This window comes from Rhipicephalus sanguineus, chromosome 2 (genome assembly GCF_013339695.2).
Source record: "Rhipicephalus sanguineus isolate Rsan-2018 chromosome 2, BIME_Rsan_1.4, whole genome shotgun sequence".
Lineage (NCBI taxonomy): Eukaryota > Metazoa > Arthropoda > Arachnida > Ixodida > Ixodidae > Rhipicephalus > Rhipicephalus sanguineus.
In genome coordinates, this window is record NC_051177.1 from 31,765,825 (window position 1) to 31,910,003 (window position 144,179).

General features: G+C 46.0%; 4 protein-coding genes and 1 long non-coding RNA gene across 5 annotated transcripts; 1 reads left to right on the forward strand and 4 right to left on the reverse strand.

Moving 5' to 3' along the window:
• Positions 1–7,995: 7,995 nt before the first annotated feature.
• On the reverse strand, positions 7,996–10,250 carry LOC119381136 (uncharacterized). Its single transcript, XR_007415254.1, has 3 exons — positions 9,837–10,250; positions 8,866–8,973; positions 7,996–8,086 (listed from the first exon to the last, which is right to left on the reverse strand). It is a non-coding gene; the product is annotated as an uncharacterized LOC119381136 (long non-coding RNA).
• A 6,041-nt stretch (positions 10,251–16,291) lies between these two features.
• Positions 16,292–21,840, reverse strand: LOC119381521 (uncharacterized). The gene is made up of 3 exons (XM_037649296.2): positions 21,709–21,840; positions 17,461–17,572; positions 16,292–16,532 (listed from the first exon to the last, which is right to left on the reverse strand). The coding sequence occupies exons 1-3, from the start codon at positions 21,806–21,808 to the stop codon at positions 16,292–16,294; spliced, it is 453 nt and encodes a 150-aa protein (XP_037505224.1). The 5' UTR covers positions 21,809–21,840.
• A 2,989-nt stretch (positions 21,841–24,829) lies between these two features.
• LOC119381522 (uncharacterized) lies at positions 24,830–29,089 on the reverse strand. The gene is made up of 3 exons (XM_037649297.2): positions 28,983–29,089; positions 27,970–28,064; positions 24,830–25,158 (listed from the first exon to the last, which is right to left on the reverse strand). Exons 1-3 carry the CDS (start codon positions 29,015–29,017, stop codon positions 24,830–24,832), a joined length of 459 nt encoding a protein of 152 aa, XP_037505225.2. The 5' UTR covers positions 29,018–29,089.
• A 5,077-nt stretch (positions 29,090–34,166) lies between these two features.
• LOC125757331 (uncharacterized) lies at positions 34,167–47,162 on the forward strand. The gene is made up of 2 exons (XM_049412806.1): positions 34,167–35,259; positions 47,050–47,162. Exons 1-2 carry the CDS (start codon positions 34,167–34,169, stop codon positions 47,160–47,162), a joined length of 1,206 nt encoding a protein of 401 aa, XP_049268763.1.
• Positions 47,163–74,856: 27,694 nt separating this feature from the next.
• LOC119382667 (uncharacterized) lies at positions 74,857–82,774 on the reverse strand. Its single transcript, XM_037650466.2, has 3 exons — positions 82,529–82,774; positions 76,483–76,594; positions 74,857–74,994 (listed from the first exon to the last, which is right to left on the reverse strand). Exons 1-3 carry the CDS (start codon positions 82,635–82,637, stop codon positions 74,892–74,894), a joined length of 324 nt encoding a protein of 107 aa, XP_037506394.1. The 5' UTR covers positions 82,638–82,774; the 3' UTR covers positions 74,857–74,891.
• Between the last annotated feature and the right edge of the window lie 61,405 nt (positions 82,775–144,179).

Below are 144,179 nucleotides of genomic sequence, written 5' to 3' on the forward strand. Positions count from 1 at the left end.
TGTCGCTGTTTATTATCCTGCGTCGACTTTCGTGGCGTCGCTCTGTCAGCTGTTCGTCAAATGGCGAGCCGCTGCTATTGGCATGTGCTGTACCTTTATTGACTTCGTCAGAATGCTACGAGGTGCACGAAAGACGACCGTGTCGTAGAAAAGGGTGCAATCCAGCGCATTGCAGCGCGCTGTGTGCACCAGAGAGTAGAAAGTTACCCGTTTTGCTGGCCGTGGCAAAGAAATGTTTAATCGTTGTATAGGCGCCGCTCTAGCTATAATGTGCATTTCCAGCGTGAGCAGCCAGGCCAGATCGATGTCGAGCGAAAGCATCTGTTTTTCACAGCGTAGCGGCGCAGCTAGCATAAATTTCAATGGACCAACGCTTCGACAAGAGCACTTATCTAGACAAGACCCCGTGTAGAAATGTGGGCTCGGCCCGCGTTCCTTGATCGAGGACAAGTGATCGCTTCAAGCCTCCATTTTCCGCTGAACTTCTGTCTTGCTTGAACTTATCCTGACGCCTTTTCCACGTTATCATTGCACATTTTCGTTAAACCCTCTTGATTAGATATTTACAACAGTGAGCTCTGACACTGAGACTTAATACGATGCTCATATACTTGTATAAACCAGGGGCAGGGGCGTAGGCAGAACTTTTTTTTTCGAGGGGGGGGGGGGCACCTTCTTGATCTGAAATGGGCGCCGGGCAGGCCGATGTGGTCGAGTGTCATTGTGGGCTCTGTATGCCATGGTAAAAAAAAAAAAAAAAATGTTCGAAAGAGGGTCTGGGCGGGGGAGGGGGGGGGTGTACGCACGGGCCCGGTGCACCACCCCTGGCAACGCCACTGACCAGGGGTCGGCAACCTTTTGAGGCGGAGGGCCGAGTTGCATGAAGCCGACACGGCGGGGATTTTTCTCTTCGCATCCAGAGAGAAAAATCTCGGCGAATTGACAAAAATGTTCAAAACTGGCTAAATTTGCGGCTGTGTTTTGACTGAATTCTGGCTAAGTGTGAAGATGGGGGCCTATGCCAACTGGAAGCGATCTCTCTTTGTTCCCGTCTCACCCCATTTGACGGGTGCCATGTCGGCCTTCAGATTGGAAGTAACATGGGGCAGGGGGGAGGGGTAGGTTCTGACGCTGTGTCGGGGGCCGCATAATACTGTCCTGCGGGCCGCAGGTTGCCGACCCCAGCTCTAAACTATATAGGTATAAGCGACAAACCTTTTTCGGAACTGTATAGTTGCTCAAAGGAAGAATATATTTTTCTTCCTGTTTATAGGATAAGTGGTTGGCAAAATAGCTTTTTTTCTAAACTAATAAAATATTTATAATATTCTAGGAGGCATTTCGTTATCAGCTCCTTGAAGGTACCTTGAAAGCGCTCCTACCAGAACCACAAATGGCGCAGCTTCCCAGGGTTTTGTGTTACGCTCATGTAATTTTATTATAATGTTTCAGGGCATCTCTGTCATATGGACCAGTGAGTCAATTTTGATAACTGGTTGCAGTCGTCAGCAGTTTTTTTTTCTCCTCATTTATTTCCCATTTAGTTACGGCAAGGCGCTGCGGCCGCCGAAGCGAGAAGGATCCTCGTGCACATGTTCCCAAATCCTGGGAACTTGGAGGAGGAGGAGGAGGAGGAGAAAAGGAAGGAGAGGCAGACAGGTCAACCAGACGCGTGTCACGCTTGCTACCCAAATATGGAAAGGGATTAAGGGAGTAAAATAAAGAAAGCAGAGGGTAAAAGGTGCTATCAGGGTTGGACGTGCGCATTTTTCCTGCTGCGCCGTGCTCCCTCAAGAACTGCAGAAAGAAGCGCCTTTCTCTTCACCTGAATCACTACGACCACCACCATTGTACGCCTAGAAGCAGCGCCCTCTAGACTTCTAGAAGACCTTCTAGAGTCTAGAAGGTGTTGCTAGAAGCGGTCGCTTAGCCCGGTCGATATTGAAAACAGTCTCAATGTCCGCGTACGAGTAGCTTTGCTGGCCTGTGACGGTAACGGTCCGAGGATCGTTTCTTCTGAAAAGCTGTAGCTGAAGCCAGTGGCGGAATCAGAAGAGGGGCGGAGAGAGAGAGAATAAGAATAAAAGAAAGGCGGGGAGGTTAACCAGGGCTGAGCCCGGTTGGCTACCCTGCACTGGGGAAGGGGGAAGGGGGAAGGAAAGTTAGAGAGGGGGAGAGAAAAGTCACTCTTTCAGTCGACGTAACAGTTCCGCGTTTGACATCACAAACTGCGAATCAGTCCGGTATCCTTGAGAAAACGCAACAGCGCTTTGTTGCCTTTCGGAACTGTGATGGGCAGCCTCATGGTCCCAATATTTTCGCGAGAGTGAAAGCGCTTCCGTCCATTTGATTTAGTGCAGTGCTGAGGTGAAGCCTCTCTTTTGCGTATGTCGGGCGGTAACACAGAAGGTGCTCAATCGTTTCCTCAGCGGCACATTCGTTGCATTCGGCATTGTCGGCCATCTCTATCTTAAATGAGTAGGCGTTGGTGAATGCTACACCCAGACGCGGAAAAGCCCATAAGGCTTCTCCGCGTCACCGCCCTCGACCTCTCTCCTCATGCCTACCCTAACCCCCCCCCCTCAAAAAAAAAAAAAAAGTTGGCACCTGGATTCGCCCCTGGCTGAAGCCCGCAGGGGCCTCAGCACGTGCAGCCGGATACTAAGCACCATTTCCAGTTGTACGCGGATTACAAAACTGCAGGCAGATTATTGCGTGGCGGTGTGTTTTACACCGGAAGGATTATAAGAAAAGAAAAAGAGATGCAGAAGAGGAACTTTCAACGACGGCGTCCTTCCTCCCTTTCTCTTAATTTTTTCCAGCGTAAGACTAAGCTCAACGCAGTCATGATCCTGCGCCGACTATCCCATTTAATTGCCTTAATAAGCTGTGCGGGATACTTTGGCTGTCACATGTATGCGTCTTTTACCTTTTAGGTAGGTAGGCAATAAACTTTATTATGGGTCCAGCGAGAAATTACTGGCTCGGGCTAGGCGACCACCTGTAGTTAACCTTTTCTTTGAGGTGTTGTGAAGCTTGTAGAAATGCAGCCGCATCTGTCCACTTGAAGTGCGCCTCTTCGCGGGAGAACATCTAAAACGGAAGGGGACAACACCTGTTCTGGGTGATATTTATTGGCAAAGTATCGGTTGTTTGCAGCATTCCTCGGCGAAGACATCTTCCTTGACCCAACAGTATTTGTCGTAATACGCTGGGCATCGTGCAACACTGGAAAAAAAAAAAAGCAGAATATAAGACAGCTAATTATTACGTGGAACGACTCATATAATTAGCAGGTTTTACACGTGTGACGAGGTTAGAAATATTGAATGAAACGAACGTGCGAGCGTCGTGGTGAGTTTGGTGCGTGGGACACACACGGTGGGATGATAAATCTCGAGGCAGAACTGAGGCTGAGGTCGTGAGACAAGGACAGCTGAAAACTTTTCATCGAAATCTTTAAACTACTATGACCCATTTGTTTCGGTGGTACAAGCGTGAATTTCATTGCGCAACGGAACGAAGATTTGGGTCTCTTGGGCTAGCACGCGATGCTGAAGGACATGTACGGTACGTCGCTAATGGATCGGTTCTAGTATCGTCGGCTAATGTTAATCTGTGGACGTCTTGCATGTGAATTACAATCACTTGCATGATGTTGGATTAACGTTATTATAAACAGCAAAAACCTAATATTGCCGAGATATTTTCAATATATATCAGAACGTTTATTGAGGAAAAAAAAAAAAGAAAGAAAACGCTTTCGCCTAATTCCTAAGGTTTTCGCAAAGATCGCACCCTCAATTCTGTGGGGCAAGGATTGGCCCCAATAGCAGAGCCATGGTCCTTGGTTTACATTCAAGCTTGCACGTCGACTCTCATCGTGATTGACCTCTCTTTTCTTTCCACTCCCGTTTTCTCATTGCTGAGCGCGTTAGAACAGCTCTTATGTTTATAGCGTGTTTGGTCGGTTTTTCAGGTACTGCCCCTTACAAACGGCTCAAGCAAGCACGATGCCATGATGCTATCATGTATACAATCTGAGAAATATGCTCGTCTGTACACTCGTGATGGCTCTGGTGGCAACTTACAGTGTGAAAGTGGCCTTGGTTGATCCTGGAGGGCAGGCAGCTTCAAAGCATCGCCCGTCTTTCAGCGTCACGTAGCCTCGGTCCATCCTGCTGTCGCCGAATTGACATTCACCTGCATTCATTTAAGATAATTCGGTTTCATGGAAACCCCACTAGCGGGTTGCGCTGCTAAGCGAGAGCACACGTGGTGTGATTACCGGCCACGGCGGTGGCATTTCGATAGGAGCGAAATGCAAAAAGCGCCCGTACATTTAGGTTTAGTCGAAAGTTAAATAATTCAAACTGATTAAAATTAATCCGGATTCCCCTGCTACAGCGTTCCAGTTAATCGTATCACGATTTCGCACGTAAAACCTTAGAATTTAATTTAATCAACTTTGACGAAAGGCTGATAAGCACTGGTCTTCTGAATGGTCGTGGTTTCCTTTGCCAGACTTTTACAGCAAGGCATTTCAATGTCGTTATTTTTTAAATAAAGAAGGTGTGAACACCCCAGTTGGACTCAGAGTTGGCATGTGTGACTCGGACTGACTATGGGGTTTCCGTATATCGTCTATTCGCCTACAAATAAAGTGGATATTACAAGAACTCGCGCACTCCGGTAGCTTCCTTTTTGTGTGCGCGTGGATGGACGGAGGGTGATTTACCACCGTCTAAAGATAGATATATGTGTATTTCGCAGTGTATCTCTTCTTGCTCTTGTAATACAATAGAAGGTAAATCAGCAGAAGGCTAACTTATAACGTGTCACGGATTCTCACTTTTTTCTAGACTCTCTGTGTCGACAAGATGTCTGTCTTACAGCTACAGAAAAACGAAATGCGTGGCATCTCGGCTCGTTGGCAGGGTAGTGGAGGTAAATATGTACGTTGCACACATTTCGTAAGCCGCGTGGTGGTCTGTTAAAGATGTACTGACACAAAACTTTACCTCTTGTTTTTTATGTCTCAATAATTAGCTAACGACCCACTTATCACGGCTGGAAACCTCGTTTTTCTCGAACGCGCGATGGTGAATTATTTGGAGATGGTTCTATAGCGCTAAGTTCCAGTTCGGTTTCAGAGAGCGCCGAGAGAGGTGGGACCCAGAGTGGTTTTCATGTAAACATACCTGGCTACGTGAGTATAAAAAACAGCATCGACATGAGCACCGCATTGACAACTCCTTTCAACGAAGGCTTCCTGGGTGCTGCTGTAATCCCCTCTGATATTATGTAAATATGCGCCCGCAAAAATGCACTGCCGAGGCAAGGACGTCAGCCTTTGTACTCCTGTGCAAGTCGATGCAGGCGCCCCCTCTTTCCGTTTAAAAGGTCTGCTAGGAGAGAGCACTCACAAGGATTACGGCAGCCAACACAAACTCGTGATGCAGGTGGCTCTTGAGTTGGTGTAGATGTCGTGAGGTTCGGCGTTTCGCGTTCAGTGCACGACACGCACTTTAATTGATTTTAAATATGTTCTAGGCTATACTGGCCGTTGATATTTGACAGATGATTCGTATGTGTCCACAAACTACCCCACAAGTGATCGCGCCTTCAAAATGTTGTGTCCTTACTTCTCTGAAGGTCTGTGATGCTTGCTTGAACTTACACATAATACTTCAAGCTTGCTTGAACTTACTACATAAAAAAAAGGAACTGACGGGGTACATATGGCACTTAAAAGCTTGGAAGGAAAGACGAGAAAAATCCGACCTGTCATTAGGCCTTTAAACAATAATATACCGAGTAGCTGGCGTTCACCACAATCTTATGTTGACGGTTACCCACTCTGGGAGGGTCGATAACCAGCGTAGCTGACGGACGCACTCGCTTCTCTGCTCATGTCGCCGTGCTTCATAAGCGCGCCGCTCCTCGAGCGTTCTCACAATGCGCGGCCGCCCCATACTTGCTGCGGATGACCGCACCAACGCAGGTACTAGATTCGACTGACGTGTCAAAACACTTACTGAGTGGTTGTGATCACCTTAACGCATAAGTTCTTCCACAGTTACCTAGAGGGCGCCAGGGGTTTTATTACTTGAATGCTTTAAATGTGTCTTTGAAGCATTAAAGGGATAAAACTCTTGGTATCCTCTAGGGGGCGCGGAAGAACTAATGCTTTAAAGTTGGTTCTTCCACTGATACTTAGAGGGCACTACGGAATTTCGCATGCGGACCGACACAAAGAAATTAAGAAAGTGTGCCGTATGCAGCTGCACTGCAGTAAAATGGATGGTCACTTCTGCTGCTGAAACGGTAGGATTTTTTTTTTTCGTTTCTGCAGCTCCATAGGCAGATTCACGAAGAGGCTATAGTCTTTGCTATAGTTGAGATACTTCATTGTAACTTAGCTTGTTTATAAGTGCCATTTCATCATGGCTTCCTCGGGAAAACACGGGTTTCCAGACATTTAAGCAACGTTTCAGCTATGTTTTACAAAAGTCGGGTGACTTTTTACTGTGTATGTATTTAAACGTGACATCGTAAAGGAAGTTGCTTTCTTCACAATCCTATGATTTATAGTAACTAATTGGTAATGCGGGTTTTAGCGAACACTGAATAGCAATACAACAAGCAAATTGAAGCGTGTGTGAAGTTAGGAAGCTTCACTCACCATTTACAAAGCGCACTTGCGATTGGAGCGACCGAAAAGGTGATGTAGTAGAGCGAAAAGCTAGACTATCGTCGGTTAGCACGGTGAATACTAGCAAGACCGCGACGACGCTGTGTCCGTTGAACATTTTAGAACGCAAAGGTTTTCCCCTTATAACTCACTTGGAAAACAGAGAAACCCCTTTTTCTTATTATATAAGCAAAACTTTAGGTGTTGGAAAGTGTGCCAATCGGTGAATTAAGAGCGACGTCAGACTGTATAGCTGTGATTGCAGCCTGTGCACGAGTTGAAGCAATCGAGCGCTTGTTGTGTGTGCGACATTCATCATTGCCCCGTGATCGGCGACGGTGGGTCGCACTGTTTCCATATGAGCTTCGGTGACACGTCCATATTTCGTCGCAAAAATATAGCCAAACGTATATTTATGCCCGTTGGAGTGTGCAAATGAGCTCAGCGAGGCGACGGGCAGTTCAACGCGACGGTGATGTGAGAACTGGTCAACCGTGCATGTAGTTCTAGCGCACGAGGGAATTCGCATTCATAAAAGCCCATAGTTTTGCGTAGTAAGAAAGCTGTAACTTGCCCTTGCTTTTGGGAGAGCTGTCGTACCTCATTTCCTGAGCTCACATTTAGCGATCTAGTTGACAAATGATTGCTGATATTCACTCCTATAAGCTGGGAGTTCGACAGTCGCTCCCGTAACTCCGGAGCCTCATTCGAAGTGAAATCATAAAAGTTAAAGGCGATGACTGGAAGTCTATTTCAAGGTGAAAGATTGAAGGTCGCAACGAAGTTTTGTTACGGAATGAGAGGATACTGCGCGTAGGAGTACAGCTTACTGTATGACGTTCATTCGGAATCTTTTAAGGAAGGCTTCTTGGGCGTCGCCATAATACCCTCTGACCTGTGGTAAGTATGCGGGACATTCCAGAATGGAGGTGCTCTCCCTGTTCAATCGAAAAAGCTGTGGCTTAATGGAATGCAACCGATAAAAAAAGTGCATGCTAGTAAGTGAGACGCAACTGACATGCAACGGACACAGATATAAATCAGCCTGCTGTCATGCTTACTAGATAATACATGAATGCAAGTAGTTGTATTTTATAAGCGTACATGTTACAAAATGAATTTAGAGTATTTTGCCCGGGCACAAGTTTGGTACACGGGCAGAATGAAACTTCCGGCTGTAGTAAATAACTCGACGACATTGCATGCTTAGCCAATCATTTATTTGTTGTTTTGGTAAGTACGAAGCACGGACTACGAAGACACACGACAGCCAATATTTGGGGCTTGTATAGTTAATAGCAAATTATGTTCGGCTTGCAGCATTGCGACTCCAAGAAGCCGTCCTCATAAAAGCATCCTCTTCCAGCAGGTGGAAGCATACATTCCTTCATCCTGAAAAAAAGAAGTAAGGCACAAGTAAATGACAATTTAGTGGTTGTCCTCCTCGACATCCTGAACATACCCCCGATAGGCTTGGTAGAACCTGTAACGCGATGCCTTTTATCTGTTACAATCCATATTCAAAACACTGCATACTCGCAGAGCTTTCGCTTAGGCGTACGGTCTCCACTGTGCAGACATTTAATGAGGCCTGCTCTCTTTAAGTGTGAAAGATGGACATACTCCCATGACACGTTAGATAAAGATCGTTTTTTCAAACCCACACTAAAGACTCTCTAGGATCTGCTTATAAGTTTGCAGCAAATGCTAAAGCTTATCTGCTTACAAGCCTCTGCTTGAGCATCTGTTTACAAAGCGGATACCTAAAGGAAAATTAAACATTAACTTCAGGCTGTCGGCGTGGTATTTCTTTGTTCAGTTTCTTACTTCTCCATTCATGATTGTAATTGTATAGCGCTTAGTCTAGCATGTATTACTAAGTATTACTAATATGCACTTAGTATTGCTAATATCATGAACAGTCATGAACGTCCCCTAACTATAGTCTCGTTCATTGCTTTACTAATACTTCTCGATTGTTTTGTGGTCACGTTGTTTTAGTACAACCATTATCTTGTGTAGAGTTTTTTTAGAAACATATATCGTGCACCATAAGCTTTGTGATTGGTTCTCGCAATATGGATCAACTGTTAGGTGAACCAGCTGTGTGACTTGCGATTTGCGTCTTACGACAAGCCTACGGAGCGAAGCTCATGTCACGTTGTTCTTACGGAATGAAATGCAGCAGGTGTTCCTTGGGCTTGCATCGAGCTTGAACGCATTTCCCGTCTGCCAGGGTGATGTAAGCTTCCCACACAGATTTGCCACGGTAGATGCACCTGCCTGAGTAGATAGATCGCAACATAAGGAAAACCAGAATAATCATATCAGCTGCTGAATAATTACTGTTTATCATGGCACGTTACCCCTTTCTCTTCTTGCAACATTGTGGCGGCTGATTATTTCGAGGGTCGAGAGCTTCGCAACGTGAGACGTGTGCACCTTTTATTGTTTTTAAAATTGCGGTTGAATTGGTTACGCAGAAACGCCAGCGCCGAATAAAAATAAAATCAGATTTAGTTCCCTGATACCCTAATTAAGCAATAAGCCTTTGGTTTTGCCGTGTGCCCGTATAATGTTCGTTCACTTTTCGTATGTGCAACGTATAGCAGACCAATTAATTGAAAGTGACATGTGTTCACAATCAGTAGATTTTGCGACTGTTTTAACGGAAAAGGGGGGGGGGGGGCTAAGTTACAAGTGAGTTCCTTCTGCCGGCGGGGTGGGAGGGGGGCCACAGGCGGTAATCTTGGAGCCCCCCCCCCCCCCCCCCCCCCGAAATGTGTCTAATCGAAATAATACTGTCTAATTAGGTGGATGATTACGTAATTTTACGTAGCTTTATTACGTAGCTTTTTCTCCCTGCCTCCCTCATCTTATGCTTGATGAAAAATAAAGGACCTATTATTATAATTGAAGGATGTTTCAAATCTCTTGTGCGAAATTGGGTACTCGAGCTTCCTGCCTATAGTTGGAACAGGAATACTAAGAGCACGAACCGTCTTCGCGCTAATTCACCGTGCCTTACCATTTTCCCCTGTGACGATTCTGCGCTGTTCGCCTCCATTTACCCATATCTCATATTCTAGCTAAATCAACGACGTGAAGCTATGGACTCTGTACAATATGTCACAAACAGAACTTACCGTTCCGGACGGGCACCTTTACGGGGCCACGGGGCGGTGTAATAGCTCCTACCAGCATGACTACAGCATCCAGTATCAGAAGCAGCACGGCCGCGACTCCGTGTCGACGAATTAGCATGGCCCGTGCTGCGCTTGTGGCGGCCCTAGATTCCCTATGCTGGCTTAGCCGGCTTTGAATACGAGAGGCCAGAGGCTATATTATATGCGCGTCAGGGCCGCGAAAGCTCCGGCGCTGTCTGGGGAGGAGGAAGCAGCAGCAGCGACGGCTGCCGCTTCTGCCTAGCGCTGTCCGAACTCTTGAAGTTTCACGAACAGCCTCGTGTTCTTTCGGTCGTGAATGAACTATATTTTTTTTTGTTCGCCGCATGTCTCTAAGGACGACTTCGCGTCAACTTCAAAAGAAGCGCCGTTAACAGAGATGTCTTTCGCAAGTGTTTCTTTTTCTTGACTACTCGTGTTTCGACCATGCCGTCTGGACGGTCTGCACGGGCGCTTGAGGCCCTGTTTTCGGCTTTCTTCTTTCTTATATTGGGGTGTTAGGAATGGAGGAGCCGGACAGCGTCAAGCGTGGTGTTGGGCAAGAAGTCTGGTGGCCACTCTGCATGGCATATGCGGCGTTTAAGTTTTGGCAGGCCTATTTACTTTTCTGCTTATAGAAACCGATTAATGATAACGGGATCGTCTTCAAGGTTTCCAAACTAGGGTAAGAAAATACGCCTAAATTGTGTTTATTCTAGTTCCATTGTTGAAGCGCCTAACGCCGTCGACGAAAGATGATATTCTCATCGAGGAACCTCGTAACACTGGCCTATATAGTACGTATCCTGTACCAGCAGCAACAAGCATGACGAAGAAATAATGAAAGAATGTGAAGCCGTGGAAGCAAAATGAAACAATATGTCGGTAGTGGACGTAGAATGTAGAAAAGCACAAGATTGCTAATTGGCAGGATGAGGAGGGGGTTGTATTGTTGAGGCTGTCGGGCGCTTTGGTAATCTTCGAGCAGCTTGCGGCTAAAACTACAAAAACATGAATTACTGTTGCTAGCCGCAGTGATTTTTCATTAACACTAATGTGCTCAAACTCGTTTCTATCAAACTGCTTTGAAATGGTATGCTGTATGTAGGTAGCATTGTCGTGAAGATTCGTGAAGGCGACTGAGAATATATCTCCTCCTTTCTTGTGCGAGAAAACAACTGACATTGTCATCTCGCAGAAAAGAATTGATGTATGCATTATTTGTTAGATTCTTGAACCGAAGACCTCCCATATCGTGTAATAAATGAAATTATGTGTGTTCGGGTGCTTCTCGCAAGCGCTTCTAAATTCTTGTATCCCAACATTCGCATAGAGATGGCCGACAATGCTCTTTGCGACGTCTGCGGTATCTATAGAAGTCTTTGCTGTATATCTTCAGCGACCGTCCGCGCTACGCTGAACAGAGACGATCAATCGCTATCGCTCGTCTTCACAACAGACCGATGTCGTAGCAACTGTCCTCCAACGTAATCCCGAAAAGTCATCGAGAACTAAAGCAACCAAGGCATTGTTAAAATTTCTAAGGACAACATACTTGCACGAGCTGCTGCAGACTCGAAATGATGCTGTATACCGCACAGGACTGGCGCTCTGCTCTGTGACGTGTGTTTGCTCCCCCTCACTTTCTGTCTTTCTTTACTCTTCTCTCAATCTCCCCCATTCCTTTCCCCTGTGCAGGGTAGCACACCGGTTATGCTAAACTGGTTAACATCCCTGCCTTTCCTCTCTCTCCTGTTTTCCTTCCTTGCGTCTCAACATATTTAAATTAATGCCCACATGTAGGCAGCGCTTCGTTATGAGGGTGGAGGATTACCCGAAGAGGAAGTTTTTCACTTCAGGTAATCCTGTGAGGTGAACCTTGAGGTGAACCTGTGTTCGTTTTACACTGTCCTTTTTTTGAGCGTCTGGAAGGCAATGGTATGTCTCGCATCCCCTTTTCTTTCTGACCATTTGCGCATCAGCAAACCCCAATATTTGATAGTCGTCGCCATTTCTCATAAATTTGCCGCACCCTCTCTATGCACTGGAGCTCACGCGAAGCATTTTCATACAAATTTTCCCGCCTATGATTCGAGCGGCGGCAGCACGGAGCGGCTTTAATTTACGAGGCCCTCACCAAATCACTTACGAAAACTATTTCTACCATTTACAACGCGAAGCATCGGCGGACGTTGCCAAGTATTCTTACGGGAATACGTGTGTCATTATACGGGGCACTAGAAAACCATTTTTAAGGCGGAATACTAGAGGCGCGTGTACATAGATTTAGGTGCACGTTAAAGAACACCAGTTGATCAAAATTTCCGGAGCCCTCCACTACGGCGTCCCTCACAATCATATCGTGGCTTTGGGACGTAAAACCCCTACAGTTGTTATATTTAGTAGAAAACACTATCAAAATTGCCCGACCGTTTTAAATTTACCTGACCGTTTTAGTCAGTACCCCTTAATAATGGCAAGTAGCCCGATGCGCTTTCTAATAACTAACTTTCTAACACATATAATGCTAGACCTATCCCGAGGACTTAGCAGGTTTCTCTTTATCTTCCCTCACTTCACATCGTTCTCGTTAATCCCTATTGCATAAGGGAACTTTAACCTCTGGCAAAGAAGAAAGTGTCCAGATGAATACCGGCATGCAAGGGTTTTGCAAGGCTGCTTGCAAGGGACACCTCATTAGGGACTAGCTGATCAGTAAGAACGCAGCACAAAGCGAACTACTGAAGTCCTCTTACCGTTGAGAACGCGCACATGCTTCGCTCTTAGGGACCGCAGTGACGGGGCGACATCGGTGAGCAGAGCGCACAGTAGCAAGGTGGCGAATACTCGACCGGTATGGAACATCTCGCGACGGAAGTACCTTGCTCACCAGCGAAGAAACAAGACCTTGTATCCGGCGGGTGTACACACGAGTGCGAGGCACCGATTATGACCGGATATATATCACACGAGTGGCAGGTGCAACAGTATATATATCTTCTGCATTGGCTGTGGCGTTTATATCGGGAGCGAAGGCCGGAATGCGTCCAGATCCACCACACTGCCGCAGTCACGGCGCTGAGCGTGCGGTTGCTTTGCTTTTGCTGTAGCACAAACGGTGACAAAGGCTTGACAGTAAGCCATACGGTAGAGAACATGGGTGAACTCGTTGCATTGTCACAATGAACACAATCGGAGAACCTGGTCAGTGCACGAAGCTTCTCGGCTGTGACAACCGCGTGCGGGCGCACGAACCTTGCGAGCTCCGAACGTGTGTGGAGGTTGGTATACAAATGAACTCGCCACTAATAAGGGCTAGCATATTTATACCCTGTTTGCATAGGAACAGTGCGTCTCATTCGCTCATTTTCATCTATTCAGACACCTGAAGGAGAATGGCAGCTTCGCTGCTCTCTTTTTCTTTCGCCTCATATTTCCCGCGTCGCCCTATTCGTGATGAGGGAGCCGTAATTAGGAGAAAAAAAAAACAAAGATTACGAAGCCACATAGGGTTCGGTAGCACAATCCACGGGTTAGGTTAAGTCGCGTCTGGCAGTCCTGCTTTGGACTAATAAGGGTGATTCACGGAGCCAAGTGCATACATATCGCACCAAGGGGCAAGCACAGAAAGCCAAGTTGTAGGGTTCGCTTTAAACTTTTGAGAGAGCGAGTTGTTTTGCTTTATCGACGAATCTTCCTACAGCTGTCAATGTCTGAAATTTGTATAGTTCACTTGTTCTCTAATACGAATAGTGCAAGCGCTAATTGTGGAACACAAAACGAGTGTATCCAGCTGCGAATGGATTGTCAGCTTGGATATGTGCTGATTGGATACTTTGGCTCCCTTCGTGACGCGCGCTGCTGTTGCGAACCAGTTGTGTTGCTTGAAAGTAGCAGGTGTAGTCGATCGGAGGAAAATTGAAGCGACTGACGGTTGTGGCGATACAGAGAAGTTCGATCTAGTCGGGCCTGGTTTAAAATTTGATATTTCAGGGATGCGACGCGTATGTGATGACAATGACGGAATTACGTCGACGGAACAATGATGAAAATACGATAGGATTGATGATGCTGATGGGAGGGAGAAATGACAAAGGTAACGTAAATCTGATGATAGATTAATGGAGCTGTAGCCTTTTGATCGGGCGGCGGCTCACCCCACCTAGACGTAAGTCATAATGAATTACTAACTCTATGTAGTGCAAAAAAAAAAAAAAAAAAAAAAAAAAACGGCAGGAAGTGGAAGATGGAAGCTTGCGATGAAAAAATCCGTAAACATGGGGTGGATGCTCGAGCCGACGTTTCGACAAGTGGACTTGTCTTCTTCAAGGCTGGAACTAATTTCCTTGGCTCTCGTGCCACGGCCGGTCTGGAGGCGCGCGCTCGCTCCAAGGAGCGAGCGCGCGCCTCTAGACCGGCCGTGCTCGTGCGTATATGCTTCGTGCCCTCTCCACCACAAGGGAGAGGGGGAGGGCAACTGCCAGAGTGGGGGAGGGGGGGAGGCCGCCGTGACGAACTGGGTGAGTAACAAGGAAGGCGAAAAAAAAAGGAACAAAAAGCGGGGGGGGGGGGGAGGGGAGGGTATACGTTTCGCTGAATGATTGTCAGTGGAAGCACGTGGCATTTTAACAATAGTAGGTTCGAAATTCCTAGGAGAAGGGCTTAACTCTCATTGGTTTTTGTTGTGTATGTACCATACCGAATAGATTCAAGAGCCCCTTAGAAGCGTTAATACCTGCTGGCTGTAGTGTATTGAACTTGTGAATAAGGTATGAGTCTGCATATTTTCTCTCTCTTGGGGACAGGAAGTTTGACTGAAGTATGTAAAGTTTGAGATCTTCGAAGTTGTGACCTGCTACATTAAAATGGTGTGCCACTGCTTTGGGCAATTTCTTCGCCGTGTTCGCGCGATGCCCGTTTAATCTAACATTAACAGGTTGTCCCGTTTCGCAAATGTACCTTTTTTTGACAATATGAACATTCGATAATGTAGATAGCGTTTGAACCAGTGCAAGTAAAACTAGATTTTATATGATGGACGTAATCACTTCCGGTGCTTTTAACTATAACGTCATCTTGAGGGTGTTTACCAGTCTTAGATCGTGGACGATGACAAGGTGTTATGTGGGCAGTAGAATGAGGGTTTACTTTTGCATGCACTAACATGTCCTTAAAATTCCTATTGCGGCGATACACGACCTTTGGTACCCCGGGAAACGCTTTGCTAAGGCGCTCGTTGCTTGCCAGTATTGGGTAATACTTACGGAGGATATTGTTTATGTTTGGTAGCGCATTTGAGTATTTGGTTATAAATGCTGGCGGTTGGTTGGGCTGTGCTACGGGGGCCCTTTGAGCTAGTGATGATTTCCTATCTAGTTGACGTGCTTCGTTGTAGACCTTGTTTAGAGCATCTTGCGGGTAATTTCTTTTAATTAACGTTCGAACCCCTCCAACCACTCCCCTCCTGGCTACGCCAATGGTGTTAAGGGTAATATAATTTCATCAAAGGAAAACAGAGCGAAACTATTCTCCGAAATTACGTTTTAGGAAAGGCATGATGCGTAGTCATTACACACTGTAGGTATTGCTACGATCTGTGAAACAGTCGTTTTTTGGTAATGTCTTACTTGTGGGGGCGCTGGCTATGGCCCACGGTATCATCATAGAAACGACCAGAATCTGCGCCCCATGGCTCGCAGTTAGTGTCTTGAGGCGTTCGGCGTCAAAGGAAAACGACATTCTTGCGTCGAAGCTGAAACAGTAAATGTGCAGTTATTTTCAGCTACCTGCGGCTGTATGGACTCTGAGAGCCACAGTTGGCGGCTGGCTCCGAAGCCCTTTACCTGAGCCCACAATTCCCGCCCAACGTGGGTCATTCTGCGGATGGCATTCAAAATGGGGCGTTGAAAGCAAATGAAAAATAATGGCGTCTGAACGGCTCAATCGGTGTGTTTGACGAGCAAGAGGGGAAAAAAAGTCACGTGGTCTCTTATGCGTCTGCCTAAGACGACTCAAAGGCGAAAGCCGTATTCTTTTTCTTCTCAGTCGACTGTATTGATTACCAACCTCGGAAACTTTCTGCACCCAACGTGGTTTTGCACTGCCTCTGGTATCAGAGACATTGGAGGTTTTGTGCACCTCACGTGGTTTCGCAGTGCCTCCGTAATCGACCCACCTTTGATCGAGCGATGCGGCATGCGAGGACGTCATCATGTGATGTCACGTTACTTGACGTCATAGTGACGTCACGAATGATGGCGACTGATGACGTCATGTACTGACGTCGTCACATGATGACGATTTTTTGCATCGCTCGTGTTGACGCCGACGCTGCATGCCGACGCCGACGGTCATTTTTCGCGTTTGATCAGGCATCTAAAGCTTTCGCCTTAAAGAAAGAACAAAGCAGAGAAAGAAAACAAACAACGGAACGTCATTTTCCAGGATTTTGTTTTTTGACTATTCTATGCGGGCGCTTGAGACGCTTCTGTGTCCCAGACTTCACGTCACCCGTGTGAGATTCTTTCACTCTCGGAGGCGTTGGGTGAACGCGTTCGGACAAATGCGCGTGGAAACCACATTCCGGATGGTCGCAGCATTCGGGATAGCGTCCGAGCTTTCCTGAAGCGATGCGGCAGGCACCGTCGCTCAAGTCGACGACAAATTTGGGACACCTGCGTCAAAGCTCTATGAGTTCACAAATGCAGTAAATGGTGCTAAATGAGCCGTAAATAATTTGCCTGTTTGCTATCACACCCGAATGTGCATGAAAGATGACTGAGGTCGTATTAGGACACGGATACGATTTCCTGTATGAAATGTACGCACGGTAACCTTTCCAAAATCTTAGCACAAGTAATATTTATTTCAGCTAGCCTCAAACTTTCACATTAAGGATTGTGTCGCCCTATTACAGCTTATTGTAGTTGCTATAATCACGAAGAAGTAAGTACGTGTGGTTTCTTTCCTCCACTCAATGCAACCGAAAAGTTAGAAACTTGTTCACTTATACAATTTCATGCATGAGTAATTTACCAAAAAGAGTGTTAGAAAATAACGGAGAAAGATTTTTCTTTTCAGTATGTAGAGTTAAGTAAGCGATGACTGAAAACACTCAGATGGTTCTTCTGGATAGTCGTTACTTGCAGGTCTTCTGGGCGATCACTGTTATTTTAATACTCACGCATACGTGACAGGGGTTTATCTCTCCACAGCGATAACGTTACATCTGGCGCATTTTTCGAGGATAATATCTTTACAGCCACGTGCACCTGATAATGAAGTCGAGAAATGTATATAAAAATGAACTGTTACTTCAATTTATACGTAGTAATGGTAAGGAAGATAGAAAAAAAAGGAAGTTGACCAAAAGGCGATTTGCCAGTGGCATTACAGAAGTGGCTGTTCCAGCGTACAATTTCTTGGCCGTTTGTGCTATGAGTGCTATAGATACAGCCCTGAGAATGTGAAACACTGCCACTGAAGGCCATGGAATCGGATATGGATTACCGTTTAAGCCGCAGGCAGCACGTACTGCGTGAGTTTGCAAGTGGTCCAATGTTCGCTTTAAAGTATTTTTTGAAGGATTCAACTTGGACTTACTCGATGAACGTAATTGACCTTACGCTGGCAGCACAGATGTAGCGTACACACGCAATATCGTCATAGAATGAATGTCCGTCTTGGATCACCCCGAGGTTTGTATCGCAGGTGCCTGAAACGAAGTATTGAAAAAAACAGCAGCACTCATTGCGGGCGATTCAGTGCGATGTTTTCTGCACAGGCTGCCAAACAATGCGCAGTGGCGTTCGAGCAAAGACCAAATCTTCAGTACGGCTTAGATAGATAGATAGATAGATAGATAGATAGATAGATAGATAGATAGATAGATAGATAGATAGATAGATAGATAGATAGATAGATAGATAGATAGATAGATAGATAGATAGATAGATAGATAGATTTTTTAATGATATCATCGGAGATGTTTGTCTGGTTTATCGTCTGGCTTGCTACTCCAGGTGTCAGGTGATGACTATAATGTATACAATGATCACATATACCCAGAAACAATAAAATTCGGCAGATCCCACGCGTTGTGGGAATCGTTTTAATGCGAAGCAGTCAGCGAGTACTTCTATGCTGTACTTTATGGTTTTGAGCCAAGCGTTACGAGGTGGATTGATTTGTTTTTGTAAGTGTAGCAGCTATGGGTGCACATCGTGGGCTTACCAGGCACGTCGACAACACTGGCGTTTAAAGGGTAACTTATGGAGCGACGTAACATCAGCCCTCACGTTACAGTACCTACGTCAGTATTATCGAAAGTGAGTGCACTTTATGGTGCAATCATGTGAATATCACACGTAACTTTCGTTATTGTATTTCACAGGGATTTAGCAATGCTTCAATATAACTTGCTCAATCATAGGCATACAAATGTAATGTTTATTAGCTGCTATAAAAGCGGAGCCAGCACAGGAACAACAAATGTTAACCTGACATGACGCCTGTATCGTAAGAGTACATATGCAATGTTTATTACTTTCTTGTGAAATTAGATAGCCAGCACCACAAACACAATTGACGTTGCACCGACATTGCGCCTGCATAGGCTGTTTTTCCAAACTAGTTTATAGACCTGGCGTGGCTCTGTGGTAGAATACCTGATTGCTGCGTAAAATGCTTGTCTTCGATTCCTGCTGGGATCCTATTTTTTATTCTTTCCATTCATCGGGTCAATGCTGCCGATGTCGGTTTTTCTTAACGCTCTAATTTAAATTACCAATGTTTGTTCTCGCCGTTCCTGGGTAGATATAAACTGTCAGTCACCTGTGGCGCACACCCGTACGCCGGGATCCGTGGTTAACGGGTATGTGCCACACGTGTCTGGAGGAAAGGGTTTGACGACGTACGCGACAGGATTTTCACGTTATTCATTTCATGACCCGACAGTCATATTTGTCAAATCCTCTTACCCTCCCATGCCAATTTTGGTCGACACCAAGTTAAAGAGGTGATCATGAGAGCACCCAGACGTAGGCGGCTAGATAGATAGATAGATAGATAGATAGATAGATAGATAGATAGATAGATAGATAGATAGATAGATAGATAGATAGATAGATAGATAGATAGATAGATAGATAGATAGATAGATAGATAGATAGATAGATAGATAGATAGATAGATAGATAGAAGCGCTCAAAGTGGCAAATGTTCGCTAAGAGATGCTTCGCATTTAATAATATTACAGCTTATTTATTTATTTATTTATTTTCAAATACTGCAGCCCTATGCAGGGCTATTGCAGGAGTGGCATACATTTTCATACACAAATACATTGTTAACAAGGTTGAAAAAACAAAAACCAAACGATTTATCATAACAGCGCGTCTACAATATCCGACAACGACAATTCACGAGTACGACCAGGTAATTCATTCCACCTTTCAATAACTCTAGGAAAATAACTATTCTTAAAAATGTTCGTGTGCGTAAAGAAAGGCTTTAGGTCGAGGCTGTGGTAACGTCTAGTTGAAAGAGTATTAGCATAGCAGATGTAATCGTCGGAAGATAGTCCACAAGATGAGTGAAGAAATGAGTGCAATAGCTTCAAGGAATCGGTATCCCGTCTCGTGCATAGGAGAGGGAGTTTCAAGGAATTCATTGCTGATGAAGGTGAAAAATTACGATCATAGCGATTGCAAATGAAAAGAACTGCCTTTCTTTGTACAGATTCAATTATGGTGAGGTCGCTTGTTTTATACGGGTTCCAGACACATGACGCATACTCTAGTATAGGGCGTATAAGGGTTTTATATAACAGTAACTTAATGCATTTCGGAGATTTAGATGACGTACGACGCAGGTAACCTAATTTTTTCAGTGCTTTGGATGTAATGTAGTCAATATGCTGCGACCAATGCAAGTTGTATGATAAGATAACCCCAAGGTATTTGTACTCTTGTGCCCGGGGATTATTGTGTTGTCGGAAGTGTACACATGTTGCAACGGAAAAAGTGACTGTTTGTGAATGATACTACTACCGTTTTTTGAAAGTTAATGCGCATCTGCCAATGCCTGCACTATGTGCAAAAGCTGGTGAAGGAATCCTGAAATAAGGTATGATCACTAGGACAAGAAATTACTTGATATAGAACGCAGTCGTCGGCATAAAGACGGACCTTCGACTTCATATTGCTAGGAAGGTCATTTATAAATGTTAAAAATAATAAAGGTCCTAGAACGGAGCCCTGTGGAACACCAGAAGTCACATTGACAGTTAAGGACGAAATGGAGTTAAATGACACATACAAACATGTAAAAGTTAGTTCAGTAGGCATATACGACTAGTGTTGGGAGTTTATGTGGAAGAGTATCTTTCAGTGCAGTGGCTTCGCACAGTCATTAACACAAGCCTGCTGGTTATTTGTGGTTTCTGTTCCGGCAATCGTAATTTACGTCAGGCATATTACAGAAGTGCACCCATATTTGAAATACTTTCATGAGTTATGGAAATGTGCTCGCTGGTTATAAGACCTGTCTGCCATTAGCCAGTCTCTTTGATTAACTATATGCCCGCCACGGTGGTCTAGTGGTTATGGCACTCGACTGCTGACCCGAAGGTCGCGGGATCGAATCCCGGCCGCGGCGGCTGCATTTTCGATGGAGGCGAAAATGTTTGAGGCCAGTGTACTTAGATTTAGGTGCACGTTAAAGAACCCCAGGTCGTCGACAATTCCGGAGCCCTTCACTACGGCGTCTCTCATAATCATATCGTGGTTTTGGGACGTTAAACCCCAGATATTATTATTATTATTATTATTATTATTATTGATTAACTGTATGTCCATCATCATTACTTGACATCTGTTTAGAAAGTTCTAGCATTGCTGAAGGAGCGTAAGGAATTCTTCTCAAATACGAGCACCGATTTGTGGGTGGAATAAATCTTGTGGTAAACGTCAAAATATTTGTTTTGTTCCCTTGGCTATCGGTCGGTAATAAAACTGGAGATACAGCGAATGTTTAGCAAATCTTACAGATATATTTTATTAACTCAGGAAGGAATACTAGCAATTTAGAACAGCAAACAGCAATTATCCCAGACTCTCAACCATCTCTGCTCAACTTTATAGAAAACCATGTCTTTACAGTGATAGTAACCATTATTAAATATAACTGTTATTTTTTTCATCTTATTCGAAAAGTAGATTAAATTGTAAATTATTCCTGGCGCAAGTAGTTATTTGTTTTTTTACCAAATCAAAATTACCATACGGTATCTGTGAAACAAGAGCATAGGTGAAGGTTAAACAGCGAATGCTTAGGACGCATTATCTTCCAAGCAAAAGCCAAAGTAAAAAAAAAAAAAGAAGCCTAGTGCAGAAATGCCGAACAAAATTGAAAATCAGCTTTCAAAATTTACGGCGAAACATGAGTAAATTCTGGAGTTACCAAACCCATGACATGATTATGTGGCACGTCGTAATGGTCGGATGACTCCGTAATAACTTTGACCGCCTGGAGCTCTTAATGCACAATAATGAAAGTACACACGGGAGTATTTGCATTGCGCGTCCATAAAAATGCGAACGCCGTGGCTGGGATCGAAGCCACGTCGTCGAGCTCACCTTAGCTGTAAGCTGCCACGGACGATGTACAAAAAAAAAAAAAGAAGACACCGTAGCGCAGAATAAATATGTAAATGTACAAAACAGAACTGTGCTGTACAGCGCGAGCAACTGATTAATATGCACTATTTGTCTGATAAGCAATATTTCGCAGCCGAGAGTTTTGTTTATCCGCCATACAACTTGTACTTAATAATCATGATGCGCACCGTACCGTTGACGAAGTCCATCCTGTAGAGTATATCGGCCGCTTGAGCTTCACCCACCACCATGAGCGCCGCTGCCGACACGACCCAGAAGCTTGAGGGCTTCATGGCCCACTATAATGCGCCGTACTCGCCCGTGTGTTGGCCTCGCGCTATCTGCACTGTAAGACTCTCGCAAGAGAAAAGACGGAATGAATTTGCCTTCTCCCTCTCACACTCTACGCATGCGTCTGATTACGTGCAAAGAAAGAAACCAAAATGTAAAGGGTAGTAGCGCAACGCTTGGTTTCACTGTTCAGCTGAACACAACTGCAGCGATGTGATTGCTGTCTTGCGGCCACCTTGCGCAATTGACTTATACGACACATGGCCGCCCTCTCTATACATGTTTCAAACCCACCCCGACAAGCTTATTTCGAACACCGGAACGTGCTTGTCTGAACGCGTTGTATTGAGCTGGCTTGGGTCCGACGCGGCAGAACAGGCCCGCTTGCCCGTAACTTGCCCCGCGTCTGTGTGATCCAGAAGAACTGCTGCCGAACAAATGCTGATTAGGAAACGATTGTGCGAGCGCCTCCGGAAAGCTGCAGTTGGTTCAAGACTTGGCGCTGACACTGCTTTGTCGGGAGCCCTGAACGTGCGATGTTTTGTTTGCATGTGTATACCTTTATTAGCGTTATATTGTTCTTTACTTTTAATTTCACTGTCCGTTTCTCAGCAGCGAAATAGATCTGTCTTTTCTGCTCGGTGAAGGGATTAGTTCGTGTGATTACTCAGAAGAGGCGACGAATTTGGTTGATCGCATATTTAGGTCTTGGAGTGCGAGCACCGATATACGCCTCTCCAGGTATCTTTTAAGTGTGCTTCAACTGAGTTTGTGCTGTGTATCGCTAGCGTGGCTCAAGTGCTCAAGCTGTTCTCAAGTGCATTTATCTGCAGCGCATACTGAACGCGATTCACTTTCTTGACATTATACGGGAACATGACACTGGATCCGAAAATTGACCATGTGCCGTGTTTATCGTTCCAAGTTGCCCTACTCGTATAGTGTTCGCGCCACCCTCGCTTCGAAGAACCCACTTGCGCGACTGCGCGATGTTAACACCGATACTACCCCTATATCGAACGCATCCGCGAACGTAAGGCCACCGAAGAGAACAACTATACTTACAACCACAATCATCGACTGGCGCCACGAAAGAATACTGGCTCTATCAGCGCGTGTAGCGGCTCGGATACTTGTTAGGGCACGTCACCGGCAACCAAAGTGAAGCGCTTACCGGGCCTGCTGTTTAAGATGAGTAACTGAATGGACTGTTATTTTCGTAGAAATTGTGATCGATGTTTGATTGATGTTTCACGCCCGATAGTGTCGACGCAAGCGTTCCCGGGATGTAAAAGTCGGCTCGTGTTTCGTACACATGGGGCTATGCTGTTGCTGTCGAGTGACGTTGACTTAAAATAAAAACATCCTTAACTGAATGCCATGACGCAATAGCATATGTGTCCGGGCGTTTATTTCAAACAACTTCTATCAGGAATTCGTACAGGGTAGTGTGCAATGACAAATGCGGTGGTTGCGGGCTCGAGCCGTGGCCTCGCGGACCGCATTTCAGATGAGGGAAGGTTAAAAAACGGCTTACAGCACCACAAAGAGTCACAGATGGTAATAAGTAATACAACGCCTTCCGGTAGCGTCACGCTCGCATCGCTGCTTCGGGACGTGCTCTTTGTTGGCCGATTCCTAACATGCATAGTACTAGCACATACGTGTGTAATACGTATGTATTACAGCAGTTATTGCATTCAGGAAGCAGTTATTGATTTTGAAAGCGTGAATTACGAATATGTGGCTTCTTTTTGGTGTCCCATAATGCTTCGTGCGAAGGCACATAGACAAAGAGTACGTAGACAAAGAGTCTAACTAGTAAACACAGAGATAAAGCACATCCTTTGTTTTTAATATACGTGATTGTTCGACATGTTTATTAATAAAAATTTACGAAATATCCAATGCACGATGATAACTGATAGAATTCTGCAAAAAAGTATGAGGAAGTTATAATTGCTTATGTGTACATATATAGAACTTGAATAACCGTGCAAGTGATTTCATTTCATTTATATCTATCCACTACGTTGGAGCTTCCAGTATTTAAATGTCTGCTACCTAATGTATATGAGTATCACAACCGTTTCCACCTTATAAAAAATTAAGAGAAGCTGATATCAACCATTGGTTTCATTGAAGTTTCGCGCCCGTGCGTGGGAGACGTTGCGTTCTATTGAAGCTCGAAAGAGGGAGCTACATGTTCCATGGCGTCCGGTCGCCTATACGGCGGGAAGAGCGAATGTTTCTTTTTCCGCAGTGTCATCGCAAGTAGTATTTCTTTATTTCGAAAGCTTGCCCTTAGGCATCACTGTAAAAAAGTGGACCGAATATGCACAAACAAATTTGGTTTTCCTTGGCTAGGTGATGAGAAGAGCTAGGCAAGTTTATGCATATGCTGCATCTGAACAATTCCAGAGGACCGCTGTAATGTTGAATAAATTGCATACTTTAGACACGTGTCCCGACATGAGCCGGTACTAACCAAAAAGTCACTCGGTGCCTTATGCAGTCACCTATGACGACTCGAACGGGAAAACCACGTTTTGTACCTCTTCCTTTTATTTTTTGCATCTCATTCGATTGTATTGACCCCCCCCTCCCCCCACATACTTCCCCACTCCGCCTCCGGAAGCTTTCTGCGCCTAACGTAGTTTCGCACTGCATCCGAGATGGACCCACCTTTGACCAAGCGATGGTGTCACAGAATGACCTTATCATAGGACGTCAAGGGACATGACGTCATGATGACGTCATACAGAATGCGACGATCTGTGACGTTATGATGTCGTCATCAGATGATGGTGATTTCTTTGCACCATTTCGGTGACGCCGCCGCCGTCACCTACGAAGATCACTTTTCGCGTTTGATGAGACATTTGAGGCTCTCGTCTTAATAAAGTTTGTAATTACTAATTACCACGGAAATCACAATGCCTCCTGTCGTACACTATGCGTGTAAACGCAGAAGAATACAGAATGGCCACCAAGGCGCTATACGGATACCACATTTATTTTAATTATTTTTCCGTGTCCTCAGACGCTTCCCGTCGTTCTTCGGTGTCACTGGGCTCGAGACCAACTGTGCGCACCGATTCCATGAGGTCCTCGTCCGCACGCGATAGTTCCCCACCGCTGCGGCCTCTCGACACCGCATTACCTCTCAACACCTCATTGATAAGCCTAGGGTCTGAGCTTCGCGCACTGCTCGAAGCACTTCTCGGAGCACTCCTGGCCAGTTGCTTCACGGGCTCGGGCGCAGCACGCTTCATGGCAGGCGCTCCATCAGATTCCAGCAATATTTTCTTCGCCTGCTGCGTCAATGATCCCATGTTGCTTGGCGAGAATCCTGAGAAATAAATAAAGAAACAAGCATGAGTAAAGAAAACCGTGTATACTTCTGACGTCGTGTTTCCCACGTGAGTTTATAGTTGACATGTGCAGTTCAACATACGGCTGTATTCACAGAAGCGTTGCGCGAATATCCGCAGTTTTAGCATAGGGCTAATTAAGGCGTTTGACTGCTGTCCGATGCGTGACGCAGATCGGACAGTAGCCCAAAGCCTTTGCGCTATCCGATTCTATTTAGCTATCCGATCCGGGGCGTGATCGCGAACACGAACTACTAGAAGCCAAAAATAGGCAGCGAGGCTTCATGTATTCTTCATGTAACTTCTTGCTTAATGTATTCTACTGAGGACGCCTTTGAAGTGCAGATGCAAGTTCACCTTGGCTATTCACTGCTTTTCATCCATGTTCCCGAGTCTTTCCTCAAAACTGATTTGGCAATACATTTTTTCGACTTCAAAGGAGAGGCCTAGCCTTACGACCCCCTGGACTTCCACGTTATCGATTTACCCTGAACCTCAGTGGCAGTCGGCCCACCGACCTTTGGTTAACTTTCTGTCTGACTGTGTCTTTACTTTTACGTACAAATATTCATTGGCAAAGTTAGCGCTGGCACCGACATTACTTCCTACCCATCAGCTGCAGCACCTAATGATATTTATTTGTGGCTGCCAAGTATTTGGCGTATTATTATTCCTACATCCCTCTTCCCTTTCATCTCGAGTTTGTCTTGGTAGATGTTTCCGTAGTCCTTTTCTATGTTTATGCATACAGCCGAGTGTGCATATGTTCGATGACTACAAGCCATCACTTGATGTTGTTTTGATACCGTGTTGTTACTCGTATCTTCATTAAAATATTGTAATTTCCAATTTCGCTGTGCTTTACCATCATCTGTTGCCGACATTTCCTCACTTGTGTACAGCTCAACGCTCACTGCTTATTGCACGCTAGGATGGCGATGATGATGATGATGATGATGATGATGGTGATGATGATGATAAGAACACTTGAACCTACCTATGTCATTATGATCAGCCACTAATCTCACGCTCTGGTCCCAATCTACTCAGTTCACTTCTTTCGCTTCACTCAGGTGCATTTGATGATTCCAACGGTTTAACTTCTTTGTCGCCGACTTCATTTTTTGCCTCTTGTCTTGATGGCGCAAGTTGTCTAATCGGCCAGTGGTACACTTGGGACATGTTTGGTACAATGGTACACCCACCACAGTGGTCTAGTGGTTATGGTGCTCGACTACAGACCCGAAGGTCGCGGGATCGAATCCCTGCCGCCACGGCCGCATTTTAGATGGAGGCGAAAATGCTTGAGGCCCGCGTACTTGGATTTAGGTGCACGTTAAAGTACCACAGGTGGTCGAAATTTCCGGAGCCTTACACTGCGGCGTCCCTCATAATCATATCGTGTGTTTGTGACACAGAACCCCAACAATTATTATTATAATTATGGTACAATGGTACAACCAGTGGTATATCTTTTGTGGAAGAAGTTGCCATGAAATTATATGAATACGAGAATACTGACAAGCATAGGTCGGCAACAATTTTGCAACTCACTCAGACTCACTGAAGAAATATATTTTGCTATGAGAGCTCACTCGGACTCATATTCACCGAAATTTTCCTCAACCGAACTCACTGGGACTCAGACTCCCTAAACTTTTTCTCAACCGGACTCACTCGGACTCAAACTCACCAACGCTTTGCTCAACCGGACTCACTCGGACTCAGACTCACAGCTTGACCTGAGCCTGAGTGAGCCTGAGTGAGTCAACTCATGAGTCCGATGGCATTAAGTGAGCTATTCCGATCATCGTGTAAATGCTCTTGAATGCCAGTATCTCAAATATTGGGTGCTGTACGATACGCCTTTGGGTCCTGTACCTTCAAATACTAGATTTCAGGGGTTTCAATCCAGTGAGGACGTTCTTTATGAAATATGCGTCTCACACGACATATTTCTATTAAGAAAGTCCCGTGAAAGAGTTGGGAGGTCATAGCACTCCCCCCCCCCCCCCCCCCTTTCTCACGCCTTTGATCAATCAACATTGAGGTGGTGTCTGGGAATATATCTGAGTATAAACCTAAGCCGATATAAGGCTGATGATAATGAAGATAGCTGAGTTGATAGGATCATAGGTCGGCAATTAAAGGGGGAGCTCACTCAGACTCACTCATGAAATATATTTCGCGTTTAGGGCTCACTCGAACTCACACTCACCAATATTTTCCTCAAACGGTCTGACTCGGACTCAGACTCACGCAAGTTTTCTTCAAGCGGACTCACTCGGGCTCACACTCACCGAAATATTACTCACCCGGACTCACTCAGACTCGCAGCTCGATCTGAGTGTGAGTGAGTGTGAGTGAGTTGACTCATGAGTGAGTTTGGCGACCTACGCTGACAGGTGCGTCAAGTTCCCAAATAATGCTAATTGCATTAACAAATGGAAATGAAACTGAAGGCTCGTCAAGTGAAATGTGCTTCAGCCTAGTGCCCACAACTCTACTGGCATTACCGCGGCGCGGCAAGAGCCGTGGTTTAAATTAAGCGTTACGATGACATCTTTACGCGTTGCTTGTCGGTTACTGCTGTAATAATTTGAGACCAAACTAGCTGGCACGTTGCGAGTCTGTTTTGCCTGTATATCGATTAAGCTCGTGCATTCCGCATAAGCCGGCTGCGCCCCAGCATAGCAGCAACAACGACGCTGCTAGAATAGCGCGCAAAGACACAACTATGTGCTGACTCCTTATCTATCTTGATAAACAAAAAAAATATAGCTTCATACCTGTCTGGCACAGCAGCTTTGTGCAGCACTCAGGGAAGCGCCCTTTGCCCGGAATAGGCCTGCAGTTCTTGCCCCTCGGCTGCGGCTTGCCACAGCTGCAGTTTCAAATGGATGCGAACGTTAGGCGGATTGTTTTGTAATGTGCTATGTGCGAATATATTCACCGTCTGTAAAATTTATCCCGAAAATCTCGAAGCGCAATGTCGGCCGTAGATTGCTTTCTCTTAGATTTTCTATCGCGGGAATCTACCCAAAGTTCGCATTCAAAAAACATCTCTCACGTTATAAGGGTGTTTCTCTATTACCTGAATTCGGCCACCGGCCATTCGAGGTCGCCATTGGCGTGGTAAAGCTCTCATCACAGTCCGGACAATCACTGACGGCACTTAAAAGGCGCTCCCAGGTGATGAGTTTGGAAACTCTTTTTATCCTCCGTTACAGCTTGTTGGCTGTAGCGTTGCCCTGATAAGCTAGAGGTCACCGCTTTAATTGGGGCCTCCGCGGTTGCATTTCAATGTGGACCTAATTCGATAACTACCGTGAACCATAGGTAACACCTAGTGGTATTACTTAATCCAAAGGCTGTCTGTATATGGCGTGTCTCATAATCAAATCATTCTTCTAGTACTTAAAACGAGGTCTCTATAAGCATCTGCTACTAAATTCTTACGACCCGTTAGAATAAATGCGTATTATACACAGTTACAGGATGGAATCTGTCAACAACTCGTGCTATGATTCAGTCGACAAAAGATATCGCCTCATATCGTTCTTATACTAGATGCACTGTTCTACACCTTACGGCTCGAGTCGAACGACGCGTTTTTAGAAGTAAAACCTAATAAAGGTGCTTAAACCACGGCAGTGAAGCTGCAGACCCGCGTGGGAATTCCCGAAGTAATTTGATGTACCATAAACAAAATTCTTCAGCAAAAGTTCCCAAAATTTTTTCGCTGATAAAGAGGGTGACACAAAAGCGCTAACGAAGCTGTCGGAGACCCATGGTTTCTTACCTGGACGTAACGGGAAATCCCTGCATACACGTCATCTTAATACAACGTGAGTCGTCATACCAGACCTCGCCCTCTGATTTAGTGCCATCTGGAGTTGTGCAGCTTTCTGAAAATAGGAGAGAGGGAGAAAAGAAAGACAGGAAAGGAAAAAGAGAGAACTAAATGTGACCGCTGTCTTTCCCTCCTCTGGAAGTGTATCAAGATTTTAGAAGCTATGGAACGCTTAACATTCGGTCATAGCAACGTACCCGCATTACACGTGAATGTTTTGCTTAATCTTGTGGTAGTGCACATGTACCCCCCCCCCCCCCGCGCTTATTAAGATTGACCTTATACAAGAACACGATAAGGAATATTCAACCGACCAGTGAGATGTCTAAGAGAAAGACCAGGGAGTCTTTCTCTTGGACATGGGCAGAAGCCACCTTTAATTCCCCGTCGTAGACAAGAACAAGAAAAATAACAAAAATGGCTGATCCCTCCGTCATAGGAATCGGTATAACACGAAAGTGAAACGTGTCGTCACAGAAGTGGTTGATTGTTTATAGTGCATTGGTATATCAGAGCTTGCACAATGTCTGTTGGTGTTTGGCAGCTATAGCACCGTGTCCTATCTTCCGTCCCGTGTCCTATCTTATGTATGTCCGCCTTTGCGCCTTAAAAATCAGTTATGAGCTATAGAACCGTTCGACGTGGATTCATCCATGCTGGCATCTCCATCCCGACGACTAACGCCCTGTCACTAATCCCGCTAATGGGGATGGCAGTCGCCGGGTGGATTCCGAGGGCTGGCGTCTCGGCCCTCCGAAAACGCACCACGAAAGCGTGGACAATATACAGTTGGTCCTTTCAGTGCGCCAGCGAACGCCGGTTGTGGTCCAAAGACCGAGTCAGAGCCGAGAGTCGATAACACAAACGGAATATATTCTCAGTTAAGGCATTACAAGCATCTCAAACACATGCGCACTCGGCTGGTACCAGTTACAACTTCACAATCTAACTCAGATGTTGTTAACACAACGGCAACTAAACGAACAGATCACGCACTACAAATGCAATTTCGTGCATTACAACTATTCAAGAACAGTTAAAGTCCTGAATATTCAACGGCGTATCCAGTCCACAATTCTTGGACGGTACTTGAATGCTTTTCTTCTAGGAAACACTCACGCCAACTCCAGCGGTGATCGCGTAGTTCCCTCCGTCGACGTAACTTGTCACGGCTCACACGGCGTCGTCATTTGATTCTTCCAGACCGATGATCGACTGACCGCACAACATCATAAACACGTCTTCTTTGGCTGACGGAGCCACACTCAGCATAAATTCACCATCTCCGGGCCGACTGACTCACTGACTCACTGACTGCTCTGGTCGTCGTTGTACGCTTATATCTCCTCTCCACAGTTTTCTAGAAGCGTCGGGAGGGTTCTTCGACGTGCAGTACAGCCAAGGCTACGGAATGTTCTAGGTTTCTCTCGCCGGTTCTGCTTCCGGCGGCGTCGCTCGGCGATGCGTCATCCTTTTCCTCTAGAAAGATCCAGGCTTTGCTGGGCGTTTTATCTGAGATTGCTACTGGGCGAGGAGGATGTGGCGCGTCGGCGTCTTTTGATACTTGTTTTTTCGTTGTTCGCGCTTCTTGGGCGAGCGGTTGGCGCCGTTCTATCCCGCTGCCGTTTGAAAGCGGCCGCGCGCGCGCTTTATTGACGCGCTCGTTTGTGACACGCCCATGACCTGGATACAGCATGTCGTGAACCCCGTGCAAAGATGTCATCGGCAAGCGCATAAAAAAGTCACAGTTTCGCCGCAAGGGTGAAGCAATGAATGCGATATCTACAAATTTGAATATCACGCGAAGAACGGCAAGCAGCTCAAAACTTGCAACGCGCTGCTCAAGCACAGAGAACGCACCAAAAGAGCACACACAGGACGAGCGCGAGCTAACAAATGTCACAGTTGTTACTTCTTTATGTTTGAGAAGCGCGCTCCTTTCGCAAACGTGGCCGCTGCAGTGAGCAAAGTGACCTTCATGCACACTGTAACTTCCAAGCAAACTTTGCGGTGAAAGCACAAGACATACAAACCATCTCCTTCATGTGATAAGCGCGCGCGCACGGGAGACGATGTCCCGTAGGGCAAAGTACAGATGGCATAGGTAGGAGGCGCGCGCGCGCATCGCAACGAACGGGGCGACGACCTTTAAAGAGCGCCCCTCGCACCCTTCGCGCCATCTCGCCCGAAAACACGCCGAAGTGCTACCGAGCTCTTCCGTAGGGCAAAGTAGTACCGCCAACGGTGAATGGCGCATATAAATAGCTCGCCGTTAGTACGCTGAAAATCGTACACTTTGTGGCCGAGTCGTTTAGCTCCCCCGCGCTGCGGAGCGAGAGGTTGCGGGTTGAATTTCTTCTAGTTTTAACACGAAAGTGTTTTATGCCGGGGTCCACCACGGCTCCACTGACGCATTTCCGTCACGGATATGACGTTGTAAAATATAAAGACTCACATATGGCAAAGAAAAAAACTTGCAAGAAAAGTTCCGTCACCTGGAATCGAACTCGCGACCTCTCGATCCCCAGCGCGCAGCGCGAAATGACTCCGCCACAAACGACACGTTCCTCGTCATACTAACGGCGTGCTATTTATATACACCATTTGCCAGTGGCGGTACTCAAAGATCAGGGTAGATCAGCGTGTTTTCGTTATCACTAGCGAGATGGCGCGAAGGGCTCGAAGAGCGTAGAGCTACTGTATATGCTACCTTTAGGTAGCAGAGTTGCGCATCTGTCTTCCAACGCCGCTAGCAGCCATGCATTGCGGAGAAGCTGCCGCTTGGGCCAATTTTTTTATTTCTCGACGCCGCCGCTGCAGCGAACTGAATTAACACTTGTCATCGACAGCCAATGCTTATCGCCGGTCTTCGACACGCCAGATAGGTTAATCGGCGACACGGTAGGCATGTCGCCTGCAAAAACGAAGTGCGACTTCACCGCATAGCTGTGGTTGCTAGCCGGACCTATGCGCTACTCTGCTACCTAAAGGTAGCATATACAGTGACTCTAGAAGAGCGCGCTTTAAATGTCGTCGCCCCCCTCCCGCGTTCAGATGAGCGTGCGTCTCTACAGGGCGTGGTCGCTCCTGCGCGCGCGCTTATCTTGTACGTCTTGCGCTCTCACCGCAAGTTTGCGTTCAAGTTACAGAGAGCACGAAGGTCATTTCGCTCACTGCAGCGGCCGCTTTTGCGAAAGGAGCGCGCTGCTCACAAACAAATAAGTTACAACTGTGACAGTTTGCGCTCATCCTGTGTATACTTGTGCGTTCGTTTCGTGCGTCTTCATTTGTATTTGGCCATCGCGCTTTAACTTTCGAGCTGTGACAGTTGTTAGTTCGCGCTCATCCTGTGTTTGTTCGTTCCGTGCGTCCTTTCTGCTTGAACAACGCGTTGGAAGTTTCGAGCTGCTTGCCGTTCTTCGCGTGACATTACAACTTGTTGCTATAGCATTTGTAGAAAACAGATTGAAGATGGAGCTGTTGACGAGGAAGAAGAGGTGGCCAGGGGCACGCTCTACATTCTTATTATTTTTTTTAATGCTCGTTCTGACAACAATAAACCGAAGACTTGTCGGTTCTGCGGTCTCTCTGGTCCTTCTGAGACATGGTGCCGTGACCAGGATACCTGAAGACAGACGCGAAGACTTCAACCCCCTTCGCAACAACGGGTTGAAGAACGGAGCAGCGGCGTCTGGCTCAACATCGAACCGTCGCGGGAAGGACCACGACATATGACCGTTGGCAACTCAGCTACACAGGCAAGGGCCTTTTCACACGATTTCAAGCATGAATAGAGAAGTCTTATCGAAGAAGCGGAAGACGCTTCGAGCAAATGTAACAACGCTTACGAGCGAAATTGATAAGAAGATAGAAGAAGAAGCCGATCGAGCGCAATTAATGACGCTTCTAAACCAGATGAAGAGCGTGTCACAGGCGCTAAACCAAGTTAACGAACAGATTGAATCGCTCATCGAAGAGGAAGACGCGGAGGCAGAATTTGAAAGAGTTTTGCATTATGAGATGAAGATCATCGCAGCAACGACAAAAATAGAGGAGCGATTACGAGAGTTGGAGCTAGCGACGCAACTAACAACAAGAATAGTGGCAGACCAGGCGACAACAATGCAAGGTACTAACCACACCTCGGACATGCAAGAGCTTGTTAAGTTGCCACGTCTTGAAATGATCAAGTTTGATGGCAAAAGAACAGCGTGGCCTAGGTTTTGGCATCAGTTCGAGACATCGGTGCACAACAGATCGAACATGCCGAAGGGTCAGAAATTTAATTACCTTCTGGCGTCACTCAGCGGAGAGGCTGCTTCTCTAATAGAAGGTTTACAGTTCTCTGATGAGAATTACGATCATGCAGTCGACCTTCTGAAAGAAACGTTCGGGCGACAAGACAGTTTAAGGGAAACATACATAAAAGAGCTAGCAAACGTAGAAGCAGTGAAGAGTTCCAGAGATGTGGACGGATTGAAGAAACTATTCCAAAAGTTGCAAGTAAACACACGAGCGTTGCAGTCTTTAGGCGTGGAGATGGACAGTTACGCCACAGTGATAACGCCTGTCGTGAAATCTGCGCTACCAGTGGACATGAGGATTGAGATGAAGATGAAAGAAATACAGAAAGGTGCAGACAACAGTCCAGCAACAACAGCGTCGGACTCAACATCAAGAGAGAGCACGCGTTGTTTGAAAGGAATGATGGAGTTCTTAAACATCTATATACGCAGCAGAGAAGAAACTCATGAGGAGAAACAGGCCGAGGACAAACCACCACGTAATACGAGAGGGACAAGAACATATACGCTTCAAAGCACCTCTATGAAAAAATGCATTTTCTGTGAGCTGACTGGACATTACACGGAAGATTGCAGAAGAAGCTTAACGATGGAACAGAAGAAAGAAGCATTGCAGCGGGAGCGAAGGTGTTTCAGATGTACGAGACATTACCATACGGCGAAGATATGCCGCGCCAACGTACGCTGCAAGACATGCAAGGGAAGGCACGCAACATCCATGTGTCGACCACGAACATCTGGAACGTCAGATCAACAGTCAAGCAGCGGTGGCGGACAAATACGTACAAGCGACCAACTTGATCGGGCAGACGTCAGCAAGTCCTGCAACATGCACGCACAGCAGTCTGGTGAGCACAAGTGCATACTACTGCAGACAGCCTTTCCATGGACGGAGGGAGAAGAAAGTGGGTGCTACGCAAGGATTATGCTGGACAATGGGAGCCAGAGGACATTCATCCTCAAAAGATTGTCGGGAAAACTAGGGTGCAAAGTAAAAAGATCCGAAAGAATCACCGTTGGATCGTTTGGAGGAGGAGAGGTGGAACTCGACTTGAAAGTCGTCGAAGTCAACGTGAAGAAGGACCCTACATCCGAACACATCACCATTGAAGCGCTCGAGATAGAAGTGATATCCTGCGACGTGCTACCATCTCCACCTTTGGCAGTACGAGAAAGAGCAAGATCTCTAGGAATTTCTTTGGCTGATGACAGTAAGAAGGCGGGCAATGACGGCGAAAATCTAGAAACTTCAATATTAATTGGAGCAGATTACTACTGGACGGTAGTCACTGGTCGCATTCGCGAGATACAGCCGAAAGTAATGGCAATAGAAACGATGTTGGGATGGACGGTTCAAGGTCCTGTAGATCTTCGTTCTGTTCCACTGAAATCATCGACGGTTATGGTCCTCAAGGTCAGTGCCAACTCTGACACGATCACCGATGAACTGCGGAAGTTCTGGGATTTGGAAAGCATGGGAATCACGGAGAAACCCGAGGCAAAGCCAAGCGATGACCGTGTGATACAGTACATCAGAGAAACAATGGAGTTCAAGGCAGGAAGGTATCAAGTGCGGCTACCATGGAAGGAAAACGTAACGTTATGTGACAACAAGGCAGTTGCAGAGAAGAGGCTTATGCAGGTGACAAAGAAATTATGGAAAAATCGCGATGACATTCAAGCCTACGACAAAGCTATTCGAGAATACTTCGAGAAAGAAATAGCAGAAAACGTCGAAGAACCTGCCGGAACAGACGTACGGAACAAGTTTGTCTATTATATGCCCCATCAGGCTGTGATCAAGAAAGAAAGAACAACGACAAAGATACGGATCGTATTTGACGCATCGTCAAGTCAAAACCCAGGGGAATCACTGAATGACAACCTGGAAAATGGGCCAAACCTTAACCCCGATATCACAAGTTTGCTGATGAACTTTCGACAACACAGGATTGTCATGTCAGCAGACGTGGAAAAAGCGTTCCTGCAAATAGCAATACAAGAAAATGACCGAGACGCACTGAGATTTCTGTGGTGGGAAGAAATACCCAGCGAAGCTATGCCAAGCCCGGAGATAAGAACATGGAGGATGACGAGAGTAACTTTCGGCACTACACCAAGTAGCTTTCTTCTAGCGGCCACAATTCATCGACACTTGGATGACTTCGAAGAAAAGTATCACGCAGTTGTGGCGCAACTCCGAAAAGGAATATACGTCGACGACGTCTTACTAGGAGCCGATGATTACTCGACAGCTGCTAAACTGTACAAAGAAGCAAGATACATTTTTCGTGGTGCAGGAATGAATTTAAGGAAATGGACTTCAAATGACGCCAAACTACGAAATCTATTTGACGAAGAAGGAGAAGATTTAGATAGAAGAATCAGAAAAGAAGGACAAATCAAGGTTTTGGGATTGAAATGGAATTTTGTCGACGACCTGCTGAGCTTCCCAGACACTACGTGGCGACAGGACATGGATACAAGACAACTTTCAAAACGTCAGGTTTTGCAAGCTACGGCAAAGCTATACGACCCTTTAGGTTTTTTGACACCATTTTCTGTTAGAGCAAAGATGTTGATGCAGAAGATTTGGATAGAAAACCTAAAATGGGACGACCCGTTACCGAGCCAGCACCGATCAGCGTGGAAGGATTGGGCAGAGGAACTTCAGCATCTGGATAACTTCACTATTAACAGATGCTATGACTACAACAAGCAAGCTGAGGTGAAAGCATCAACTGTACACGTTTTCTCAGATGCAAGCCCAATGGCATACGGAGCAGCAGCATATCTCGTAACAGAATACTCAGATGGCAGCAATGAGGCCAGTTTACTCATGGCAAAAGGTAGAGTCGCTCCAATCAAAAAGATTACACTGGCAAGAATGGAGTTGTTGGCCGCCACAGTATCAGTTCGATTGGCCAGTCATATAACTGAGAATTTCATCAGGAAAGTAAGAAGCGTGAGATTCTGGACTGACTCTCAAATTGTGCTTTGCTGGATCAAGTCAAGCAAGACGAAAGGTCTGTTTGTTCGCAACCGCGCAGCAGAAATCAAGAACAAATCCAAAGAGAGTCAATGGGGTTATGTTAAAAGTGATGAAAATCCTGCGGATTTGATGACGAGGGGCGTGAAGATGCAACATTTACTGAACAGTGAATTATGGTGGAAAGGCCCCACGTGGATCAGGAACGAAAAACAAAGGCCTGATTATGACATCATGATAGAATCGGACAATGATGACAACGAACACGACGAAGAGATTGTGACAAGCCTAACTACCACAACGAGTCAAGAGAAAATAATCGATGTTAACAGGTTCGGATCGTATAAAAAAGCATTGCGAGTTACAGCGTGGGTGATGCGATACATTGAAAACCTAAGAAGAGAAGCGAAAACAGGTTCGCTAACAGGAGAAGAATTGGACAAGGCAGAGTTGGTGCTGTTAAAGCAGGAGCAGAAGACGTTACAAAACGAAGTGACACGAATAAATGGCACAATGAAAGTGCACAGCACGGACATCTTCGAAGACAATCAAGGTGTCCTAAGAGTGAAAGGGAGGCTTCAATGGAGTGATTTAAGCTTTGATGAAAAGCATCCCATTGTTTTGCCAAGAGAAAGTCGCTTGTCAGAACTCTTAGTACTGCATGCGCATCACGTTACCATGCACGGTGGCGTTGCATCGACATTGACACACTTAAGGACAAAGTTTTGGATTGTTCGGGGCCGACAGATGGTAAAATACGTTATAAAGAAATGCATCACGTGTAGGAAGTTTAATTCCCGACCAATGACGCAAGAAACGGCACCACTTCCAGCTGACAGGATAACGAAGACGAGGCCATTCGACATAGTTGGTGTGGACTTCGCTGGACCGCTAAATGCTCGAGAGGAGAAAGGCAGCAAATTTACGAAGTTCTACATTGTGATATTTACGTGTGCAGTAACAAGAGCTGTACAACTAGAGTTGGTCAAGAAGATGTCATCGGAAGCGTTTATACAAGCGTTCAGAAGATTCGTAGCTAGAAGAGGATTGTGTACGACAATTTATAGTGACAATGCAAGAGCCTTCAAGAAATCCGAAAAAGAGATAAACAAAATATTAAAGATGGAAGACGAAAGGGTGCAACAGTATACCAGCAACCTGCAAGTAAAATGGAAGTTCATTGCAGAGTTAGCTCCATGGTGGGGAGGATTTTATGAAAGACTCATCAGAAGCTTTAAAACGTCAATGACAAAAGCTATAGGAGCTCGACTTCTGGATGAAGAAGAACTACGGACTGTGGTTGTTGAGGCAGAAGGAGTAATTAACAACCGGCCTCTTACTTACGTGTATGACGATCCCAACGAGCCACAACCCATCACACCGGCGGATGTTATAGGAGGCAAGCAAATAATTAACAAGCAAGAATACGACAAACCTGGTGAAAACAGTTTGCTGAATTACTGGAGTAGAAGAAAAGAGGCAATGATGACATGGTGGATCAGATGGAAACAAGAGTATTTAAGGGAGCTGAAGTGTGCTAGCAGAAAAACGGCTGGACACACAGCTATACAAGAAGGAGATGTGCTTCTGCTTGGAGAAGCGCGTAAAAGGACGCAGTGGAAACTCTGTAAGGTTGAAAAGATTTTCCCAGGCAAGGATGGACTAGTGAGGACATGTTTGCTTCGGACATCTGAAGGAAAACTGGTCAAGAGACCGATTCAGCTGTTGTATTCGCTCGAAGGCTGCATCCGTTGAATCTGGCCGGCGGGAAGATGTAGAAAACAGATTGAAGATGGAGCTGTTGACGAGGAAGAAGAGGTGGCCAGGGGCACGCTCTACATTCTTATTATTTTTTTTAATGCTCGTTCTGACAACAATAAACCGAAGACTTGTCGGTTCTGCGGTCTCTCTGGTCCTTCTGAGACAGCATTCATTCCTTCGCCCTCAGGGCGAAACAATGCGCAACAAACGTTCAACTACGTCTGTGAAGACACGTTTTACTTTCGTGTTATACCGATTCCTATGACAGAGGGATCAACCATGTTTTTTTTTTCTTTGTCATCTGTTAGCGTACATTTCATAACGCGATATCCGTGACGGAAATACGTCTGTGAAGTGTTGGTGGACCCCGGCATGAAACACTTTCGTGTTAAAAAGTATATTTGCTGTTCCTTCTGCAGTCCTCAAACAGGCTTACGTTAAAGTTTGTCTCGTCTGTTATCTTTCTCGAAGGTTAAAGGCTTTTCTCTCTCCCCAAATGCACCATGGTCTAGCTTTGCATACTTCAGAGATAACGAGCTACTTGAATCAGAAGGCAGAAGCAAACTCATTGTTTTTATGTGATAGCATTTCAGTGACATGTTTCTTCGCTCGCGTCACCGACACGCCTAAAAGAAACGTAATAACGTTGCCTAAAGTTAGGCAGACGTTGTGCCCCTCTAGGTGGTGGTTGTGAGCTTGCTCCCCTCATGTTGCTTTCTCGTAGTTTGCATGCGTGTTTAAAGGAGTGCTGGCATGTTTTGGGGGCATCGCAAAATTGTTGTTTCTCGTCTCCTCAGCATAAAGTGTTAGCTTTCTCCACGCACCGGAGCCAGGAACCACTTATGTTTAATTTTGAAGTTTTCGTCGCCCAGCATCTGCGAGCCGGCCCCTCCACTATTGGCTTTTTCATGGCGAGAAAACACATTTCGCTATGTTTTCGAACTCTGTGTCCCGCACGCGGTCGAAATATCTGTCGATATCGCCGGTTGTTTGCGTGCCCCATGCGCGACTGACAGCAGACGACAGAGCTGCTGCTAGTACGTGACGAGTTGCTGCCTCCGCGTGGCTTAATAGTTTGTCGGACTGTGTTGACACGTCACTGTTAAACCACGCACTCGATGTTGAAACCAAACGTGGCTACTTAAGGTTATTAAAAGATTCAATGCGTTCCGAGGCACCACTTTGGGGTTCTCGACGCCAGTATTTTTAGGGTAACAACACGAGAATTCGTAAAATTCGTGTCAGTACTGCTTTAAGTGTGTATCTCCCCCTATTACTGACATTTAGATGCATCGTTGACACACAGAAATTCCCGCTGGTTTGCTATCTGGTAACACATTTTGTTTAGTAAACATGCGCAATATATTTGCAATGTTTACTAGCAAATGCCGGCCGCATTTCACTTGTCTACAGCCACTGATGTTGAAGCAACAGCACAGTCGTACAGCTAGTTTTGCATTGTCATTGGCCTTATCCATGTACCTTTTTCTGAAATAATTAGAGGGAGCTTGAGTAGGGAATAATGCCAGAGGAGTTTCAGTGCCTCACAAGCTCGCTAGATGTTTCCAGTGTTGCGGCTCCCCTCCTGTACGCCTCCGCGTCACAGTCTCAGATTCTGTCGGGGTACAACGACGCCAAGTAAAGCGGACGTTATCCATATCATTGCAACCGAAATGACTTTGCAAACGATCTGCATTAAAAATATCTTGTTTTTCATAGCAGAGTGCCCATATGTAATTTTATTCTAAAGGGTGGACATAACGTCAAATTAGGCGAAGCTATAGCCAGCGTTTTAAACGAAACAAAAACTTTAGACGTAGCGCACGCGTTGGACTTGCGTACGTTCGTGAAACACCAGCGTACTCGAGAAAATAGCGTCAATGGCACCGGGCATGCGCGTCGCTTTGACTACAAATAATCAATGTCATAGCAACTGCTAAGCCCTGGTTCGCTTCTTCCAAAGCCCCCTGACGAACATAACTGCGACGTGCCTCGTTCATTGAAGATATCAGAAGAAAGGCGGCGTCTGCGCATACTTACTCTTAACAGAGTACGCCGTGGATCGCTGAATTAGAAGAGGCGACGCGAACACGACCAGGTACAGCCACCGCAGGTTCCGTTTCTGAGGCGACATACTGAAGACGCGTGGCGAATCCATCCGTGTCTATGACGATCCTTTGTGGCCGGGTGTTCGGAGGAAGGAGAGGGAGGGAAAGAAGAGAAAGAGAGAGAAAAAAATGAGGAAGACTAAACGAGCGGTTCGGTGCTGTATCTTGCTTCCGGGTGCACAAAAACACTTCTTATAGGGAACGCTTCTGGGGCAAAATCGAGCTCAAAAAGAAGGAAATATTGAGGGTAAAATAGACGTGCTGAGAGGGAACGGTAGCTTCCGAGAACAGAGGGGGCAAAGGTAGACGCGCCTGGCCCGCGAGTTAGCTGCTCGCGCACGCAATCACGACCTGTCGCTTTGACATCTTGGTCCCCTGTAAACCCTCGGCTACTTTCTCTCCCACAACGAGTTCACTCAGACGTACAATAGATGACAAGCTATGCCAGACGTTCGTTTGCCTCTAGTCCTTCTCCCATAAGACGTGCTCGGCAAAGGGAAGGAGAGAGAGAGACAGAGAGAGAGAGAGAGTCCTGTGTGTAGGGTCCGTGAGCGGAAATCATTTCGCGCTATTGTCATTCGATGACCTGCGATTGACGATGACCTACGTGCGTAACGGGTGCGTCAATCATTGATGCGGACAGGTAAGACCTTGAGCGATGCAGCAAGAAAAAGAGTGAGTGCGCGCGCTTTGTTTGGGCCTTGTTTCTAACTTTTCTCTCTGTAGTTCGAGCGCGCCTTGAGAAATCGTGTGTGCTACGCGTGCCAGGCGTTCAATATTGCCTGAGACGATAGGCGGCGGCGGCTCGCTCCTTTGTTGCCCTTATTGGGACGGCGCGCCGCTTCCAGCTGCGCCTAATTGCTTCCGCTTATTTTAGGGGAGCCACGTTTGCCGCTTGTACCGAACCGAAAACGGGGACAGTGTTTTGTCACACGAACGATGATATATACTTCTCGTGGGAGGTCGATCAAGAAATACAGAAAAAAGCGGCCAAGCTTCGTTGGCGTCTATATCCGCAAATGGCGTGGTTTCCATCATAGGCGCTTGCTATTGGACAGGACTAGTAGCAAACCCGTATGTCAAGAGTATACCAGCATTAATCAGTATTATGGAGAGTAACGAAGTGACAGCGGGCAGTCGGATAAGAGCTCTTCTTGTTCCCGTTTTCATTCGTTGCAGCGCAGGATTGGTATACTTGATCACACGTAACTTGTTTCAAGCTGTCTTTGGAATATGTCGCGTGGTTTATGTAGCTTATTGCTTCCTTAGAAAGATATCTTTTCACAGTTAACGTTAAGCAACAGCAGCGAAACTGATATCTCGTGCTCCGTTCTCAGCTGCCCAATCAAATTGTCCCCTGTCACGTATCACGACTTGTTCAGCCATAATTTATGTATGTTCGTGCGTGCGTTTGTAGGTGTGCGTGTATGCGTACACATGCAACATTGAAAAATTTGTGGAGGGGGGGGGGCGAGGTTTGAGCAAAATAGTAGCAAGATGTCTTCTTCAACCACGAACATACCTACCTAACACTGGTTCGGGCAGCGGAACTGAAAACGAGAGACAGAGAGAAGACAGACAAGGACATCGCTGTACTAACAACCGAAACTTTATTTCTGTGCACGTAGCTATATAAATATCGAAACGCGCACATGCACCAACAGACGCACAGCAGTGATTAACGCCTAGTGTCGTTTCCATGAACTGATTTTTACCTGCTAGAGAGACATATGGCAGTTCTTGTCAGAACCACTGACGCCGCCCTGGCCATTACCGTTTTTACCGTTTTCTCAAACATACCTTCCCGAAAACAGGACCCGCATTTTCTATCAATCCCTCCATTTTTCACTTCCTTAGTGTCATGTGCACCGCCACATCAGTGCTACGTCTAGTATCACGGTTACTTGACGCGACACGTGATAAGAAAACAAAACAAAACAAAAAAAATCTGGCAGATCTTACGCATTGTGGGAATCGGTTTCATGCGAAGCAGTCAGCGTATAGCAGCTGATGCCGCATTCTTAACAGCGAAGCTGTTTAAGCTGGCCATAAGAACTTTGGTGTGTACAAAAAAAAAAAAAGTCACAGTTTCGCCGCAAGGGCGAAGCATAGCAAGAAATTAATGCTATACGAAGTGAGGCTCGCTAATGGATACTCTCAGTTTGAACAGCGTTCCTGTTGCAAAGGCGGCCGAAGCAGCGAAGGAAACTAGCGTGCTTCAACTGTCGAGCTGTGACACTTGATAGTTCGCGCTCATCTTCTGTTTGTTCGTTTAGCGGCGTCCCTTCAGCTCGAGTGACTTTCGTACGCTCGGTAACATGAGCGCGGACATCACGGTGAAAGCGTAAAACATTCCTCTTCCCCTCACCGCGAGAAAACCGCGCGAGCAGACAACGGAAGGGCAATGTTCTCGCTGCGCAAATATAAGAAGCGAGCGAGCTCGACGACGACTTTTAAATGCGCCCGTCGCGCTGCTAGCGCCATCTCGCTGGTAGTGAAGAAAGCTTATTGTCGCCTGCCGTCTGTGAGTCCGTCCAGCGGTAAAGGGTATGTATATAACGCTCGCCGTTAGCTACGTGGAGGATCTGCGTTTCGTGGCGTAATGGATAGCGCCACTCGCTGCGGAACAAGAGGTCCCTGGTTCGATTCCGCGCTTCGGAAGCATTTTTCTGAATTATTTTTCTTTGGGGCTTTTATATATATATATACATACTTATACATATACGGTGCATGACGGCGACGGCGACGGCAAAATCCAGCCGAGACTGTCCATATAATTGCTATCGCAATAAAACAAGCTTGATCCCTCCGTCATAGGAATCGGTATAACACGAAAGTGAACCATGTCTTCAGAGGAGTGCAGTTGATTGTACATTGATGTTTGAGAGCTTGCATAATGCCTCTTGGTGTTTGGCAGCTATAGCCATCGTTTGACGAGGATGCACCCACGTTGACGCCTAGTGGCACATCTCCATCCCGACGACTAACGCCAAGGATCCTGATTTAACCTTTGTAGTAGCTGAAATAGTTCACATACACCTGGATGCAGCATATGTTGTATCCCGTACAGAGATGGAATCAACAAGCACATAACACTGAAATAACACTGGTACTCGGTGTACACTCATTAAAAGCGTCGTCATTTGAGGAGAGAAACGCCACAGAATGCGGCCCCCAGTAATAGGCCTGTGCTCATGGAGCGCGAGAGGCAGAGTTTGTAGGCAGAGTTCGAACGCGGGAAGGCGTTCCGCTTCCCGCTGCACCGAAAGCTGAAACTACCGAAGCGGTCACTGTCGGCGTGGCTTATCTGCGACACATTGTGGGGCATCCGCGAGGCATTGACTAGTGTCGCAGATGCCCCACATTGCATTGCAGATGTGTCCTGGGGACCCATTTGAACACTACCTATATACCAGGTGTCCCAGCTATCTTTAGCCACAGGTTAAATATAGAATATTAGAGGCAGGTGAGTGAAATCAGTTGCAATTCCTGACTGTCACCTTGCGCACGACAGACAATTTTTTGTTTTGTAATTAGTAAATTTGTTAATTAGGATTATTTAAATAAATTGCTAAATATTGAATTTAGGCAAGAAATGGGACTTGCAACGTTTGAGAGCGTCTTCAGAAACTTCCATTGCATTATTTGCAATAAATAAAGTCTCACGTATGCCATATTTTTTTCAAGCTGCAAAGGAAGCCCGCAAAATACAAAAAGAACCACGTGACTAGCGCATTCGCGCGCAGCGAACGTGCTGCTCTCAGCCGTGGTTTGAGTGAACGAAATCAGCTGCGGCCGCGACCCGCCGACTCCGTTGCAGCGGTAGGCCGATAAGTTAACGGTGGTTTCTTGGCCCACGCTCGCTACAACTTGCACCGTCACGCGCGCCAACTGGCTGAGGCGGGCCAACCACCGCCGACTTATCGGCCTACAATCGGCCATCACATCGCTCCTCCACACACCCACTACACCTTTACCGCCCCCTTGCTACACTTTACTATACAAGTATATGCTAAGCTGGGCTAGCGTATCCGGAAACTATAGAACATTGCTTCATCAGCTGTAAAGACGCCATACTCTTTTGGAACGTTCTGCAAAGGGCTTTTAAAAAATAACTTGATTTAAATTCGTATAGCATACGTTATCTCGTGCCACCCAAAAGCCACTCTATGCCTGTTGACATGCTCTTACTAATGGGTATGCACAGCTTAAGGAAAACTCGCATGTTAGACAGGCATGCGGAACCCATGGTATTATCGCGGTTGCCTTTCATTCAAATGGCTCTTCAGTTAAAAGACTTCTATCAACAATTACAGTTTCAACCGGACTGCTATCCACACTTCATGAAATGTACTGCCTTGATACCCCTCTAGGACTTCTGTGTAACGCTTGTACGCTGGTAGAGGCAGCCTTGAGTTTTTTGTTCGCTTTGTATGCTAATTACGCTCATTTGTAACAAATACCATGAAACAGAAAGAAAAGTATCTGTATAGCCGAATGGTTAGGACGCTCGCATTTGGATCGAGGCTAGTTGGGTTCGAATCCCGCCTGGTGAAGAATTTTTTTTTTTGCCCAGAATTTCTCTTTTTCTCTTTCTTTATGTCTCTCTCAGTCTTTCTTTCTGTGTCTTTCTCTCTCTCTCTCTGTGCTCGCTCTCTCACCCATAAAGGCTATTACAGGCGGCGCTGGAGAAATCGGCGTACGGGACCTGGGAGCGAAGCAGAAGAGGACGAAGATGAAGAAGAGGACTTACCCCCGTATTCAGAAACGCTCCTTGACTTGAACTTGACTTGCCACCGCCTTCAACGCGTTTCGAACGCGCTGCCCAAGGCGGTGGGAAGTCAAGTTCAAGTCGAGCAGCGTTTCTGAATACGGGGGTTAGTGCGAACTCCTCTCTGGGCCTCTTCTGTAATCAGGAAGAAACGATTGGTCATTTTTTCATATCATGTCGCTAGTTCAAAACATTCAGGAAAAGAGAGAGAGAGAGAGAAATAGATCAAAAGGAAGAGGCAGGGAGGTTAACCTGGTGCGAGTGACCGGTTTGCTACCCTGCACAGGGGTGGAGATATAGGGATAAGAAAGAGGCCATAGAGAGAGAAAGTGAGATAAAATAAAAACAAAACAAAAAATGCACACATGCACACACATGCAGGACGTCCTATCAGAGCCGTTCTGATAGACCGGTTGAACGCAGAAAGCGCATTAGCGCCTGCACAGCCATCTTCTGTGACGTTAAGTCCTGTCGGTGGCGCAGGATTCCTTCTTCGGAAGGAGTTCGGTCGTCCAGTTTATCAAGCGCGCTGCAAAGCGACTGTCTCTGCGAACAGTACTGTGGACAGTGGCACAGAATACGCTGAATCGTTTCATCACTTCCGCAGTGGTCACAAGCTTCGGTGTCGGCCATTCCTATGCGGAACGCGTACGCGTAGGTAAATGCGACACCCAACCATAACCTACACAGGAAAAGAATACTACCACCGACTCTTCGAAAGCTGGGCCTGGAATTATGACAACCCATTCTTCTTTCTTATGGGGCCACTACCTTGGGTACAGCCACAGGGATGTTTCCCTTGCTATCCAGGAATATCTCATTGCTACTAAAAAAATCCCTTGCTAAATTTCATCGACGCTAATTTTTTCATTACTCAATATTGGCACTTCAGTTCAATAATTAAAAACAAATAGCGTACCAAGGAGTTACACCATACAGAAAATACAGGAAGAATTCACTAACTACTCGTCCGATCCCCTGTATGTGCCATGAGCACAGAACAACAACAACAACAACAACAACAACAACAACAACAACAACAACAACAACAACAACAACAACAACAACAACAACAGTGCGTGCCGGTTCATGATTATACATTTCATACATTTCTATGTATGAAACATAATTGTACTCTGCAATGTGTGTATTATGTTCATGCTCACGTTGTTATCAGTATGCCCACCGGCCTTGGTCCCCAAGTTCATGCTCACGTTGTTATCAGTATGCCCACCTGTCTTGGTCCCCAAGTGAGACTGGCAGTATTGAAAATAAATAAAATGATAGTTTGGCTCACGGTAGACATTTTACGTCGAGCTAGAAGAGCTTAACTGTTAAAAAGATGGCCAACACCACCTCACAGGTGGCGGTGCCTATACATCGACAGCAAAATGAGCAGTGGAATGTCAGCTCCCGTGTGAAACGCACTTCAATATCTCCTGTTGTGCCCCCTAGCGGCGTAGATATCTCTACAGCCGTGTCACGTGTCGTTCCATTCTTGCGCGCATATGCTAAAATATTCCCGCAGAAGCCCATTTGATGGTATGGCTCGTGTAGACGCTGGTATGCGTTAGAGCCGAGAGCTCACCACTAAGGTATGTCTGAGTCCATTGTTGAGCGATGTAATTTTGCTTGAGAAGTTCCACTTTTTAAAATATATACAGTGACGCCCGGGGCTGTACTACTATCTGCTGCAGAGGCGAAGATTGTCTGGTCGCTAAGGTAGGATGCTATCTACATATTACGACATAGTTAGATCTAAGAGTACAACAGCTCATAGTTAGATCTAAGAGTACATCAAGTGCGCATGTTGATCAATGATATAAATATGTGTCCTACAGTATAATCTATCGTTGCCTGAAAAGCTGTGAACGGGCCGCCCAAGCATTTCGCCACAAGTATTTCGCTGCCTTTTGTGTTAATTAGTAAATACTCGAACTTTGTTTTGTGTTTGCTCTAGACACATTTCGATAGAGCATCCACGAATGCGTCTTGCACGGGCGCTGACCTCAAAAAGACGCCGTTGCCGGTTTGCGCCACGCTTGCCAGCCATGACGTTTGTGGGCCATTAATGCTCACGCAGGTGCCGTTGTGGCTGTCAGCTCGAGCACGAGGGATCTTTTGCTCGACGAGGAACGAACAACGACGGCTGAATATGGACAGCCGCGCGCGTATTCGAGTGTTGCGGTAGATTAAGCCGTCAAGTGCCCGCTACACAGGCTCACACACACACGGCCACGCGGCTCTCAGTCAGGTTCGTTAGAAGGCGTGTACGTCTTTCTTCCACTCGCTGGCGTTTTTAGTGGGCGCATTTTTTTCCCGTTTCGCAGTTCCTTTTCCCGGGGCTCTAACGCCGCTCGCTCTGTCACAACCGCGCCCTCCTTTCCCAGCCACGGGTCGATACGTGTACGCATTTCACAGCTGCTTGCAGCTGCACGTTCGCCTTATACCGCAGGCAAGCGAGAGTTTCGATAATCGCCACGTTACTGTTTGTACGTTTTCCGGCCTAGCGTGGCGGTGCCTTTCGCGCTTTCCGAAACACTTTGTGAGCCTTACTGATGAGTGATTGTGCGAGCACCACGCACGTCGTGCCACGAAAAAAAAAGAAAATAAGAAAGAGAGAGAGAAAAAAAGAAGATGAGCGAGTGTTCATAACTCGAAAGTATTATCGTCAGTATGTTTAGTAATAAGAGTGTAATAAGCGAGAGAGAGAGAGAGAGATAATAAAACGAGAGAAAGGCGGGAGGTTAACCAGAATTGTAGCATCCGGTTTGCTGCCCTACACTAAGGGGAGGGGGAAAGGGAAAGAAAGATGGAAAGGACAGCGGAGAGAAGGCAGGCGCAAAAAAAAAAAAATTGCTAGGTCCAGGCGGATCTATAGTCCTGTAAGGCTTTAACCAGCTGATATAACTGCCGTGGATTTCGAGGAAGCGGCCCCCATAGCCGGAAACAAGTATTGCATTTCTGTCCACTGCCGTTGATCGATAATATATAAGGAAAAAAATACTAACGTCAACGTTCATAACCCCAGAGAAGGGATTCATAACCTAATGACTTTTTTCTTTACTACCATCATCACTACCTCGATCACCACCAAATTCAACCACGTCTCTGGGAATTAGTATTTCCGTATTTAGACTATATTTACATACAGCAAGGATGATTTAGTCTACGGTTCAGTACGCGCTGCACAAGTGGACGCATGTGCATTAAATCGAGATAGAGAAAAATATACGAAAAAGCAGAACAAGTAGTTTATAAAGAAAGAAAGAAAGAAAGAAAGAAAGAAAGAAAGAAAGAAGGAAAGAAAGAAAGAAAGAAAGAAAGAAAGAAAGAAAGAAAGAAAGAAAGAAAGAAAGAAAGAAAGAAAGAAAGAAAGAAAGAAAGAAAGAAAGAAACTAACCGATCATTATCACCGATGGCCTGAGAAGTGGTAGCTGCGTTTTTTAGTTGGCAAAAAATGAACTTGTAGATTGCCGTGGAGAAAATATTTTCCCAGTGTCCCGGAAATGACACAAACGATACGAATGAAGCCGAGAGACAAGAAACAACCCTTCGATGTATTTCCCTCCTTTCGCGCTACTGTCAGTGTTGTTTTACACGAATAATGCTCTACTAACAATGTTACAACAATGTCACAACAACGTTCTACTAACTATGTTATTAACATTGTTTCGTTCTACTAACATTGTAAACAATGTTGTAATTTAAGTGTTAATCGCGCCACCTACTGTTAGTCTCCGAGAGCTAAACGCTGTACACGGGTCTCGTAAATGATGAGAACTGTTACAGTTACCATCGTATCTGATAACGCATGGACGTTTCCGGTGTGTTGCACGTTTTGGACGCCAGGCAGTAGAACTCTCCACTGATCACCAAGCAGTAATCTAATAAGAATGCCCGAGTCTGACACGAGTATAGCGGCACGAAGTTTCGCAATATTGATGTTAGAGCTCTGCTGTGGGAGTTGCCGTTACGCCGCGGTGAGGATGACTAGTACTTGAATATGTCAAGGGATTTTTGTTTATTAACAGCCGCCATATACACTCTTAAAAAAAAGGGTGTCTGTACTGACTACCTTTGGGTGGTAATCGCCTCGCTACACATATGATGACCTTTTGGGGTGTCAAACGACTCCCTTCGTTCTTCAGACCAACGACTCCCTTCTTCACAATTTGGGGTGTCAAACGACTCCCTTCGTTCTTCAGACCAACGACTCCCTTCTTCACAAGCAGAGAGTCTACGTTACTCCCAACGCAGGAGTCTACATGACTACCTTTTATTTCCCGCTAGTACCTCTAGGTAGTCAGGGTGACCCCTTTGCCATGGTAACGCTGACCCCCACTGGAGCGTTCCTTTGACTCCGTTGTCCTTAAGGACAGTGGTGTACATGACTCCCCTGGAAGAGTCAGTGTGACCACTTCGTGGTACTCAATGAGACACTCTGCAACAAATAATGCGTTTATTTTTCTTCTTGGTCGATATTGATAAAACTTGCTGAGTTTAGGTTTACTTATGTGGCGATTTCAAATATGCAATTATCTGGAAGAAAACGCAGTTTTTACACATAAAAATTTCATGTGTCTTGACGAGCAAGCCTTTCCAAACTTGGAGTTACAAAGTAAATCGACATATCGCTATAGTTAGGGGATAAAAACTGTATGCAATAGTTTTAAAGGAGTTTACTGCGCTGTTCTGGCAAAGGAGTTTACTGCGCTGTTCTGGCATAATGTTCATGAACCCACTAGCCCACATATGAACTCGCGTTTTAAACCCATTTGAGTTAACAGTTACGTAATATTGAACTCTCGTGAGCGAATCACCAGCTAGACATACACTTACTGGTCAATGTTCAGCATACTATGACTATTGTTAAGTGGGTTTAGGACATGCATTCTGGTTATGTTGCATACAGTTCCCATTTCATATTATTGTGATATGCTTACTTTGTAACTCGTGCAGGCCTAACATGGCACATGAAATGTTTGATATACTTAACACGACATATAATAGTAGAAAAATATTTGCATTTTCAAAATCAGCGTACAAATACACATAAACTAAACAAGTTTTATAGAGATTGATCAAGAATTTCAAAAGAACTTCAAATCAGAGCGAACACCATTAGGGTTTTTATCTGACAATCGACGAAAGTTGGTGCCGCCACCTCTTTGTTACTCAGCAAGGCACTTCCACCGGGTTTACTCAAACAGGAACACTGTGGTGGATGCATGACAGCCGCAACAAGTTTTTGTAGCAACTTTACAGTGCTGCATTCGATTCCTCTGGGGGAAATAAAATACTACTCGACGTTTATATAGATGAGTCTCAGAACAATTTCCGCTCGCGTAAAACAACAAAAAATGTTGATTCTAGAAGAAAGTAAGCCATGCAACACGGAAACAGAAGAGATGCGGACAGCTCAAACGCTAGCGTTTGGTTTGTCTGTGTCTTCTCTTTCACGTCTGCATGCCTTCATCCTATAAACAAACTGAAATTTCTGCGATTCGTAAAATTATTCTTTGAATCGGTTTTAAACACTTCATGCCATTTCATACATGTTCACATTGTAATGACAACCTACTGTTTTATCAGTAAGCACCTAAACTATAGGCACAACATCCTGCGAATAATGCGTAGTCCTTAGCCACGTCACCACAATTGTTAAGCATTATATATATATATATATATATATATATATATATATATATATATATATATATATATATATATATATATATATATATATATATATATATATATATATATCTGTGTGTGTGTGTGTGTTTGACATTTTTGAGCGTGCAAAAGAACAGGGACGAAAAACGACGCGGACACAGCGCTGACTTCCAACATATGCTTTATTTTCTATAGTGGTACATATATATATATAGACAACAAAAAGCAACGCACGCAGGTGCATTGTACAGGAAGGCTTCATGTAAAACCACAAATAAGTATGCATGATAAGCAATCAAACAACCTGATACCGGATTTTTTTCTTCTTTAAGAGATCAAGCGGTCATTCCTGACTACCACTATCGTCTAGTCACCCTGTGGGCCTTGCTTAGACAGTCTAGTTCTTTTTGGATAGGTCAATTGAAGGTGCACTAATGCACATGTCTCCCAAACTTGCAATCTTCGCCGCTTCAATTATCTCGCGTGTTGTTTGTGCCTGGCTCCTTCCTGTCGCAGTGCACTGCGAATACATGTGATCGCACCCACACTTCCTGCAGTGGAAAGCCACATGTCCCACACCTCCAGTTCGCATGTTATTTGCGTGCTCACGCAGCCTGTCATTGGCACACCGTCCCGTCTGCCCTATGTATTTCTTGCCACAGGACAGCAGTAACTCATAAACGATGTTGTTCTCACATTTAACAAAGCTTTCATTGTGCTTTTTTTGGCACCTGGGTTTTTCAGAACCACTGTAGGAGGCCTTGCACAGATTATAAAGCTTGTTTGGTGCTGAAAGGACGACTCTTACGTTGGCGTTGTTTCCTATCTTTTTCAGCCTATGTGAGACATCGTGAAGGTACGGTATGACGGCGCATTTCCGCTTGACAGGCTCCGTTTCTGGTGAAGCCTGCTCCTCACCCTCGCGAGCATGTTTGACAGTCTTGAGAAGACCCTCCGCCACAGATGTGACGACATACTGAGGAAACCCCGCCTTTTTCAGGCAGTCAGCTTGCGCCTGGAAACTACACGAACACTTGTGAGGACATGAGCGGCGAAGCGCATTCATTAGGGTTAATTTTGCAATACCCCTTTTAACTAGCTTGGAGTGGCCCGAAGAAAACGGCAGAAGCGGCTTATTGGCCCTGGGCTCGTACGACCAGCAGACCTGGTCTCGCTCGAAGAACATTCGTAAGTCAAGAAAACGCAAGGCGTTGTTTTGCGGCATTTCGTGCGTGACTGCGAGCGGTTGCAGGAAACGCGTGAACAGATCAAGTACGTTTGAAGAATCATTGCCAAATTCGCCTGGACTTGATTCTAGAAAGACAACGTAGTCGTCTACATATCTAAACACCTTCTTTATATTTGTGCCTGTTAGCTCTGTTTCTAGTTTCTAGTAACAGGCACAAATGTAAGAAGGTGTTTAGCACCAAACAAGCTTTATAATCTGTGCAAGGCCTCCTACAGTGGTTCTGAAAAACCCAGGTGCCATAAAAAGCACAAAGAAAGCTTTGTTAAATGTGAGAACAACATCGTTTATGAGTTACTGCTGTCCTGTGGCAAGAAATGCATAAGGCAGACGGGACGGTGTGCCAATGACAGGCTACGTGAGCACGCAAATAACGTGCGAACTGGAGGTGTGGGACATTTGGCTTTCCACTGCAGGAAGTGTGGGTGCGATCCCATGTATTCGCAGTGCACTGCGACAGGAAGGAGCCAGGCACAAACAACACGTGAGATAATTGAAGCGGCGAAGATTGCAAGTTTGGGAGACATGTGCATTAGTGCACCTTCAATTGACCTATCCAAAAAGAACTAGACTTTCTAAGCAAGGCCCACGGGGTGACTAGACGATAGTGGTAGTCAGGAATGACCGCTTGATCTCTTAAAGAAGAAAAAAATCCGGTATCAGGTTGTTTGATTGCTTATCATGCATACTTATTTGTGGTTTTACATGAAGCCTTCCTGTACAATGCGCCTGCGTGCGTTGCTTTTTGTTGTCTATATATACGTACCACTGTAGAAAATAAAGCATATGTTGGAAGTCAGCGCTGTGTCTGCGTCGTTTTTCGTCCCTGTTCTTTTGCGCGCTCAAAAAGTCAAACATGAATTACCAACTTGCCGATGCCTACGCTCTCTCAATATATATATATATATATATGTGTGTGTGTGTGTGTGTGTGTGTGTGTGTGTGTGTGTGTGTGTGTGTGTGTGTGTGTGTGTGTGTGTGTGTGTGTCATTCCATGCCAAGTGTCCCAGACGTGGCGCTCGCACATCACAGATTTTGCTGATAAAATTTGTGCCTTTTTCCTGTGCCACATGGAGTATTGTGGCAAAACACTTTTGGTCGAAAAAAATTTTGACAATCATGGCACCCCCTCGAAATTCGCTTCTGTTTATTAAACTGTACCTAATAGAAAAATGTGTATAAAATCTATTTTTGTGTGTTGAGCACGAACTTTGAAGATTTTTGTAGTTTTTGAAGCTACGTAGCTGGTAGTGAAACACAAAAATTCGGAAATAATGAATGGGACAACTAAACAGAACCTCTGCGATAGCGCAAGCGCAGTTTAGAAGCTCAACAGACAAAAGTAGATTTTATACACATTTTTCTATTAGGTACAGTTTAATAAATAGAAGCGAAATTCGAGGGGGTGCCAGGACCGTCAAAAATTTTTTCGAGCAAGAATGTTTTGCCACAATACTCCATGTGGCACAGGAAAAAGGCACAAATTTTATCAGCAAAAGCTGCGATGTGCGAGCGCCACGTCTGGGACACTTGGCATGGAATGACCCTTAAATATAAGAGCTACAGAAAGATCACGAAGGTCCTGATACTGTAGGAAGGCATTTGACACACGACGTACGTTTTAGCACTATGCTAATGCTAAAACGTACGTCGTGTGTCAAGTACCTTATATATATAAGGTATGATATATATATATATATATATATATATATTTAGCGGTGGTATTGAGAGTTCTGTACAGAACTGAAATACAGAAACACCGTCCAGAAATACAGCGAGACACATTACTGTCAGAATGAGTGAGATATGAAAAGCAATAGTTTCGCTAACATCGTTCATTACTGTCAAATGCGGCAATATACTAGACCTGGCATAAACATTAGCATAGCCAGCAGTCAGTTTTTATGAATAGGAATCAATGGCCAGCCATCAAGCACTTCTTTGCAACATCCATTACATATTTTATGTGGCATACAGCGCAAAACATGCAACATGTGTAGTTCTCATGTAGTACAGGATTCTCATGTAGTCATCTGAGATACAGGACCCCAATAGGTGACACAGCTTGCGTGCATGAGCTTGGCAGTGTCGTGTTCCCAGACCATGTCAGGGTCAGGTGGCATTCTGGCGAAAAGGACAGCAGGTTGCACTGATTCGAGACCACTCACGGCCAGACCTTAAGCGTGGCTATTCCGAATTCTTGGACACGTCTTGACTACCTCGAGACACGAAGTTTCCAAGGAGGCTTCCTGGTCAAATGCAGCTGTAGAGCTTCAATGTGCAGTCTTGAAGCAACCTGAAATAGTCAAGTGCACAAAAATAAACACATGATGACAGACAGATCGATCACCTTTTAATCTGAGAAGGGCAGCGCTCACACACCAGATTCCATGAAGTGTCATGGCAATGAACAAAACCAGGGATACTCATTAACTTTGCTGTACTTTGAGGGTCTGTTACTCCCTTAGCCAGCTGCAACTGTTTCCGCTGCATGACCTCCGTACAATTAGAAGGATGTTTTTTAGAGAACGCATATTTCTTATCAAAATTGTATAATAGTCATGCTCAAGATGTTTTCGCGCACACACTCTATGTCAAGAAGGAAATAGTTTGCTGCAACTAAAATGGCAATGAAGAGATTAATTAACAAAAACTCATTAATTAACTTTTAATTCCTGACCTGGAGGTAGTTGTTTATATTAGAAAGTTGTATCGCGTGCCAATTTATGGCATACACATTTTTTTTTAATCGCGAAAGTTACACGTAATTCGTGATATTCATCCTTGAATTTCAAGGACGAAATCGAAACTGATAGCGCCTGACGTGGAGGAAACGTCGCTTCTCTGTTACGTAAGCTCGGAGCTACACGTGAAAAGAAGGTGATGATAGTTTAATGAAGGTGGGCTGAAGCAGAATGTGATCAGGAAAATCTGCAAGCATTCAGAAATACACAAGTAAACAGCTTATTATTTGGGTGCGATGTGTGGTACTTATCTGTAAACATAGAAAGAAAAGGTTGATATTACTGCCGTTTCGGATGCGCGCATCTCGAAAGAAACAAATGAGCACCAAACGCCACATGCAAAGGTAAGGCGATCCGCTGACGCAAGTTAGATGACTTGCCAGTTTTCACGAAAAGGTACGACCACGACGCGCCTTCATTCAAATTTCGTCACTCCCTTGTCGCGGGCAGCTCCGGTCTGACGTAACAGAAAAACCGCGTTTTCTGTGTGCCGGACACGATCAGTTTTGATTTAGCCCTTAAAATTTCACAATAAATATCTCGAGTTACGTAAAACTTTCATGATTTCTGAAAAATGGGTATACCATAAAGCGGCACGCACTACAAATTTCTAATATAAACAACTGCCCTCAAGTCAATAAATAAAAATTAGTTAACGGGTTTTTGTTAATTAGTCCCGTCAACGCATTTTTTGTTGCGGCAGAATATTTCCGCCTCGAACTAGAGTACTACTGGAGCGTGACTGTCATAGAGTTTTTTTATAAAAGATATGTACTGTCTGAAAAAAAATCACCCTGTATAGCATGGCAGCAATATTTTAATAATAATAATAATTGTTGGGGTTTGACGTCCCAAAACCACGATAAGATTATGAGAGACGCCGTAGTGGAGGGCTTCGGAAGTTTCGACCACCTGGAGTTCTTTAACGTGCACCTAAATCTAAGCACACGGGTCTAAACCATTTTCGCCTCCATCGAAAATGCGGCCGCGGCGGCCAGGATTCGATCCCGCAACCTGCGGGTCAGCAGTAGAGCACCATAACCACTAGACTAGCAGTATTTTAACGAAGACCTGTAGGTCGCGGGATCGAGTCCCGGCCTCGGCGGCTGCATTTTCGTTGGAGGCGAAAATGTTTGAGGCCCGTGTACTTAGATTTAGCTGCATGTTAAAGAACCCCAGGTAGTCGAAATTTCCAGAGCCCTCTACTACGGCGTCTCTCAATCATATCGTGGTTTTGGGATGTTAAACGCCAAATGTTATTATTAGTTTAACGAAGAAAACGGCAAAATATGTATACAGCTACACGAAATATGGCGAATGTACGACAAGACTAGGCTTGCCTTCACTGCCTTCTTTCTGTCGCATCATTGTGAGCGTGCCCTTCTAGTGCCTGGCTTCAGAACAGCTGCACAAAGGTGCAGCTATTCTAAAGGCCTAATGTGCCATTTTTTCGTCAGATCTATATCAACAGGCAAAGGTCTCGTTTTTCCGTTTGTCTGGAAGGACAACCCACCAGCCAGCGTTGACCAGTATAGAGGGTTGGGAGCAAACTCGGGCAAACTGTGCAGCACAAACATCACCTCAAACAATCGAGGTGATGAGAAGCGGTCAAACAAAAAGGAACAGTGCTGAAGTGACTTATATACATATTAAAAACAACAGCTGATTATGGCACGAAATTGGGACAATTAAGGTGCATTGTAAAAGAATGTCAAATGAGGTACCCTGCTGTAAAAAGTGCTAAATATTCATTGCAGACTATGGCGAATAGAATTCAAATAGGATACAGCGAGTGTTTCGAGGTATAATGACGAAGCAATAATTGCTAGAGATTTATGAGCGAAAAGCACAATGCGATTAAGCGGTGCTACATAGTGGGAGATCACGGATTAATTTCAACTACCTGGAGTTCTTCAACGTGCACAAATCAGAGGGCATGGGAGTTTCTGTATCTCGCCCCCTTCTAAATGCAGCTGCCGGGGTCAGGAATAGAACCCGCGTCCTTGGGCTTCGCAGCGTAACGCTTCCAAGTCCATTTTAAGGGATTTTTGTCCACTGCCCACAACATCACTGTAGACTGTATCTTTGTGTTGAAAATAATAACGAACTGAACCACGGCTGGTATAACAAAGGCATCCAATATCCACGAAACACAGCGTTTGAGCAGTATGTTTACTGCCATTATTACTAGCCGGTGTTGTGTTTACTATTAGGTACTAGCACCACACCACATTAGACAAAGCAAGTATCACAGGAGGATGAGGTTATGCTCGTATGCAGTTTGTGGAAAAAAAAAAAAAAAAAAAAAAACTTCAACTTTGAAGTGAACTCACATTTACCTTTGTTGCATGATATTTTTTAGCATCATAAGATCAAGTCACCACTGTTTCAATTAAATGAAACCGTGCTACAAAAGCTATTGCATCAAAGTTTTATAGCAGTTACGCACGCACGCACGGACGCGCGCGCACGCACGCGCGCACACACACACACACACACACACACACACACACACACACACACACACACACACACACACACACACACACACACACACACACACACACACACACACACACACACACACACACACACACACAAACAAGCAAACACGGCGAGAAGTTCGAATATGCAGCGAATAAATACGTATTAAACGTGTTTCAACGTCTGGGTAGCAAAGGAAAGAAACACTAAATTCTAGAGTTTCACGAGCCAAAATCATGATCTGGATATCAGGCATGTTCGGGCCGGGTGCATTAGATTGATTTTGATCAGCTGATCTTACTTACCCTTCAAATATATATCGGTGCAACGTTGCTCTACGTGTCACCACACTCGACTTGCAACCGAGATTTCAACTCGCAATTTCATGTTTTTCTGGCATGTATGGAATAAGGAAACACGATATTGGCGCGCACCACTCCGTTTTACCCGCTACTGGATAGTCCAGTGCGGTTTTCGTCGTTGCCAAGCCATTGAAACACGATAGCAAAATCCGTGCAACTGGAACATCAGAAAGACAAGTGGCAAAGCTACGTGTGAAGCGAATAAAAGAGTTGTAGGCAGAAGCCGGCAGAACTCACCTGAAATCTATAACGACCGTAGGAGCGTCGTCCACAGGCTTCGTCTGTCGGTGCCACTGGGATCCGCCATGCGCTGCCATCTTGCTCAGGCAAGTTCACGACGAAACGAAGCTTACTGCAGGGACTTCTCCGTCCGGAGGCTGCTTTTCCCAAACACTGAGTGACACTGCTTCAGCCAGTCACGGCAAGCGTGAGCCGACGACACGATACTACGCCACGAATGCATAGCACGGAAGGAAAGTCACGCAAAAGGATCAGCCAGACACGGCAAGAGCGAGCCGACGATACGTTACTACGCCACGAATGCATAGCACGAAGAAAGTCACGCAAAACAATCACTTGCAATCACGCCTGACGACACAGATTATTCTGGCGGACTAAAGAACGACCACAACGAGACGGATCACGAACAATGCCGTCTCACGACGCCAGGCCAAAATGGCTGTCTCGTATTGATGGCTTCGGCTTTGGATTAAAGTAGCCTCCACGAACGCCTAAATGGTTTCGGTTTTGTTTTGGTGCTATAGAACACACATCCATGCATAGTTAAAGCTCTATTGAATAATATCAGGGTGGAGGAGGCGAAGCGTGCCCTGTGTGTGTCTGTAAGGGCTGTACGGTGGGAGGGGGCGCAGGTGAACGTGCATCCCCTGCTCTAGGGGCTAAGGAGAGTGCGGTGAGGCCGTGTGTGCGTGCCTAGCTGTGCTCAACGTTTGCTGAGCGATTTGGTGGCCCGCGCGGATTATCGTGAAGATATAGTTTAGCTGTGGCGGGCAGAAATGATGACCACGCGAGCTATAATTCTGGTAGTATTGTCGCTCTTTAGGAGACGCGGTAAAGCGTCGCCTTGATAACCGGTCTGCGCGGTTATCATGCCAGCTTTGCGGCACATGTTTTTACGGCCGTCGAGTTAGATGTGTTCCCGATCGCCAGTGCGTTCAACACCATGCACGTCCATTTCACTAATAAATGTATGTTTTCTGCCATGCATGCTGTCGTAGGAATCTACAAACCTCGCTTGCAAACGTGCGAAGATTCGCAAATTTGTCAGCGCTGCCATTGTTAAACGTTGTCATAACTCTGAATGTTTCGCTTGGGGGCAAGATTTTTTAAGAACCCTGTTTACTTGTAGACGTTTTCGAAGCGCCGTTTCAGCAATATCGTAACTGAAGCCATAACACAATACGTGCGTAATTCCACATTTTACGAATCCATGTTATATATTCTCAACCAAAATTTTTCGGTATACCACAAGCCAAAGCAGCGAACTGTATCTTGGTCGGAGCCAGTGAAGCTTTCTTTTTTAAAAAAACCCACCCTGTATATGCAGAACCATCACTGACTCCCTTGGAGCAAGGGAGTCATCTATTTCATTCAGGAGCGTCGACCAGAGCATTGTGACTCCCCTTAGAAAAAAAGGTGGTCATCGGCTGCCACATTGGTAGTGACCATAATATATTAAGGATCGACTTACGAATTCGGCAGAAGAGACTACGCAAATTTCAGGTCATAGACTGGGACGAATTCCGCAAAGTCAGAAAGGAAAGGGTGATTGGAGAAGTGAACCTGGAACAATGGACAGCACAGCTAAGGGAGGATGTTGACGCCGCAACTAAAGAGGTGCTCGCGGATCTCCCTATCGAGCAGATGGACAGCCGACTAGCGCACCTCATAGAAGCTAAACAGTCCCTACTTAACCGGTGGAAGGGCCAGAGACTCAACCGTAGGCTGCGAAAGAAAATTGCCGAAATCAATAAAGCGATAGAAGAGCATTGCAAAACCCTATCCAAACAACAGTGGGATGAGGTTTGCAACTCCATAGATGGCCGAATGAGGAAAGGAGGACCCTGGAATCTACTCAAGCATCTACTAGATAAAACCAACACGAAATCGAATCAGCGCAACACGTTGAGCAAAATTCTGCACGTGGCACAAAACGATTCATCTAAGTCGGAAGTTATTGAGGAGCTAGTGAATAGGTACCTATCCGTCGAGGACACACAGCAGCCGCCCCCTTCTCGATTAGGCTATGCGGGTCCAAGCAACCCCATTTTAGATGCTGAATTCACAATAGCAGATGTGAGGGTGGCTTTATACGACCTCAACGGAAGATCTGCCCCCGGTCCCGACAGGATAACAAACAAGATGCTCCGCAATTTGGATGACGACTCCATAGAGTACTTAACACAACTAATTAATGAGATGTGGAAGAACGGTGAAGTTCCTCGCGAATGGAAGGCCGCTAACACCATTTTAATCCCAAAACCGGGAAAGCCCCCAGGCCTTGAGAATCTACGACCGATTTCCCTCACATCATGCGTGGGAAAGGCTGCTGAACATGTTATACTAAATCGATTATCTCGGTACCTGGAAGAGCACGAGGTTTACCCTCACAGGATGATAGGCTTCCGACATGGTCTATCTACGCAAGATGCCATGCTCCTACTCAAGAACCAAATAATCAGCCACAGGACAAGGGACACGAGAGCAATACTGGGACTAGACATGGAGAAAGCCTTCGATAATATCCATCATACCTTTATACTCAAGACCATTTCAAACCTCGGTTTGGGTAGTCACTTTTATCAATATGTTCAGGCTTTTCTCAGTGGAAGGACGGCAACGCTCAAGGCTGGGGATCTAACATCAGATACAGTGAAGCTTGGCAACCGAGGTACACCCCAAGGAGCGGTCATCTCGCCTACCCTTTTCAATATCTGTATGATAGGTCTCGCCAAAAGACTCGAAGATATCGAAGGCATAGAGTACACGATTTACGCGGACGACGTCACGATATGGTGTACTGGAGGCAGCGACGGAGAAATAGAAGAAAAATTACAAGAAGCCGTTAACGTCACTGAAGAGTACCTCATTCCAACGGGACTGCGATGCTCACCCAAGAAATCGGAACTCCTGTTATACAGACCTAAGAGAAGAGGCCGCAAACCCAGGGCTGGATTCCTCCAGAGGAGAACGAGATCACGGTCTATACCAAGAGCGGAAGCGTCATCCCAAGAGTTAATTCTATCCGGGTCCTGGGCTTGGTGATAGAATCCAACGGCTCCAATAATCAAACAATACAACGTATCGCTAAGAAAGTGGACAACGCAATCAGGCTCATTAAAAGAGTGACTAACCGCCGACAAGGGCTTGGAGAAGACAACGTCGTAAGACTAGTTCACGCCTTTGTGCTATGTCACTTCGCCTACGTAGCAGCCATGCACGAGTGGCAGAGATCCGAAAGAGACAAACTAAATGTATTGTTAAGGAAGGTAATCAAGGTAGCTCTTGGGCTACCTGTCTACACCGAGACTGACAGGCTCATGCAGCTCGGGATGCACAATACAGTGGAAGAAATAGCAGAGGCACAAGAAAGAGCCCAGTTCATTAGACTCTCCACCACGCGATCAGGACGGCACATCCTCACACGGATTGGTATACCAATAACAGCAATAGATAACAACCATAAAGAAATTCCCAACGATTTGAGGGAGAATATAACAGTTCTGCCTGTTCCAAGGAATGTTCACCCCATTCATAATGTGAGCAGAAGGCAAGCCAGAGCCAAAGCCCTGCTAGAAAAAGCTAAAAATCAGGCTGAAGAATGCTCGTTTGTCGACGCGGCTTTCATGTCCAATAAACGAGCCTTCACAGTAGTACTTGTGAACGGCGAAGGTGAACTCGTCAACTCGGCTTCCACCTACACCACAGAATCAGAAATTGCTGAGCAAGTAGCCATCGCACTGGCGCTTTTAGACCCAAATAGATCGAGGATCCACAGCGATTCTAGGGCAGCCGTCCGAGCATTTGCCAAAGGAGTTATTTCCAGACAGGCTCTGGCAATTCTCAAGGGAAAGGTAATCAAACCACACACGATCATCTGGTTTCCTGCTCACATGGGAGAAATCAACGGTGCTCCCGCGAACCTCAACGAATCTGCCCACAATGCTGCACGAGGACTTGCCAACCGTGCAGCCACAAGGCAAGAAGATGCTGAGGTTTCAGAATGCAGGGATCACCTCCTCTCTTACAACGAGCTAACAAAGCACTTTTACCTAGGACGCAGGGTCTTCCCCCCTCCACACAGTAAACTAAATCGAGCACAGGCCATTACACTAAGGCTCTTACAAACAAGAACCTATCCGAACCCGCTCTTAATTACCAAGATTTATCCGGAGTTCTCTACTCCTACAACATGCCAAACATGCCACGAAACAATAGATCTCACTCATATGCTCTGGCGTTGCTCCGCGTTACGCAGCGACAAGGAAAACACTGAAGAGCGGTGGGACGCAGCTCTGCGCAGTCCGACATTAGAGGGACAATTATGGGCAGTCCAACGGGCCCGCGAAGCGGCCGAAAGACTAGGTCTTTCGGTCCCAACGTGGGAGCGGCCCGCTTCGGGCTAGGAAACTAGCACGACCTATTGGACCTCAATAAAGTTCTTTCATCCATCCATCCATCCATCGGCTGCCACAAAGAGAGTCAAGCAGACGTGACTCCCTTTTGACTCTCTTTTTTTTAAGAGTGTAGGAAGTGCGATTACTCAACGATCCGCTACCAATACCACAGTTCGAAACGAAACAATGAAGAGAGGGAGGAGATGGAGGAGGAGCGAAAGAGTTGCAGTGAATTTTATTCTGAGATTCTTCAGCCGCCTGAGCCAGGTTTAGGATAAACTGTGAGTACAAAAGTACATGCAAATTAGGTAAACAATTTCAAAACATTACCCTGGACTACTGGATATGGCGCTTGACTATTGACCCGAAGATCGCGGGATCGAATCGGCCGCGGCAGCCACATGTCGATTGAGGCAATATGCTAGAGGCTCATGTGCTTAGATCTATATAGGTGCACCTTAAAGAATCCCAGCTGGTCGAAGCTTCCAGAGCCCTCATGTACGGCGTCTCACATAATCATATCGTGATTTTAGGATGTAAAATCCCCAAAATTATTAATTTCAAAGCATTTCAATAGTGAGTAAGATAAATGAACTGTTTACTATGTACGTGATAAAAAGAAAAAGATGGCAATGTATTGTATTCGGTACGCAGTGTAATGCCAGAGTTCTGACGAACATATGTGAATGCTAGCGCACGACCACGAGTAACCATTCGATCATCATTTTGCCTTCGAACACTCTTGTGACTTCTTACTTTTGAACTTCGTTGGATTCAGTATTCACCGAAAATTCGATCTATCCCAATTTTCTATAGTCGTTACACTTGGGTCGAGTCATGGTTGTTCGATCTCCAATACTTGTAGTCAGCAGTTTTCCAGATCACTAGAGTAAAATTTACAATACATTTCAGTGAATGATCTCACTTTTATAGGCTAGGTAGGAAATCCTTTCCAGATCCGCACAGAGAGCTAACTTGGAACCAGGAGATCGCTCTCCGACTCCTCCAGACTAGATCGTTCCCGTCGCCGGCCACTATGGCCGTGTATACAGACATTTCGCCAAAGTGCTCAGCGTGTGATCAGCTAGCAACGTTTTCTCATTTAATGTGGCGGTGCCCCCGCTTGCGCGTTTGCACAAGAAAGCATCACGTCAACAAGACAGAATTCTTAAAATGCATCGCAAGTCCGGATCTTGCGAATCAACTCCGGGCGGTCCAGGGAGCCTGCGAAGCGATCGGGAACCTTTGGCTCCCGACCCCTTCGCGGGCGATGCCCTCCGCGGGTTTTTAGGAACCCTCGTCCCAGGACACAATAAAGTTCCTCTGTCTGTCTGTCTGTCTGTCTGATCTCACTGTTAGGTGGATCCACGCAAACTGGTTGTAAATTTGAATATATATAGTAACATGAAGGAAGGAAGGAAGGAACACAAAAGGGAGAAGGCAGGGAGGTTAACCAGACAGCAGTCCGGTTGGCTACCTTACGCCGGGGGAAAGGAGGGAGAGAGAGAGAGAGAGAGAGAAATGTTTTAATGAAATAAAAAATTGGCCGCGTATCTGCGTGCTTCGCTGCAAATGTCGTGTAAAGACGATAGAAGAGGCGCTGTGTTACGCTGTGTGAGATATGGACGCCATCTGGCAATACGTCGGGAAACATGAGTGCTGTGTTGCGTGCTGGTAGTCCCGGCGCAGCAGCAGGCGAAGACCGGCGGTGACCAACGCGACCGGCGGGGACGCCAGCCAGCTCGAACACGCGGTTTGGCGCGAAGCGCTGAAGCAGAAGAAACGTCCGCACTCAACGAGTACTCTCCACACACTCTCTTATTTACACGTCGCCTGGGTAACACAGGAATGCCAGAGCGGCGCCCACAACCGGCAGCCTGAAGGTCGCCCACAACGCTGCTTTTTCATTTTTTAAATATTTTTTTTTCACCTTCTTGGCCTTCTCAAATCTAAAGTTTTTCAACACCAACCCATGGCATTCGTACAGTGTAATACAGAACCGAAACCGAAACACAACAATGAGCTCGTGTGGAGGGCACGGAAAAAGGCAAATTTCAGCGCAGCTTAAGAAACTAGGGTCCTTAAAATTACGTATGTATGCATTTTCTATTAAAGGAACACGCCATCTAATACTTACCTAATGATCTTGCACCTCACATATGCATGATATTTACTTTTTGATCGACAACGTTCACAAGTATGAACAGCCGTACCAGTTCAAGAAGGCTGGCCCTTGGGCAAGTGGTTCAACTTTGGCCGAGTGGCTGAATCGAGGGACGTGCCGACAAACAGAAAGACAGACAGACAGAAAGACAGACCAAAATTTCTCCGTTTAAGTATCCCAAGAAAGACTATCGTCTTTAAAACCGGAGATGTTTGCCTGGCTATTCGCCTGACATGCTACTTCAGGTGCTCCAGGGTGGTGATTATGATATATACACTGACAACCACACGTACATACATAGACTACACTACAAAGTTTCGGTCAGGCTTGTGGCCCGCAAGAAAGTCAGCAGCGCTTTCGTTGCGCGTAACGCACAGGTGCTGTTTTGCCATGGGCCCAGAATGTGCCGCAGTTCTAAATACGAGTCCTGTTGAAGGTGCAAAGCCGCCTTCTGATATCGTCTTTCTGTTGCGTATCGCCTGCATTCGCAGAGAACGTGTTTTAGGTCTTCTAGGACGTTACATTGAACGCACAACGGTGAGTCCGACAACTTGATTTTGTTCTTGAAGTAATGAGTGTAGGCGACGTTTAGTCTGATGCGGTGCAAGCATGTTTCCTCTTGTCTGTTGAGGTCTCGCGGCATATCGAAGGCACACGATGGATCAATTTTGTTAAGAGGCCCATACTGGTCACTGGCATCTGTCCAGAGGGATCGCTGGAAGCGCCAAGCATGTGCCGATACAAGTGTCGCCGCGTCTTTTCTCGAGAAAGGTATTTCAACCATTTCTCTCCAGGCGTCATGTCCAGCTTTGGCAGCGTCATCAGCCTGGACCACGGTGTAGAAAAAATAATTTAGGTGTGGACACTCCGCCCGACGGCGCGTCCACATAATGTTCGCCTCTTTCCTCCTCTCGGCCCCCATGTCGCAGCGCCTCCCACGCAACCGCGGCCGGCGCATGTACTATAGAAGACGAGCTGCGTGCGTAGCGTCCGTAACGGCTAGTAACGGCGTTGCGCACGTGAGACGTCAGCGAGCAGAAAGACTGCTCACGCGCTCTTAAGCAAGACGCCGCGCTTTTACGTACGCAACGCTGTTAGGGACGCTATGTTAGGGACTTTACGCTATGTGCGTCGGGTGCGCCGTTTACACCGTGGCCGTATGAAAACTCGCCGTGAAAAAATGCAATGAGGTGAAAAAAAAAATGAAGAAAAACGCGCGTTCGCCTCGTCGCAATAGGTTTCTTAAGCCCCCATGTCGCAGCGCCCCCCACGAAACTGCGGCCGGCGCATGTATTAAAGGCGAACATTATCTGGACGCGCTCTCCTTCGCGGCGGGCGGAGAGTGTCCACACCTAAATTATTTTTCTTACACCGTGGCCTGGACGTTGCCTTGTATTCCGCAGTGGGCAGGTATCCACTGTAGAACAATGCGGTGATTCAATTCGCAGGCTTTATTGCATAGGCGTTTGATGTCCATTACGAGCTGTTCCTGCGTGCTTGGGGACTTGAGAGACTGCAGCGCCGATCTTGAGTCCGTGAAGATGACCCAAGACTCGGCTGTCTGGTCTACGATGAATTTAAAAGCAGCCCGTAGTGCGGCCAGTTCGGTGGCTGTAGATGAAGTACGGTGACTGAGAGTGGCAGAAATGGTGACATTGGCAGACGGAATCCATACCCCAGTGGCAGATGACGTAGGCGTTACAGAGCCGTCAGTGTAAATATGACGGTGAGCCTTGTAGGGAAGGAGAGTGGAAAGATGGGAGAGACAGAGAGAGAGAGAGAGACATGGAATGATAATATAGCAGTATGCTGGCTGCGCAAGTTTCGTGACGCTACATATGTAAAGTGAGAGTCAGGAACTGAACTTTGACGACATATAGTTAGGAAGTGAATACGCGACCTCATGAGTAGCTGCACGGCAGAACCGCTGAATCATATAAAGGCGGATTAAATTACGTTACGTTCACTCGATCTTAAAGTGTGCTTAGGTTCATTGATTTTTTTCTTGTTTTATTCCACTGTGTCGCTCCGTTTGGCATGTTCACTTACACATCAGCTTGATCGAGTCCGTCCAGAATATCAGAATCAACAATATGCATACCTTAATTACATCCTAGTTTTTTGGAATTATTCTTTCTTTAATAATAATAATAATAATAATAATAATAATAATAATAATAATAATAATAATAATAATAATAATAATAATAATAATAATAATAATAATAATAATAATAATCCTTCCTTTAAAATCAGATTGGTTCTGCAGGCGATTGCGTGAGACCGGAAAATCAGAACAAGGGCCGAAGCATTAGTTCGCAATCAAACTTTCAATGATTGTTTTCCGAGAACTTCGAACTTCAGGGCTTTAACCAGATTGTCAGAGTGGAGGCAGCGCTTTCCGACATGAGCGTTAAGCCTGTAGGAAGATTAGGCAATCTGTTCTGAGGACGCGAACTATGCATTCAAATTACGACCATGCGCAAGCAAGCTCTTTAGAGAGCCACTGCACGATACGAAAGAAGTTTCGTTAGTTTCAGCGTCTCTGTATGTTAAATATGAAGAAAATGTTAACTGTCTATAATATGGCTTGGACAATTAAAGTTTTCTTTTTTTTTGAAAATGAGGGTGTACATCTGGCTTCGCAATATCTTCACTCCACTTAACGACGACAGCATTGGTTGTACTATAATTAGACCGTGACAGAGCCAGACTTTCGAGTTGTCGAGCGTGCATATTGTTTCGCAAGTTTGCGGGTGTTGTTGGAGTTCCACAAGTGAGTTCTCTTGACGATTGATTGACTGTACGGTGCACCGAGAGAAGGTCGACCCATTTCGCAATTTCCAATTTTATCCAAAAGAAAATAATAAATAAGAGGAAGCAAGAAATTTGCCGAAAATTGCAGTAGTTGACTCCATTAACGCGAACCTATATTCTTCTCTGATGAGCATGCTCAACGGCGCGAACAAGATGAAAGCAAGAACCTGTTTCTAACCTTAAATGAGTACTGACACGATTTCGAGACATCGCAAAAGGGACATTTTTCGTTTCCTTGGTATGCAGTGTCAACGCTTTCTACACACCGGAGTCTGACAGCGCGTTTAAAATATTTTACTTTGATTTTAATGTTTACGTCACTGAGCAAGTCACTGCAATGTACATTATCCCGACAAGTCGACACACTTGCACTGAGTTTGCGAGCTCTGCGTCCTGCATGAAGCCTAAATCGCAGAAATCACTGTCGGAGTCACTGGACGACAATTCACTCATCGTTGTTTACGTGCCTTACGAGCAGATGGCACATCTGCCGCTAGAACGTTGCAAGTTGCTGTCTCCCCGTGACGTCACACTGCAATGACACGTCACGGAGAAGCTGCTCTCTCGATATCGAAACGGAAAGTGTATTTTTAAATGCGAAGAGCATTGCTTAGCGAACTTCTGCGACTTTGAGCGCATCTATCTATCTATCTATCTATCTATCTATCTATCTATCTATCTATCTATCTATCTATCTATCTATCTATCTATCTATCTATCTATCTATCTATCTATCTATCTATCTATCTATCTATCTATCTATCTATCTATCTATCTATCTATCTATCTATCTATCTATCTATCTATCTATCTATCTATCTATCTATCTATCTATCTATCTATCTATCTATCTATCTATCTATCTATCTATCTATCTATCTATCTATCTATCTATCTATCTATCTATCTATCTATCTATCTATCTATCTATCCATCCGCCTACGACTTTGTGCTCTCCTGGCCGTTTCTTTAATGGGATGTACACCAAAATTGGTAGGGAGTAACATGACTTTACGACGAACATAAATGACAGGTCATAACATGAAAATCATGATATCCATGTCATGAACGACATGATTTACATGCCACTGTTTTGGTGCTCTTGCGACCGTTTCGTTAGTTTGCTATATAACAAAATTGGTATGACGTGACAAGAGTGTATGACGAACACAAATAACAGGAGTTAAAAAATTCACATTGTGTGACGCCCGGTCATTATTTCACTCTCCCACCACGCTTTATAGCCTACGTTAACGTGAGAGAAGGGAGAGAGAGAAGGAATTAACGTTATTGAGACCCTGAGGAAACGGATCATGGGAGCTTTATATGGGCTTCCTCGGCAACCAATAGGAGTGCACTTGCGGGGAAACGAACACGCTATAAATCAGCATAATTTTTATGAACTAGGGAAGCAGCCACTATGCAATTTTTCATCAATCTGCTGAGAACCGTGGTACCCGCTAAACAACTGTAAGGCAATATGTGTACTTTCCTGATGCTGTGGCTGATGACGATGAAGAATTATGGCAGATCCCTCTGTAATGGGTTGGAAGCATTCAACAACCCACTCGTTGCGCAATTCACATTGTGTGACGCCCGGTTACAGAATTCGTGTTTTTGTGACGCCTGGTTGTTATTTTACTCTTCTACTGCACTAGATTACATATGTTAATGTGGTTCCTTCCCAACATGATGTCGGCATAGGGTCTTTTTGCAATGCAGTTTCAAACACCGGCATAGCCCTGAGTTAGAACACTGGGCTCCCACGCAGAGGGCCGAGGTTCGAACCTCGTTCCATCCTGGAAATTTTTTCTTATTTCCTTTTTTTTTCCTTATTTCGTGCGACAGCGGTTACGGACACCGGCGGCGGCGGCGGCGGACAACTACGGCGCCAAAAACGGCCGTTGAAATGATCTCAAAACAGCTATCGCTGTAAAATCATGAAACGCATGTCATGCACAGTATGACTTACGTGCCACGCTCATGGTGCGCTGGCGGCCGTTTCGCTAGCTTTATATGCACCAAAATTGGTATCTCGCGACGTGACTGTGTGACGAACATAAATAACAGGAGTTAACATGAAAATCATGACACGCATGTCATGTACAGCATGACTTACGTGCCACGCTCATGGTGCGCTGGCGGCCGTTTCGCTAGCTTGATATACACAAAAATTAGTATTGCGCGACGTGACTGTCTGACGAACACAAATAACAGGAGTTAACATGAAAATCATGACACGTATTACAGCATGACACGTATTACAGCGTGAGTGCACCACGCTTATGGTGCACTCACGGCCATTTTGTTTACTGGATATATGCCTAAATTGGTATGGCATGACAGGAGTGCGTGACGAACATAAATAGCAGGTCACGTAACGTATATATGTAGCAGAATATGTTTCATTCCCATGGCATATACCAGATTGTACACTCAAGCATGTATGACAATATCGCGGTCTATATGTCACGTCATGAATGACTTCATTAGCATCAACGACAAACAAGACGATGTATGCAGCTATTTGCTGGCTGCTTCGCATTACATCGATTCCCACATTGCGTGGGATCTGCCGATTTTTTTAAGGTAGTGGTACGGTATGATGAACTTTATTCGGGTCCTGAAGACAAACCCTATGTTGACGCAGGCGACTCCCACGTTGTAAAAATATATTTGATGCGTTCCCAGGCGCCACAATACTCGTGATAGCTTTCTCGACAGCAGTATTTTTATTTAGAGCAGCAATCCAAAAATTTTTATAAATCGTGTCAGTATACTCCTTTAATGCCTCAGCTACAGATGCATCCAGCTGTGACTTAGCCAGTCAGGTTCGAAACCTACCGCAGGACACACTTGAGTGCGTGAATATGGGCTGCCTTCAAAAAACGGTTTTGATTCCTTCTTCAGTATCTGAACCGGTCGTAACTCCAAAGTGAAACGTGTCTGTATAGAAATTGGTTTATGGCGTTTAAGCGACTCATGTTATGAGAGACGCAGTAGTGGACAGCTTGGGATAATTTGGCCACCTTGGCTTCTGACATCGCACACTGCATTGGCCCCTAGCATTTCGCCTCCATCGAAATGCGACGGCCGCCGCGGGAACCTAAACCCACGTCTCTATTTATGGAAGTAGTTGCAGCTTTGCTGGACGTTAGGAAACACTTGTGTATGTGTACAAGTGCATAAAAACACGACATCAAACATTTTCGCGTTGAAAAACTTTCACACGCACCGCGCGCGAACTAGGTGGCGTCTCTGCCAGGTAGCGCGACGTGTCCGTTTTGAAGCGCGGAGGAGGAGCCCGGCAGCAGCACACGCCTCGTACATGACGCATTTAGTCAGCGGCAGTACGGTGTACTGCTGCATCGCTTCCGTGCTGATTGCATTGATATCAAGTGTGATCTCGAGATGGCTTAATTCTGCTTAATTTCTAAAAGTTATATGCATACAAATGTTCGCGGCGCTAATAATTGAATATTCGTGCTTGGTGTTAATTAAGGCTTGAAACTAAGAGTCATTTTCGAATTTTTGAGTTACGAAAGCTATTTAATGAACAAAAAAAAGTTAAGGCAGCTTCGTACTTGTGGTACAAAGCCTGAAGAAAGTGGGGAGCAGGGCGGCCTTATTTATTTCCCTTTATTTTTCTTTCTTCTTGTTTTTCTTTCTTTCTCTCTCACTTGTTCTTTCTATGTCTTTTTGTCTTTGTTTATTTCTATTTCTTTCTTTCTCTATGTATTCCTCTCTCTTTCACGCTCTCTCTACCTTTCTTCCCTTTCTTCCCTTTCTCTCTTTCTCTCTATTTCTCGCTTCCTCTTTCTTCTTGTTTCTTTCTCTCTCTTTCCTTGATTCTCTCCCTCTCTCTCTTTCTATGCTATGTTTTACTCTCTCCCCTCCTGCTTTCCATCCTCCTCGCCCTCACTTCCCTTTCCTACCACATTTCTATACTATTACTGTACAAGGTTATGCTATGCTCAGAGCGTGCCTGGATAGTCGACTGGTTACGGTGCTCGTCTTCGGACCGTGGGTACACGGGTTCGAATACCGCCTCGCCAGGAAATTTTTAGAGCGCAGCTCTTAGGCACCCGTTCCTGCGTTGAGCGGCGTCGCCATTGACGTCGGCGGCGTAGCCGATAGAGCGACAGAGGACGAAAGACAGCGAACGCGGAGTCTGTCGATATCGCGAGCCACTGGCCTCTAACCTCGCTTTCTTACTCCGTCACGTGCACTAACCCCTCGGTCGGAGCTCGTGCGCATGCAGGGCTGGCACGTGCACTGTTGCTGGCTTCGCTTGTCGTAACGGGGCTCTCGGCGTTTCGCTTGGTTCGCGATGCCTGCAGTGCAGAGAGGTGTGGGCAGCACTTGAGCGCTGGCAGTTTCTGTGGCAATATGTAAAGAATGTTACATTGTTACAACTGTGGAAAGCCAAAACTTCAAACACAGTTGGCGTTGCCCCAACACGAACGTGCGCTCAGAATTCGCATTAGGCAGTATCGTAATCGTCGGTGAATTTTCCTTCGCCAAGAATTTCTCCCTTTCTCTTTATTTCTATCCCTTTGTTTCTCTCTCTCTCTCTGTGCTCGTTCTCTCTCCCATCATAGTTTCCGCCTCCCATGCCGCACAAACCGGCGCACGTGTTCTGGGAGCGAAGTGGAAGATGAAGACGAGGACGAAGACGAAGATAGCTTCCGGGTGCACGTGTTTGGGGAGCGAGCAGAACATGAAGAAAATCGATCGTGATGATGATAGTTTTCTGGTGACTCCGCACGGCCTGAAGAATAGCTTAACAGCCGCGCTGTTCAATGTAAGGCGGAGATACACTGTAGTTAAAAAAAAAAAACTAAAAAGAAAACCGTTGAACTGCGCACGTGCTTGCGTTAACAAACGCCAGACTGCGATCGCCTTGCAATATCCTTAAACTGCCTGTGCAATGATTGACTCGCACATAAGTCACGCTGTACAAAGAATACCTAATGAAGTTGGTTTGCGCTGGTGAGTATCACTGCGACGCTTGCGCAAATTGAAGGCACGCGCAACTCGAAAACCGTTCTTCTTGGTTACGCTGTGTTGTACCTGACATTTGTCCAAACGATGTTCTCTTCTTCGGAACTCTTTCTTTCTTTCTTTCTTTCTTTCTTTCTTTCTTTCTTTCTTTCTTTCTTTCTTTCTTTCTTTCTTTCTTTCTTTCTTTCTTTCTTTCTTTCTTTCTTTCTTTCTTTCTTTCTTTCTTATTTATTTATTTATTTATTTATTTATTTATTTATTTATTTATTTATTTGTGTATTTATTTATTTTTGTTTCGTGTAGCTGTCAGGATTTCTGTGCTGGCTTCTTCACAGAAATGTCATTTCCTTAACGAGCGAAAAGCCGAGTGACTCGATTACGGCCCGCTGTTTGATTGCTTAAACCTTGCTCCAGAAGGCGTGCCAGTCAACGGGCTTTATTTTCTTCCGCCGCGACATGATCGCGATCAAAGCGACACACCGACGTTGCTTTCACGAAACGTGTACATTCGTTCATTTCCGCCATTCTGATAAATCTGTCATAAATCGCTGTCCGTGTTTACCATCTTTGGTATGGTTTGTGCGGGACGTTGCATCTGCAGCTGAAAAACATGTGCTAGGAATAACAGCGTCTACAATCGTGTTTCTTTCTGTCGACCGACATGACATTATCGCAATAATATGTCCTAAGAGTGTTAGAATGGCGTTATTCCAGAGTCAAGTTTAAAAAGAAATGTTTGAATACGGTCCTCCGAAGAAGTCAGCAAGTACCGCGTATGTACAAGAAAGAATGTACAAGACTATGACAACACGCCAAAGATGCCACAATTACTCATGGAAAGTAATGAAATTACATTACAATGTACAGCTGGCGGCAAGTAATGGCATTACATTACTATTAATCTTAAAAGTTAGTAAGGTTACTTTGAACTTACTCTAACAAATGTTCATCATTTCTGCGCAACTCATATACGCTTTATTTACAGTACATATACGTCGAAATCTCAGAGAGCTTTGTCCAACATCCCACGCTTGGATTAACTAATCTTTGTTATTTTTCTTTGCTTTTTTGGTCATTTTTTATGCCATTATTGAAGTAATTCGGAAAATAATGAGTAATTTTTTGAAATTACTCGCTTGAAGTGATTCGTTTCATTCCTAAATTACCATTCCGCAATATTAATTCATTACATTACACGTTATAGAAAAAAGTACTTTAATTACTGTAATTTCGTTAGTGCTAAGTCTGATGCACGCACACCGGCTCCGATTGATGCCACCTTGCTCATTCGCCGACAGCCGTGAGTAAGTGGCTACCACGACTGTCGCATACCGTACTCGTTGCGGTCCTACCTTTTCTGCGCGTGTGTCGAAGCCGAACGTGGAGGGAGACAGAGAATGCAATTATTGACGTTCACAATTCTCTAGAACATAACTTATGAACTTCTGCTAGACGTCTCTTCTTATGCAGTTTAGTTGGTTATTTCGTGACTGCTTAACCCGTTCGCTCGTGTGCGTTAAAAAAAAAAAATTGACAGTCTCTTTAGCTAACGCTAAGGAGAGAATAGGAGAAAGCGTATGCTTTGACGAGACACTCTTTCAATTACTTTGACATTCTGAGGCACTTGTATACCCCCCCCCCCCCTTTACTCTTAAGCTGTGTGCACCTCACCCGTTGTTGCACCACCTTCTCCAGGATCGGCCGAGCTTTGACGAAGCTATGATGCCATGCGATGACGTCGTCATCACCGTCATGAAGTCACACTTTTGGTGATCTTTGTCGTCACGATGACTATCGTGACAACATGACGGCATTGCTTACATCGCCTCGTCATGTGACATCATTAAAACGTCATGCGACATTTTACCCAGGTCTCGCGATGTATCGTCAGGTCTCGCCAAATTCGCAGTATCTCGACTCATGAGACTGACGAGGCTTTCGGCTTGATATGGGCTCGCAAATTCTGATTATTTGTAACATTGAATTTATTTCGAACGCACGGAAGAGAGTTCAGAAATCACTGGATGAGAATTTATACAGTACACTCTGTGCAATGATTGGCGAATCTTTGTTGACTCTAGACGTTCGTGGAAACTTTGGTTTGATACTGTGTGCAATGCTCGGAGAAGATTCTCGTTAACTCCGCTGTTAGGAAGCCGCTGAAGACAACTTTATTGTCGACGCGAAAAAAAAAAAAAGACAGGGTTGATGTATGTGCAAGTAAAAAAAAAGTGCAAATGAGAGAAGTTGACCGGAATAAAATAAACAGGAGATCTGAGAAAAATGTAACATACGGTAATAGAAGGAGATAAAGAAAACATGAAGTTGTGCAGCGTTGGGTAATACTTAATGCCACCTGTGAGGTACGTATAGATGCGTGTACCATATGCGTCGGCCTTTTATTCTTCGACATCTGTATACTTTGGCTGAGGCCCCCGTATTTTCCCTAAGCACATAAGCTTAACACAGAGAAACCTGGCAGGGTTAACGTTTATTACGCGTAGTATTCCTACATGCAGCCCATCACAGTCATCTTACAGATCAAAGCTCTTCAAAAACAATGGAACAATACAAAAACTGGCGAAAAAAGAAGAAATGCAACAAAACACGACACAAGCTGTCACATAGCGTCCACGACTGTTTTGCGTTGTTTTGGCACGGAATGGCAGATAGGGCGTCCGGCTCCTGCAGCTCTTCGTCGATGTCGCGAAGAGCAGCGGGAGTAGATGGCGGACGCTGTTTGATGCCTTGTACTTGGTCTTGTCTGACCTCGGCGAGGAGGTGATGCTCACGAACAGATGACATGCGTTTTGCAACATTTTGGGTAGATTCCCTTGCCTTTCTTCAAGGTGCAGTTCTTCGGATAGCCCTGCAGTGAGACGCGGCCACACCTGTGCAGACAAGATCGGACAATGCGCGTTAGAAATGCAAATGTCAGATATCAACGAAATGCTTAATCAAATGCCGATTTAGTTCGCCGCATTTGCGCGCTAATGCGAACATCGTAGACTGAAAGTTAGCTTGAGTCCACATGCGGACTCATTGCAGAGCCGCCTATAAATTGCGCTTATCGTCTCTTATAAGAACCCGTTCCTTTCTCACGAAATCTGATTTCACTCAAGTATCTGCAGATCAGGGGCGTAGCTAGAAATCTTTTCGAGGAGGGGGCGGGGGTTCAGCTAACCTTAATACATTTTCGTGCGTGCGTTTGTATGTGCTTGTATATGTGCACATGCGAAATAAAATTACAAAATGTGGTAGGGGGGGGAGGTTTGAACCCCCCCCCCCCGGCTCCACCTATGCTGCTGGTCAAAGCAGATGGTACAATGACAGGAACACAGTTACGCGCCGAGTGCCTTAGGGAAAAGTGAAAACAAGTGCACATACGAAGACTATCCGAGGTATCCTCCTTGATCGTCAAACAACTTCTACTATGTGTACTACTCCATTATTATTATATTATTATTATTATTATTATTATTATTATTATTATTATTATTATTATTATTATTATTATTATTATTATTATTATTATTATTATTATTATTATTACCATCATCATCATCATCATCATGATTATTATATTACTGCTCCATTTATAACAACCTCTCTTACTAACCTTGAAGTTAAAATAAAGTTTGATGGTAACCAAGTGGTACACAACCATGGATCATAATTCACCACTTGGACAGTTTTTAAGCCGCGCATTGCCGATGTGTGCGGCCGCCCCGAGGTACGCAAGCTCCGCGCTGAGCAGCGCCTACGTGGGCGTGCACAGCTGCAGGGACAAGGCTTCACGAGTTACATCGAAGACGTTACATCGAATACGTACTCGACTTGCGCAAACGCCTTAGCCCTTCGGTGAGTGAAGAAGACTAGGTTAAACACATCTTGAAAGGGATATACGACGACGCCTTTCAGATGTTGCAGGCCAAGGACCCGCGGACCGTGTCTGAACTCGCCACTGTGTGTTAGAGCTTCGACGAACTGCGAAAACAACGGGCCTTGGCGCGACGGCCAGCGGCTACAGACGAAACTCTCTCGGCGTTGACCCTCCGTCATGAGCACAGCACGCTGCTGTCGCAAATCAAACGATACGTGCGCGAGGAAGTGGATCGACAACTTTCGTACCGGTCGTATTGACCGACAACCGACCAGAGAATCAGAGCGCTAGAGCCAACAGCTAGCGCTCGGCTCTTCCAGCCAGTGTCCCAGTGCGGCACATTGTTCTCCTTCCTCCCTACACATAGTAGATTACTGATTTATAAACTATGAAAACTCAACGATATAGAAACTATTTGAAACCACGTGGTACACCACGGTGTAACTGTTTCATCGTTTCTTTAATGCGTCAACGAAGACTGTGCTCTGAAACTTACGATGCGCCTCGTAGGTACTTGAGCCGTGAGTCACAAGTAAGGCTCATGCAGGGATTGGCGAGGTTGATGTGAGCTCCGTCTGGAATGGCGTACTTCTTCCAGATGCATTGTTCTGAGAAAGAAAAACAAAATGAGGTGTAATTTCTTGCCTATATTAGCCCTGAAATTGATAAAAAAAAGCTTGGGCACAAAAAGGCCTTGCTGTCCCAAAATGCCCAAGGTATATAGCGTACGAAAATGTACGACAAGCAAACAAGCTCATTAAATTAGAAAAAAAAGCCCACCAAACACGCATAAAGAAATAAAACCATAACAAATCAAATCAAACCATCATGGAGAAAATAAAAGAAGGTGAAGGTTAGGATTATGCATCACGGTAAAATATAGACGCTTCAGACATAATGAAACGAGTCTGTCCAGAGCTGTAACGAGATGTCTGCCGACTTGTGTCGGGAATCGCTGTGTAATAGCCAATATTCTATTCAGTACCAGCCGCTAGATCTCACTGGCGGAAATTCCCAAAAACTAACTGAGCCTCTCATTGTTTCTCGTCATTAGTGTGTGCCTTGCGAGACGCTGAAGTTATTATAAGGTAGGCGGATACGGTAGGCATAATTTCCACCGTCTCTTATTACGTATAATTTTTCTCAGTAAAGCTTGACGGAAGCACGGTAAATAGCAGCTGACACGCGAATCCCGTCCTTGGCCGAAATGCTGTTTCGTGCGCCTGGTTTTTTTTTTTCGAGAATACGACGCAGCCTCCGCAGCCAGTCGGGTGCATTAGTTTGTTTTTTTTCTTTCATTCTTGTGCTTTCATCTTTTTTCGCTGCTTATATCCTACGCGTGGGCGATACGGTATGCGTGCGCGTCACGCGTCGCTACGTTTGCAGTGCCCTGTCCACTTCGCAAATTCACTTTAGACTTTGCGTGTGGTTCATTTCCTTGCAGGCGACTAACGCTGCGCCCCGGACCTGCGCAGCTATATGTGCATACGCGTCGACGTGGTGGCATAACCCCTGACCTGCAGGTGTATCTCGGAGCCAGTGTATGTGTCCTCTACGCGGAAAACCACGGGGAGTCTCTGCTGACATTCCGCGACCTTGTGAGACGTTGAAACAGATGGCTAGGCGCCTGTCTGGGTCGTCATTGCGCGAAGCAGCCCTCTTTTTTTCTTTTTCGACACCTTGTCCTTCGAGAACCATATACGGACGCTCGGAGAAATGCGTACGCGTTGTCATCGGCAGCCGATGACAGTACTGTCGGTAAACCTTTTTGCCCTTGCGCTAGCCATGGGAAGTGTATTGGCGAACGGTGCGGACGTTGTTGGCCTTGCCGAATGAACTTGAGGTTTTGTACACTAGCGTGTCCTTAGCGAGAACTAAGTGACCGATGATCGAAGACGGCGAATGTGCAGAGGTACGGGGCTTACCTCCGCAGTCTAGCTGATATTTTTTCCGATGGCTCGCATCTTGTTAGCCTCCATGCCTGTTCTTTCTCTTGTTCTGATGATGGTTTCGTATACTCCATGAGCTCTGTAGCCTGTAATTCTATTGACTTTATGTTCTTAAAAATTACAGCCTTCGATATGATTAGTAATTCGCTAACATTACGTGGTGTTCTGGAGGCCACAGGGATACGTCTATGTGAGCTTAAAGAGCTCTTATTAAATCAGTCTCAGTGACGCTGATATATTCATCGTATCACCAGGAGTCGCACGTCAGAGACTTGATGGTGCTGAACAACTGTAGTAAAAGCTGCATTTAATGTCCTCAATGCCCCTATATTTAAATAAATGGATCCTTATTGAGTTATCAATCTATTAAGTATATTGTGGATCGAGTCTGCCGACATGCAATTCTATTGAAATTCTTTTGAATACTCGTATTCTATCCTGGTGCATTGATAAATGGCAAATAGGTTGTAAAAGGAACACCGACGTTAAATTCTGTGTATGACACAAATCAAGGGGGGTCTTCGACTACAGCACCGTACTGGCAAAGAGTTTCCACAAAGTGCATTATCTTACGAATACTTTATGCCGAGGCAAACATTGCAAAATACGTGCAATGAGTTACGTTGATACTATCGCAGAGACAGGTACCACTTACGTTATCGAACTGCTGTCCTTATGCGATGAATAGCTTTCGCCTTCCGTGTACATATCTTTATTGCCATATTACGCGCCTGTCATTCATCGCGACTGTTTACGCACAAGGGCGTAACCTTCGATTATAAACCTTTCGTTGCTTCGACCGAAGTTGACAGCAGGGCTTTCGCTGGAACGTCTGGACACGCCGGCGTCGTTCGTGCTTGCCGACTTGCACGTGCAATTCACTGAACGAATCCGATCGTGGCTCCAAATGTCCTCGGGTTCACCGAGCTCCTAGCCTTACGACGTTTCGGCTGAGCTCATTTTGATTACTCTGTCTGGCTAGTGGGAGGTAGACGTGAAGAACATTGACCTTGGTGACGAGGTCGTTTGAAATTTTCGCTCCGGAATCTGCACGCTGCTTGTGAAACTCCTGGTGTATATGCCATTGTAATGGAGCTAGTCCTTCTGCTTTCTTGTTTTTTTTTGTTCAAGCTCAGACATGGTTGTCCGTGACGTGCTTTTGTAAAAGCAGCTCAAGCACCGACCTCGCTGGGAACCGCCCATTACCTTGTTTTGAAATGCTCGACTGCGACGGATGCATTAAGGGCACGCTCTTATACCTTTATTTTCTTAGCACGGGGAATAGAAAGTAGAAAGAATGTTTTCAAGCGTTAATGCTTAGTTTTACTTTTATCATGAGTTTACGAGCTAATCTTAACCTGAAATCTTCCTTTCGCCTGTCTATATAAGTGTGGTGCATCCATGAAAGACTCAGCACCTCTCTTTGCACTTGAACTTTCCATGCTATTCCGTTTAGGCTGTGAAGCTTTTCGCACAATAGTCTCGTTGACTATAGCTACCTACAAAACGCGAGTGAACAACGGAAATGGCAACAAGTGAGGAAGCGTGCTCGGAATAAAGCAGAAAACAAAGTTAGTTGTAGCCCAGCAAACACATTTTGCACCGATAGGGAGGGGCTGTTGTCGGGGGAGGACATAGCATTTGCGAGTAATGACGTGAATCTTAAGTGTGGATGGGGCTCGAGAACTATAGTTTATTTTTCTTTGCTAAATGTTGATGGTATGCCTTTTAAATTTCCTATTTTACTCTTCTGCCCAAATGATGCAACGAAAAAAAAAGTTGCTGCGTTCTTAGTGTTCTCATCACGTTTATTATCCTGAAAACTACAGTTTGTGAAACTTCCATAAATATACAGCACGATTCTTCCACGCGCGAACTCCTGGATCTTCGCGTACAACGAGTAAAAAGCGCCTTAACTGGCATAAACATAAAAGTATGAGCGTTAATTTTTTTATTGTTGTTGTTTCGTACGGCAATGTTTCGAGAGTTGGTCTGCATGTTGCAAAAGAACACCACTATATTCTTACGCAGTTAGGGAATCTCGTTTACGTTTGCGGAGCACGTACAGCTTAAACTGACCTTTTTCGTTTCTTTCCTTTCTTTTTCTATTCTGTCGCGTAGCCTAAACCGTCGGCTTCACGATTTAAGGCTGTGCCGGCAAAAACAACGAGATTTGACGATAGCACACAGGTTCTCATGGGAAGAATTTGCATGCAACGTTCTGTTTCGTTTAATGGTAGAGACCACGGCTTTGTGGTCGGCGGAAAGTTTCCCAACTCTTCGCCACGAATATCTCCCAATGCGTCTGCGCAAAGCCTTTAACCTGTTGGTTCAGTATTCTGACGGTCACTTTCACTCGCTCAAGCGAAGAGCAATATGAAGGAGAAGAATGAGTGAGAGTTTGTCCACGAGGCTCTGAACAAAACGAGAGGGCAGCTAAACCAGTGGGAAAGCGATGCGTCGACGGGTTGGTCATTTTAAAGTCAAAATATAGGCGTAAAAGATCGCGCGCTTGTTGCTAAATCGACCGTAAGAATATCCCCACCTGGAGCCAAGAGCGCGTCGAACTGAATTAATTAGCTGTCCTTGCGCTTTCGTTCAGCGGCGCAATGCGTCACATACACTTGGAGTAGATTTCAATCTGCATACGGCAATTTCAATTTATGGCACGCGTCATCATACCAGAATAGCTATAGTAGCAGCACTAGCAGTTGTGCCCAAGCAGGTCTGTGGACTGATTAGGGATCTGAGTTGATAAGACATCGCTTATATTAACTCGCGTTATTGGTACGACGTTAGTCATGAAAACGCATTCACGGGCACACGTAGTACGTGAAAGATTTTCGCGTGTGGTCTTGTAACTTACCTGTTTTTGGGGAAGCTTTCTGGGCGTCTTTTCTACTCTGTTATAGTTAAATGTCAAGGTAAACCACGGAAGCACTCAATTTATAGTTATTGGAACACACTGATTACTTCAAGCGCATGGTACAAAAAGGGTTTTCTTCTCTCGATGAAATAATTAAAGCGCAATTCAACACACACATGTATACTCCCACTAACGAAACGTCCAGTGTTAAAAAAGAACAGTGAGTGTTTTGAATGCTTGCGTGAGTGGTGGTATCGTACTGCGCTCCAGTTATGATATCAATATCAGCTACTAACAAGCCGAACAGCAAGGTCTTCTAGGGTATTTCTTTAGGCCTGTTTTTCGGTTGTTTTAACATCGGTGCACCAGCCTTTTTTTTATGATGAGAATATATCATTAAATAGGGCAAACTCCAAATCAAGATAAATTAATAAACAGCACCAATGGCGGCGTTAGAGAAATAAGTGAACAACAGGACTACACTTACCTCTCTGTCTGCGTGCTTGGCGCCCTTTATTAATTATGTGTTCACACCAAATCACCCAGCTGTCACTACTTTTCTGGATCAAGAGCATGACGAGAATAATATATCTGTAAGCGCGTTCGTGCCATTGAGATTGTCGTATGGAAGTGCCTGCTTTGGGGTAAAGAAGAACGGCAATAGTAAGGGCATTCTGCAGTGTAGGCGTGGGGTGGGTTGTCACTGTGTTTTCATAGGAGCGTTTAGCCTTGCAAACTGTTCGACTCTGACCAAGTGACGCGTGTGCGGATCGAATTGTCGCGCGCCATCGCAGATTAGTCAAACCGGTGTCTTCCGATGGAAGCAAGACAGGGAGTGTTCAGCGCCGAGGTCGAATACGAACGGCATGTACGGGCGACCACTTAAGCAGCACAGCATAACATTGGCCCAATTCCTGCCGAAATCAGGTCCACCACCGTTTAGCTGCTTATGTTAGGTTAGCCTCTTCAGGGTAAACGTACGTATTTGACCGGACACACCCTAGAAAGTTAATAAGAACCCATGTCTCCTTGTTTCTCTGTAACGAAAACGTCATTTGATGTTATCTGCAAAATAAGCACCTGCGGATGCATATACATCTAATGCCCCCCGTGAGAGACCTCGCTCTGAGCGCTAAACGTTTGAGGCACTATGTGGGTTTAAAAGCATTTAATTTTTCGAAAGGCTTATAAATGATCCATCTGAATGTCTCTAGCAACAGGAGTTGCATTTGAATAAGCGAAATGATAAAAAATAAAAAATAAAAAATCAACAAAACAAAGAACGATAACACTACCTACTATACTTGTGTTGAGTGCTCACAACATTGACAGTTCTTTTGCATTAATGTAGGAGTCTTGCATTTGATTACGCACCCTTGATTTTATTCTGGAAACATCTCCTTTTTATGCAGGCACTCTATGCGTAACGGTATAAAATCACCGGGCTGGGTGTAAAGACGTTTATTATTTTTTTAAGACGTTAAGTTTAGAACTTACGGTACACATTGCCTGTTTCTTTCCTGTTTTTTTTTTATAGAAAACTAAGGGGGGTATTATCCACTCTCATCTTTCCTGACTTGTCATTCGGTGAATGCAGCAACCGATGGGCGAGTCTGAAACACTAGCTCTTTAAGCGCCAATCACTCGAGCCAGGTTCGTTTACTTTTGTACCTCTGCAGAAAGTCACATCCTGCACAAGCATTGATCGCAACTATGCATGCACTCACTGTTTTTCACGTCAACAGGTTGCACGAACACGGCTGCCTTGGCGAGAGACGCGAAGACGCACAGCAGAAGGAGCACCGTCCCGAATCCCTGCCTCCGGCTGAACCGCATGTTGGTGCCACTTGCGTTTGCGCGACACTTCGACAACGAGGAGCGCACTCGGCGACAGTTTCTGTTTGAGTGAGGCGCCGCCGTGGGACTGCAAACTCTTTTATATAAATACGACTGTAGCGAGTGCGTGCGTGTGCTTGTGGAGCGCCCCGAGCGAAAACCGGATTGTCCGGCGCAGCGGACTTGGGTATTCCCCTGGCGGGTGAGAAGGACGGCTGTGAGAAAGGAGGTGTGGTATAACCTCCTTGGCTGCGAGTGTCGCTGCCGACCCGCCGGCTCAAGTGGTTGCGTTCACTTCGCTCTCTGTGGGAAGACGCTTCGCACCAAAAAATGAGCAAGACAATTCAGATTTTTTTAGCCTAATGGGGCCTGAAGCTGCACTATCTGCATGCCGTGCCACTAAAATGCAGCGTATTAGCGCCGGTATGTTATGCCGTACGTCTGAACCGAACACACAAAACCTTAATGACGTCACGCGACATGAATTATTAACTTGTTTTCCGTCTTTCTCTTTTTCTCTATCTGTGTGAGTGTCTAGACACAGTAAACTATATAAACTAGGAGTTTCGACTATGACGCGCATTCGTGAATTGATAGGTATGACTCATTCAATGATACAAAGCTCTTCCTTTTCGTCCCTTCCCACGCGGCGGCTGTTGGTTCTTCAATTTATTGTTCTGTCAAGTAGATAACACAAACTGAGATGGTGGTTGTGGCGTGGTGTCGTAGACGCAGGCGGGTTTAGCCCAGCTATAAAGGTCGGCGGCTCCTATCTAACAGATTAGGGTAACTTTAAAATATAAGCAAGGCGCAACTCTTCTGGTCAGGGCAGCCGGCTCTAACGTAGCCTACCTTCCCACGTTTTTCATATATAAACAAAAAAATATATACTGCAAATCCTTCAAGAAGCACAGACCGAGGCGGCGGGGAGCAACCGGGGGCTTTAACACCGAGCGTACATACGAGCTTCAGGAAAACAAAAATTGAGCCGAAGAGTATACGAAGGAACGAGAGAATAACAATAATCGTCGATGGTGGAGGAAACATCTTCGACATGCAGCGAAGAATAGATAAAAAAAAAGAGAAACGAAGCTTGCACTAAGTCGTGCAAGGCTTGGAACTGCGAAGCTGGGCGATTGTGAAGTCTAATCTGGTTGCTTCTATAGGTTGTTTCTAGGCTTTAGCTATAGGTGACGCTATAGGTTGTTTCTAGGTTGATTCTCAGCGCAGAGAGATTATACTTAAACTACAGACAGTCACGGACACGACACGGTTGTCCAAACTCCAGAGACAGAAACTCGCGCTGAAACCAAGTGCTCGCACCTCATAGATCTACGGGCACGTCGTCGTATGCGTAGACTTTCCATCGCTTCGGGGTATTCTCGCAGCCGCCGTTGCCTTTCCCGCTCCCTAGTATTCTCTCCTTGTACGTACTCGGGGGCTTCGGCTCGCCGCCGTCGTTTCCCAGCGATTTGTTGGGCTAACTGTTGCCTTCTCTTTTAGTGGACCAGTGGTGAGTAGTGGGATTTACCCAATTTCATTGGCACATACCCGTTTATGATGATGATAGTTTACTGGATCGGCTCACAACGAACGATTTGCTAAACAGCTTCGCTGCTTAAACGCGACCGTATATGCTGGCTCCTAAACACAGAGCGAACAAAGCAGCGCCGATACGTAGCTAGGAATAACTTGCAACGCAACTACGCACTTAGTATATAAACACCAGAGCGGGGAAGCGTCGATATGCACTTATGAACAATGACAAGTGAACGCGCCGTTCCCGGGTGCAAGCGAGAAGTTTGCGAATCACTTCGCATAGAATGAGTTCGGTTCGGTGTGCCGTCCGCGCTGTAGACTCTTGGCCTGTATTCGTAAACATATATTGCGCTAGAGTTGTTCGTACGAAACTATTTCAGTCAATCCCGACGCTTGGCATATATTTGGCGAAACCGGTTGGCCAACAGGATAGAGTATTTCTGAACCATGAATGCGAACATCTGCAGCTTCCCATCACGCCTTTCATGTGCTCAATGAGGCCGGTCGATTCTGAAGACTGCAGCGACGCCTACGTCTCCTCGCAAGCCTGCGACGCGTTGGTTTGTGGTTTAAGGTACTTTCAGTTTGGACCTGCTCGCTACAATACATTCGAAGAATACAGGATTATCGAGTATCGATTGAAAGCCCCAGAAAATGACTCCATTTGGGCAGATAAAGTATCCCCCCTTCTCCCTCTGAAGCAGTGTGTGCCTCTGGAGAGAGGGGGTTGAGCCTCGTTAATGTTGTCTTATCGTGAGAAGCATTAACGTGGCGGAATTTTTAACACGAAAGTGTTTTATGACGGGGTCCACCAAGACTTTCATGACGTATTTCCTGACGGAAATACGTCAGCAAAATGAACGCCATCAGACGGCAAAGAAAAAAACTATAAGAAAGAGTTCCGTTCACAGAAGTCGAACCCACGACCTCTCGGCCCGCGACGATGGCTGGCGGGCGTTTAGCTCACTGAGCTACCGCCAAACACATTACGGAGGCTACATGGACGCGCCTTTTATCTTTCACACTATCCTCTCAAAGTGCTCCTGGGTGAATGGATAGATGCTATGAGTGTCTCCTTCATAAAGGGACGGTGACATGTGTGCCACCAGGCTCGAAAAAAGAAGAAAAAATTTTGCCTCCGCAATTACCTCCGGCAACGCGCCGTTGCTACGACCGTCCCAATAGGCGCGTTTACAATAGAAGTATAATTTCTTCAACGCTTTAACACACCGCGAGGTGGCGGCTTTAGCCCAAGCGAGGAAAGCGAGGAAGCCTTGCTCATAGCATCCATCCACATCGAGAAATAGCTCTCCGACGCTCGCCTGGCTGCCCCACCGTGTTCCCCGCTCGCTCTCTGAGAATTAAAGGCCAGGCTAGATAGAAGACACGACGCTCGTCGCGTTTCTCTTCGCGTTTTACGACGCTTTGAAGGAGTACGCATCGAGTATCGGTGTTTGCTATGTGATTGTTGATGTCATCTTTGCGTGGTATTCACCATATGTGGTGTACAGGTATATCTTGACAACTTGAGCTACCGCAACGGTTAAATCATGATCATGGGCGTTGTCGGTATGGAGATGTGCCACCAGGCGTTAACCTGGGTGCGTCCACATCAAGCGGTGCTATAGCTGCCAAACAACAATAGACATTGTACAATCTCTGAAATGCCAATGCACTACTTCTAATAATCAACTACTTCTGTGACGACGCGTTTAACTTTCGTGTTATACATCGATTCCTATGACGGAGAGATCAGCCATAATTTTTTTAATCACTGCGCATGCAAATTAGCGAGTTTCCTCCCACTCGCGTGAGCGATATGTAGTGCGCATTTGATGCTGCACTTTAAAAGCAAATCAAATGCTGAAATGCGTGGCGCTGCTCAATCTTATTGAAAATGTCTATCCGTTACGTTCGGGTAATCGTTGGAAACAAGTGTTTCCTTTGATTGCATTTTTGTCGAGCAATGCGTATACTCTAGCCGACATATTTGGGTTAGACATGCATGGAGGGCTACCTGGCTAGTGCCAATGCATCCACTGAATACAAATCTATCCATTGATGTCACGTTATTGCGAAACCAACTTTACCTGTATAATCAATATACCTTTGTACAGTCCAAGGACACGTATGCGCTTGTCTAACCCATACTACAGCTTCGCCACTTGTTTCGTAATGTATCCTCGGGTAATACATCATATGCAACATCTGTTTCGTGAAGACTGAATGGAAAATTATGTGAATACCTTTTCGATGCGTTAGACGTCTAAGGCCTTCGAGCACTGCGAGGCTTGGAACGCCTGTAGTAATGACCAAAAATTTCGAGAAAACGTACTGAAAGGGGATGCAATATTTACATGTAGCTCTTGAAGCCGTTCATCGGCCGACACAATGGTATGCGCCCCGTCGCGAGGATCTCACGCATGCGCACAAGACATAAGCCTAATTGTGTCCGATAATAATAATATAATTGTTGAGGTATTACGCCCCAAAATCACGATATGATTGTGGGGGACGCCGTAGCTGAGGGCTCCGGAAATGAAATGTCCACGTTCGTTAACGTGCACCTATATATATATATATATATATATATATATATATATATATATATATATATATATATATATATGAAAGAAAACTAGTCACAGTGAAAAACATAACAACATTTATTCTGAGCTTTCGGCCGGGGACCGGCCGGGGACCGGCCTATATCAAAGAATGGCCGGGGACCGGCCATTCTTTGATAAAGGCCGGTCCCCGGCCGAAAGCTCAGAATAAATGTTGTTATGTTTTTCACTGTGACTAGTTTTCTTTCATATAATTAAACCAATAGCCAGGAACATTCTTTCGAAACCTATATATATATATATATATATATATATATAATATATTATATATATATATATATATATATATATATATATATATAATATATATATTCGAGGAAAGGTGTCGCCGGATCCGGGAGTAATAGCGAAAAGAAAGGTGTTGACGCACAAGTGAAAAGAAGCTTTATTTGACGTTTCGGCCGTGGGCCCGGCCTTCGTCAGAATGAAACGAGGACACTGGAACGGTCACTTATATGCCAGCGGTCACATTGATTACACAGTGATACAATAGATACTTGCGGAAAACTAAATAATAAAAAATAATAAACTAACAACGTCATCATAGTCGTAAGGCTCATGTCGGAATTATACACACGCAAGAAAAATAGAGCAAGAAAAAAGCAGGTATTGACAGCTGATGTCACCACTGAGGGAGAACAAACAAAAGAGAGAAGCGAAAACAAGAGCATACGCAAAGCCAAAATTAAAAAAAAATAAAAAGAAATATATATATATATATATATATATATATATATATATATATATATATATATATATATATATATATATATATATATATATATATATATATCAAAATGATAGTGTTGAATTTGTGGATGACATATGATTCCCGAACTTCTTTGTCACGATGAGAGCTGAACCCTGATTCTAGAATCGTAGCTTTAACCTTGCTGAAGGAATGACCGGGAAGCGCAACGTGTTTTGATAAAGGTAGGTTAGGAAGGGAAGATGCGTGTGCCTTATGATTGTTGAAACGCAGCCAGAAGCTGGTTTCCGTTTGGCCTATGTACTGCTTGTTGCAAGCAGAACACTCCAGAAGATATATTACATTGGGCGTGTCACAGCCAAAGTTGCCCCTAATTTTGAGGCTGAAACCTGAGGCGGTGCTGTGAGCTGAAAGTGAGGTTGTCATATGTGCACATATTTTGCAGCGTGATTTCCCACAAGGGTGACAGCCTGAATGTACTGGTTTAGTAACTTTAGAAGATGTGACTATGTCCCCAAATTTTTTGAGCGTCTGTAGACTACTCTTGGTGGAATTGGGAATGTTGTTCGGAGACGCTGACTTTGCATGAGGATATTATCATGTTTTTGTAGCATACAACCTACTCCTGGTACGGAGGCCGAATGCGTAAGGACAAGGTTAGTTTCTTGTGTCGTGGAAGTCTTTTTTGGTGCCTCTAAAAGGGTTTTGCGCTCGACATCGTTAGCCTTTGCGAAAGCGTCGTCAACTAAACGAGCTGGGTACTTCTGTTTAATTAAAGATTCTCTCAAGGAAGTGCAGTTCTTGTGGTAGTCGGACTCATCTGTACATATACGTTTGAAGCGAAGTGCCTGACTGTACGGGATGCTGGTTTTCCAGTGTTTTAAGTGACTGCTTCGAAAATGCAGATATTTTAGATGCGAAGTATCTTAAGGCGGAGCTCAATCCGGTGGTGGTGGTGGTGGTGGTGGTGGTGGTGGTGGTGTGCGGCGTGACCACCCTTACTGCGCATGCGCATACCCTTTCCAAACACCTGCTCTCCACTCGCCATCTCCCATTCCCCTCTCCGCTTTCCCTCTCCCCATCCCCTCTCCACTTCCCCTCTCCCACACCCTCGCCACTCTCCCTCTCCCCTTCCCCTCTCTACTTTCCATCTCCACTTTCCCTCTCCCATTCCCCTCTCCCCTCCCCCTTTCCACTCTTCCTCTGAAACGCGGGCTAGACATGCCGAAATTCTCTCCTGCGCAACGCCGCGATGAGCTCGAGCGCATGCGCGTCCTCTCCCCTTCTCCCTCCTCTCCTACGCTGCCCCCCTCTCGCCCGCCTGTCGACCGCGTTCCCCGCTCGCCCTGTGAGAATTAACGGCCAGGCTAAATGGAACATACGACGCGCGTAGCGTCCCTCTTCGCGTTCCACGACGCGAGGTCGGTAGCATGCCCAATGAACGCCAACGGAACGCGATCGTGCAAGTGCTCCGGCTTCGCATCGCCTCATGGTCCCCTTTAGCGGGAGATGGTGTAATTTTTGTTGCCTGTCTGTAGGCTTCTTGAAAAGCGTGGTTGTTAGTCGGCCCTCCCGTAAATTTACAGTGATATCTAGGAAATCTGCGCATTCTTCCGAGAACGAATGTGAGAAAGATATGGAATTGTGAACGTTGTTGAACGCTGCTATAAATGAAAGTAATGCATCTTCCCCGTGTTCCCAAATTAGGAAGATGTCATCGATGTATCGTTTATAAAAAAGTGGTGTTAGCGCTTGGCTGCCTAAAAATTCTTTCTCCAGCACACCCATGAATATATTTGCGTAACTGGGGCCAATCTTCGTTCCCATAGATGTCCCGTTGACTTGTATGAAATGCTCATTGTTGAATTCAAAATTATTATATTGGAGAATTAATTTCAGTAATGTAGTTAACGTTGCGCCATCAACGGAGCGGTCAGAGCTGAAACGCTCATATTCCTGACGAACAGCTCGGATTCCATCCCCGTGGGGAATGTTGGTGTAAAGTGAATGCACATCTAGAGTAACCAAGAGGGATCCTTCAGGAACAGTTAAGTCAGCAATGTCACGTAAGAAATGGCCAGAATCTTTGATGTAGGAGGAGAAGGTTTGCGGAATATCGCTAATGAGGTGATCAACAAAACAGGAAATCTTTTCAGTTACAGAACCTATAGCCGACACTATTGGTCTTCCGGGGTTCCCTGCCTTATGAATTTCTGGCAGCAGATAGAACCGTCCTGCTACAGGACTTAGCGGGACCAAGAAAGACATGTCTTTGCCAGTTAATTTTTTTTCTGCCACGAGTTGTTCGATTTCTCCTTTCATAACAGATTTAAATTCAGTGGTGGGGTCATGTTCCAAGCGTCTGTAGAAGGTATCGTCACGTAGCTGCCTGTAAGCCTCAGATATGTAGTCCTCTCGATTCATAAGCACAATCGCGCCTCCTTTGTCAGCTTGTTTGATGACAATATCTGCATTGTTGGCCAAGCTCTGTATTGCCTCACTTTCTTTAGCGGAAATGTTGCTCTTAAACGGTTGCTGTTTTTTGTAAGTTTCAAGTAAATCGAGCCGAACCATGAGAGTGAAATAACTAGAAGAATAAGGATGGGTTGGGGCTCATTCGGCAAGCATTATCAAATCATGAATGGTAATCTACCACTATCCCTCAAGAGGAAGGTATATAACAGCTGCATCTTACCGGTACTTACCTACGGAGCAGAAACCTGGAGACTTACAAAGAGGGTTCAACTTAAATTGAGGACGGCGCAGAGAGCGATGGAAAGGAAAATGATAGGTGTAACCTTAAGAGACAGGAAGAGAGCAGAGTGGGTCAGGGAACAAACGGGGGTTAAGGACATCATAGTTGAAATCAAGAAGAAGAAATGGATATGGGCCGGGCACGTAGCACGTCGGCAGTATAACCGGTGGTCATTAAAGGGGCCCTGCGACACTTTTGCGACTGCCTTATTTAGCACCGCAAATGCGTGTAGTTATGAATGCCGAGACGAACGCAAAAAGAATTATGCAAATCGGTGCACGAAAAGTGAAGTTATTAGTCCTCAAAGTTCAAAACTCAAGCAGACGACGACGAGAAACGTTTTTTTCGGATTTCACTCTCCCGCTGACGTCAAAGACCGGCTCCAATCACCGCGCGCGTCTTATAAAGACATACCGGAAATGTCACCTCATGGTGGCCTTCACACAGTACATTGCTACACCTCTTTTTGACTGCGTTGTTACCATGCTTACGACAAACCACGTCCGTCAGCTAGCAGACGCTCCCATGGTTTGTCGTGTAGTGCACAAAATGAGTCTGGAAGACCTAATACCCCTGCCACACTGGAGGTGTTAATGTCATTTGGTTCGAAGGTCATTCGGCGCAACGAATGTCATTCGATATGAGGTGGTGCTACACAGGAAAAAGTAATGTCATTCGTTCGTGATACCAATGTCGATAATTTAGAAAAAAAAAGCCAGAAAAGGTAAATGTAGCGTGGTAGAAAACGTAAGTTATTTACTTTAAAAGACATGTAGGGAGTCGCTTTGCTAAAACAAAAACGCATAGAAATTTTGTATTGGAATATTTCTGGCCACTACAAGCCAACACGAGCCTTAGCTTTTAGCCGCAGCTGATAGAATGAACACAAGCAACATGGCGGACATGGCGGTGCCACTGAACAACGACGCTAAGCTGCAGCAACTAAAGCGTTTAGTTGCTGTCAGAGCAAGCGTCTCCGTCTGGGTACAGTGCGCACGCGGAGCTGATGCCATCGCTGCAAGCGCACGTGCGCGTCGGCGTGTGTTTGTTTACATTATGGCCGACCGCGCCGTCCTGCGAGTGGTCTCTGTACCACTGAGGTTGAGAGTACAAAGTTTTTTGCGACAGCCTTCCACACAACCATAACACAACTGCTCTCGTTAAGATCACAGATGCCTTAAAAAAACTCAAAATTAATAGCGTGTTTGCATTATTTCTTCTCAAATCGAGAACGCTGAGTGCCACATTTCAAGTAGTCTATGGGGTTGAGAGTATACATTCGGTGCTAGTGCGATGGCGAATGTGTTTCTCGAACTCATTCGATCGCCTAAGTCATTCGGTTCTAATGACATTAAATATCGCTGTGTAGCAGCCGCATAATCTCATTAGGTGCGAATGTCATTCTGTTCGAATGACATTAAAACATCCAGTGTGGCAGGGGTATTACAGACCTCGAGCGCGAGCTCTTGCGACGCAGTGATTGATTGCATGTCGTGCACGCCATTGCAAATTGAAAGTGCGTCGCTGAGCCCCGCGCAACGCGAGGATGGCTCCATGGGCCCAGACGAAACGCTAACGCCCGATGACGCGGAAGGCGTCGGCCGGTAAGCGTTTAAAATTTTTTTTTTCGTTGACAGCATCGCGCCGAATTGAGCGTTGCGTGTTTCGCAGGTGCCGGTGTGGCCGGTGTCGCTCGATGCCGCAAAAGACAAAACGCGGAAGAGTATCGTTTGATTACCATTCCACAACGCACCTAGCGTCGTGTTCGTTGTTTTGAAAATATATCAGTTAGAAACAGGAATCATTTGTTTCTGACAAAGCATAAAAAGGGGTTTTGCTCCTCTTAGACCTCCGCAGTATGGCCTAGCTACCACCATATGAATATTGCACGTCACGTGTCGCGTCAAGCCAATCAAAAACGAACGGTCTTTGTCGTCACTGTCACATGACATCACGCCACTTCCTGTAACAGAAATAGCCGATGTGTGTCGCCATAGTGCGAAATCAAGGTAGTTTATCCCGTGAATTAAAATTATAACCGCTTCGATTTCGGCGTTGCCACTTGCGCAACAATATCGGTGCATTCCACAGTGCCAGAAGAACAGATGAAAAAGACATGCTCAAATTGTGTCGCAGGGCCCCTTTAAGGGTAACTGACTGGATTCCAAGAGATGGCAAACGCGTGAGGGGGAGACAGAAAATTAGGTGGGTAGATGAGATTAAGAAGTTTGCAGGTATTACGTGGCAGCAGAAAGCACAGGACCGGGTTGATTGGCGGAACATGGGAGAGGCCTTTGCCCTGCAGTGGGCGTAGACAGGCTGATGATGATGATGAAATCGCGCTGTACTGCTTCTATATATAAATCTAGGCACCTGTCGCGTTGAACTGGGGGCGTCCATCGCTTATTAGAAAACGAAGGAGCATTATCGGACGTGGGCTTATTATGAAAAAATTCTCGTAGTCTCATGTTGCGGGCGAAGTTATCTACATCTTGTAGAAACTGAAATTTGTTATATCCCCCAGAGGCAGGGCAAAAATTAAGACCGCGTGATAATACAGATTTCTCTTGATCCGACAAAGAATGGTTGGAAAGGTTTACTATGTTATGCTCCGGTGTCCGACAGGGGCCTTCCGACGTGGCCTGTGACGCGACAATCGTTAGAGAGGACGGCACAGGCACATTATCACGGATAAGTTTGTTCATCTTAATCTTAGCAATCTCATCTTGCTTCTTTAGGCGATATGCCTCGAGTAGGACTATTTCTTCTGATGATAATCGTGATACGGAAAGCAACTGTCGTTCAGTGTTAGACAAAGATTTTGCAGAGTGCTCATAGTGATTTAAGACGATGCGGGTCAAGTCCAAGGACGCTTTTTCTAGTGCATCATCCCATTTTGCTTGGTTAGTGGGTGACAATTCAACGGCCGGATGATGTACAATCATGAGGCCTTTAGGTGCCAATGATCCTGACAAGTAAACCTTCAACGTAGAAACATGCATTTCTGATCGTATCCTTTTTTCAACTACCTTTCTAGTGCGCAAAAAAAGGGCATTGCTGGAAGCGGAAAACGTACCATTGCTACGGACATGTAGTCATTCGGGCAGTGGCGTAATGGCCATGTCATCAGAGTTCCTGCACTGAACAGTTAGGCTGCCAAGGGGGCCAGAAGAATCAGCACTGATAGGAGGAGCGGTGGACCGCAGGTAACCTGGCGGTGATGAGGTCAGATTTGGTCGGACAGGTGGGGGGCTTGAAGAACCGGAGTCAGAAGGACGCCGCATTCGCTTGCCAGTCCTGGCGGGAAGGCCAGAACTTGAAGTGGTAGAGACCGAAGAGGAATTACGGGTCGATACACGCGCACCTTCCAGTGGCGAAGCACCCGAGGCGCGGGAAGAATTCAGCAGAGAACCGGAGGAATCTCTGAGAGAAGCCGTTGGCACTGACGTCGTGGCTGTCGACCATTCTTCCACTACGACGTCAGTGCCAATGTCCTTTAAGTAATCTTTTATGTACGCGTATATATATATATATATATATATATATATATATATATATATATATATATATATATATATATATATATATATATATTTAAAATTTTTGCTTTGCGTATGCCCTTGTTTTCGCTTCTCGCTTTTGTTTGTTCTCCCTCAGTGGTGACATCAGCTGTCAATACCTGCTTTTTTCTTGCTCTATTTTTCTTGCGTGTGTATAATTGAGACATGAGCCTTACGACTATGATGACGTTGTTAGTTTATTATTTTTTATTATTTAGTTTTCCGCAATTCTCTATTGTATCACTGTGTAATCAATGTGACTGCTGGCATATAAGTGACCGTTCCAGTGTCCTCGTTTCATTCTTACGAAGGCCGGGCCCACGGCCGAAACGTCAAATAAAGCTTCTTTTCACTTGTGCGTCAACACCTTGCTTTTGCTATATATATATTATAAAGATGTTTATTGCGAAGATGAACGACAGCGACAGTCAAGGCGGGGCCGACTCTGCGCGAGCTGCGCTCTGTTCGAAGAGGGCAACCCACTAGAAGGGGCCGGAGAGGACGACCCACTTCAGGGTTCCAATAAGCTTCGCTACAATTACTCCGGGTGCGAAAAGGGAGCCGCCTGGCGACCTAACAACTTGTCACAATGAGCGGGTCATGGTACGCCTTGAAGCGCTCCACGTTTACAATGTCGCGCCCTCGACAGCGCATGTCCGAGGATGGATCGATGGGTTCGATCAGGTAGTTTACAGGGGATGTGCGTTCAACGACACGGTAGGGGCCTTCGTATTTGGGCAGTAGTTTTGAAGAGAGGCCAGGTGCAGTGGTAGGGATCGAGAGCCATACGAGCGCTCCAGGGAGGAACGTCGGCTCAGAAGTGATTCTGTCACCGCTAATGCTCCTCTGCCGCTCTTGGTCATGCGTAGTGAAGGTCTTGGCAAGTTCGCGACACTCATCAGCAAGTCGGGCGGTAGCAGAAATCGGCGCACACTCAGACCGATCCGGCTTGTATGGAAGGATTGTGTCGATTGTGTGCGAGGGGTGCCTGCCATACAATAAGAAAAAGGGAGAAAAACCAGTGGTGCTCTGAGCGGCGGTATTGTAGGCGTAGGTGACGAAGGGCAGAATGGCATCCCAATTGGTGTGATCGGCGGCGACGTACATGGAGAGCATGTCGCCGAACGTACGGTTAAAGCGTTCGGTGAGGCGATTCGTCTTTGGGTGGTAAGCAGTAGTTTTGCGGAGAACAACGTTGCACTCCTTTAGAATGGCTTCGACGACTTCTGACAAGAAGACACGGCCTCGATCACTGAGCAGCTCCTTAGGTGGACCGTGACGTAGCATGAATCGGTGGAGCAGGAAGGAGGCCACATCGCGCGCTGTAGCCGCTGGGAGGGCGGCAGTTTCGGCGTATCGCGTGAGGTGGTCTACAGCGACGATGGCTCAGCGGTTACCAGCGGACGTCAGAGGAAGTAGCCCGTAGAAATCGATGCCAACACGCCCAAACGGCCGGTCAGGGCAAGGTAGAGGTTGCAGACCTGTCGGCGACAGGTGCGTTGAAGTCTTGCGGCGCTGACAATCGATGCAGGAGCGAACGAACTTCTGCACGTAGCGGTACATCCCTCGCCAAAAGTACCGTTGGCGGATGCGGTGGTAAGTTTTCGATACCCCAGAATGCGCACACTGCGGATCAGAGTGGAACGACTCGCATATGTCAGAACGCAGACTTCGGGGTATTACTAGTAGCCACTGGCGGCCGTCGCCGCTGCAGTTGCGTCGGTGGAGGAGGTCGTCGCGAACGGCGAAATGGTGGACTTGACGACGCAACGCGCGAGTGGGTGGTGTTGCCGACGGATCAGTCAGCAAGTCTATCAGTGAGGCAATCCAGCGTTCCTTGCGCTGTTCGGTAGCTGTGGTTTGAATGTCGATGGAAGAAACGGCAAGGGGAGACACTGAGCTGTGAGCACTGTCGTCAGGCAAGGGAGAGCGCGACAGGGCGTCGGCGTCAGCATGCTGGCGTCCGTTGCGGTACAGTACGCGGATGTCGTAGTCTTGCAGGCGAAGTGCCCAACGGGCGAGACGGCCTGAGGGATCTTTCAATGACGACAACCAGCACAGCGCATGATGGTCGGTGACGACATCAAATGGGCGACCGTACAAATAAGGTCGGAACTTCGTAAGGGCCCAGATGATTGCCAGGCATTCTTTCTCCGTGACGGTGTAATTGGTCTCGGCTTTAGTAAGCGTGCGACTTGCATATGCCACGACATATTCCGGAAACCCAGGTTTGCGCTGTGCAAGGACAGCGCCGAGGCCCACACCGCTGGCGTCCGTGTGTACCTCTGTAGGGGCCGCAGGGTCGTAGTGGCGTAGTATCGGAGGAGACGTCAACAAACGACGGAGCTTCGCGAAAGCGGCGTCGCATTCTGACGACCACGTATTGAGGGGCCCATTGCTGCCAAGGAGCTTCGTCAGCGGCGATATGATGGTCGCGAAGTTTCGTATGAAGCGCCGAAAGTAGGAGCATAGTCCTACGAAACTGCGCAGTTCTTTGACGGACGTAGGATTGGGGAACTCTGTCACGGCCCCAAGCTTGGCTGGAACAGGGAGAATTCCGTCCTTGGATACGACGTAGCCTAGTATTGTCAGCTGCCGTGCTGCAAATCGGCACTTCTTTAGGTTCAGTTGTAGCCCGGCGTCGCTCAAACACGTCAAAACAAGCCGCAGGCGTTGAAGATGCGTGGAGAAGTCCGGGGCGAAAACGACGACGTCGTCGATGTAGCACAGGCACGTGTGCCATTTCAAGTTGCGCAGAACGGTGTCCATCATGCGCTCAAAGGTCGCGGGCGCATTATACAGCACAAACGGCATGACGTTGAATTCGTACAAACCGTCGGGTGTGACAAACGCTGTCTTCGGTCGAGCGTCATCAGCCATGGGGACTTGCCAGTACCCTGAGCGCAAATCGAGCGATGAAAAGAATTCTGCTCCTTGCAGGCTGTCAATGGCGTCGTCTATTCGAGGGAGGGGATAAACCTCCTTACGGGTGATCTTATTGAGTCGTCGGTAGTCCACGCAGAACCGCACAGAGCCGTCCTTCTTCGCAACGAGAACGACAGGAGACGCCCATGGGCTGTTTGAGCGTCGACTAACATCGCGGCGAAGCATGTCTTCGACTTGCTCGTTAATTACACGACGCTCTGCAGGAGATACGCGATAGGGACGTTGCCGCAGTGGTGGTTGGGCGCCAGTGTCGATGCGATGCGTGACAGCAGACGTGCGGCCGAGAGAAGTTTTGCGCGACATCGAACGAAGAACGAAATTCTTCCAACAGGCACAGAAGCTGGGAACGCTGGACCGACGTAAGGTTGTCAGCAATGGAGGAAGCAAACACGTCAGCGGGTGACGAGTCGGATGTGGTAACAGCACTGAGCGTACGGGAGCTGGCACAGTGCGTGTCACCCGGTGCGTCCATAACTTGTGCGTCTTCGAGGGCTTCCGCTCTGCCGAGACATTCCCCTCGAACCAACGTAACAATGTACGGGGATGGGTTCGTAACGAAAATATCGGTGTCGCCCTGAGTGACTTGCACGGTCGCAAATGGCACCAGCAAACCTTTCCTGGTGAAAACGCGGTCAGAGGGAGAAAGGAGTGCAACGGCGTCGGAGAGACCGGTGCAATAGACGGACACAGCCGTTGACGAGTTTTCAGGAACTGTTGTGTCGTCTTTGACGAGTACCTTGGTCGCAGCCGATGGACTATTCGCCGGCGTCAAATTGGAGAATGGTGAGAGCTCTATTTCGGCTGGTGCGCAACGAATTACGGCATCGTGGCGAGCGAGAAAATCCCAACCCAGGATGACGTCGTGAGAGCATGAAGAAATGATGATGAATTCGACGGCGTACAGAGCGTCCTGAATGATGACACGGGCTGTACACACCGCTGTCGGGTGAATACTTTGGGCGCTGGCTGTACGGAGGGAGAGCCCGGAAAGCGGCGTCGTCACTTTTCGTAGTAGTCGGCTAAATTTAGCGTCCATAACGGATACGGCAGCTCCAGTGTCCACAAGGGCCAATGTGCGCACGCCATCTACAAATACGTCTACTACGTTCGATGGGCTTTGCTGAGGGCTTTGGCAGTTCGACAGCGTCGCAGCCCTTGCCTCTTGGACTGCGACGACTAGTTTTCCTGGTCGCGCGCGACCGGACGGGGCCGCATCGGTGACAGTGAGCGGCGTCTTGGGGACTGCGAACGGCGGGTAGATGGAGACGGGCGTGACGTCGGTGACATAGGCGGCGGCGGCTCGTAGTATGGGCGGCTGGACTGGCTGGTGACGGTCGATCCGAATCGAGGCGCCTGCATGCGATTGCAATAGCAGGCGACGTGACCGGCGCAACCGCACGAAAAGCAGATGGGGCGGTTGTCGGAAGTGCGCCATCGGCTTGCCGGGCTAGGTCCCATCCATGTCGCAGGACGCGAGGGACGGGGTGGCTGCTGATATGACTGCATGGTGGGCTGCAGTCGTGGCGTATGGATGACGTCGGCGTACGCAGCCGGCACACTCTCTTCGAAGGCCTGAGGCCTTGCGACGGCTCCGGCGTAAGTATGTGGGGGAACCACAGGAATCGCTGGAGGCGGCCTGGCGATAACTTGCGCGTAACTGAGCGGCACAGTCGCCCGAGGGGGCTGGTGGTATTCCGGCATGACCTCTGCGATTTCCTGCTCAATAGCCCGGCGTAGGGGAGGCAGCAGTGTGCTCGACGGCTGTTCAACAGGCTGCGGGTGAGCGAAGGCCAGTAGAGAGAACTGGCGGGCAATCTCCTCGCGCACGAAGGAGTTGATTTCGGCGAGCAAGACGGAGTGGTCCGAAATGGCCGACATGCCAGCGAGATCGGCGTCGCGTGATGGAGGTCGACGCGTCATCAGCCGCTGCCGGCGCAGCTCCTCGTAGCTTTGGCACTGTGTGATGACCTCAGCCACAGTACTAGGGTTTTTCGCGAGCAACATGGTGAAGGCATCGTCGTCGATGCCTTTCATGACGTTCCGGATCTTGTCAGACTCAGGCATAGTCGCATTGGCTTTCTTGCACAAGTCCTGGACGTCTTCAATGTAACTCGTGAAGGACTCGCCGGACTGCTGGGCTTGTTCACGTAAACGCTGTTCAGCTTGCAGCTTACGAACGGCAGGGCGGCCAAACACGTCGACGATGGCGGTCTTGAAAGCGGACCACGTAGTGAAATCGGAAGCGTGGTTGTTGTACATAGGCTTGCGACACCCGCGAGGTAGAAAACCAGGTTGCTTAGTTTTCCGGCCTCGTCCCATTTATTGGGTACGCTGACACGCTCGTAAATCGCGAGCCAGTCCTCGACGTCGGTGCCATCCGCGCCGGTGAAAACAGGAGGGTCGCGGATACGGGGGACACCGGGACAGGATGTCGGTGCAGGGGGAGGCGTTTGCTGGGCGGCATCTTGAGTCATGGTAGAGGGCACGGCACGGGATCGCAGCTCTAAGGGCATTGAATGCTGACCGTAGTTGTTTGAAGGGCACAGCACTCTCCACCAAATTATAAAGATGTTGATTGCGAAGATGAACGACAGCGACAGTCAAGGCGGGGCCGCCTCTGCGCGAGCTGCGCTCTGTCCGAAGAGGGCAACCCACTAGAAGGGGCCGGAGAGGACGACCCACTTCAGGGTTCCAATAAGCTTCGCTACAATATATATATATATATATATATATATATATATATATATATATATATATATATATATATATATATATATATATATATATATATATATTTGTATTGCTGTTGTTGTTGTTGTCGTGGGTTTCCCCCCCCTTTTCTCCGTTACTTGTTACGTTCCCATTTTCCGTCCTTTCTGTCCTTTTCCCTCGACTCTCAACATGCTATAAGAGGACACACACGCTCTGTAAATATTGTTATGTGCTGAAGAAGACGGGGCTCCCGTCGAAACGTAAACAAAATAAACAGTTGTTTTTATGAAGGTGCATATACTTTTATATATATATATATATATATATATATATATATAGGTGCATATACTTTTATATATATATATATATATATATATATATATATATATATATATATATATATATATATATATATATATATATATATATATATATATATATATATATATATATATATAGTATATGCACCTTCATAAAAACAACTGTTTATTTTGTTTACGTTTCGACGGGAGCCCCGTCTTCTTCAGCACATATATATATATATATATATATATATATATATATATATATATATATATATATATATATATATATATATATAAATTAGGCTAGCCTCTAGCATTTCGCCTTCGTGGAAAATTTGTCCGCGGCAGCCTGGATTCAATCCCGCGGCCTTGGGGTCAGCAGTCGAGCACACTAAGCACCAGGCCAGCGCGGTGGGTCTGTGTACGAGCATCGTGTGTTAGACTGTTCTGGTAAGCATAATATTGTGCTTATGCGCTTACAAAGCATACAAGTAATGACGCGCACGCAATGCATGCCATAAGGGGCTGGAAAAAGATCAGCGTATGTGTAGATAAACACAAGAATCTATGGCGAGCTCATTGATATAGAGCGGAAGATGATTGTACAACCGGATATTCTGCGCGTATTATCTTACCATATCATCAACAATGTATTGTCTTACCATATAACAACAATGCTGGGACTAACAGCTCAATGAATACTTCTGCTCAGTTTTCACTAACGATAACGGCATAGAACCCGAGTTTCTTTTGTTTGATGATTTGCCTCCAATTGACAAAACAGAAATAGAGGAAGAGGGCGTTTCTTCCCCTTTTGCTCAAGATACGCCTTTTTAGAGCGCTACGCATAATGGTATTCTAAGTACCTCAGCCTAATATTCTGCAAATCTCTTTCTCGAGCAGAACTTCCCCATGACTGGCGTTACGCCAAAATAACTCCCATACCAAAAAAGGCAAACCAGTCCATATCCTTCGCGTACAGGCCAACATCACTGTTATGCCTATGTGTTAAAGTTTTAGAACACGTAATATTCAAGCACCTTTCTGTATTCATCGAAAGCAACAACATAATAGACAGTCGTCAGCATGACTTCCGACGCGGCATGTCGACGGTTACGCAACTGCTTGAAAGGGTACATGACCTTTGCCATTGGTTTTGACAAACACAGCCAAATTGATGTATTATTTCTTGATTTTGAAAAAGCGTTTGACCGCGTTTCACACCGTAAGCTATTTATCAAACTAAAACCAATTCTCCAAAATGACTCTTTTGCTTTGTTGGCTTCGATCGAAGCATACTTGAGCTACAGGCGCCAGTGCGTCATGGTCGGTGGAATCAACTCGTCGTCTGCAGCGGTCCAATCTGGCATACCTCAGGGATCCATCCTCGGGCCTTTTTTCTTTTTGTTTTTAATAATGATATCGTCCGTGACATTCCAGTTAAGATAAGGCTTTTCGCAGACGACTGCGTGCTTTATCAAGACGTTAACGCTTGAAGCGACCAAATTCTTTTAAATAACTCTTTATGTAAAATTCAACATTCGTGCTCAAAATGGCAAATGAACATAAACAAAAAAAAACTGTGACGATGACCATTGCGCACTCAAGAGGTCCTTTAAAATTCCAATGCAACCTAGGGAATCACTCCTTGTCTTTCGTCTCGCAGGATACGTACCTTGGCCTTGTCATCACATCAGATGTAAGATGGAACGAACATAGATCTTATATTGAGAAAGAGGCTTTCAGAAAATTAGGTTATTTAAGACGGGTGCTAGCTAAGGCAACCCGCGAGACTAAACTACTCGCATATAAAACGTACGTAATGCCAATACTACAATATGCGTCGGCTGTCTGCGACCCGCACACACAAGCTAACATAGATAAACTTGAATCGACCAAATTTATACCGGTACGCTGAGTGGGTAGCTAAATATTTGACATTAATATTTCAGTCATCGATTACCCGTTCTGACTTTCCTAAGGCTTGGAAACAAGCCAAAATTGTACCCATTCACAAGGATGGCATTTCGACCGATGTGCGTAACTACAGGCCTATTTCCCTTTTGAGTACCTGCTCTAAGCTGTTGGAGCATATTGTTAGTAAACACCTTTCAGATTATCTCGAAACACATAATTTATTATCTCCAGCTCAACATGGATTCCGCAAAGGTTTGTCTACCGTAACGCAACTTGTAGAATTAGTTCATAATATATCTGAAACAATCAATAGCCGTGGACAGATAGATCTCATCTTTCTAGACTTTTCCAAAGCTTTTGATAAAGTATCTCACCCAAAACTGCTGTCCATAATTCATGCCTTCTTTAAAAATCCCAATATAACTCACTGGTTCGAATCTTATCAATTCATTCTAGAGAACAATACGTCGAAATAGGTGGCTATAAGTCAAGTCCCCTGCCAGTAGTATCAGGGGTACCACAGGGCAGTGTATTAGGGCCTCTGTTGTTTTTAATATTTATTAATGATATTACAATGTGTACAAGTGTTCCACTTCGACTATTCGCGGATGATTGTGTATTATATAATAGAATAAAATCAACAGACGATCAAATGAACTTACAGGCTGGCTTACAAAAAATCTCCGAGTGGTGCAGCCAATGGCAGATGACACTGAACCCAGAAAAATCTGTGTCTATGACTATAACAAGGAAAAAAACAGTTCATTCCTACACGTACACAATTAATGACACTGAATTAGAGAAGGTAAGGCAACACAAGTACCTAGGAGTGATATTCACCGATGATCTTAGGTGGAACTCCCACATAGATATGGTATGCAAGAAAGCCAGCAGAGCTCTATGGGGTCTAAGACGCAAGCTACGTAGTGGAACTCCTCTAATTAAAAGCTTAGCATATACAACCTTAATAAGACCCATTATAGAATATGCAAAAATAGTATGGGACCCTCACACGGCAATAAATCGACACAAATTAGATCGAGTCCAACGTCTAGCAGCTAGATTTATCTTTAACAAATATCGTCGCTGTTACTCCCCTACTGAACTGTGCCGAAATGCAAATCTTCCTGCTTTAGAATTAAGGACAGCAGTGGAAAGATTAAAATTCCTGTTCTTAATTGTCCATAACAAGCTTAAGATTAATGGGCCCGACTTTTTCAGATTATCACCGAATCCACGTTTCAGGCACAGGCATAGTATGTATATTGAACCTCCATTGACGCGAATCGACTCCTTTAAGTATAGCTATTTTCCACGAGTAATTAATGAATGGAACATGCTGCCCGATTCACTGGTTTCCTCTACCTCCATTTCTGCATTCTTAAACGAGCTTCATACTCTCGCCTATTCGGGTCGTTCGGCATTTACAAGCACTAATCATTAACGTTACGATGTGGTCTCGACGAGTACATTTGTGTTGTTTTTTTTGTTTTCTTTTCTTTTCTTCCTTTTCTCTTTTTTGCATATCTCTGAAGCAAGCATGCTGCAGTGCCCTTGAAATCATGTTCACATTTATATCGCGTGTACATTTTTTATTGAACTGTATCTGATTGTTGATCCATTCCTGTAATGACCCTTCTAGGGTTAACAGTATTAATAAACAAACAAACAAACAAACAAACAAACAAACAAACAAACAAACAAACAAACAAACAAAATCGGCGCAGCGAAAAGCTGTAAGGTTCATGTTTAATGCGTACCGACGCGACACATCTTCCTCAGCTCTTTTGGAAAGTGCTAAACTGGAAACTTTGGAGTAGAGACGTTATCACGAAAGAATGAGGCTGTTTTATCTCATATATAATGACAAACTAGCAATACAGAAAATCAATTACATCGAACCAATTTTGCGCCACGAAACGCGCTCCTCCCACCGCAAAAGAGTTACTGAGCACCTCTGCAATACTAACATATACAGGTACTCCTTTTCCCCCCGCACAATTAACGAATGGAATAACTTGCCTCCAGAGGTTCTTGAAAGTGTTGATCTGAAATCGTTTCTTCGTGCATTACCTGCTCCATCTGTCTGATAACCATACCTCATTTTTACAGTGCGCTTTATTCTTGTACCCATCTTAGTCAAACTGTTTGCTTGATGTTCAATTTTGTCGTCGCGTTCCTTTTTTTTTGTTAAATGCTACCTTTACTGCTGTATATTCCGCTCAACATTTTACACATTTGTACTTCCTGCACATTGTTATGTTCATTGTACCACCCACCCCTGCCAAAAGTCTGGCATTCAGACTGGCAGTATTCTCCTAAGTAAATAAATAAACAAATAAATATCTACATGCCACGTGCACTTAGTGACATGGCAATGGCCGAGATGCTCGTCGACACTGCCGTAAGCTGCACACATACTAAGTGCGCACATATACTAAGTGATACTATAAGTGCGCGAGTTAGCCGATGCGTCTCAAATAAGCTGCGGTGTTCTCGATCATCGGTGCCAAATAATCGCCCTCTTGCGCCTCTCTGCAATACTCTTTGGTTCGGCAGGCTCGGTAGGAGCCTCTTTGGCAGGAGCTAGAGAGGCTCCTGAGTTCTCTGGCTCGGTAGGAGCTGCGGATGTGAGTGGTGTTGCCTTCATATGCAGCGATGTGTGAATGACCCTGAATGTGTGGATGAGAGACGTATGGCACTGGCAATGGGAAGACGATTTCCGTGCAAAGCTGCGGTACGTACATATAGTTTGATCGCGTGCATTCAGTCGAAAATGAAGCGAACGTGATCGCAAGTCGTAGCCAGGACGATCAGTGAACTACAATAAGTCGCCGTACTTTCAAGTGCAGGTTCCGCGAATAAGTGTAGTGAAGTTCACAAGAGTGATTACGTACAGTGAAAGTAGCGTTCCTGAGGTTTGTGCTTATTTGCGCCTACCAACGGTTCCGAGCATACACGTCTAGCCAACTATAAAAATGAACAATTTTCCTAGCTTGTCACATTAACATTGACATTCGTTGCTTCTGTGGCATTAGGATCACTAGCGAATTTCGTTTCTTCTTGAAGGTTTATGCGCACGTTGCAGCTTCTACATGCGTAGAAGTTCCGGCTTGTAGCAGCTTATCTCTTGAAATTATGCGCATTGAAATTTTACGCTGTGGAGGGGTCGGCATTGCGGAGGTATAACCCAACGTACAAAAAAGAAAAAAAAAAGACTTCATTATCGTGCCAGTATATATGTATTCTTCTATATCACAATCGTCTCAATGAAAAGGAAGAAAGAAAAAAAAAGACTCTTGAATGAACCCTTTTCCCAGCGTTACGCAACATCCGCATTGAGGTCTAGCCAACGTTACGCAAACGGGATTTACTTGTCCGCGCTATACAAGGAGTCGGAATACACCTCGAATGCCCGCTACGTGTTCTCTGACCTCTCGTTTACGCTGATGAGGCTGGCGCCGTAGTGGCTGGCGCTCCACAGCGGGGGGTGCATGTGACCGGCGCGATGACGCAGAATTTCGAAGCACGTTGACTACGCGTGCAAGGCGCAGGAGGCAGGCAGCCCACGCGGTACGTGGATAGGGTTGCCTCGCATCCTTTTTCCTGTACCTTAGCAGTTATGCAGGCACGTCGCCGCCAAATATGTGTGTCGGCGCACGTGCCCATTAGCGGGGCGAGCGACTTGTTTTTGTCAGCGGTGCCTGCACCGACGAGAGAGCGTGGGGAGAGGGGGGTACGTCACCATGACGTTGCGTACTGCCGCTGTCACGTTACAAGTTTTGCTTCCGCGACGGTGACGTGCATTCATCGTGCGCGGGTTGTCGTGTTGTGAAATGCGACACCGCATCGCATGATGTGGAACATCCTTCTCGCACGTCCGTTCGCGGTCTGGAGCATTTCTCCTTTTCGGGCAGTCTAAAGGTGGCGTTCCACCTTACCAAATCCGTGCACCCTTGTGCACACAGATGGTATCTAATCAATGCGGTCGTAGGATAGGTAATCGACGCGCCATTGAAGGAGGATAAACTAGTACGAGGTTATCCGTTCTGCTAGTTAATGCAAGCGGCAACCACATTCCGAAGGGTTCGAATAGGGAAGTCACCCGTAGAATACCTTTTAATCGGCAGCCGTTCGTCGGCCCTGGAGTCCAAGTTAAAGCGAAATCCTTCACTCTATCGCCACCGGTCATACTCTCCCGAGCGTCGAATCGTGGCAGGGTTGCCGTTGGCGGCTACTTTCCGCCTATTTGGCTACTTTACGACCCCGTCCGGTGATAAAAACTTCTGGTTGACGCCATGGATACTTTCTGGCTACTTTGAACTTCTATTTTGGCGCATTTAGTTGCCATTCCTCTTATTATTTGCACATAAAATACCGAGTAAGCCTAACGAGCGCTCTTTGTTTCCAAGCTTTTCTGGCGTGTGAGCCGATGCATGCGCATGCTCTCCCCCGCCAGCAGTCAGGGGTTCATCGAGGCACCTCAACGCAACGCGCGGCGCGCTTGCCAAGACAGAGTGACGAAGTTCTTGTTCGCCTAGTCAGTGTGACTCACACCCACTGTGGGGGACTGACCAATAATTCGGTGATTTCATAAACTTAAGTAAATATTAAAAATGCGGAAGTTATACAATATAGCTTGCAAATTGCAAAAATGACTTCTGCAATTTAAATACGAAATTTAAGTGTGCCTTTTGGCTATCAAGCTAACGCAGTTGCACTCATGTTGGCAAACCGTGGCTAGCACGCTGTTTACGCTGCCCGCAATCGATGCTGACACTACGAGATAGTTTCTAATGCTAATGCACAGCGCGCGTTCTCGGGTGAACTTGACAAAAAACAGAGATCCGCAACAAAATAATGAAGCTTGACTGGTCATCTTCGACCAGATATCACTACTTGAAGCTGAACTGGCATTATGGTAACTACTGATCATTTTAGGTCCACGACTTCAAGCCCCACCTGCTTCCACGATTAATGTTCCTGCTTACTCGTTGGTTGGAAAGTTCCAATCTTACCCTGCCTCTGGCAATTACTCTATCTATTCTACATAGATGCTTTATGCAGGCGCACAGAACTTACAATTTCTTAATTTATTTGCAACTTGCTTATTGCTTTAAGACCAAGCAAGAGGGGAAAAAAGAACTGTGCTCTTATTTCTATTAAGGGCGAAGCATCTTAGGGTCTCGGCATGTCGGAGTGCATCGTGCATCGTCGTCTGCTGTCGGGACGGTTCATTTGTGCTTGAGCGCAAGGGAGGGGGCTACCGCCTCAGCGCTCGCCGTGTGCCGAGAGAGAGCGAACGGCGCGCGTTGACTATGGTAACGCTCTTTCTGCGATGAACACTGAACTACCTAAAGAGCTAACTGCCAGGTCGCAAGGAACGAGAACGCGCCGTCGCCCGCGAGAGACAACGCCGACGCAGGCAGCATCTGCTAGCGCGTTTCTTGATTGAAAAAAAGACTGCTCGCGCTGCGCAACCGTTCACCGGCCACCGCGCATAAATAGGCATTGGATCTTCACCTACAGTGTAGCGCCGGTGGGAGATTACTCTTTCGTGTGGTTGAATAATAAAGATTTGCAGCGTGCACGCTAACTAAAAGCGGACTGCGGGCCTCTGTGTATAATCTCTCTTCTGTCTCTCATTGCCCATTAGCAGTGATATTGCTGTGGGAAACACCGGCGCACACTGCATGCTTCGCCCCTCCACAGGTTTCACGTTAGTGGAGCTGAAATACCCTTCCCAACATGGTTTTTCCATCCCGAGCCGGAGAATTCGGCGCACATAACTGGGAAGCGAAGCAGAATATGAAGAAGAAGACTGCGGGGAAGAAGACGAAGAGAGCGAATGCCAATTCATGATGATGATAATACTTTATTGCTGATTCAGAATGATATCATTCATATTTTTGTTCAATAGCAATGAAAATTCTTTTCGTAATACCGCTTTCCTATTCATTTGACTGCAAATTTGGCGATAAGATTAAATGGCTTGGCTACTTTGGCTGCTGTTAGCTTGAGTTCTGGCTCCTTTTCTAATCTACCCAATGGCAACCCTGATCGTGCTGAAGGCGCTCAGGCGTGTCGCACATCTGTGTGCACAGCGGTGATGCGTCGACGGGCGCCTTCCGCACCATTCTGTTGGATCCACCTTACGCTAGGAAAGCGTGCTGACATTGACAGACCACCCCAAATCGTAATGCGTCTGTTTGTCACAGTGACCTAGAAGCGTGTTCTCACCTCTCACCAGAGGGAAATGTCATTCGAGCATTGCTGCGGTACTAGATGGCACGGGATTTGCGTGCACGACTATGGACCACTGGCGCAGCCAGTGGTCTATTGTCAAGCACTTGGGGGGGGGGGGGGGGGAGGGAGGGGAGGAGGCTCTACCCACATCAAGAGGTCTTTACATTTTCTATATGCGCATACATACAAATAAAACTTGCGCGAACATGCATAAAGGAACGTCGAACCCCCTCACTCAGAAAAAAATTTTCTGGCTACGCCCATGCTACAGACATACTGTGCTTTTTGTAGCCTGCATGCACTCTGAAGTTATCTCGCTTCAGCTCGGATTCCTTCATCGTCCTTATTTGCGCGAAGAGAATTCGACCGCATTTATAGTCTAGTTGTCCCGCATGCCCTTCGTCATTTTCGCACCTTCTCTTCTCACATACGTGACTTCGGCTTTTGAATGTGAGTTTACGCTATAACCTATACTTATACGGAATACTCGTGCAGCTATGCACAGCAGTCACCGCACACAATTGGGATCACAGTGATAAGTGAAAAACGGCAACATACTGATGTTGTTTTATAACTCTAGGAGTCAGATCTAGCTGGAACGAAAAAAAAAAGAAACACGAACGAAGATGTAGTTGCGGTTCGTGGAAATTTTGTGCTGTAATTTAACCGAGTGTACTGACCTTATAGAACAAATATATTGAATAACATGAAAAAAAAAACAATATCAACACACGCGTGGCTATTTCGGTACTTAACTGATGAGGGCAGTGTAACTTTATAAACCATCGGCGTCGTCGTGCAAACCGAAACTCACGTCCTAAGGCGAAGGCAGTCTGGCTTGACCAACTTCCATGAACAGAAATGTTATCCAGGACGAGGGGGGCGGGAGGGTTTCAACCATAAATTTATTCGCGAATGTGTGCGTGTATATATGCACAAGCAAAATTGAAAAACTTCAAGGGGCGGGGTGGGCTGGAACTAGCATCCTCACAATCCCCACTCCGACCCCTGGCAACGCCAGTGTCGATAAACTTAGTACACCACTGACCGCTCTCCCAGATCGACGATTCTATTTGGTTCACCCAGGCATTGTAAACACTTACCGTCAAACACTTCTGTCTTGGCGTAGAACACTGCCGCATGCGCCGCGTACAGGATAGACGATCGTATCGCCAAAGCGGCAAGGAGGCCCAGTGTGGTCGCAAGCATCCACTGCATACTGTTTAACGAGAAGGTTGCCGGCAGAGAGCGGCCTTAAACGAGCTCGCTTGTCGCAAAGTGACTTCTGTGAATACAGCTTGGTGCTCAGCAGCTGTTCTCGTACTGACTGAGATGAAGAGGGCTTCGCAAAAGCCTTTTTTCCCCTCTCTGGCGGGGTGTTTTACGTTCCAAGAACGATTTCAATTTTCACGAGTAGCGTGGGCTCTTCAGGTGGCCTACCTTATGGAAAGAGCATACGCCATCTGGCGGAAGCTCATTCTCCTAACGTCCGTCACTTTTGTGCTCGCGTTGAAAGTGTGTTGGACCCTTGGATAGCCTGTCTCATGCAGTTCGCGTTGTCTGCAGCAGCTGCGCGTGAGATACTCGCCAGCCATCGAACGCCTGAAAACAAGATCCTCTATTAAAGTCCACAGCATTTATTTACCGTTAGTGAACGCGTTTGGTTTTTGATATGGTAATAGCGTCGCAAGCGTTGTCGGCAAAAGCGCAGCTCGGCATCGCAGAGAACGCTGTACTAATTGCTTTTCATTCAGAAATTAGCACGCTTGCTATTTAAAGGTTATTGAACTGAAGGGTGCTACACGAATCATCATAGTAATGCAAACATCACGAATAACGAGAACAATCAGAAATTGACGCAGCGCGGAAGAGGGCCCACTGTAAAATAAATATGCTTGAGTCGAGTATTACGTTGGCCGAGTTGGTGCATTGCTTAATTAACGAGATATTTGTGGCTCTAACTCATAACTAAGGAAAACAAAACCAAGAACAAGACAGCGTAGAACGCCAGACCTTCCTTGAAACAATATCCGATGGTGGGCGCTTTTCTATCCCCTCTTTCATTCAACCAAGGGTGATTCCACGAGAGATCGAACATGCCTGTCCGGTCGCAATTTTTGTTCTGCCTGGGTTTTTTATATGTTATGTGGGCACATTCAAAGTGCACGGAACCAAAAATTTTATTTCCAAGAAACGCTCCCAGCGCGCCAAAAAAATATTTGAAGGTGGCGGCGCGGGCCTCCTGTTTTCGCTCACTGCAATGTTTTCGGATTTCACGGCCGAATTTAACGCGAGCTATAAATGATGTGTCGAAATTTTTTTTGCTGGTTTTAATACGCATTACTGTGAATTACATCCATGATTTCTTTATGCCGTCCTCAAAAAGAAGAAAATGTGAAAAAATGGCAAACACGGCCGAAATCAAAAAAGGGTCCTAAGTTTGAGGCGCCTTGGCGCCTTTGCTATTTCAAACAGAAACTTGAAAACAATCTCAAATATAGAAAAGAGCCTTCCCAACATTTATACGGAAGATCATTTTTCTACAAGCAGCGCGAAAAAAGAAAAAAATAGAGAATGAAGCGAGTTTTTTCAAAAAAAGTACATTTTCCAAAAATAAAATAAAAACTCAGGCCTCAATTTTGACGACATTTTTTTATCGAAGAGCGCTTATGTCAGTGAACACACGGTTTTAGTATCATATGTCCTCATTTGCTTTGTTTACGAGATATAACTGGCCAAAATGACCCTTGCTGTTTGTGCTCATTTCAGTGCGACTGATGGTCGTTATTAGCTTGCATTGTGCGTAAATCTCAGTTTTAACTATTCTGCTGCAGCAAAACCTTGCTCTGGTGGCTTTTCGTCAAGAAAAATGTGTTCTCAGATTTCATTTGGTTCTAGCGTGTGCGAAAGTGGGCTGCTGCCGCCCTCTAAAGGGTGATTCCACGAGAGATCGAACATGCTTGTCCGGTCGATATTTTTTATTTGCCTGGGTTTTTTATATGTTATGTGAGCACATTCAAAGTGCACGGAACCAAAAATTTTATTACCAAGAAACGCTCCCAGCAAGCCAAAAAAATATTTGAAGGTGGCGGCGCGGACCTCCTGTTTTTGTTCACTGCAATGTTTTTGGATTTCACGGCCGAATTTAACGCGAACTATAAATGATGTGTCGAAAATTGTTTTGTTGGTTTTAATACGCATTACTGTGAATTACATCCATGCTTTCTTATGCCGTCCTCAAAAGGAAAAAAAAATCTGAAAAAGTGGCAAAATCGGTCCAAATAAACAAAGCTTGCTAAGTTTGATGCGCCTTGGCGCCTTTCCTACTTCACACAGAAACTTCGAAACAGTGTCAAGTATTTCAAGGAGCCTTTGCAACATTTATGTGGAAGATCGTTTTCCTACAGGCAGCGCAAAATAAAAAAATAGTTAAAGAAGCGAGTTTTTTCAGAAAAGTACATTTTCAAAAAAAAAAAAAAAATCAGGCCTCAAATTTGACGACATTTTTTTTATCGAAGAGCGCTTATGTCAGTGAAAACACCGTGTTAATATGTATGTCCTCATTTGCTTTGTTCAAGAGATTTAACGGGCCAAAATTACCCTTGCTGTGTGTGCTCACATCAGTGCGATTGATAGTTGTCATCAGCTTGCATTGCACGTAAATCTAGTTTTAATTATTTTCCTGCAATAAAACTTTGCTCTGGTGTCTTGTCGTCAAGAAAAATGTATTCTCAAACTTTGTCTCTAGCGTGTGAAGGGTGGGCTGCTGCCGCTCTCTAAAGGCCTAACGCGTACGCAGTTTGCAGCTTACAACCTCAACTTACCCCGCCAGTATTCACTAATCAAAAGCACGCGAGACACCGCGAACACATGGTTTAGGTCACTTCGTCAAAACTCTCCTTGCACACAGAATAAAGCATCTGTATGCAGCGAAGGCCAACTTAATCTGTAACTAAATGCCACAATCAGCAGGCGCGCTGTTATGCAGTTGTTTTCTCACTGCCTGCTTGCTTCCCTTCCATTACGTGCATTGTACGCTCTAACCATCTTCCCCATTCGACGCACACTGCGCCTAAACAACATTTGTAAAAAGTTCGCTCAATCATTTCCGAGCCGTTTATTTCACTCCCCGCTATCACATGTTTTCGGCGTCGCAGATAACGTCTTCCTTTATCATCTCGACCTTCACCTCAGCGTTTCAACAGCCAGAAAACGTGCGGTGCGGCATTATTAAGCCATGAGTGGCCGGAGCTGCCCAATTTATGTTGTTTTGTTGCCACTTTCCTAAGGTGCTTTCCCGCGTCGAGGACAGCAGAGGTCAATGGTGGCGCCAGACGGACATTACCCTTAGTTTTGACAATAAGTGTGGCCTACAAATTAATTATTACAGCCGAAAGCGCTTAGACACCCTTAGTCATAAAATGTTAAACCGTGAGCAGTTCTGGAAACGCATTCATGACAGCTGCGCAGATGTGAGATAATTTGTGCGGCGCCGTTCAGTATAAACGTTTCGACTTGCTCTAGGTCTAGCTGTTCACTACACGCGATGCGCGCGGCCCATGGCTACGTCCGATTATTCTGTGCCAATTATTTAAGCGTTCGCAAAAATGAGATTGCGGAGGAAAACATTTTCGTTGCGTAATTTTTTTTCTGTGCTCTTTTTGTTGTTGCCTACCTCCAGAAGCTACTGTCATAGGCTGAGGATCTTCGCGACACCTGCGAAGTCTGCTTGCATTGCTTTACGCTCCTCAAGGAAAACTGTCTAGATCTAATTGCGATGAGGTAGACCAGGCATTTCTTTAGGAAGAAGAAGCGTTTGATATCTTGAACAGGCGCGCTCATCTTTCCTCTGATGATTGTAGGCGAGTTTGTAGGCTGCAAACTGTTTAGACGTTAGCCATTTAGAGGGCGGCAGCAGCCCACTTTTGGACACACTAGACACAAATAAAATCTGAGAACACATTTTTCTTCACGAAAAGCCACCAGAGCAAGGTTTTGCTGCAGTAGAATAATTATAACTGCGATTTACGCACAATGCAAGCAGATACCAACCATCAGTCGCATACACAGCAAGGGTCATTTTGGCCAGTTATATCTCGTAAACAAAGCAAATGAGGACATATGATATTAAAACCATGTGTTCACTGACATAAGGGCTCTTCTATAAAAATTGTCGTCAAGATTGAGACCGGAGTTTTTTTTTTATTTTTTTTGAAAATGTACTTTTTTGAAAAAAAACACGCTTCTTTAACTATTTTTTTTCTTTTTTTGCGCTACCCGTAGGAAAATGATCTTCCGTATAAATGTTGCAAAGGCTCTTTTCTATAGTTGACATTGTTTTCAAGTTTCTGTTTGAAATAGCAAAGGCGCCAAGGTGCCTCAAACTTAGGACCCTTTTTTGATTTCGGCCGTGTTTGCCATTTTTTCACATTTTCTTCTTTTTGAGGACGGCATAAAGAAAGCATTGATATAATTCACAGTAATGCGTATTAAAATCCGCAAAAAAAATTTCGACACATCATTTATAGTTCGCGTTAAATTCGGCCGTGAAATCCGAAAACGTTGCAGTGAGCAAAAACAGGAGGCCCGCGCCGCCACCTTCAAATATTTTTTTGGCTTGCTGGGAGCGTTTCTTGGAAATAAAATTTTTGGTTCCGTGCACTTTAAATGTGCCCACATAACATATAAAAAACCCAGGCAAATCAAAAATATCGACCGGACAGGCATGTTCGATCTCTCGTGGAATCACCCCCAAGCACCACCCTATGTTAGCCTGATCGCTTCTATACGGTATACCGTGCAAGGTTCATCGAATATTGTTTGAAGAAGTGTCTGGCATCCTATCCTGTCTTCTCGTTGTTGTTGTTTTTATCGCAATAGCGTTAAAAATCTGGTTTTGCAATAATTCCGGTGTCGGTGTCATTGGTTGTGAGCGAAAATGCGAGATCGATGCAAATAAAGAAACAAAAAATCTTCGCTTCGAGCGGGAATAGAACTCAGGACTTCTGCGTGGCAGGCAGGTGTTCAACCACAGAGCCACGCCCGTGCTCGAAATAGCTTCGAAAAAATAAAAGAACAAAAAAAAACTGTATGGATGTTATCTAGTGCTAGGAATGTCATTAACACATGTAATTTTGCGTGGCAGAAGCGTATACAATCACAGCAGGCGTCAGAACATGTGAATTGCGCAACGAATGCTTCGTTTAAAGAGCCATCAAGCAAAGCACACAGGCATAATTAATTATCATTATCAACAACAGCATCAACAACAATGTGTGCAGCTGCACTGGTGCGCGTGTTGCCCTACGGATGAGTAGTGGGATACCTCTGCAACTCGCAAAACGAAGAATTATGTCGCAGTGGGCACTTCGCAACGGTACTTGCAGTGGGCATTCTAGGATAGTTTGAATGGGCCGATTTACAGGCGCACGGACGTTCCTTTCCTTGCGGCACGGCTTAACTGTCCAGCGCTAAGCGAAGCCAGGCTAGCAAATGAGAAGGCGATGCGAACAGGGTCCGATTACGTTATCGCGTTGAACTCTTGAAGGCGAACCTCAAGCGTCCAAGCTTTTTTTTCCTAATTCGCAGTTTGCACTGCAAATACTTCGTTAATCTATGCACCAATTCGCTCAACGTAATACTCTGCTCAAGACTGAGTAAACTTTCGAGGCAACACCTGCATTATATGGGACACACCGTAATAGAATGCTATGAATAGACTTGGCGTGCACCTGTATTTGGCCACATGAGGGGAGCTGTCATTGCTTCCGTTATAACGTTGACGCGACAACTATCAAGTAGACCATCAACCTTGTGCTTATCAGCACAAGGACACTGTGCGACTGCTGCGTGACGACTGCCAAACGTGTAACTTTGCAGCTTGCAACTTGCTACAGGACCAGACGAGATTTTCGCCGAATGGTTGGCTATGCGAAAACGTGTGATTAAACGCCATGGCGACGACGACACACACAAGCAAAAAACAAACAAACAAGAGTGACGATCAGAACAACCAGAACGCTCACTCACTTGTGCGTCATAAAAGGAAGCTGGGCACGATGTCGTTTCTAATAAATAGCATCGAAACAGCGATAATTACTTCCCACTGGGGCTTTCCGTACTGCGAGCCATGAGCTGTTGCGGTCCTTGTTCTGGCACGCTACAACGGCTTACGTAATTTTATCGCTTAACGATTAGCTTACAATGGGCTTACTAAGTTGCTGTTCCAAAAATTGATGGCTCGATATCGCGAAAGCAATTTAAGAAAGGGAAGGCTGACCACTGCTTCTTTATTTGAAACTGTCTGAGGCTGTGTATGTTACACTGCTTGCCGCTTTCGCCGGATTGGACCTTGTAAAAACTTATCGACCATTGCTTCTGACTACAATACCATGCGCAAGACTCGACTGCTATCACGAGCAGGCACACAACTCGGGCATGTGCGCTCAGTGTTCACAGCAAATCTTCGATCGCTGCCTTGATTTACACGCTTACTTTTGCTTGCTCGAGCTAATAATATCTGGTGTTTAACGTCCCAAAACCACCATATGATTATGAGAGACGCCGTAGTGGAGGGCTCCGGAAATTTCGACCACCTGGGGTTCTTTAACGTGCACCTAAATCTAAGTACACGGGCCTCAAACATTTTCGCCTCCATCGAAAATGCTGCTTGCTCGAGCTGTACGGAGTATTTTGTTGCGGAGCGAGGAAGCATTTTGTTGCGTGTAAGTTCTTATATCTCCCAAAATGCAGCGCGCGCTTTAATCCTGTTGCTCAACCGATTCCGAATTTATCGCAACGCCAGTGTGTTGAAAAGATGAACTCACGCTTACTAAAAAGCATAATTCACGACTTTCCAGACAGGATTGCAACTAGTACCCAGTAGTTAACCAGGAAGGCAAAAAAAAAGTGATCGCATCAGTTTAGTATACGACACGAATTTCAAACCTACACTTACTGTGAAAATATTTTTGAAAGTGCTGGTAAATGTGTTGTTTCTTGTGATCTAGAAAACTTTTTCTAGGTACGTATAATTTCACACTGTGTACGGATTTTTGTGAAATCTCAGCCGCAGTCAGCTCCATGGCTACGCGTCTTTAATTAGCCTGACCTTTTTCTCGTAAATTACTACTCCCTGGTGGTTGGAATCACGCACTTTCAAAATCAGACACGTTAAAAGCAATGGATCGAAAAATGTTTTTAATTTGCGAGTGTATACTTGTAACTCTTGGTCGATTCTAGCACGGGCATCCTACACGGTGTTTAAAACACTAAGGTCAGGGAAACCATTACAAGAAACTCAACGCAGTTCCACGAAGTGAAATCTGATAACAATAATAATAACTGGTGTTTAACGTCCCAAAACCACGAAATGATTATGAGAGACGCCGTAGTGGAGGGCTCCGAAAATTTCGAACACCTGGGGTTCTTTAACGTGCACCTAAATCTAAGTACATGAGCCTCAAACATTTTCGCCTTCATCGAAAATGCGGCCGCCGTGGCCGGGATTCCATCCCGCCACCTTCGGGTCAGCAGTCGAGCGCCATAACCACCAGACCATCGTGGCGGGGCGAAGTGAAATCTGAGGAAACAGCGGTGCTGTGGTCGTTCTTTCGGTGTTTTGCTGTGATCCTGGGTGTTTTGTTTCTGTGTTTTGGCGTTGAATGTGTATTGTCGTGGTGTTGTTTCCGTTTACCTGTGGTTCTTGCGTGTTTCGATGTGGTGAACTTCGTTTCCTCTGCGCTTCCTCTTCTCTAACCTCGGGGTTGGCGGCTTCCCTCCACTGCCGCTTGGCTTGCGCTTCCTGCTCTCGAAGCTCGGGGTTTGCTACTCGACGTCAGCGTTGCCGCTCTTGTTGGAGTTCTCGATGCCGCTCGAGCCGTAAGGAGTCCATTATCCTCTCTTGGGCGCTGTCTGATTGGCTCGCTCTTCCCCCGGCGCACTGGTCACGTGGCTTGCGTGGCGCAGCGGCTTTGATACCCTCCTCTCCCCGCCTCTTCTGGTCACGTGAGCTGGCTCTGCTTCTGCGTGACGCCGGACGGCGAAGGGTCGACCTAGAACCGCTCCGCCGTTAAGATCTTCAAGTCCGGGGAGCTGTGAGAGAAAGGCATCAACACACTGCGTTAATCCCACAGTTGCCAGAGATTCGCTCGCTGGATTTCAAGCAAGACGGACGTGCCGGCCGCGATGTCCTGGATTACTCCTCGTACCTCTCGCTGATCGGCGCCCCGTGACGGTCGCCTCGCCCGCTATGCCGTGCGCCGCTCATCATCGGGGCCTTCGCCGCTTCGTCGATGTTGTGCACCGTGCCTCTGGCTGTGTTTCGTGGTCCCGTGCCTGAACTCCCGTGATCGTCTCCCACAACTTTCCTGTCCTCTTTTCTCTTCGTTGGATGGATGGCTCTATCACTTCTGTCTCTATTTTTTCCTACTATTCTTTCATTCCCTCCTTACCCCCACCCCTACAAGGCACTGCGCCGTGTCGCCTGAAGGCAGACAGAAATTAGGTGCCTTTTTCCTTTCCTCAATAATCACAGAAAAGTTGCCAGATGCTACCGAGCTAATAATCACAAAAGAAGCCCTAGAAAAGCGGCGCGGCTTTCTGGAAGAAGCCCAAAATAAGCGGAAATTTAATGAATTTTTCCATTATCGAAAATATTTTTAATTATAATAAAAAATGCCACTCAAGTACGAAGGGGAGTTGAAAAATCAATAATTATTTTGTACTGTGAACGAAAGCACAAAATTACTTTTTGACATTGTATCCAGGATAGCCTGCATTAGGTTGAATGCACGTTTGCCAGTGCATGATTAACGTTACTTGTTGATTCCACCAACGTATGTTTGACTCAATTGCTCAAAGTCACTGACAAACGCGCAATTGGCGAACGTGACAATCCCTAAAATAACTATATTTGCTGGGAAAATGCAAATAAGCCCAGAAAACGCGACAAGGGACTGAAAAAAATTCTAAAAGCGACTCGGCGAAAAAAGGAGCTCAAATCCGCTTATTATAAGCGGAACTGGAAACTCTGGTTAATCGTATCGATCAACCCTAAGAATTAAATAAAGTGGAGGGACCTATTTCTCCGATTGAGATACCTATCCAAACAGACTTATATTTGGTGCCCGGGCAAACACGGGCACCAATGAGAAGTCAAGACAACACAAGCGCCGAGTCTTGACTTCTTTCTTGTGCCCGTGTTTGCACGCCCTGTCTTTTTAACATTAATGCCTACCAACTATCTCAGTTCCCTGTTACTGTAAGGCTTATATTCCCAGTCAAGCCTCACAGTCCGACCTTTTTTTTCTTTGCTGTTAACACGCCCACATTTTATCAAAAGCACTATGTGTACATTTACTTTTCCTGTCGAGTAAGCTCAGAGGCTTTATCGACTTGGGTCAACATCCCCCTGTCGATTCTGGGCGAAAGGCTTGTAGCAGTCAGAAGCCAAAGTTTTGTCTACATTTCGCAAGGCTCACAAGGGTGACCGCCCCCCCCCCCCCCCCCCGGGCCGCCAACGTCAAGCAACAGACAACGTTGCGTCTTTTATCCGTCCTGTCCTGACCGTCTGCAACAAGTAATCCCTTGGCTATAGACAAGCGCTGTTCGCAATCCGCTACTCTTCGCGAACAAAAGGTTCCCGCAGAAGGTCAAACGAACTTCGACAGACCGGTGGGCTTTCATGTTCTGCGCTTCAATTGAGTCAAAGCGAACAAAAATAGTTGACGCAGACGGTCAAATACGATTTGTAAGGGCGTCCTCTTTGACGCCTGAACGCCGACACGTGCGTTCGCAGCGCAAAGAGAAATTCTTCGCAAGAGTCCAGTGAACTCCTCGCCGAAGAAAGAAGTCACAGAGAGCTTCATGCGCCAGATTCTACCATAACGCTTGCCCCGTTGGGGCGCCTCCTATAAAACATTCGAGTGATTTCTCTTGTCGCTGCAAAAGCATCCGGTGAGTGCACCGCGCTGATGAAGCTATAAAACACAGAGGTCTCGAAGAATCTCACTCAGAACACTATTTGGGGCTCGGCTGTGTGTGGGCACCGTCGGCGACCGTATACATATCATGGAGCGAAAAAAGACGTATCGGCCCTAAGTAGAGAACTTACACGTGCATTTGCATTTATATAGCAATAGAATGACCAAAGAAACGTCTAGGCTGTTGTGGACCAACCGTGGTAGGAAGGCTATTTTCGTTCATCTGAAATAGAATTGTGGCCGTTGCGGTCGGCAACTGAATCCCCAATGGAATTGTTTTGAACGAAATTTGAATATTTTATACCTTGAGTAGAACCATGCCGACGCGGTCGTGATATGTTTCTGACAGCGTTCATAAGCATTATGTAAGTACAGTCGAAACCCGCGATAACGAAATCCCGAGGGAACGAAATTCTCACCGCAACGAAATATTTTCGGAGCACCGGCGAACGCCCATAGGAGTCAATGTATTTCGTAACTCGAGACTACGAAAGATATTCATACTGCAGTCCCTCATTAACGAAATTTTTGAAGCACCAGTGCGCAAGTAATCTACTCTCGCAACATTAACTACATTCGAAAACTGCTGAAATGCATTCATGCTACACTTAAATTGTGCAAAACTATCGCTACAGCGCACATGAGAAGCAGCCGCTATCATTGCTTACAAAAAAAAAAAGAACGCTGGCGACAATGATGATGATGATGACTTGCCGAAACACCCGCTCGTTATCGCGGACAACGTAGCCAAATCCACATTCCTCATGAAGTTTCGTTGTTTGGCTTGACTGTGTGCTTAGCTTTGTCGGCTTTGCGCGCACATGGTCGCGTGTGTGGAGCGATTTGTGGAGCGTTATCTTGGTCGCTTGGTGTAACGTGAACCGTGTGTTGCGATTACTTCGTCCGATTTCGCTGCCTGCGAAGATGTCGCCTCCAACGAAAAAGCGGAAGTTCATCACGCTGGAAGATAAGGCTGCAATCATCAGTAAGGTGGAAAAGGGCAGGAAAGAAATGGACATCGCCAAAGAATTCGGCGTTGCGTGCAACTCGCTGTCCACGATTCTGCGCTGATCCAGCGGAGCCGGAAGAAGGTTCGCCTGTAGGCGCACTTGATGACGGTACTGGTGACAGCGCAGTGCCGCCGTCACTGACCAGTGCATGGGGCGAACTTTGTGCCGTGGCAAACGAGATTCCCGACCGAGAGGCATGAAATTGTTGCGTGGTAAGGCCCGGCAAAGCAAACTTACTGACTTTTGGAAGTGAAATGTGTCTTTTTGTAAATTACATGCCTTTTCTGCCGCATTCTCGCGCCAACGAAATTCCCGCAAGAGCGAAATTTTGTGCTTTCCCCGCCGATTTCGTTATTGCGGGTTTCAACTGTATATCTAGCACGCTTTTAAAAAAAAGGAAAGCTGTTGGTTTAACTCCTTTGTAATGAACGCTATTGAGTAAAAATATAGCAGTGTATTTTCAGGCTAGGAAAAGCGCAAGAACAAAACGCAGCAAAGAATGACAGAATAACGTACCCCGAAAAAATCCGGAAAATCCCACGCATTGTGGGAATCGGTTTCATGCGAAGCCGTCAGCGAGTAGCTGCCTATGCTGTGTTTTTTTAGCCAAGTTTTAAGAGCCAAGCGTTATGAGATGGATCAGCGTGCTTGTGTAAATGGAGTAGTTGTGTGCACAACGTGGGAGTACCAGGCACCGACACTTACAGGGTAGCTTATGGTCCGACATAACGTCAGCACGGACGTCAGTTTTAGCGTAACCAAGCGCACGCAACGGTGTCATGATGTGCATATCATATATAACAGTCGTTAACGTAGTCCTCCGTGGCCGAGCAACGCTTGAATATAGCTTACCGAGTCATAGGAGTACATATGTAATGTTTATTACATAGTTATCAAAGCAGATAGCCGACACTGCCACCACAAATGACATTGCCCCTACATGACGCCTACACAGGGTCTTTACCAAAGCAGTTTCTTGCGTGGCTCCGCGGCAAAATACTTCACTGAGACGCAGAATTCCTGGGTTCGATTCCGGCTCGTATCCCGATTTTTATTCTTCGCATCCGTCGGCAATTTTCACTCACCGATAACGCCACCGACGCTGACACCGGGTTTTCTGTGACATAAGCTCCTTAATGTTCTCGCGTTAAAGTTTTCAATGTCTGTTCTCGCGGTTCCAGGGGTGATATCAACTGTCATTCACCTGTGGCGCATACCCGCATACCACGCACTCTAAGAAAAAAAAAGCGTATACGTGACTCTTTTCGGAGAGTTCTGATTTGCCACGTATACGACGCTCTTTAAAGAGTCACGGTGACTCTCTTGGTGGGTCAGTGTCGGCGCGCTCTAGGAGAGTTCCCTGACCCTCCAGGAAGAGTGGATGGACGCTTATCCGAAGGATCACGTTACCACTTATGCACCAGAGCACGCCTGTCTCGCACCCAGGCTGCTGGCGAGCCGAGCGGATACTCTCGCACCCAGATGCCGGGCTGACCGGGGCTGCCAAGGCGCGCGCGGGCTGCATCAAGTAAACAGGGCAAGCTGCAGTTCTGAGGCCTTAAAGTGCGAAAAAGTACCCATTCACGCCGCTTCAGCGTATAAGAGCTCGTCTGGGCACTACTGCGTCGTCTTTGAATGCCAAAACAAGCAGCGCAACAAGAGGATATTAGCGTTGTCTGCGACGATTACGACGCGCCACGGAAATAGTGCCGGTGCGGTGTTTTCAGCTTCGCCGCGAGTGGATAACCGTGATTCAAGCAAAAAAACTAGGAGCCGAGTGAAAATGCGCGAGTAAGTACACTAACAGCGTGTATTCTGCAGTGTGATGCCCACCTATTTTATTTTGCGAGCCTAATTTGCGTGACACGCAGCTGGGTTGAAGGCAGGCGCGAGCTTTGTGTGAGCGTGCACTTCATACCTTTGAGCGTTTCCTTTGACGAAAATCTAGTGCAAGGTAGTGCTTTCAAGCACAAGCAATCAGCATGCTTTGCCACTTTCAACGTAGTATTAAGCTTTAGTGCTTTTGATGGCGTTCACGCCTTCGAGATTTCGTCTTCAAGAGGTAATAAATGGCACGGTGCTCCTCAACAGCTGGCCAGAATTTCGTGCTTTCATTTCAGTGTTTGATGTCCCCAAATTTATTTGTACACGAGGCATCCAGCTGCACATAATACATATATTGGCACGTAAGTAAACAGTACTCGCCCGAGTGTCCTTTACGTCGCAGGCGTAGCTAACCGGCTTAACTAAGAGTAGCACAGTTTCGCTTGTAAAGCACCATCGTTACAAGAATAAAATAGCGCAGGTAGCTTCCAAAAGGGATCGCTGAACGATACTTCAGGTTATACTCTCTGATAGCACGCTTTTGTGAGCAAGACGCATTATTATAAGAGCGCCCGTGAAACAAAAATTACGTTTCGCGAAACTACCCGTAAAGCGCCCTCTAATTATTACGCGATGCCTGCTGAAATGATGAGCTTTCACAAAACCTTGTGCACAACTTGTAATATGGGGCAACAAAACACCGTTTCACTCTTTCGCGAGCTGCACTGCAATTACGATTCACGCGTACTACAGCGAGAACGTATTTTTACAAATGTAACAGCGTACGTATCTGACGAGGTTGCTTCCGCAGCCCACTCAGCACGTACTGTACTGTACCAGCACGTACTGTACTGTGGACAGCACGTACTGTGGACTTGCGTGAGGAAGATGTTCTTGATGTTCCAATAAAATCAGCGAAAGTGTCCAGGCTAGAAAAGACGCGAAACACGCTCGCCAACGGGCTGAGTTTCGGAAGTTTCACGTTTGCTCTGTGTAGCGTCTGCTGGCGTGGCAGCCCACGCATGTTGTTTCGTCGCGTGTGCGATAGATGGCGCGACGCGCGATGCAAATATGGCGATGCGCATGGAATCCGCTGTGTTCTGGTCTATAGGGAGTCAGACGAATCTTGCCGGTAACACTCCTACAGGGGTCAAGTGACCCACACCGAAGCGTCAAGCGACTTCACAACTATTTTAAGCTACTCATTTGACCCTTGCTCTACTTTTGCGCGACTACTGTTGAAAGTAGTGAAGTATTCATTTTAAGGAAGTCCAATAATACTTGCCGTTCTACCCAGCGACTGCAAAAAAGAATATTTCAATTTTAGCATTATTTGAGTAAAACTCGTCAAAACAACACTCCTTTCGCAGCAAAGTAATATAGAAAGCGGGAAAAGGTGGTCTGTGATTTCCAATTAAGAAGTTTAGGTATTCCTCATTAACATGCTTGTATGAGTATAGCCAACTAAAATGTGTGACTGATGTGCATAGTGCCATATGATGCAAAATAAAATGCAGAAATCGGCATCATGTTTTAATCTTTATCACTTATGATCAAGAACAAATCAAGAAGTGGTGACGGTTGGAGGCATCAGACTTGTGACTTGCTAGGCTGTCGTTCCTGTTCAGCGTGAGCACCATAGAAACGGTATCTGAAAAGCAGAAGGTGATATTATGATGAGAAAATGAAACTGCAGTAAAAGTTTGCGAAATCTACACAATTAGTTCACACGGACATAATGAAGGCTCACAACAAAACAAGAAATGCAAACAGGCATGGCAAGGAACCAAGTTTTTTGCCGTTATCGTGTAAAACACAACTTGAAAATAGTAGCTTTTGTAACACGTCACTTTGCGACAAACTTGCAGCACAAGATCATGTGAGCCTCTTTTAAACAACAAACGAAATTGGTTTAAGGAAGGAAGGAAAATAACTTTATTGCGTCCTGCAGAACGCGACTGGGTCGCGCACCCGGCTCAGTCCCACGTAGGGACCGGCAAGCCGAGCCTGCCGGCCACCTCGCGGGCCCGCTGGACAGCCGTGAGCTGATCATTGGGAGCGGGGCTGCGTAGAAGCGTCTCCCACTCCTCCAAGGTGAAGCTTGAGTCCATGGCTTGGCACATGCTGAGGATATGCTCTAATGTGGCTGTCTCGCCGCATGCCGAGCATAGTCCGTTCGGGAAGACGTCCGGGTATGTCTCGTGAAGATACGCCGGACTGGGATACGATTTGGTTTGGAGTAGTCGAAGGGAGACTGCTTGGGGTCTGTTGAGGTTAGGGTGCGGATGAGGGTAAATCCTTCGCGCCAGGTAAAAGAATTTAGTGATTTCGTTATACGAGTACGGCGCGTCCCTGTGGCCTGGGTGAGGGACGGGATTGGAAGCGGCGCGGTCCGTCAATCCTCGCGCGGCTTCGTTCGCGACCTCGTTGGGGTTCGCGGGAATTCCCTGTACCTCCCCAATGTGCGCGGGGAACCAGTGTAAAGAGTGAGAGGAAATGTGCTGGGAGGTTTGTAGTACACGGAGCGCTAAACGGGAGATGCACCCTATCTGGAAGGCCCTAATTGCTACTTTTGAATCACTATACACAGTCTCTCTGCGATCATCGAGCATGGCGAGCGCAATCGCAATTTGCTCGGCCTCTTCGGGATTGGGGGTTCGCACCGCTGCACAGTTGACCACCTGACACTGCGCATTGACTACTACGGCCGAGAAGGCATCTTGTTCCACATATTCCGCTGCATCGACGAAACTGGCATCGGTGCCGTCTCGGAGCAAGCTTCCCAGGATTGCGGCGGCTCGGGCCTTGCTTCTCCCGGCGTTGTGGACCGGGTGGACGTTGCGTGGGATGGGGGCGACGTAAATATTGTTTCTGATTTCGGTGGGGATCTGGGCGTAACTCGGCTTGTGAGCGATGGGGTTGAACCCAATTTCTTCGAGTATTTTTCTGCCGGCCGGTGTACCGGAGAGCCTTAGTAGTTGGGCTCTTTCCTGAGCCTCGGCAATCTCTTCAAAGGTGTTGTGAATTCCCAACTTCAGGAGATCTTCGGTGTGTGTCCTAATAGGGAGACCGAGCGCCTTCTTGACGACTTTTTGAGTGCGTTTAGCTTCTCTCGTTCGGCCCGCTGCCAATTGTACATGGCCACTGTGTAAGTGAAATGGCATAGCACAAAGGCGTAGATCAGTCTGATTAGATTGTCTTCTTTGAGACCTCGGTGCCTGTTGGAGTTTCTTCGAATCAGTCTGAGCGCATTCTCGGTTTTAGTAACGATCTGTCTTAATGCCATGCCATTTGCACCGTTTGACTCGATGAACATGCCGAGTATGCGGATAGAGTCAACCCTGGGAACCGGAGAGCCATTGCCAGTGTGGAGCCGGATTCCACTTTCTGAAGCCGGCTTCCAATCCCGGTAGCTACCACCGCGTGGCCTCTTCTTGAACAGAAGGAGCTCGCACTTGGCCGGGGAGCATTTCAGGCCCGTTGGAAGCAGGAACTGCTCGGTGACGTCGATGGCCTCTTGCATGACCGACTCGACTTGGCCCTCACTGCCTCCGGTGCACCAAATTGTTATATCGTCCGCGTAGATGGTATGCTTGATTCCTTCGACTTGAGAGAGTCTCTTTGATAGGCCGATCATGGCAACGTTAAATAACGTGGGCGATATGACTGATCCCTGGGGCGTGCCGCGGGATCCGAGGACGACTTCATCCGACGTGCAACTCTCGACCTTGAGGGGGGCGATTCTTCGACTCAAAAAGGATCTAATAAAGTTATAGACCCTGGGCCCGAGCTCTAGTCCCGCGATGGAAGTGAGGATAAATTGGTGGGAGATGTTGTCGAAGGCTTTTTCGAGGTCGAGCCCGAGTATGGCTCTCGTGTCCCTCGTACTCCGATCGAGGATATGGTGCTTAATCATTTTCATGGCGTCCTGCGTAGAGAGACTGGCGCAGAAGCCAATCATATTGTGTGTGTATGCCCCAATCTCCTCGAGGTGGCGAGTGAGTCGATTCAGCAAGGCGTGCTCCGCAACCTTGCCGACGCAGGACGTCAGTGATATTGGTCTGAGGCTGTCAACACTGGGAGTCTTGCCTGGTTTGGGAACGAGGACCGTGCAGGCCGTATTCCACTGGGGTGGGACGCGTCCGCTGCGCCAAACTTCATTGATTCTTTCCGTCAGGTACTCGATCGACCTGTCATCGAGATTCTTGAGCATCTTATTTGTGATGCCGTCCGGGCCGAGAGTAGATTTAGAAGAAATTGGTTTAAGCTCCTTTGCGTGGGTGCCACTCACCTCTTTTCCTACGTCGTCTTGTCCAACCAAAGGAAATGTAGGATCGACTGCCTCGTTCGGTTGACAGGGCGAACGCCGCTGTTGATTTATCCATCACGAGCGGTGAGGCGACACCTTCGTTTCCCTAAATGTGGCTGTCAACTGGAGTGAAGAGGCGGGAGAAGTGATCCGGGATTCTGGGAATAACCACAACATACACACTGCTTATTTGTTTTTAAAGCCACCCTTTGTTCAACAAACCGTTACTGTACACACATCTGAAACGAATGTTTCGTTCGAAATAATTTCCAATCGAAAACAAATTTTCACGTAAAAGGCAGCGGGAACCTCGTCTCGCAATAGGCACTGGCTATACACGAATGAAAGCACTTCTTTTCTGAGAAATCGCTTCAAAATTTGGTTTCAAAATAATCACGGCTTTGCGCCAGCATATTCCGACACCCAAACACACCCTCCGGCAGTCAGGGGCACGCCGTGAGCGGTCACTGACCGCATGTTTTATAAACGTAACCCATCCTTAAATACTCAGCAAACACATTCGAGTACGAGCGTCCGAACGACAGATAACTTCCGCAGAGCTGCGGCAGACGCCCAGCTAAAGCTGTATAATTAGTACCTACGAAAGCAGTATACTCACCGTTAACGGGCGCACGTTGTCCGAGTCCGCAGCTCCGTGAATATTCCGCCCTCCAAGCGTGACTTCGAGCACGGAGCCTGGCCTCAGCGTCACCGAAGATGCGCATTTTTCTTCGAACACCAAACTGCACGACAGACGACAGGCAATTGACGCAACCCGCGCAACCGACGCAACGCATGAACGCGTTCCAAACGACCGACCAGACTGAGAGAGGAGGCCGAGGTGGCCGAGGCGCGGCCTGGCGCGGCCGCGCGGCTGGCGCGGCGCCAGCCTGGCTGGCTCCTTCGGCGAAGGAGGAGGGAGGCGAGCCACCGCGCCAGAACGGCGCCGAACGGCAAACGCGCATACGACGGCGCCTTCATCGCGGAAGCCAATCGAAACGCGCTTCAGGAGAGTCCTAGGACTCCAGCCCGAATGCGAACTCTCTTCCTCTTCATAGACGTCAGACTCTGCCCAGGCGGCGCTGCGAAAAACACCGCCACCAGCGCCCTCATCGCAGCCCTGGCACTAACTGGGTAGTGCAAAGAGGGCCGTCCGCAAGCGAATGTGCATAGGCCACAATATATTCCTCCTCTTTCGTTGGTGTCGAGGCGCCGTTTCCTGAAAATCAAGGACCTGGAAAGCTTCTTCCGCCACTCCACGCTTCAGAAACAAAGGAAACTGATCAAAGCGAACTGCGAGTACAATGCAAAATAAGTTTTAGTTATTCCCGCGCGCTGCAACTCGCAAGTACAAGCGAGCATCACACGACATCGAATTCGAGGCAAGCCCTCCGACATCCGTTCTCTAGCGCCTAAATGCGTTAAAATCGGGTATATACGTAATGCCACAGCGATAAAGTACATACACGATCAATTTACTTAGCAATGCATCTTACGATCAGTGGTACAAAACTCCGTTCATCAGGGACGAATGGGCCCGGCGATTTTCGCCTTTGCAGTTGCGTTCTCCGTTAATTCATCTCTCGCTTCCTGTGCATTGGACTGTTTTATTACGCATCCTCAAATGGTCTCTTGATGGTCGTCTTCCGTTTGTGTGTACTGCAAATGGGGATACGTGCGTCCACTTTCGCGGGGTACAACCAAAGGCAAAACCGTGGCCTCCGAGATAGCTACGGCAACCGCGGAGGACACGGGCGAAACAAACCTGAAGGTGGTCACGACCAACATTCTGCGATTTACTTGTATGGCGCACGTGTTAGCTAGTTAGAACCAGAACTCTGACCCTTCAAAACGTACGTCCGAGATGATGTGTTGTGACGACCAACCCGTCGCGGTGTGCGTATCACGCGTCTTCAGACAGCCTCTAGCTGCTCACTTCGTGTTACACGACAAGCACCGCGGTCAGAGCCTCTGCTGAGCTTCATAGTCAAGGTTACCACGGTTCTCCATCAGGGCTACGCAAAACAACAGCAGAGCAACATTATCACACTTTCTCATGCGACCGGCTGTGGAGAACGCGGGTACTTCGCTTACCGAACACGCTCGCAACATCCCATATCCAGCGCTCTCGCCTTTCTTCTTCGTACGACAACTATGGAAATCGGTAAAACTGAACGTTGTTATTAAGTCTTTTACGTCCGTGGCAATTCGCAACGCAACAGTGCGTCTTTTGCGGCGTTTCTTCGTAGCGTGCGGAGGGGTCTCGTTTGCTGTTGTTTTCGCCGTCGTTCTGGCGAGTGATCCAGCAAGCACTTCACGACGGTACGGTGGCGCGTCCGACTAGCGGAGAGCAATTCACAGCCTTCGTTCTGTGTGTTAAATGCGCAAACACACGCGGTATTAAGCTCAATCGTTGTTTCGCACTCGCTAGTTGCACCTGGTCCCATAGCAAACTGTGCGAGGGAGTCGGTCTATGCACTACTCAATACTTCTCCGACAGGTGGTGCCACACGTCTTGGAAACTCCAGAGTCTGACGTCTATCTACCTTCCAAAAGGGGTCGAATGGACACCCGAAGAGAGTCACGTGGCCGTGACCCTCTTTTGACTCTTTTTTTTTTCTTAGAGTGCGGTCCGTTGTATATGCGGGTACGCGTCACACGTGACTGGGGGAAAGGGTTTCGTGACCAACGCGACAACCTTCTCACGAATTCATCTCATGACTTGTCAGTCGTGTTCGTAATACATTCATGCCCCCCTATGCCAATTTTTGTATATACCAAGTTAAAGAGCCCCTCAGTAGCCTCTGAAAATACAAAAAAACGAGCGCAATAGTATCTCCTGGCGTTTCTCGTCTTTCTGGCGCACTTCGTAACGTAGAACAGTGATTCCCGTGACGTAAATATAGTACATACTCTCGATTGGTTCATATACGCGAAATATCAGATGTGAATAGTCTCCTGCACTTCCTTGCCATGCAGCCGCCCATCCGTTCTTCCTTCCCTCGCAAGAGTATCGTGCGCGATCAACTGATTTCACTTCATTTTCTGTGTTTGCGACTGCGCAAACGGAGATAACAGCGTGTAGCCGACAAGCGCGAAATCTTGATAGGGTCGACGCTTCGTGCTGACATGGTACACGTGCTTTTAAGAAATAAGTGGAGAGGGAGAGACATGGCCTGTAGAAAGGGTAGCAAAGGCGAGGAGGAAACCACTTTCTCGTCCTTGAACGCGGGGCAGGGTGGTGAGGGGCCCTTTAAAGGGGTCATGAACCACTTTTCCAAGTAATGATCTAATGGCCTCAGTATCGGAGCTTACTGCCTCCCGAATCGATTGCCGCAAAAATTTCTCGAATCCGTCAAGAATCAGCGGAGTTACGGGGGTTTGGCGCACGCTCCCAGCGCCTTCTCTCTTTTCTCGTGCCGACGAGCGCACTGGAAGCTAGACAGGGAGGGATGGCATGGGGGAAAGAAGTTACGCCAGCGCGCGTCATGAAACGCGATCGCTCTCCCGCTGTGATTCGCTTGCGCGAGTGCGGCTACCGTGTACTGAGGAGGGCGCCGGCAAGTGACGGCACCCCGCGGCAAGAAGCGCATCTGATCCGAACGCCGCTCTCGATTTACGTCGGCTATCGGCCAATAAGCGTGCTATGTCTCTGCGACGTACAGCGGACAGACGCCCCGCCCACCGACGAGAGTGAGAACCGGCCTCTGTTTGAAAAGAGGGTGCCTGGGGAAACGGCAACTTCGCGCTCCGCTTGTGGCCATTACGCGGCGCGCACGACTGTAATATTTGGCAGAGCAGTTCATAGCCGTGTCAGCTTTCCGCAGGATGTGTTTTTTCAATCAGCCCAAGGGGTGCTTCATGACCCCTTTAAGGAAGAGAATATACAGCACCCGTGCGTAGGCGGCTTGATAGATAGAAACGGTGAAAGTGCCTTTGGCATTTAGTAAATTTTGAACACATGCATGTTCAATGTCGGCACTTTGAACCGTGCCCGCATAGCGTGGTTGGGGGAACAAAAGTTCTTCCCTAAAGTTACGGATTGTGTTGTGCCAAATTATAATGGGTAACACTGAGGAAGTCTTTTTTTTTTACGGCAGAGCTGTTATGATCGAGGTTTGCCGTTAGTCGTCGACAGATCATCATTTTGGATCGCCACGCGCTCTCTTCTTCCTCTTCTGCTTAGGTTGCAGAACACATGCGCCGATTTTTCCGGCGTGGAATGCAATAACTCTGCTGGGCGAGAGAACCAGTTCAGAGAGTGGGAGAGAGAAATGGAGAAAGACTGAGAGAGAGAGAAAAGAAAGAGATAGAAAGAAAGAGAGAAATTCTTGGCGAGGTGGGATTCGACCCCGCGTACCCACGATTCGAAGGCGAGCTTCCTAATCACTCGGCTATCCAGGCATGCTAGCAGAGCATAGCATAGCCTTGTACAGTATGGCAAGGTGGTTGGAAAGGGAAGTGAGGGTGAGGAGGAGAGATGTGAGGGTAAGGAGGAGGGAAGGAGGAGGGGAGAACTAGTAAACAGAGAGAGGAAGAGATAGAAAGAGAAACAGATAATTAGATATAAAGAAAGGGAGGAAAGAGAGAAAGAAAAATGACGAAGATTGCACTAAGCCGCGCAGGGCTTGAAACAGCGAAACTGGACGATTCTGAAGACTAATCTGGTTGCTTCTAGGTTGTTTCTAGGCCTTAGCTATAGGTGACGAGGGTTCCTTCTAGGTTGCTTCTTGGTCGTTGCTATAGGCTTTAGCTAGGTGATGCTAGGTTGTTTCTACGTTGATTCTCAGCGCAGAGAGGTTCTAGTTAAATAAACCACAGACAGTCGCAGACGCGACACGGATGCCCAAACTCCAGAGACGGAAACTCGCGCTGAAACCAAGCGTTCACACCTCTCACAAATCTGCGGGCACGTCGTCGTTTGCGCAGGCCTTCCATCGCTTCGGGGTCTTCTCGCAGCCTTTCCCATTACCTAGTATTATCTCGTGGTACGTATTCCGGGTCTTCGGCTCGCCGCCGTCGCTTCGCAGCCATTTGTTGTTAGGCTAACTCTTGCTTTCTTCATTTTTAGTGGACCCGTGGTGAGCAGTGGGATTAACCCAATTTCTGTGACACATACCCGTTTATGATGATGATAGCTTTTTTGGTTCGTCGGACAAGTAACGATTTGCTAAACAGCTTCGCTGTTGAAAGATAGAAGGTGAGAGAACGACTACAGAGGGAGAGAGAGATAGAAAGAAACAGACGCAAGAAAGATAGAAAAAATACAGCAAGTATAGCATAGTATAGTATAGTATAGTATACTATAGTATAGTATAGTATAGTATAGTATAGTATAGTAGAGTAGAGTATAGTATAGTATAGTATAGTATAGTATAGTATAGAATAGTATAGTGTAGTATAGTACAGTCGAAACGCGCGATAACGAAATCCCGAGGGAACGAAATTCTCACCGCAACGAAATATTTTCGGAGCACCGGCGAACGCCCATAGGAGTCAATGCATTTCGTAACTCGCGACTACGAAAGATACTCATACCGCAGTCCCTCATTAACGAAATTTTTGAAACACGAGTGCACAAACAATCTACTCTCGCAACATTAACTACATTCGAAAACTGCTGAAATGCATTCATGCTACACTTAAATTGTGCAAAACTATCGCTACAGCGCACTTGAGAAGCAGCCGTCATTGTTTACAAAAAACATAAATTGGCGACAATGATGATGATGATGGCTTGCCGAAACACCTGCTCGTTAACGCGGACTACGTAGCGAAATACACATTCCTCATGGAGTTTCGTTCGTTGGCTTGGCTCTGTGTTTGGTCTTGTCGGCTTTGCGCGCACATGGTCGGGTGTGTGGAGCCATTTGTGGAGCGTTTGCTTGGTTGCTTGGTGCAACGTGAACTGTGTGTTGCGAATGCTTCGTCCGATTTCGCTGCCTGCAAAGATGCCGCCTCCAACAAAAAAGCGAAAGTTCATCACGCTGGAAGATAAGGCTGCAATCATTAGTGAGGTGGAAAAGGGCAGGGAAAAAATTGACATCGCCGAAGAATTAGGCGTTGCGTGCAGCTCGCTGTCCGCGATTCTGCGCTGATCCGCGCTGATCCGGAGGAGCCAGAAGAAGGTTCGCCTGTAGGCGCACTTGATGACGGTACTAGTGACAGCGCAGTGCCGCCGTCACTGACCAGTGCATGGGGCGAACTTTGTGCCGCGGCAAACGAGATTCCCGATCGAGATGCATGAAATTGCTGCATGGTAAGGCCCGCAAAAGACAAACTTACTGACTTTTGGAAATAAATTGTGTTTTTTGTAAATTCCATGTCTTTTCTGCCGCATTCTCGCGCCAACGAAATTCCCGCAAGAGCGAAATTTTGTGCTTTCCCCGCCGATTTCGTTATTGCGGGTTTCAACTGTATAGCAAGGGGCGGAAAAGTGAAAGGTAAGAGGGTAAAAGCCTATATAGCCAGGCCAGGACAAGTTAGCTGCCCACCGAATCTGCTATGACCCAGCCTTGCGCCGCGACTTAGTGCAAGCTGCGCTAATTTTTGTTTCGCTTTGTTCTTCTGTAAGTAATCCGAGGAGGAAAAAAAATTCTCTTTAGAGTAATCGGAAGCGCGGACCCTGAGTTCTAATAGCAAGTCAATAGCGGATCTCAAGCTGAGAATATTCCGCTTTATATCTGCGGATTAGGCCGCACGTTGTGCAACGTAATGCTTCAAGCAGCCTTCTGTTTTGCTTGTGCAGCGCACGACAAAAAGGATCCAAAGTAAGTAGTACAGGCGCGCGTAAACAATTCCAGATGACACGCGAAGGATTACTTTCACTTTTCTGCCAAAGCTGCTTATAAAAGAGATTCGACGTATAAGGCGTGTCTGCATCTATACATTTCTTTCGTTTAAAGTGTTTACTTCTTGGAAAAATCCCCATGTGATAATTTTCGTAGCTATGTTCAAACTTTTGTATTACGCTTGAGATGGGCGCTTATATGCGCGTAAGCGGGAAAGAGGCTTTGGCGGGATTGGTGCTCTGTCAGGCTAGCTTAGCCTCTACACCGATCCCTTAGGCAACAATATATACTGGTTGCCTGAAAATAAATATGAAAATAAATAAATACATTGTTCGTATGCATTTCCGGAAAAGAATCTTGACTCCCAAAGGAGCAACTCGGTTTCTAGCTCTCAGCGAACCGGCTGGAACTTCTGACGAATTTATCTGATTTAACGTCTGACGAATTTATCAGTTCGCCGATCTAAGAAGTCAAAATATGTAAGTATTATAGTGGAAACCGTTGCTTAGACGGAAGAGTGATGACACACCTCACGTCTTGGTCAGATAACTCCCTCGGTGTTTCAATTCCAACTTTTACGCTAAAAAATAACCTGAAGGCGACCCCAAGCCCTGACCTAGGTGGCACTCGCACGTCGGCGATCGCGTGCCCCGGAGTTTTTCTTGGACTAACTTTGTGCTCCGTTGCGGTACCGAAGTGGATCTCGGAGGCCACGTAGAAAGAAGCGTGTGCTTGAGATCTGCCCCACCAGGTGCCGCCACGATCGCGGCTGCTCACAAGAAAAGCTTCTGCTCTTTCAGTGAACTCGTTCAATAAAAATTTTCATTATTTATCCTGACACTTAATTGACCCTTAGCTTAAGTGAACTTATGCTCCGATATCAGATACATCCATTATAACTCTTTAACCTGAACCAAAACAGCAGATTTCATGCCAGTTTTATTTTTAAAGGCATATTTCCTGAATATTCGGAAAACCGCAATTAAGCGCTGTACTAGAAGTGCTTTTAAGAGAAACAAGAGTGTGACTCGTTGCTCGTACTACTAATAACTCAAGTTCCGCACTGATAACGTTGCGGTGTTGAACTATGTGCGTGGTACACACAGACGACCAGCCTATATACTAGTGTGTATTCGAAACATTTGTCTTTCGTATAAGTAGGCGAAGTGTAACTTCCGTGTGAAGAATCCCTGCACATAAATTTCATTAAGTTAGTGTGGGTTTTTGGGCATAAGGGCCTATTTAAGAATGAAATGGCAGATGCGCTAGCTAGGTCATCATTGAATGGCCCGGTAATTTAGGTATTGCCCGCATCCAAATTCATTACAGGTGCTAGATTTAGGAGGAAAATGATGTGAGAGGAATTTTCCGCACCGTCATTACCAACCATATTAGAATTCCAGCATTTGAATCATCAGTGGAATAGTAAAATATGTCAATCACGAGCTATAGAACTCGCAATAACAAGACTACGTTGCCAGACTCGCTATCTAAATTTTTATCTACACAGAGCTGGTCTGGCAGCGTCGCCTAATTGTTCTTTTTGCGGAATACGTGAGACAACGCAGCACTATCTCATTTTCTCTAAGAGGTACTGTACCTTGCGCAAAAATACCTTAGGTGTCGTTTTCCGTCTGCTTAGATTAGAATTAAATGTACAAAATGTACTGTCTTTCGAGGCTTTTTCTCTTGGCCACAGTGACGGGAAGATTGTTGATGTATTGCAGGAGTTTCTTAAAGGCTCAAAAAGATTTAGGTTATAAAATCTTATTTTCCAAATTTTAATTTCTATTTCTTTTTCTTTTTTTTCAAATTCTCGGTTTTATTGCCTCAATTCTATTCTTTATTATTATTATTATTATTATTATTATTATTATTATTATTATTATTATTATTATTATTATTATTATTATTATTATTATTAGAATCTTAATTCTAATTCATTTATGCTTCTTCTTTATTAATTAAACAAAGTTTGAACTTCAATTTCAAATTGCCTTTAAAAACTAACCGGTTCTTGGGAAATCCCCCCGTGTGGGTATGAGCCACAGCTTCTAGGGTCTACTCTACTCTACTCAACTCCCGGCACTTTCGTTTTTCGCTTGTTCGTGCATCTTTGCTTTGGCTGAAGGATGACCGCTTCAATCGTGGATTCGGAGAGAGTTCTCTAAAACGGGAAACGGCGCTCCGTGGCTGGCAGTCAGCGGACGACTTCGGACCGGCCATCGGAAGTCGGCATGAGAAACAAAGTAGGCATTATACGTCAAAGAAGGCAACTGAATGTGGCGCAGCATTCTCTCGGCATGTCAGGCCAAAGCGGCATCCCTTAAATCAAACATGTATTCAATCGTTCGGAAGGTCGATATAAAACCGGTGCTTGTAGGGCTTTTGTTCTCAGTGCACATGTTTTCTACTCACGCGCTTGCGTCTGTAGTTTCTGTCGGTGTAGCTTTACTCAACGCTGCTTGAAAACAAATCATTGCAGTCTGCCTTAGTATATATATGCCATAGACAAAATGTCGTGAACCTCGACGACCGCCTGCTTCAGTCTAATTTATCGTTTTACCCATGTAAAAGCAAACCACATTGTGTTCTAAGTAAGCCAATCGGTGAACGATAAGGTATTGTTTTTCCTTCAAATAATCAGCTTATTGATAAAAAAATAAGGAGAACTTCGAAAAAAGCGCGCCTAAACTGAGCTGTTATTTCTATTTATAGTGTACTGATGGGCTTCAATCATGAGCCGTCCGAGCAGCACGTGTTGGTATTAGTGTCAGGGCGAAGTGACAGAACACAAATCGCAGCATCCTTTCTTGATATATTGGCAATTTCTACTTCAAGCCACTTAATGACTTGTTGATCCTGCCTGCACTTCCGGCGTGGGTGACACACCGTCACGTGACCTTTGAAGCGAGCGTGCGCACACACAAGAGCATTTGCTGACGCCGGCCTTCGCAGTGGCCTTCGTCCTTCGGAGTGGGCTGCATCCGCGCGGCTTTGTCACTGCGGAGGACGCTAAGACGGTGTCATTTATACTTTGCCCCCGCACGTGCCGTTGCCAAGGGCAGCTTTAAAAGAGCGCAGCCTTTGTTTTTTTTTAGGGTGGTCTACGGGGAGCGAAAGATTCATTCAGAGTCAACTGGGGCTGTGGTCATTCATGCGGCATGACATAATCGGATTGTGATTAAATGATGACAATGTTGTTGTAATAAAATTTGATACATGCGTTAACCTAGTTTAGGCAAGAGAGAGAGAGAGAAATAAAAAAAATGAGGGACCGGGAGGAAGGTCAACCAGAATTATAACATCCGGTTTGCTACCCTACACTTGTGGGCGGTGGAAGAAGAAAGATGGAAAGAAAAGCGGAGAGAAACAAGCAAACAAGCAAACAAACGAAAAAGGAAGGGGCTTAGCGGCAGCACTGTAGCCTATCCAATAGGACACTGCCACGCAAAAACTTCAATAATGCCTTAATAACTTCCGATGCGACGACAGTTGGGTTGGAATTCTAGTACTGAGCGTTCCAAGAGGGACCTGTTCTCAATGTCCTATTATAGCCGTCATCATACAGCCATCATTAGCCCACAATTAGCACTGCTTAGCCAAGTCTAGCTCTCATTTAGCCAAGATATGGTAGCCCTAGCTTCATCATCGCCATCGTCATCGTCGTCAGCTTATTGTACTTCCACTGCAGGGCGAAGGATCCTCCCAATGATCTCTAACCCACCCGGTCTTCCTCGAGCTGATTATATTCTATGCCTGCAAATTTCTTAATTTAGTTGCTCCACCTAACCTTTTGCCGTCCTCGGCCGCTATTCCCATCCCTTTGTATTCATTCCGTCGCTTCACAACTGACCATCGGTTTTCTGCCCTTCTAATGACGTGACCTGCCCAGGTCCATTTTTTCCCCTAATATCTGCTAGGATGTCGGTCCCCTGTTCTCTGATCCACTCTCCCATCACTTAGTGGTGAGCCTATCATTTTCCGTTCCATCGCACGCTGGGTGGCCCTTAGCCTCTTTTAGAGTTTTTTTTTGTTATTCTCCAGGTTATGTTAGAACTGGCAAAATACAATGGTTTCCGCTTTAGTGACAGTGTCAGGTTGCCGGTCATAAGTTGAGGAAGAAACAGGAGAGAGAGAGAGGAAGGGAAGGGATGTTGACCAGTCTAGAAACACTGGTGCGCTACCCTACACTGGAGAAAGGGAGGGGAGTTTGAAAGTTCGAGGCAGAGAGAGAGAGTGATATGTCTATACCGTTCGCGCACAGGGCCGTCCTTATTCTTCGGTTAATTCCCTTAATATAAGTAGGCTCCTATAGAATTTGATGATATACTCGGCTACTGGTTCTAGGGTCCGGTTGTCTATCCCGAACTCCCGTTCTCTCGCCGGACCACGTCGCATTATCTTTGACACTAGCTTACATTTTCTAACAGTAACCCAACACCGGAAAACATGAACAATCGTGAAACTGTATTTAGAGAATATGTAGACATGACTTATGTTAGCCACAATTTAGCTGGCGTCAGCCTGCAAGCCGAGAATAGCCATTATTTAGCCAATACTAATTCTAATTAACCAGTACTAAGCGTTGCTGGAAGTATGCGAGTAGGTGTGGCATGCTAGGCTGTGCTCTCGCCAGTAAAAGTTGTTTCTTCTATTTTCGTGTTTTTGCAGCATTTGTTTCTGCAAGCATAACTGTCGCGGTTAGAGTCCGGCACTTAAGAGACAATTAGTAAGTACCTAATGATTTGCTATGACAACACCATGGTAAAACTTTTATGCTATGTTTGCACATTTCGTTTGGGTGAATATTTGTGTTTCGTGAACTTTTCAGTTGAGTGGACACTTGCTTGTATGCTAACGATGGCTGGTCGACCTCTTAAATTTATTTGAAAATTTTATATATTATTGCCTGATGAGTGGAAAGAAGAGATCCGCAATTTGTTTTGCCGCCAAAATTTTTTTCGAAGCACAGGAAATCAATAATGACGATGAGGTGGAGTGGAGCGCTAAACCGCTGTGCTGTTTTGGCCAAATTTCGTCATGAATTGCACGAAATATATTAAAGTTAGGTAGCTGAAATTTCTTTAAGTAAATACTTGCATGTTCTTGCTTCTGCTGAGGTATTTTTAGTTTTTATGTGTAGTGTAGATGTTTTTATAAAAAACCTCAAAATTAGCCCAGGAAACGTTATTTTCTTTACTTTGAAGGTCTTTATCTCAAAAAAGCCTTGTAGCAGAGCGACAAAAATTCCGCATTACGTTCTTCGCATGCTTATCTACCAAACTGCCGAATCTTGTATTTATATAACTTTTCAGTAAAGAGATACGATTGGGCTAAGTTCAAGGAAACACCGAACGATGGAAATTTCTGACGACAATTAAAAAAAAAAAAACATTTTTATATTTCTTAAACTTTGTCCACTTTTGCTCCTCCACATCAGCTTTCACAATCATTGAAAACATGTTGCGTAATGTCGCTGCACTAACAGTTACGGCCCCTCCAATGAGACCCTTAGACAAGGATTGGCAATTCCGACTTCTTGCCCAGCAAGTGTATAAAATGCAGACAGGATTGAATTTCTTTTTATTAAAATGCCAGCAGGTACCGAAAAAGTTGTCGCCGGCACTGGAGTCGTTAATTTTGAAATTATTTGGTCAATGCAGCGGCCACGAGCGCGGGGCTACCGAGCAGGCGCGCGCGCACCGAGATGCTCGTTGTAAGAGACGGCGCAGTGAGAGCTCGCTTTCGCGTCCTCAGACCGATTGAGTTCGAAACAGCAGCACCTCTCGGGTGACTTGAACGCACGTGCACCGGTAGTCGTATTTTTACTTTTATTTTTGTTTAGAGCAACAATCCGAAATTTTTTAATTTTTTAATCAGTACTCCTTTAAGCTTCTTGTGCTTCTAAAGGTAGTCTCCACAATACACTCATTCAGAGCTATACTTTCTCGCCATAAGACGCACAGGAGGAGTAGAGTAAGAGCAAAGCACAACAACTATCCGCGCCGAATGAAGTGTCAACAGCGCACCGAACGCGCGGCCACTTCAGGCCGTCTGCTGCCGCCATCTAAGATAGGCAAGCGCATCCCGTCACCGATAGTTTTGCTTTTCTTTCCTTTGACATTTCATATTTTGCTTTGCCACTGGAGCACCACGTTCATGCTTTCCACAGACCGCAAATGGCGCAGCGCAGTTTCTCTGGTAGCAGCGTGCGTGAAGCAAGGACTCATAGCTCCCTTATAGAGTTTTCATCTTGCTTCCATCTCCGCCGCGCATTCAGCGCCTAGCTGCGATGCGAACAGAGGGCGGATAGAATAGCGAAGCTCCAGTGCACGTGCGTTCAAGTCACCCGAGAGGTGTTGCTGTTTCCAACTCAATCGGTCTGAGGAAGCGTAAACGAGCTCTCACTGCGCCGTCTCTTACAACGAGCATCTCGGGTGCGCGCGCGTCTGCTCGGTAGCCCCGCGCTCGTGGCCGCTGCAGTGACCAAATAATTTCAAAATTAAGGTCTTCAGTGCCGGCGACACCTTTTTTGGTACCTGCTGGCCTTTTAATAAAAAGAAATTCAATCCTGCCTGCATTTTTTACACTTGCTGGCAAGAAGTCGGAATTGCCAATCCTTGCCTAAGGGTCTCATTGGAGGGGCCGTAACTATTAGTGCAGCGACATTATGCAACATGTTTTCAATGATTGTGAAGCTGATGTGGAGGAGAATAAGTGGACAAAGTTTAAGAAATATAAAAAATGTTTTTTTTAATTGTCGTCAGAAGTTTCCATTGTTCGGTGTTTTCTTGAACTTAGCCTGATTGTATCTCTTTACTGAAAAGCTATATAAATGTTAGATTCGGCAGTTTGGTAGATAAGTACGCGAAGAACGTAATGCGGAAGTTTCGTCGCTCTGCTGCAAGGCTTTTTGTAGATAAAGACCTTCAAAGTAAAGAAAACGTTTCCTAGGCCAATTTTGGTTTTTTATAAAAACATCTACAGTACACATAAAAACTAAAAATACCTCAGCAGAAGCAAGAACATTGATATATTTACTTAAAGAAATTTCAGCTACCTAACTTTAATATATTTCGTGCAATTGATAACGAAAGTTGGCCAAAACAGCACAGCGGATGAGCGCTCCACTCTTCGTCATTATTGATTTCACTGTGCTTCGAAAAACTTTTTGGCGGCAAAACAAATTGCGGATCTCTTCTTTCCACTCATCAGGCATCAAGATATAAAATTTTGAAATAAATTTAAGAGGTCGACCAGCCATCGTTTGTTCGATCTTACGTGGAATCACCCAGAAGACGAGTAACTGGTGTCGTACATTAACACCAACTTTTCCTTATATACATTTAATTAAAAAAAAAGCCCGACAACGAATGACAAAGGAGAAGAGCCGAGATTTACGTGAAACTGACTGGGATCTGCCGAGTGACGCGTTTACGCTACATCATTCCTTTCATCAAGCTATGTCTGTCGGCTGTTGTAAGAACTGGGACGGGTGCGAATAGCGAATTCGCTAATGGATCCTGGCAATACATTTCTGCGTCTCTCAGTCCGGGCGTTATTGATGCCGGGTTCGTTATCTCGGGCAGCGCACATTAGGCGCGCCTCTTCTAACCGCGCGAACGTCTCTATGTTTGGGACCGAGCGCAACGCAGCTCTGTCGTGCTTTGTCACACACGTTAAAAAGAATAAGGCGCGAAACAGGACACGACTTCCTGTTCTTTTGTTCCTTTCCTTTGTCATGTGTCGCGATGTTTGAAAGCCGGATCCCCGTATTCACTGAAAGCTCTTACGCAACAAAATTTCGGAAAAACTAAATAGATTCAATACTGAACACAATTTTAGAGAAGGCGGCCGACTAATGGGGATGAAAAGCTTTAAGTCGATCCCCGGTGATTGATAGGATGCATGGAATGGTATTGTTTGCTCCTTAGATAATTCTTTTCAATGTGTAGAGGAACACCACTTGCCTTTAATTGTTTTATATTGAGTTTTCCGCCGCCACCGGTGTCCGTAAGCGCTACCGCGCGAAATAAGAACAAATGAAATAAATAAAAATATATACAGGACCGGATGGGATTTGAACCCAGACCCTCTGCCTGGCAGTCGAGTATTCTACCACAGATCCACGCTGGTGCTTGAAACTCCTTTGCAAAAATGCCGTATACATGCGTCATGTCGGGTAAGGAATCGCGTTAACACATGTAATATAGCGTGGCGGAAGAGTAAAATGACAACCGGGCGTCACACAATGCTAACTGCGCAATAAGTATGCAGTTTAAAGCTTCCCACCCACTTCAAAGTGCTCAACCGTAATTCTTCATCGTCATCAGACGCATGCAGCATCAACAAAGTGCACATAATGTTTTACAGATGTGTAGCGGGTACCTCGCTTATCCGCAGAAAGACAAATAATGGCATAGTGGGTGCTTCCCTACTCCACAAAATTATAATTTGTGCCGTAGTGGATAGCTTGCATATGTAGTAGTAGTAGTAGTACAACTTTATTCATAAGGGTTGGGATAAGGGGTCATGAGCTCGATGGGTGGGGCCCCAAGTCCAGGGCTCCACTGGCTACTGCTGCCTGCCTGACGTGACCCAGAAGTACTTGTATTAGTTGCCCCAAAAGAGTTTAGAACGGGCTCTAGAAAGGCCGCTCTTCCAGCTTTCGCAGCATGTGACTGGGCTGCACGCTCGGCGCAGACCTGGCGTTTTCTTTTCCTTCTTCCGTTTCCATGAGCATTGCTCTTCTTTAACTCAAACGGAACTGAGTGTTTGGCTAAGCACACCTTTCACACCCCCCTGCCGATGCTCATGCGTGCCTCATGATCACATCGTGGTTTTGGCATGTAAAACCGTAATTATTATTACTCTTCTTATTCTTCTTCTTCTTCTTCTTCTTCTTCTTATTATTATTATTACTACTGCTACTACTACTACAAAGAGATGGAAAGTTCAGATACAAGACCCCTATTACTTGGCCTTTTTAAGCTGGGACGCATCACGCGTCACATTCATGCACTACCGCGAAAGGCGTGAAAGGAAAGGACGCCTGACATGTGTCCGCTTGACTTGCGGCCGTATCTTGGAAAGAGGCGACTAAAGACAGCGTCGCCATCTCTGCGCTGCTACAGAAAACATGAGCGAACCTTGCAAACAAATCTTGCTAAGCCTTCTGCAGCGCAAATCCACTTTGTATCTCAAAAACGGAGCTATTTTATCGGGGGTACACGGTTGGCGAAGCCTCATTACTCAAATCTAAATAAAATACGAACTTTATTAGGGAATGAATAAGTTTAATAATGCAGGACGACGGCTACAAAGATTCGAGGTGGACGGCTCTCGCTTCAACAGGCACCGCCATCTTGCCCTACGTACGGGATCTCTTGCGTGCGTTAGCGTTGAACGCTATATTCCAGAAATAGCGTTCGTACGTAAGAGCTCGGGCTACGTTTACGTTCTGCTCATGCGCAGTTAGGGGCACGCAACGCTAACGCTAACGCTAAATCCTTGCGTTTGTTGTTATCCGCTATACTAAAACTCGCTATTGAAGGAAGGAGTGAACCCAAGTGACCTGCATTGGGCTGAAAGATGTGAGGTCGGCGTTCCCTTTAAGGTATTTTTTATGCTGGCGAAGCCGTTAATTGACGCATGTGCTTGACTGTCCGACGTACGCCTTCCCGCAGGAGAGAGCAATTTTACAGACGACGCCAACGTCATAAGAAACGAAAGGGTTGCGATACTTCACCGAGCAATCCACAACCGCTGTTCTCCTTGCCTTCCTCTGAATTGCAGCACACGCTTTTCCTGCTTTTAGGCATGTCTATGCATTTTATGCTGGCGAAGTCGTTCGTAACTCTATTCGTACGCGAACTCAAAATCAAATGACAATCAACTCGCATTCGAGACGCCGAAACATTCGCGAAACGTTCACGGAATGCTGTTAACAAGCTCCTACGTCACCAGAGAGAACCCGCTAACGCGGCTTTGATATTTCAGAGCAAAGACAAGAGTAGGACCATGTCTCACGGAGTTCAATACTATAAGTGTCAATACGGAGTTCGTTATTTTGTCGCGTAGTTCCGAGATAACGCAGGTTTGCTTCGTGCGCGCCATTTAGGCGATCAAAAATATGGGAGTGCGGTTGATGGAGTTTCCGTGTGGGCAGTTTTCTCTGCACACGAGATAGCGGGAATACGACCCGTGAGATTAATCCCCCCTCCTCCGCAATTTTCCATCATAAATGTCGCCGTCGGGACTGAAACAGACGTTAGATTTTGACGCTCGATTTCAGTTCCAATGCCTACACAATGTTGAGAGACAGAAAGAAAATAAACGGATTCTCATTGCAGAAGAATTGGTTGGCGGGAAACTACAGATTTTTTCTCACTTGGTCGGTAAAACTTCATTGATTGTCCTGTGGGTTATGATAACACGGGCTCAGGTCTCCCACGTCGGAACGTCTACATTTTGCCTGGTTGCTACAATTTTTTGTTCTTACGTGAATTTTTCATCACTATACAACGCGGGCTCGCTGGATACTTGCAATATGCCCCGCAAAGCAATTATTAATATACTGAATCAGAATTAATTAACCTATGTTCAGTGGGGTTTCTCTTGGAATTACATCTTTGTTATGTTACATGTTCTTTTAGTATAATTGTTTTGACTGTATAATGATGCATTTGGTTGTAGGGAAGCAGTGTTTCCTGGCATTCGGTAACCCTTAATTTAGTCACTATGTCATTGTGACTACGTTAGAATGGTTTTGTCAGCGAAAATCATGTACGCCACTTCTGCTTATGGCCAGATCCGCTGGCTAGCAATTTGATGCAACAAATAAGTAAATAAAATAGATAATTACAAATAGCGTAGTTATGGGCGGCTGTTACACACTGTAGTTTACTTCTGACAACGTTTTCTTTTTTTCCTCAGGAACCCTATTGTAAGTATGTTTGGCAGTTCTTCGTTAAACAAACGTAGAGGAATTTAGATAAGTAAACACGCACGGCAGCTGAATGTGCGCGAGCTTGTTTCGATAACAGCCTTCCCTCTTATGGTAATCAGATCATCCCAGATTGAAAGCGAAAAGCGATCCGCATAATTATAGCGAGATGAAATGAGAGCGGCCTGATCGATATAGTTTGGCTTCAGGTTGAGGCAACTCGTTATCGATCGCGCAGATGCATGCGATATCTCTCACGCATCGGACAAATGCGCGCGGCCTCTGTGTGTTCAAACACTTCGTTGCAGCTCAGTTCACCGGTCCGTGCATGAACAAGTTCAGCGGCGTACTCGCACGTGCAA

Coding starts and splice junctions, on each gene's coding strand:
- LOC119382667 (XM_037650466.2), bottom strand. CDS start 82,637: ATGCGGTTCAGCCGGAGGCAGGGATTCGGGACGGTGCTCCTTCTGCTG. Junction 76,595..82,528: donor ACCTGTTGACGTGAAAAACA/GTGAGTGCATGC, acceptor TTTCTTTCTCAG/AACAATGCATCTGGAAGAAG. Junction 74,995..76,482: donor AAGTACCTACGAGGCGCATC/GTAAGTTTCAGA, acceptor TTGTCTGCACAG/GTGTGGCCGCGTCTCACTGC.
- LOC119381521 (XM_037649296.2), bottom strand. CDS start 21,808: ATGAAGCCCTCAAGCTTCTGGGTCGTGTCGGCAGCGGCGCTCATGGTG. Junction 17,573..21,708: donor CAGGATGGACTTCGTCAACG/GTACGGTGCGCA, acceptor ACTTCGTTTCAG/GCACCTGCGATACAAACCTC. Junction 16,533..17,460: donor AGGTCAATTACGTTCATCGA/GTAAGTCCAAGT, acceptor GCTTTGACGCAG/GTGTCCCAAATTTGTCGTCG.
- LOC119381522 (XM_037649297.2), bottom strand. CDS start 29,017: ATGACGTGTATGCAGGGATTTCCCGTTACGTCCAG. Junction 28,065..28,982: donor GGATTTCCCGTTACGTCCAG/GTAAGAAACCAT, acceptor TTGAAACTGCAG/CTGTGGCAAGCCGCAGCCGA. Junction 25,159..27,969: donor AAAGCTGCTGTGCCAGACAG/GTATGAAGCTAT, acceptor TTTATTTCTCAG/GATTCTCGCCAAGCAACATG.
- LOC125757331 (XM_049412806.1), top strand. CDS start 34,167: ATGCACGCACAGCAGTCTGGTGAGCACAAGTGCATACTACTGCAGACA. Junction 35,260..47,049: donor CCTTAACCCCGATATCACAA/GTTTGCTGATGA, acceptor ATGCTCACGCAG/GTGCCGTTGTGGCTGTCAGC.